The 103,590-nt window shown below is 35.6% G+C and overlaps 3 protein-coding genes and 1 long non-coding RNA gene across 7 annotated transcripts in view; 2 read left to right on the top strand and 2 right to left on the bottom strand.

The window, feature by feature from the left end:
- The window catches only part of LOC137648758 (uncharacterized), a 108,394-nt gene extending 102,781 nt beyond the window's left edge, over window positions 1-5,613 (bottom strand). For all 3 annotated transcript variants that reach the window (XM_068381840.1, XM_068381841.1, XM_068381842.1), the window contains exon 1: window positions 5,430-5,613. In XM_068381840.1, coding sequence (XP_068237941.1) covers window positions 5,430-5,484 — 55 coding nt within the window. In that variant the 5' untranslated portion in view covers window positions 5,485-5,613. The remainder of the gene's footprint in view (window positions 1-5,429) is intronic.
- Window positions 5,614-14,978: 9,365 nt separating this feature from the next.
- LOC137648757 (nucleoporin p54-like) lies at window positions 14,979-50,235 on the top strand. Of its 2 annotated transcripts, none has more exons than XM_068381839.1 (12): window positions 14,979-15,090; window positions 18,294-18,759; window positions 25,787-25,818; window positions 27,590-27,742; window positions 29,715-29,865; window positions 31,898-32,037; window positions 38,325-38,398; window positions 39,969-40,050; window positions 40,538-40,643; window positions 42,365-42,515; window positions 43,972-44,091; window positions 48,667-50,235. In XM_068381839.1, the coding sequence occupies exons 2-12, from the start codon at window positions 18,338-18,340 to the stop codon at window positions 48,874-48,876; spliced, it is 1,641 nt and encodes a 546-aa protein (XP_068237940.1). In that variant the 5' UTR covers window positions 14,979-15,090; window positions 18,294-18,337; the 3' UTR covers window positions 48,877-50,235. The 2 variants fall into 2 exon arrangements, with proteins under 2 accessions (XP_068237940.1, XP_068237939.1); XM_068381838.1 differs by having other exon boundaries at window positions 25,787-25,824.
- Window positions 50,236-56,250: 6,015 nt separating this feature from the next.
- On the bottom strand, window positions 56,251-83,677 carry LOC137648481 (IQ motif and ubiquitin-like domain-containing protein). The gene is made up of 11 exons (XM_068381399.1): window positions 83,201-83,677; window positions 71,559-71,717; window positions 70,315-70,498; window positions 67,855-68,001; window positions 66,706-66,875; window positions 64,592-64,657; window positions 64,194-64,301; window positions 62,915-63,139; window positions 62,350-62,517; window positions 59,405-59,578; window positions 56,251-56,466 (listed from the first exon to the last, which is right to left on the bottom strand). Exons 1-11 carry the CDS (start codon window positions 83,555-83,557, stop codon window positions 56,377-56,379), a joined length of 1,848 nt encoding a protein of 615 aa, XP_068237500.1. The 5' UTR covers window positions 83,558-83,677; the 3' UTR covers window positions 56,251-56,376.
- On the top strand, window positions 67,874-74,656 carry LOC137648482 (uncharacterized). The gene is made up of 3 exons (XR_011045635.1): window positions 67,874-68,013; window positions 70,298-70,601; window positions 74,522-74,656. It is a non-coding gene; the product is annotated as an uncharacterized lncRNA (long non-coding RNA).
- Window positions 83,678-103,590: the final 19,913 nt, after the last annotated feature.

The following is a 103,590-nucleotide window of genomic DNA, read 5'->3' as shown; positions in this document are numbered from 1 at the left end:
TCCTGCTATGGCATTGTCACATTGTCACTGTCCCTTGCCTTCAAAGCCCCTAATACCTATTACCTTTATTGCTTAAATGTATTTTTTTTTTACTGTTAAAACCTTTCCACCATTACTTCTGAAAAGTATTTTTCATTTTCTCTATGATTAGCTAATCCATTGATTTTTCCATAGACGTCTTAATCCAGATATCTTATGTCTCTATCTATTCAACTCCTCTTTCCAACGTTTAATCGAAGCTTTCTATCTGTTCAACTCCTCTTTCCAACGTTTAATCAAAGCTTTCTATCTGTTCAACTCCTCTGTCCAACGTTTAATCGAAGCTTTCTATCTGTTCAACTCCTCTTTCCAACGTTTAATCGAAACTTTCTATCTGTTCAACTCCTCTGTTCAATGTTTAATACAAGCTTTCATACAGTGATCGTGTCTTTTTGCGAATACTGGTACCAATCTTTGCTCCTTCCAAGCGGCCCCCTTCCTTCGCCGGAAGCTAACCTGTTTTTATATTCCCCCCTGGAAATTCATCCTTAGATCTCCACGGACTGTTATATCCGGGTGTTATAAACCGTGGATGTTTCTTAAGCGAAGTAAGATCGCTTTCAAGCTGGGTTGTATAGTTTTTGAGCGATCATGATAAAGAAACCGCAAAAATAGGAGAATCTATATTATTATTATTATTATTATTATTATTATTATTATTATTATTATTATTATTATTATTATTATTATTAGCTAAGCTACAACCCTAGTTAGAAAAATAACACTCTATAACCACAAGAGCTCCAACCGGGAAAATAGTTCAGTGAGGAAAGGAAACAAGGAAAAATAAAATATTTTAAGAACAGTAACATTATAATGAATATCTCCTATATAAACTATAAAATCCTTAACTAAATAAGAGGAAGAGAAACAAGATAGAATAGTGTGCCCGAGTGTACCCTCAAGCAAGAGAACTCTAATCCAAGAAGGTGAAGACCATGGTACAGAGGCTATGGCACTACCCAAAATATCATAGCAGTAATCTTATTATTTGTTTTAAATATGCATTACAACGTGATCTATAAAGATATCTAAGATTTAGTGAAGTTTATATTCTTCGCTTTTTGGAGCTCTCATAGTAAATTTGTTTTTAACTTAAACCTTCTCCAACATTTAGATAGTATATCTTATCTATCCTATCAGAAAGCTCTTCTCTCTCTCTCTCTCTCTCTCTCTCTCTCTCTCTCTCTCTCTCTCTCTCTCTCTCTCTCTCTACCGTGTTTATGTAGAAAATAATCCGATGTAGACTGCCCAAATTAGGTTTGACAAGAGGACTACCACAAAACAAACTTGGATGATGATAATGATGAGATGAGAGTATGTTATGTTTCAATAGATGCTCGGTGTTTATATGCATAAAAAGGTGGAAGATTCCGTATGGAAACAGCAGGATAAGAGTAGAGATATTCAATCTGTGTAGATAATACGATACTGAATGTGGACAGTGGTGATAAACTGCAAAAGCTGGTAAGAGAATTTCAAAATGTTTGCCAGATAAGAAAACAAAACTACATATGAAGTAGAATAAAGTTATGCAGTAAATGTGAAGCAAGAAAGTGGAGTAATGAATGTTGATATGAATGATAGAGGAACATAAGCATTTTACTCGTACAGGTATCTAACAATATATATATATATATATATATATATATATATATATATATATATATATATTATATATATATATATTTATGTGTCTATATATATATATATATATACATATATATATATATACCTATATTTATGTGTCTATATATATATACCTATATTTATGTGTGTATATGTATATATATACATATATATATATATATATATATATATATATAAAGAATAATGGAAGGACGATAGAAATTTGAGGGTTACTTGTGCTTGTAACTGTGTGCGGAAACACTCAAACGTACACACACACACACACTTATATACTTACAATAGGGATATTTAGAAGTTAGTCACAGTTTGGCTGAAGCAAAAAAGGCAACAAGGTATAAGCAGAAGACTGGAAAGGGACTTGGAGCCAATGTGTGAATATATGATGGGACTGTTGAACCAACTCACCTTTATGGAAGGAGAAGTTTAGGAGTAAAAGACCTCAGTGGGTTCGACGGTCTACTGAATAGCCTTATGTGCAATTGTATAAAGTAGCTAACATTATGGAAGTTTTCTGTACGGGGTTTCATGCATGCTACAGTAATCTAACTTTAGAATAAAAGACATTGTATTAATCAAAGTATATATGTAGCTGAGACCAGCTTGTGTGTATACATGAGTGTGTATGAATGTGTATGTGTTAGGGAGCATGTGTGTATATATTTATAATGCGTCGTCCTATTATCATAGCCAGTAAAAGTCCCAGTAAGATTAACAGCCATTAGTAAAGACAAACTTTCTTTTCAGGAAAGAATGAAAAGGAATTTGATCAGGTGTAACAAATTAATGATAGGCATAATCTCTCTGTCTCTCTCTCTCTCTCTCTCTCTCTCTCTCTCTCTCTCTCTCTCCTCCTCTTCCTCCTCCTCCTCCTCCTTTTGGGCACAGAACACACACACCCAAAAATACTTGTCTAAGTTTAACCCGCTAAACTTCCAGAATGTTTACGAGTCTGAACAATGTTTGAAAACTCTCTCTCTCTCTCTCTCTCTCTCTCTCTCTCTCTCTCTCTCTCTCTCTCTCTCTCTCTCTCTCTCAGTGTAGGCTAGTCTAAATACACTAGACCTTAAAGTGACTTATGACCCTTGTTATACTTGAAATAACTTATGACCACTGTAATAAAAAGACCTAATATCCTTTAGAAATCTCTTTCTCTCTCTCTCTCTCTCTTCTCCTCTCTCTCTCTCTCTCTCTCTCTCTCTCTCTCTCTCTCTCTCTCTCTCTCTCTCTCTCTCTCTCTCTCGACTAATCTAAATACACCAGCTCTTAAAGTAACTTACGACCCTTGTGATAAAGACCAAATATCCTTTGGAAATGCTACCTAAAGAGTTCGTGGCTAATCCATTAAAGGATTAACGCCATAAATTGAACGAGGGTCTTTGAAAGGATTTTGTTCGACAGAGCCAAAGTCTAAAGAAAAGTATGTATGTAGATCGTTGGCAAAGCCAGGCAGCCATTGTGAATGCGTTCTTACAAGGCTCGTAAATGAGTTTAGGCTTCTAGTTGAGAAGCATTATTTATAGGATTGACATTGGAATCCAGAATGTGTTCAGTAGGTACATACATAAAGTACATACACATTATTATTATTATTATTATTATTATTATTATTATTTATTATTATTAGCTAAGCTACATTCCTATTTGGGAAAAGCAGGATGCTATACAGCCCCAGGGCTCTAACAGGGAAAAATAGCCCGGTGAGGAAAGGAAATAAGGCAATAAATAAACTATATGAGAAATAATGAACAATTAGAATAACATTTTAAGAACAGTAACAACATAAAAACACGTGTTTCATATATAAACTATAAAAAGACTTATGTAAGTCTGTTCAACATAAAAACATTTGCTGTAAGTTTGAACATTTGTAGTTCAGTCGATTCAACTATCCGGTTAGGATTATCATTCCATAAGTGTATATATATATATATATATATATATACTATATATATATATATATATATATATATGTGTGTGTGTATGTATGTATATATATATATATATATATATATTTATATATATATATATATATATATATATATATATATATATATATATATATATATATATATAAAACTTTTTACAGAGGGCACTCCTACTTCAAGCAGAAACACGCCCCTTTTTACCTAACATACAAAGCCAAAAAATTCTTATGAAGCAAGACTAGTCTCTCTCTCTCTCTCTCTCTCTCTCTCTCTCTCTCTCCTCTCTCTCTCTCTCTCTCTCAGGTGAGCAAGAGAGCGTAACAGCGTAACAACACCGCTTCCTGTTTACGGTCGGGCCCGCGAACTTGGCGTAAAGGGGAGTTTGATTGGTGGTCTCCAAGGTACACATAATGACTTGACCGTCGGAAAGAAAAAGACGCCGAGAGATTCTCCCCTTGAAGTCTTCCGCTTGAAGCCCATCTTCTTTTTGGCAGATGCTTCTCAAAATCCTTCGTTTGTTTATTTTCTTTTGTAGAAGGATGTTTTTATTTTCCCTTACGGTTGAGATGTTTAGGTTACGTAAAACATGACGGATAATAGTTGATATTACTGTAGTAAAATAGTTTGAGATGTTTAGGTTAGGTAAAATATGACGGATAATAGTTAATATTTCTGTAGTATAATAGCTTCTGAGACCAAAATCCTTCGTTTGTTTATTTTCTTTAATAGAAGGATGTTTTTTATTCTTCCTTACTGTTATGTTTAGGTTACGTAAAACATGACGGATAATAGTTAATATTACTGTAGTAAAATAGTTTCCTAGACCAAAATCCTTCGTTCTTTTATTTTCTTTTGTAGAAGGATATTTTTATTCTCCCTTACGGTTGAGTTGTTTAGTTTACGTAAGAAATGACGGACACTAAATGTGATATTGCCATAGTGCAATAGTTTCTTAGAGTTAATTATCCAGATAATTAAGAATAAATATAACTTAGAAGTGTGTTGTGTGTATTAAACTAACTCCATAAAAATGCATTAACATACTGTGTTTCAGTTCCTTATGTATGTATGTTCAGCAGATTTCAAGATATGGATAAAAATAAACATGTTCAATTGTGTGTTCTTGGTAACTTAGAAGATTGAACAATTAATAAAAACTCTCTCTCTCTCTCTCTCTCTCTCTCTCTCTCTCTCTCTCTCTCTCTCTCTCTCTCTCTCTCTCTCTCTCTCTTCTTAGTGTACGATTAATGATTCTTATACTCGTATGCACATAATCCAAAAAAGTACAAATATTTTCCCAGGTCCCAAGTATGCCAAATTACAAAAAAGTGAATATGTGTTATTCAATACAATTTCACATATAAAAAAGAACATCACTTGAAATCAAACCAGATAGAATAATCTTTCATCTCTTAATCTAGTTCTGTATAAAGTAGACTTTTATATTCTGGTAAAATTTCACATACAAAATTAGTTCTATTACTTGAAACTGAACCAGATTGAATAATCTTTCATCTCTTCATCTAGTTCTGTATAAAGTAGCATTTGATATTCTGGTAAGATTTCATATACAAGAAAAGAGTTCTATCATTTGAAATTGAACCAGATAGGATAATATATCATCCCTTATTCTAAGTTTGTATAAAATAGCATTTCAAATTCTGTTAAAATCATGAAATTTCCTTTGAAGCAACCACGCTTCTTCCTGTGTCTGCCCCCCTTCATCAATATTTCACGGGAGAGAGAACTCCCACTTCCAAACACAATATCACTTAACATATATCCTACTAAAAAATATTTATAGAATCTACTTACCCGTGGCTAGCATCGCACTTAAAACTATCCAGTGCCTCATAACTCCCACCCTCATTCAAGTCCGTTCTTCGAAATAAACTTATATTCTTTTCCAAGACCTCACTTCCTCCTCCCCCGCGCTCGCTTACTACCTGTAGAAGCGAATGTTAACACCTGGCTCTGTTCAACACCACTCACACACTACTGACTGGGCTCGAGTGAAGATACCTGCCTTCAGCCATTGCCGAGTTGACCTACAGGGGGGGAGGGAAGGAGATGGATTCTCTGTAGTGCTACGACTGAGGAATGACGGTGTTGGGGGGGGGGGGGGCGATCTCAGTTCCCGGTAGATTCTTTTTTTATATACTCGTTGATGTGATTGTGATTGTTACTCAAAAGTGATCTGTGAGATTGGAATGCAATATAGATTAGCTAATAGTTGACTTGATTCGATAAACACTTAAAAAAGTAATTTTTCTTTTACTTCACAATCATGGTTTGAAATATAATGAAAGTATTGATTTGATTTAGACCACGAAACAAACCTTTCACAAAATGTTTTTATATTTTTTATTTTATATAAGTTTTACCAACTGTTGTGACCCTTTCTTTTCTCAAAATTGTACGAAAATATCGTAAAGTTAAATTTCATTTCTCTTCCTAAAACCAAAATCGTCAGTAAAATATATCGAAAATAAGTATTACTTTAATTTAGACCACGAAGCAAATCTTTCACATTTTTCTTTTTCAATTTTATATAACTTTTACCAAGTGAAGTGACCACTTCTCTTCTCAAAATTGTACGAAAATATCGCAAAGTGAAATGTCCTTTCTCTTCCTAAAACCAAAACCATCCGTGTCACAGTGACGTCACAAGAAACAGTTATTCTGAGGAATATAAATAGTTACCCAAGACGTTCGCCAACACTTTCTCTTTGACAGGAAATACATTCCAGCCATTGCCCTCTGAGACTGCCCAGGTCAATATCCGTCTCTAGGTCCTGCAATAAGTTCCGTCTGTTTGTATGAAAGTAAAGTTTGTAGGAAAATCATCCTCATCTCCTCCTACACCTATTGACGCAAAGGGCCTCGGTTAGATTTCGCCAGTCGTCTCTATCTTGAGCTTTTAATTCAATGCTTCTCCATTCATCATCTATTTCGCGCTTCATAGTCCTCAGCCATGTAGGCTTGGGTCTTCTAACTCTAGTGCCTTGTGGAGCCCAGTTGAACGTTTGGTGAGCTACTCTCTCTTGGGGAGTGCGAGGAAAATGGAATGTGTTTATTCCACAATACGTTGTAAAAATAAGTCCATTCCATGAAAAATTGGATTCTTTTATTACTCATAAGTTCAGATAACAAATAAAGCATTTATTTAGCTCACCAACATTAGATAAATAAGTTCATTCCATGAATAAAACAGGCTTTATTTATTACTCAAAATAAATTCAGGAAAAGATCAACCAACAAATATAACATTTATTTGTTTAGTAAAAACAAAAATCGTATTTTGAAAAATCAACAAAAATATGAGGTATTAAAAACTTGGCATTTATCGAATTCACATAAAAAACAAGCCGTTTCAGTCCACAGAATAGAAGAGCATCTTCTGCTCACAATATTGGTAAAATTTAACCATTTCACAAAAAAAGTCCTTTATTCTGAAGAAAATTATACATAACCCGGCCTTTATTGCTTTTTTCATTAGGAAAAAAATTGAATAGGAAAGAAATAGATGTTTGGTCATGATGTTGCTTGTCCAGAGCTTGCTAAAGGTAATTGGATTCTTCTCTCTGGTTACGGTTCATTTTCCCTTTGCCTACACATACACCGAATAGTCTGGCCTATTCTTTACATGCTATTGATTGGTTAACCAAACCAAATATTAAACGTTTGGTTATACTGTCATTTGCCCCTTTGCCTACTATAGGTCGAAAGTGATAAATTTATTAACCTAACCAAATATTAAATGTTTTGTTATACTGTCACTTGCCCGTAGCTTACTAGAGGTCGAAAGTGATATATTTCTTAACCTAAGCAAATATTAAACGTTTGGTTATACTGCCACTTGCCCCTAGCTTACTAGAGGTCAAAAGTGATATATTTCTTAACCTAACCAAATATTAAACGTTTAGTTATACTGTCATTTACCCCTAGCTTACTATAGGTCGAAAGTGATAAATTTCTTAACCTAACCAAATATTAAACGTAATGTTATACTGCCTCTGGTCCCTGGCTTACTAGAGGTCGAAAGTAATCCATTTCTTAACCTAACCAAATATTAAACGTTTGGTTATACTTCCACTTGCCCTTAGCTTACTAGAGGTCGAAAGGGATAGATTAGTTAACCTAACCAAATAAACGTTTAGTTATACTTCCACTTACCCCTAGATTACTAGAGGTCGAAAGTAATCAATTTCTCAACCAAACCAAATATTAAACGTTTGGTTATACTTCCACTTGCCCTTAGCTTACTAACTGACTCGCAGCGGTACCCTTTTAGCAAGGAAAAGTTTCCCTGTTATCTGATTGGTTAGAATTATCTTGTCGAACCAATCAGTGATCAAGAAACTTTTCCGAGCTAAAAGGGCACTCCCGTGAGTCAGTGCAAATACGCCTCATTAAAAAAATTGAAAATAGAGGTCGAAAGTAATCCATTTCTTAACCTAACCAAATATTAAACGTTTGGTTATACTGCCACAAGACCAGACCCTACAGAGAATCGAATGGTTGGAAGAGCAGCAACGGGGTTGAGCCGAAAGTAGCACAACAACAGATGGAGCGACGCTGCCATTACTCCTAACACCTGTTGGTAGACTTTAACAGCGGGGAGGCTGAGACACGAATTCCGCCTGACTAAAGCATACAGTATATCATCATCATCATCATCATCATCTCCTCCTACTCTTATTGACGTAAAAGGGCCTCAGTTAGATTTCGCCAGTCGTCTCTATCTTGAGCTTTTAATTCAATACCTCTCCATTCATCATTTACTTCATGCTTCATAGTCCTCAGTCACATAGGCTGGGGTCTTCCAACTCTTTTAGTGCATTGTGGAGCCCATTGTGTGTGTGTGTGTGTGTGTGTGTGTGTGTGTGTGTGTGAGAGAGAGAGAGAGAGAGAGAGAGAGAGAGAGAGAGAGAGAGATTTCATTACCTACAGTAGACAATCATCATCATCTCCTCCTACTCCTATTGACGTAAAGGGCCTCGGTTAGATTTCGCCAGTCGTCTCTATCTTGAGCTTTTAATTCAATACATATCCATTCATCATCTACTTCACGCTTCATAGTCCTCAGTCACGTAGGCTGGGGTCTTCCAACTCTTCTAGTGCATTGTGGAGCCCATTGTGTGTGTGTGTGTGAGAGAGAGAGAGAGAGAGAGAGAGAGAGAGAGAGAGAGAGAGATTTCATTACCTACAGTGGACAATATTATTCGGAATACAGTTTAATCTATATCTGAAGGTAGTGTATTGTGGAGCCCATTGCATGTGTGTGTATGAGAGAGAGAGAGAGAGAGAGAGAGAGAGAGAGAGAGAGAGAGAGAGAGAGAGAGAGATTTCATTACCTACAGTGGACAATATTATTCGGAATATAATTTGATCTATAACTGAAGGATTAAAGATAGATAAGTAAGAGAAAAATAGTGATTGAATATTCTAAAACATGAAATTATTTTACCTATATCCTCGTCTTTTGGAGGACAAAATATATTCCTGATTCTTTCGAGCTACAATTATAAAATATCGTCTCACTTCAAGTACAATCAACACTTAAAAATGTGCATTAAAATAACGGTGAAAGTCTGGCAATATTTATTCCAGGATTTTTACAGCTTTAAAAACGGTTACATTAACGTAAAAGAGTGATATTACGGTCATCAACCCGTAAAAGATACTAACAAAGTAGAGTAAAATTACGGTCGCCTGTATTTTACTGAAATACGGTTGAGAACAGTATATTTTTACGGAGAATTTCCGATATAAGTTACGGTTTTTTCAATATTGAAGAGTCGATCTTTAATGGTTTGAAGAAAGTGTTCCATATTTATTTTCTTTCATACACTTACTTATAAAGCTACTTATAAAAATTATAAAAATTCTTATAGAACGAATAATGGTTCTTAAAAGTTCATGATAATTTACTTATAAATCTACTTATAGAACGCTCAATGCTACTTAAAAGTTCATTATAATTTACTTACAATTATACTTATAAAGCTACTTATAGAACGCGAAATGCTTCTTAAAAGTTCATGATAATTTACTTATAAATCTACTTATAAAGCTACTTATAGAACGCTCAATGCTACTTAAAAGTTCATTATAATTTACTTATAAATCTACTTATAAAGCTACTTATAGAACGACTATTGCTTCTTAAAAGTTCATTATAATTTACTTATAAAGCTACTTATAGAACGCCCAATGCTTCTTAAAAACTCATTATAATGACCCGCTGTCATGGGGAAAGGAGAAAGCTGCCTGGGTGGCATGAGGAACAATGCCCTGCCAGTGACAAATGTCAGATAATGACCAAACTCCGCCCCCTTTCCAGCCCCCACCCCCCAGAGAGGTCCCAAGAGAGGACATAATTATGCGTCCTGGATTCCTTTACGGTCGGCTTCAGTTCCCTGGGATTGATGACTGTTTTAAATATCTACTTTTGAGAGATACTCCAGTTGTGAACCAAGTTGGGGAATGATCTTCCTAATCGGGTAGTTGAATTGGTCGAACGTCAAAAGTGCAAATGTTTTGTGTTGAACAGGCTGACATAAGTCTTTTTTATAGTTTATGTATCAAATATCTATTTTAATGTTGTTACTCTTCCTAAAATATTCTATTTTAATCGTTTATTACTTTTGAGAGAAATTCCAGCTGTGACCAAGTTGTGGAATGATCTTCCTAATCGGGTAGTTGAATTGGTCGAACTTCAAAAGTTCAAACTTGCAGCAAGTATTTTTATGTTGAACAGGCTGACATAAATCTTTATATAGTTCATGTATGAAATATCTATTTTAATGTTGTTACTCTTCTTAAAATATTTTATTTGAATTGTTTATTACTTTTGAGAGAAACTCCAGCTATGACCAAGTTGTGGAATGATCTTCCTAATCGGGTAGTTAAATCGGTCGAACTTCTAAAGTTCAAACTTGCAGCAAATGTTTTTTATGTTGAACAGACTGACATAAGACTCATTTTATAGTTTATATATGAAAAATCTGTTTTAATGTTGTTAGATTTTTTTAAACATTTTATTTCTAGTGTTAATTACATGTTATACTGTAACTGTTAAACGAAGGATTTATTGACATATATAAGACTACTTTAATATACCTACAAATTGCTTATTAATGATCAAATGTTTATACTGGATTCATCTACCTATGATTGGCTATATCCTTTATTATTATTATTATTATTATTATTATTATTATTATTATTATTATTATTATTATTATTATTATTATTATTCCTTGCTAAGCTACAACCCTAATTGGAAAAGGAGGATGCTATAAGCCCGGGCCTCCCAACAGGGAAAATAGCCCAGTACAAAAAAGGAAATAAGGAAAAATAAAATATTTTAAGAGCAGTAACAACAATAAAATAAATATTCCCTATAAGCCCAGGGGCCCCAACGAGGAAAATATCCCAGTGAGGAAAGGAAACAAGGAAAAATAAGATATTTTAAGAGCAGTAACAACAATAAAATAAATATTTCCTATAAGCCCAGGGGCCCCAACAGGGAAAATAGCCCAGTGAAAAAAGGAAACAAGGAAAAATAAAATATTTTAAGAGCTGTAACAACAATAAGATAAATATTTCCTATAAGCCCAGGGGCCCTAACTAGGAAAATATCCCAGTGAGGAAAGGAAACAAGGAAAAATAAAATATTCTAAGAACAGTAACAACAATGAAATAAATATTTCCTATATAAGTTATAAAAACTTTAACAAAACAAGAGGAAGAGAAATTAGATACAACAGTGTGCCCGAGTGTACCCTCAAGCAAAAGAACTCTAACCCAAAACAGTGGAAGACCAATGTACAGAATTTGGGAATTTAGAAAGATAATTTATCTCTTCATCTCGAATCCTGCTAATTCCTTTTCAGTATGCTACGCTTCGACTGAGCCGGATAGTATCAATACCTCTGACTTTCATTGCAAATCCTCTTTGCATGGAAGAGTAAGCTTTCTCTTACACCGATGCACGAAGAATGCATAATGAAAGAGCATCTATGATGACTAACGTAACCTACTAAGGAAGCTTAGGAGGTAACATTTTTAACTAGAAGTGCCAAAACTTTGATGCATGATTATAGGTAGTAGGTTGGCCAGGGCATCAGTCACCCGTTGGGGTACTACCGCTAGAGAGTTATTGGGTCCTTTGACTGGCCAGACAGTACTACATTAGATCCTTTCCTCTGGCTACGGTTCATTTTCCCTTTGCCTACATATACATCGAATAGTCTGTCCTATTCTTTACGGATTCTCCTTTGTCCTCATACACCTGACAACACTGATATTACCAAACAATTCTTCTTCTCTCTGGCTACCGTTCATTTTCCCTTTGCCTACACATACATCGAATAGTCTGGCATATTCTTTACGGATTCTCCTCTGTCCTCATACACCTGACAACACTGATATTACCAAATAATCCTTCTTCTCTCAAGGGGTTGGCTGCTGCACTATAATTGTTCAGTGGCCACTTTCCTCTTGGTAAGGATAGAAGAGACTCTTTAGCTATGGTAAGCAGCTCTTCTAGGAAAGGGACACTCCAAAATCAAACCACTGTTCTCTAGTCTTGGGTGGTGCCATAAACTCTATGGTTATGACACTACCCAAGAATAGAGAACAATAAAACGTCCCTGTCTAACAATGTGCTGGAGGGGAGCTCGAAACCCGCTCAAGCTCGGTAGTTTTTAATAGTGTCTGTAACCTCACCATCCTTGTGAGTAGGGATGAGGGCTTGGGGGAGTCTATATGTCTACCTATTGAGTCATCAGCAGCCATTGCCTGGCCCACCCTGGTCCTAGCCAGACTCTAATCATACTTGTATGTGGTTAGTCTCTAAGACATAGCCCTACCATTGCCTCTACCAATCATGAGGGACTTTTAAGATAAAGATCAAATATTTCAACTATAAATGTATTTAATGATGGAATAGGGATTATGACACAAGGTGGAAACACTATATAACCCAAAATAAGAACAGATTAGAAGTAGATGCTGATATCGCACCAATTTTGGAACAAATGGGTTAATTGCAATCTTTGAGTAGTGAGTTTCAGTGCCCCATTAATGATATTTGCTAGAGTAATTATGGCTGAGATTGAGAAAGTCTTCTCCATGGGAGTTTACACATTATTTAGCTGTCCACGTAATATCTTATATAAGCCCATACCTGGCATTGGATAAATATATATATATATATATATATATATATATATATATATATATATATATATATATATATATATATATATATATATACACTGTATATATATATATATATATATATATATATATATATATATATATATATACACACAGATAATACACATACACGAGTATAGAAAGATAGATATACGGTTTATATATACGTATTCTTGAATAGTCAGCTTAGAAAATATCATTTTGATATATATTTATATTCAAATAGCATTTAAAACTGTGTTCAATTATAGCTATGCGCATTGATCCTTATTCTTTTCTCTCTTTTTTTTTTCTTTTTGTGGTTCTTAAATCTATCACGGACTTTGTTCACTGTATATTTTAAACTTAATAGTGTTTCCTATCAAGCACTTTAATATTATCTTTTATTTTCTCGTATGATCCAAGAAAATCGAATGGTTTTTGGCCACTCTATCGCACATTAGATAGGGGGAAAGGTTCTAAGCCTATACTTATTACTATAATTAAGCTTTTTTTACCTTATAATAAACAGAATTATGAATGGAAATGTTAATCTTTATATGTGCAAAGCTTTAAAGCTTATAATAATCACTGTAATTAAGTTTTTTACATCAAATGGGCATAGGGGGAAAGGTTCTAAACCTATACTTATTACTGTATTTAAGCTTTTTTTACCTTAGAATAAACAGAATTATGAATGGAAATATTGATATTTATGTATGCAAAGCTTTAAAGCTTATACTAATCACTGTAATTAAGTTTTTTACATTAAGTGGGCATGATCCTGAGTAGTTAATAGCCACTCTATCGCACATTAGATAGGGGCAAAGGTTCTAAGCCTATACTTATTATTGTAATTAAGCTTTTGTACCTTAAATAAACAGAAATATTAATGGAAATATTAATCTTTATGTGATCAAAGCTTTAAATCTTATACTAATCACTGTAATTAAGATTTTTACATCAAATGGGCATAGGGGGAAAGGTTCTAAGCCTATACTTATTACTGTAATTAAGCTTTTTTTACATTAGAATAAACAGATTTATTAATGAAAATATTAATCTTTATGTATGCAAAGCTTTAAAGCTTATACTAATCACTGTAATTAAGTTTTTTACATCAAATGGGCATAGGGGGAAAGGTTCTAAGCCTATCCTTATTATTGTACTTAAGCTTTATTACTATAATTAAGCTTTTTTTACCTTATAATAAACAGAATTATGAATGGAAATATTAATCTTTATGTATGCAAAGCTTTAAAGCTTATACTAATCACTGTAATTAAGTTTTTTACATCAAATGGGCATGGGGGAAAGGTTCTAAACCTATACTTATTATTGTAATTAAGCTTTTTCTACCTTAAAATAAACAAAATTATTGATGGAAATATTAATTTTTATGTGTGCAAAGCTTTAAATCTTACACTAATCACTGTAATTCAGTTTTTTACATTAAGTGGGCATAGGGGGAAAGGTTCTAAGCCTATACTTATTACTGTAATTAAGCCTTTTTTTACCTTAAAATAAACAAAATTATTGATGGAAATATTAATCTTTATGTGTGCAAAGCTTTAAAGCTTATACTAATCACTGTAATTAAGTTTTTTATTTGTAAAAAGCTTTAAATCTTACATTAATAACTGTAATTAAGTTTTTTTTACATTAAATGGGCATGATCCTGAGTAGTTCAAGTCAGAGTTGCCAGGTTTTCTAAATGAGAAAAGGTCAATTTCTAATCAACAGAGGCTTTAAAAGGTCAACCCATTAATAGAAAAAGGTCAAAAATATAGTATTTAAGGCTTGGCTTTTTTCATATTACTAAAGGCCAACCTATTTAAATACAAAAGGTCAAATTTGAGTATTTTTTTGGCCGGAAAAAAGGCCAAACTGGCAACTTAAAGTTTCAACAACACAGGGGTGCCATTCGTACGATAATTATCATACATGTACGATTATTTTAGGTCCGGTACGATGTACGATACATACCTAAGGTATAAACAATGTAGGTGTGTGTGGGTTTAATTAAACAATTATACTAAAATCTTTTGAAATAAGTCGATCATTTAACTCCCTAATTATTATTTTGAAACTGTGTACGATAATTTTGGTTGAAAAACGACAATTTTAAGGCTCATGTACGATAATTCAGTCGAAGTAATCTGGCAACCCTGCAACAACAACAACAAAAGGCCAACGGTGTCCAACGAAACGTTATTTGACTTGTGGACGTTGTAATATTTAATTCCCGTCACTTTACAACATTTATTGTGTAAGTAAATTGTGTAAAATTACTTTATAACGCTTTGCGTACATGTGTTACGCTTATTTATATTGCGTATATCATAAATTGGCCTTGAGGCTAAAGCTACCGAGTTACGCCACTATGCCGTAGACTAGGCTAGCCGTATTGCGAGTAAAACTATCCTAATTTTAATATTAACATTTATAGCAGCGTATTTGTGTGAATATTAACAATTATAAGTGTATTTCTGTTAATATTAACTTATATAACTGTATTTCTGTGGCTCACTACGGTGTCTTGGTAGTTAGCCTGTAAATAAACTTTGCATATATTTACTGTATCAATATTCGGGGTCTATGTAGGATAGCGGCCACCTGTATGTATTATTATGGTTAATTTAGAGTTGGGCAGTGTAAGGTGGGTCGCAGGGGGCCGTTAGCCCCAATGTTAGGTATGTAGGTAAGGACACGGCTTGTAGGTTAGGTTGGGGCGAAAGTTTACGTACATTTTTAATCAATGCACGAGGAACTGGCCGTTTATATGTAAAGGCTCTGATGGAAATAATTGGGGGAGGGTAGTTTGTAGGTGGTTGGGCCACCGAGGTTTTGGTCCACCAAAATACTTGACCACTCAGGTAATCCGCGTAACATAATTTTCTGTTTGTCGATCAGAGACACAATCAAATAATGCTTAATCGCAAGCGTAGCGATCCACGGAAGAGCAAAGACCCTTAGATGAATAATTAGCGTTAGTTCATTAACCAACATAGTCGCAGATACATTAAGATATGGGTGACGGCGATAGGAAGGATTCTCGTTTTCTGCGTGAGCAACAGGCCTGGTAACCCAACGATCTACATATATTTTAAATTTTTTACAAATTTATATTTCAAAATTTATAATTGGAAAACCTCATTTTAAAAGGGAAACAAATATAAGAGCACCACCTAACTAAGGGCCCCCACCTAACCTAACTTAGGAGTCTTATCCTTACTTACGTACTTACCTACCGAAGGATAAGCTGTCCTGCGACCCTCTTTTAAGGTTAAAGGCGTTAGCCGGGTATGCCAAACCCACCACTGTTGTGCCCAAACACAGAAGTGGCCTTCCCAGGAAACAGCTTAAAGTCACGCCTGGGATCAATCTGTACTAGCCAGGAGGCCAGTACAGGCCGCCGTATCCTGGCCAGGTAACACCAAGTCATAATATCACGTAAATCGCAAAACTAGCTTCATAATTTCGCATTTCAGAAAAAGATAAACAAGATTTTTTCCCTCAAAGAAAATCTATTTGATAAGTAATAATAATGTTTATGGTTGTTCCAACCAGCTTTGTACACCCCGGTGATGTTTTACTTATTAAGTAGCCTAAACTAATATAGACTCTTGCCTACTATAGGCTAGGCCTTGCTTCTCTCATCCTTCTATGGTAACCCAAGTAGAAATTAGTACTGTATTACCTCAACCTGTTACTAGTTGAAGATACGACAAGGGATTGTAGATTGGCGAACATAGGAAGGCTCGGACATAGAAAATGCCAAGTTCAATTACATTTTGCTAAATCAGAGATATAATCTAATCTTAGATAGCCCCTCCTAACCTTACCTATTTCTGCATGCCCTTCTACTCCCTGTGACCCCAAAATTAAAAACTACTACAGTACAGTAACAACCGGATATTTGAATGTCTCGAAAATCAAACAAATCTTTACTCAACCAAAAAGTTTGAGTGAAAAATGCCCATGTTCTCGAACAAATTTTCGGTATTTGACAGGTGCGAGTAATATTCCAAGCTAAACGCCTTCAGTTACGCAATAACGTTTGTTCATATGAACGTAAACATACGCTGTGCATTATTTTTCTTTCTATAGTGAGCTATATCTTCGTTTTGCATCCTTTATTATTTATTTTGATTCATTAGCTTGTAAACATGGGTCCAAAGAAGAATACGAGTGAAAGTGGTCAAGTAAAAAGGTAAACTGCGAACAGCAATTGAAGTGAAAAAGGAAATCATTTATAAACACGAAAACGAAATGAGTGTCTTGGGTCTTGCTCTCAAATACTCAATAGCATCGACTTAGCATTAGAGCTGTAAACCTTAATGCAGAAAAGACAGAAGCAACAAACAGTTTTTGAATAAAGAAAAAACCTGATGTTTTTATAGAAGGGGATTCCCTCTCCTGCTATTAACTCCTCCCTCCCTCCTAACTGCGCCATCTACATATGCCATCATATCGCAGCCAGAAAGGGAAGTTTTTTTATCTTCAAATGACTTCTAATGTTTTTATTCATAATTCTATGTGTGTTATTGTACTTACTGTTTGCATAAAAACTACATACATATACAATATGTCATACTACTTGTGAATCAACTGTGGCTTATAATGTATTGTTCACTTTTACATCATTTGTAATGGGAAATAACAATTCAGTATTTGACCATTTTCTGGAACGAATTGTGGTTGTATACCGAGGTATTACTGTAGGGTTGTATGTCCACTGTTCTACAAACTACACCCTATAACCTTGAGCGATGAGTAATGTTACAACGTTCTGGGTCAGGATTTTGGGAGTCAAAGCTCTCTGATAAGAAAGTAAATAGATTGCTAGGTTAGGTTAGGTTTAGGAATGCGAGTTTTAAAGTACAGTATACTAGTGCTGTATTAAAGGGGTTACTTGCTTGGATAAACAAGGAGCGTTATATTGGTATGTTACGACCTGAAACTATATTAGGTTAGGTTATGATGTTTCCGGTTCTCTTTTTAATAACAAATTGCAGTTGTCTTGACATCATCAACCGACAAGTTTTATTTTACATATGGGTTTCAATATTAACCCTTTTACCCCCAAAGGACGTACTGGTACGTTTCACAAAAGCCATCCCTTTACCCCCATGGACGTACCGGTACGTCCTTGCAAAAAAATGCTATAAAAATTTGTTTTTCATATTTTTTGATAATTTTTTGAGAAAATTCAGGCATTTTCCAAGAGAATGAGACCAACCTGACCTCTCTATGACAAAAATTAAGGCTGTTAGAGCAATTTAAAAAAATATACTGCAAAATGTGCTGGGAAAAAAATAACCCCTTGGGAGTTAAGGGTTGGAAATTTCCAAAAACCCGGGGGTAAAAGGGTTAAGAATAAAACCAGAGTTTATATAATGTACTACAGTATTGTATAAAGTATAGTACTGCATATTTTATTAAGTTTGTAATATTGCATCTGCTTTTCAGGAAGGTTGTTAAGAAATACAGTACAGCACATCTGTTAGTTAACCATGACGTCGACTGGATTTACCTTCAGTACGCCAAGTGCGGGCGGAACTGCTGCACCAACTGGAGGATTTAGCTTCGGGGGTACTGGTGCAGTTGGCACAACAGGCTCCACTGGATTCGGTTTTGGGGCGTCCACCGCGCCTGGAACATCAACTGGTACAACGGGATTTAACTTTGGAGGAACTGGTGCAACTGGAACGGCTATAAGCTCAACAGGATTTCCCTTTGGTGGTGGGACATCGGGAACGACGACAGCTGCCTCGCCTTTTGGTTCTACGTTCGGTGCAGGGACAAGTAGTGCCGGTCAAAGCTTTAATTTTGGAACAACGACAAGTCAGGCAAACAAACCAGCATTTGGGTTTGGCTTTGGAAATCCACCGGCAAGTGGTGGATCTAACTTTCTTCTTGGGTCTTCAACTTTTGGGTGAGATTAATAATGTTCTTCAGTGTTTTATAATATTCTATGCATGTTTGATAGTAATCTTGTTTTTTATTGTTGTCATTTTAGTAGGTGTCGGTGGGGTAGTCCAACTGTGTTCTCTAGGGCCTGTTACGGCCCTCCCCTTTGATGAAGGGATTATCTAAATGGAAGACAGCCTGTGAATACAGTAGTGGTTTTCACACGCCCCTGTTGTATACACGACACCCACAAGGTGATCGCGCAAGGGTAGTAACCTCTGCATTCTATGCTTTTATCTTTCTCTTGTATATTTGGAAGATTTATATTAGAAAAGTGTAAGAAGGACTTCTTTTCACTGGCCGTCACAGGTCTCTTCCCAGAAATAGATTTTTCCTTCGTCAAAATCCCTTTTATGATTTATTTCAGGATGAACATGAATGTTTGTAAGTGTACTTTATGTTGTTTAATGTGCACCATTTTTTTAATCTCTCTTGCCTGTGGTTTTTGATTAATTGTGTGTGGATACAGAGTACTGTACTGGTTATGATTTTGTGCGTTATGGTTTTTACTGTTCTTGTTAAGTCAAACAAATTCCAATTTCTGTCCTGTAATATTTTGCAACCTTCATGTCCGCTAGGTTTCCGTTGCATAAGCGTATCCTCTTGTTATTTTTGAATTGGTCATATTCATTTCATGACTTCATTCTTTAATAATTGTTAATGATTAATATTTAGTTCCTGAGATGGTTTCTTCAGGTATTTTCACTCTGCTTTAGTGTTAAGCGCTCCTATCGCATTGTATTTATCAGTTTTGATTATTTTGCTTGCTTTTTTGTGTTAGTATTACTATTATTGTTTGTTCCTGCGCTTAAACAAACCTTTCATACTTCAAAATAGAGACATGATTTCAGTTACACTGAAACAGGCATTGAATCATTAACCCTTTTACCACCAGGCTATTTAGAACTTTCCAACCCTTAACCCCCAGGGGTTATTTTTTTTTCAAGCACATTTTGCAGTATATTTTTTTTAACTTGCTCTAACAGCCTTAATTTTCATCATAGAGAGGGCAGGTTGGTCTCATTCTCTTGGAAAATGCCTGAAGTTTCTCAAAAAATTATCAAAAACATGCAAAAAAAAAAATATAAATAGCAGTTTTTTGCAAGGACGTACCGGTACATCCATGGGGGTAAAGGGATGGGTTTTGTGAAACGTACCAGTACGTCCTTTGAGGGTAAAAGGGTTAACAGTTGGTTAAGGATATATTGTGCGAGGAGGAAACCTTGCTTGCCTGTCTTTCATAGAATAGTTCCTTTTTCTTTGGCTATAATGGATACAGATGTATGTTTGCATTCTCTCATGTTGGATCTTCATGTTTACATTCATGTGGGTTTTTTATTTTGCAATTGTTGTTGCTTAAAACCTCCCTGAAAGAAGCATGTGGTCAAATGAATTTTGTTCCCATTAGGATACAAACCTTTTAAACCCTGTGTGTTTACCTTTCATAAGGGGTTACTGTAAGCAGCCTTTAGAGAGTGTTGTTCCAGCTTTCCAACCAGGAAGGTGATGAACTCAATGCATAGCTCGTCTCTGTTCTTGGTAATTTCTGTACCTCAGGAGGGAGTTACCTGTTTTGATTGAATTTAACTCTACCTGCACTGCCGATAGTAAAAGTTTTTCCTTTGGCAATCTCGTATGGTGCTAACAGATTTCCCTGTTGCTGTGTCGAATGTTTCCCGTCCTACCCGTGTGACAAAGCCCCCAGTGTAGTGGTTTGCGTTGTGGCTGAGGGAGGTCTTGCAGCTTCCTTATTAAGAGTACAGTCATTATTGGTTGCCCAGACCATGACACACTATGTAAAGAATGTTTCTTCCTTGAGAATACGACAACAAAGAAGACTGGAAAAGCTTGAAATGAAGCAGATGACAGAAGTTCTTTAACTCGAATGTCAATGAGGAACAAACGCAAGAGATACGATCGCATGATGTACGAGGAGCATGTAGAAGATTGTTTCTGTAGTGACTGGTTGTGCAAGAACCGCTTTAGTGATAGTTACATGGGAATGCCTTTCACCAAGGAACTAATGTGATCCCTCTTCTCCTTAATGAGGGAATGATAGTACAGTACTCGCCTGCTAGCTGGTACTTCGGGTTAGTCAAGCGAGCGTAAGCCACTGTTGCATAGGAAGCAGATGAGCAATCTTAATTGAATTGAACATCTGTACAGAAGATCCTCAACTTAGAAACTTGATTGATTCCAAGAAGCTTTTTGTAAGTCAAATTTCATTAAGTTTTGGCCTAGGATAGGCTTAACCTGAATTCCATGAATTCCATGAATTCTATGATTTCCAGCCACAAAAGTCAACCAATAGTCCAGTTTCATATGAAATAGATATCAGGTTATTGCAGTTGTTGTTTTGCTTACTGTATCAAATGGTATAATATTGATTTATTACAGTATTTATTTATTTTGCCTTTATTTTCAATTGGATTTGTGTTTGTATCTCAGAATGAGAGGACCTTCTGTATCATAGGTTCTGGCAGGGTGGGAGTATATACGATCACCTGTCTTGCTCCGATTTCAAATTGAGGGATTTTTCATTGCTGTGCTATGCTCTCTGCGCCGTACGAATACCACCTGCCAACTGTTATTTTTTTGCGGTTGGTTAGCGATCGTAAGTCGGGTTTTACAGCCAATACCGTTTCATTGTTTGCAGGTGAATGGCCTTACCCAGACAGAACTCAAGTGCAGTACATTGGGCTAAAAGGGAAATCGTTCACTCTTCCACCTAGTACTGATGGGGATTTCATACATCAGGTTGTACCCTCCGAGTTGGCTACTGATCATTAGCCTGGCGTCATCGCAGTTTCATTATTTGCAGGGGAATGGTCCTTAGACACTTAGATCTTGAGCACCATAAGGAAGGCTCTATGCGAGCCATTATAGATGGTAGCGGATGGCACTCACACACTGACCAGTACCTGTGGTGTTGGTTAGAGGTCATGAGTTTGGGGTAACACCTACTGCTGTTTACCTTCTAGCCTAGACTTTAGGACAGAAATAGCTATTCTTTGATGAGCAGGTGGACAGGACTCTCCCTCTCTTGTCACTTATCATTAACCAACTTGTTGATAGTCCAGTGGCCCTTCCTTATTAAACACCTAGCACATTAACAATCTAATGGCCCTTCCTCATTAACTAATTACCTTGTTTACAGTCCAGTGGCCCTTCCTCATTAACCAACTACATTGTTGACAGTCCAGTGGCCCTTCCTCATTAACCAACTACATTGTTGACAGTCCAGTGGCCCTTCCTCATTAACCAACTACATTGTTGACAGTCCAGTGGCCCTTCCTCATTAACCAACTACCTTGTTAACAGTCCATTGGCCCTTCCTCATTAACCAACTACCTTGTTAACAGTCCATTGGCCCTTCCTCATTAACCAACTACCTTGTTAACAGTCTAGTGGCCCTTCCTCATTAACCAACTACCTTGTTAACAGTCCATTGGCCCTTCCTCATTAACCAACTACCTTGTTAACAGTCCAATGCCCCTTCCAGCTTTGCTGAAAGGATATTTTTAATTTAAAGGGCTCAGGTTTTGTAACTATAGTTATGGAAAATACAAACTACTTTTAGAACTTGTTGTGACCTTATTTATTTACTCAATGTTTATGAGTGGTTATGAGGTTTTCATATATGACTTTGTTATTGGAACTAGCTCACAATATTGGCTATCAATTTATCAGTCCAGTAGGTACCCAACTTATAAGCGTTTGTAGACACAAAAACAAATCCAACTGAAAATAAAGATAAGATGAAGAAACACTTGGAGTTGAATACTATGGCTGCATCGGCAGAATTCAGTTTCTTGTCCAATTTCTCGATTCTACGGACAATTCTCTTTTCAGGGTTGCTACGTTCAGCTAGCAAGGTGGCGAAGTTCATTAGGTGGGTGAAGGATACAATTCAGGTTAACGCTGGATGTAATTAATACAAGTACAAGTAAAACTCGAAAATTACAACAGGTAAAGTCGGTAATTTTCGAGTATTACTTGTACAGTAATTGTATTAATTACATCCAGCCTTAACCTGAATTGTATCCTTCACACACCTAATGAACTTCGCCACCTTGCTTGCTGAATGTAGCAACCCTGAAAAGAGAATTGTCTGTAGAATCGAGAAATTGGACAAGAAACTGAATTCTGCCGATGCAGCCATAGTATTCAACTCCAAGTGTTTGAAGAAGGGTCTCTTACCAAGATAAAGACACACTGTAATAAAAAATATACCATTTAATACAGTAAGCAAAACGACATTTATAATAACCTGATATCTATTTCATATGTAACCTGACTATTTCTTGACTTTTGTAGCAGGAAATTATAGGCATGGGATTCAATTTAGGCTTACCTTAGGCCAAAATGTAAAAAAATTTGATTTACAAACAAATTGACTAACAAAAAGTTTCTTGGAACCTATTAGGTTTGTAAATTGAAGACGTTCTGTAGATGATATTAAATTTAACCCTTTTACCTCCAGGCTCTTTGGAAATTTCCAACCCTTAACCCCCTGGGGGTTATTTTTTTCCCAGCACATTTTGCAGTACAGTATATTTTTTTTAAATTGCTTTTATCATAGAGAGGTCAGGTTGGTCTCATTCTCTTGGAAAATGCCTGAATTTTCTCAAAAAATTATCAAAAATATGAAAAAAAAAAAATTTAAAGCATTTTTTTGCAAGGACGTACCGGTACGTCCATGGGGGTAAAGGAATAGCTTTTTTGAAACGTACCAGTACGTCCTTTGGTGGTAAAAGGGTTAATAGGCAACAATTAATCAGAAAAATAAGGTACCCAAGCTTCTTTAGTGTCTAAATTACTTCAAGGTTGGGCATACAGTACCATACTTAAGGCCTTAATAATAACCACTAAGAGATGAATATTCTCTTATTGGGTTTTCAGGGTCTGCCCAAAATTTATTTAGAATAAAATACATTTAGGCGTCTTTACCCGTAAAATTGCATGTACACTATTGTTTATCCTCAAACATATTTCTATCGTTTAGTTATTTTGTAGGCACTCAAAACTTCCTGTAAGCCTGGCCTAAAAGCTTGTTCTCTTTCGATTGTCCTTCTTTTCTTCAGTCATTGCAACACTGTCAGTCGTAATGAAAATTTTGTGCTAGTGCTTCACGTTCTGTTTATGTATGACTTCACACGCTTAAGCCATTCACTCTTTAATTCTTTTAATATAGATTTGTGCCTATGTTGCATTTGGTTCAGCTCTTCATTTTTCCATTCTTGGATCTTGTATAGTATGCCAAAACTTCTTCAACATCATCAATGTCAGACTCCCGAATGCAATTTTCTACAAATGCCATTTCTTGATGACGTTATCCTAACAAGTTTATATCCATAGTTGACGATTGTCAAATTTGATGTGGAATCTTTTCTGATTTCTTCCTAAGATGCTTTGGCTTTTCTTTCTCTGCCAGTAACTCTAAAATTGAAATGCTTCACAATTTATATATAATGATCCTTGCTAGTGATTATTAGACCTCTTCAGGTACCATCAAATTTTCTGAATGGTACAGATAACCTTTCTTCTCACTCATCTTAGTTATTTGTCTGCAGTCAACTCTGGTTTGAGTACCATATAAGTATGACAGTCAGAGGTACATATTTTCAAGATATCAAGATATCCTGTCGTATGCGATGGTCTGACAAGTCTATAAACTTTGATCATATATAACAAAACGTTTGTCCCTTGCATGGAGGCATTCAGAATATTGTATAGTTTTATATTAGATTGATATAAGCCTCATATTTTAATGGGGCATTATCTATTCCCAGTTTCCTCAAATTTGCATTTGTTGAAAGTGCTTATTATTAATGACATTGACATGAATATGAAAAAAACCCTTTTGATGTGTATATCTTATGGAGTTCTGTTCTTTCTTGTGCCTTTACAGGTGCAATATTATGGCATAAGTAAAATAATTGCATGAAATATAAACGATTATGAATTATATTTGAGTCTAAAGTTTTGATTTGTTCCTACTTGAATACGAACGTTCATCCTTTAATTAGGAAATTGATTCAAGTGCAGCTGGAACTTAGCGATTAAAACTTATAACAAGGTGCCGACAGTAGCTGGTACACTGAACAGTCCCTTTTTTTCCTACTGCCAAATAACACAGATATGCTATTGGCTTCTTTTCAAACTTGGCTTTTCAAATTTTCTTTCTTTAACTATTAAAAAAATCCTGAGGCTCAGAGATTCGCCTGTTACCCTTAACAAAACAGGTGAGCCTCTCCCTTGGAAGGAATCGCCAAAGTTTCAGATCTATTCCCTTCCCAGACGGAGACAGGATAGTTGATAAAGAGCCCTAGGGTAGAACTGCGCCGATTCATCCTAGATCATAACGCTCACTGAAAGGGGGAAAAATACTCCTGTATGAGTGTCTGTTCGTACCTCTTAAGTGCGCTCGGACTAGGCGTGTAGTTAGCAGACTTTATACACAGTGCCGGTTAGAAGGAAATGGAGCCACCTCTCTTCCTTCTCCTCTATTAGATGATTAGTCATTTAAGATTGATCGAGCAATCCCCGGATTTTAGCCACCAGTTTGGTACAGTAAAAGGAACTTATTCCCACCTAAGGATGTGTGTCCTTTTAAAGGCTGATTGTTCATAGTTGTGTAGGGTAAAATCACATATTTTGATAGCAATTTGTATTTTTCCTGAGACCCTTAACTTCCTACCATCACCTCCCCTGAAAGTCCCAGATACAATCAAAGTGAATGTTCAGTATACCAGTATGGGGCCGAAGCTTTTCCACCACCAGTCAGTAATTGCCGGCTACTTCCGACACCTTGTTATAAGTTTTGACTGTCAAGTTCCATCTGTGCTTACGTTAAACAACCAATTAAAGGATTCTGGTTTGTATAGTTAGGAAAAATACAAAACTGTTTATGAAATTTTGATATTTTAAATTTTTTTAGGTTGTAATTTATGTAACAACAGCATTAACTTATACATTTATTTTTATTGCAGACCTAAACCCAGCACAGGATTTGGAACTCAAGGTGCAGGTAGCTTCCAAGTGTTTTTTTTTTTTACCATTTTAGTGAAATAGTTGCTATCCATTAACTTCAGATCTGATAAAAGATGGCCTATCAGTATTTATTTCGAATTAGAATCAGGATTTCATATACTGCATATGAGTATGAAGTGTGTTTAAAGTAGCATTATTGTTACATTACATTTTTTTAAATTTATTTTTAATATCATTCATTGCCTGGTACTGGATATTTTTAAAAGTACAACAAGCTATTGCAAAATAGTTTGAGTATGTAGTTCATTTGCGATTGTTTCTATCAGTTGGTTAGAGTTCTCTTGCTCGAGGGTACACTCGGGCACTCTATTTTATCTTATTTCTCTTCCTCTTGTTTTGTTAAAGTTTTTATAGTTTATATAAGGGATATTTATTTTAATGTTGTTACTCCTCTGAAAATGTTTAATTTTTCCCTGTTTACTTTCCTCACTGTGCTATTTTCCCTGTTGGGGCCCCTAGGCTTATAGCATCCTGCTGTTCCAACTAGGGTTGTAGCTTAGCAAATAATAATAATAATAATAAGGTATCAGGGTTTTAATTCTAAATGGACCATCAAGTGGCTGTAATAAATCTAAGTCGGATTTGGCTTTCAGTAAAATGTATGTACATCATCAAATATTTCAGCCTTGCTATGAGACTCCAAAGTCATGACCTAACTTTAGCTACTCTATGGAAATATAAACTAAGTAAATCCTATAAAATTTACAAGAGTAACTTATCTATTGTCACTGAAGTATGTGTAAGAAAATAGGGAGGTAAAACACACCCAAAACTACAGCACTACCAAGCAAAATGTCTTGCTCGGGACCTTTGTCATATTAGGCTATTCCTCCCAAACTACAAATTTGCAATCAGGTTAAGGCATCACCAGTCATAAGCCTTCCATAGTAGTATGCTTTTACTCTTTGTATATCCATTATGAAAAAGAAGTGTATCTTGCTGTCGCTCTCTCTTTAAAACTAAAGCTGTTATAAAACCACTATGGTCCCATTTTCTAGCATTGTACATTATTGTATATATGATTCCCAAGGAGCTATACATCATACTTTACTAAAATCAAGTTATCTATTCCATTTTTGCTTGAGCTTTATATTGGGATCAACTTGTCAACCTCTATGTCATGCCTTCAGTATCAAATTATTTGTTTTATTATATAGTTAAGTCCTTATGGCATGAATAGTTCTAGTTTAGGAGTTTGGTGAAATATTAGACTACTCTCTTACTGTATGGTGTATCCAGGTAGTGCAAGTAATTATAAATAACTGACCATGATTTTATAATTTTCAGTACTGTGCACTAGACTAGTTGTACTTCAGTGGCATATTTAGTCCTGAAAGATAGTGTCAGGTAGTTTATTGTGATTTTATGTTAACCCTTTTACCCCCAGGCTATTTGGAACTTTCCATCCCTTAATCCCCTCTGGTTATTTTTTATTCAAGCACATTTTGCAGTATATATTTTTCAAATTGCTTTAACAGCCTTAATTTTCGTCAGAGAGAGGTCAGGTTGGTCTCATTCTCTTGGAAAATGCCTGAAATTTCTCAAAAAAAAAAAAAAAAAAAAAAAAAAATTGTAAATAGCAGTTTTTCAAGGACGTACCGGTACGTCCATGGGGGTAAAGGGATGTGTTTTGTGAAACGTACCTGTACGTCCTTTGGGGGTAAAAGGGTTAACGTTTCAAGTCCCCCTTTTAGTTACAATGATCTGTCTTTATTTTTATTCTATTTTCATTTATTCTTCAGATGCAAACCAGCAACTTCAGTTCAACACAGGGCAGCCTGACCCATCTTTGGCATTGCATTTAGCTATCTGCGCTCCCTCGTATTTCAACAACGAAAACGACGAGGTGCTTCGGAAATGGAACCAGCTCCAAGCGTTTTGGGGAGCCGGCAAGGGTAAGTGCAAAATGTTTTATGTTAATGTTGCAACCTTCTTTTTATGTTAGTGAATTCTTCCAGTCTTAGTTAAATGGACAACATACATACATACATATACCAAGGCACTTCCCCCAATTTTGGGGGTTAGCCGACATCAACAAATGAAACAAAACAAAAAGGGGACCTCTACTCTCTACAGTACGTTCCTCCAGCCTAACAAGGGACTCAACCGAGTATTATTAAATTCCTTGTTAGCATTAATAAAATGTTATTACAAGTACAGTATTGGGCGAGTTGGTTTCAACAGCATTAAAGGCTATTTACTGTACTTTTAGCCTAAATTGTCATCAAATTATCCTCTAAATTTGTATCTAAACTCCAGGAAACGCATGTGAACCCTGTGCTCTACTTCTTATTTTAATAATTCGATGATTATTCCTGGGTGAAATCTTCCAGCTAGTGCAGTTCTTTGTGTCCCTTATACTCTCATGATTTTAGCTAATACTGCATTGCAAGCAAAATTGTACGTGAACTTTCTGCAAGATCTGAGTCCAAGTTGTTGACTAATTTTTGTTGTTGTTTTAGTTACCATTGTTATGAAAATTTGGTGATCATGCTTGACAGAAAGGAAGGATCCTTCTATCTAGATAGATAGATAGATAGTCTAGTCTCAGACAATTCATGTGCTTTTCATGATCATCTCTATAGAAACAGTATTCCCCAAGTCTCCATTAATAACATGTTGAAAACTAAGATGGAGAATTCATAAGCTCATTTTGTAACGTTGTAGGTATGTAAAATGCTGTAGAAAATAATATTACAGAAGAAAACTGTAGAGAGTTTTAAATCTTCAGGAAAAAGGAAGTCGTTTGGTAAAATATAAATCCCGTTAGGTTTATTCTCTTTCTTTGGCAATGCCAACCACATATAGAACCCATAGGAAGGGAGTAGTACTGTCAGAGCACTGTAGGCATTGCTTAAAGATTTTAGCAGCGTCCACATGGTTCATAGTTTCACTTGCATCCTAACTTTTGACTTCACTTTGGTTCCCACTTCCTTACTCTCAACTTTTACATCATACTGCATCTGAAAGTTGCACATCATACATACATACATATACCAAGGCACTTCCCCCAATTTTGGGGGGTAGCCTACATCAACAAATGAAACAAAAACAAAAAAGGGGACCTCTACTCTCTACGTTCCTCCCAGCCTAACAAGGGACTCAACTGAGTTCAGCTGGTACTGCTAGGGTGCCACAGCCCACCTTCCCCTGTTATCCACCACAGATGAAGCTTCATAATGGTGAATCCCCTACTGCTGCTACCTCCGCGGTCATCTAAGGCATCAGAGGAAGCAGCACATACATGGTCCAAATTCCTATTTATAAACATGGGTACAGCTGCATTTTGCAAATTATTCATTAAAAACCCTCCCTCCACTAAAGGATTCTTTGGCCCCTCGCCTCTCAGCCATGTCGTCATCCACCATATTGTACTCTTTGCCTGGTGAATTTATAAAACGTCTCGGTCATTCTATTATTCTCCTCTCTTCATGTTTAGTCTCTTCTTTTTTATCTTGCACATACCATTAATTACCAAGGGTGAGATTTAGAATTGAATGTATTAGATATTAACCCTTTTACCCCCAGGCTATTTGGAAATTTCCAACCCTTAACCCCCAGGGGTTATTTTTTTCCCAGCACATTTTGCAGTATATTTTTTTTTAAATGCTCTAACTGGCTTAATTTTTGTCATAGAGAGGTCAGGTTGGTCTTATTCTCTTGGAAAATACCTGATTTTTCTTAAAAAAATTATCAAAAATATAAAAAAAAAAAATTTTATAGCATTTTTTTGCAAGGACGTACCGGTACGTCCATGGGGGTAAAGGGATGGCTTTTGTGAAACGTACCAGTACGTCCTTTGGGGGTAAAAGGGTTAAATCTGAGAAATAAATGTGTAAGTACTAAAGGTTTTTCTTTTTATCTCAGGTTATTATGCCCAGAATATGCCTCCCATCGAATTCACTCCAGAAAACCCCTATTGTCGATTCAAGACCGTATGCTACGCCAAGATTCCACATTTCAAAAATGAAGATGGAATTTTGCACGTTGTCATCGGAAAATCAATCTCCGACGTAGAGTAAGTATACATTGGTCGTCTTGTGTATTATTTTATGATTATCAGTGAATAGTCTAAACAGACCTGTGAGTTTAGCTTTTCTATAAGAGAGTACTGTATATAATTTAATTATTATTTTTATAATTTTCTTTATTATTTGCTGAGCTACAACCCTAGTTGGAAGAGGAAGATGGTACAAGCCCAATGTATCAAATAGGGAAAATAGCCCAGTGAGGAAAGGATATAAGGAAGAAATTAATAAACACTATGAAAAGTAATGAATATGAAATATTTTGAAATCAATAACATTAGAATAGATCTGTTACGTATAAACTATGAAGAGAGACTGAAGTTAACCTGTTCAACATAAAAATATTCACTGCAAGTTTGAACTTCTGAAGTTCTACCATACCAATTCAGTTGCCAGATTAGGAAGCTTTAGATTTTTATTTTTATTGTTTGAAGTATTGGGTAAAGCGACAGTTATTATTTGTTTGATTAGAACTAAGGAAATTAGCAGATGGTCCAAGATTTTTAATCACCTATGTTTACTTGAGGCCCTTTGCGTCAATAGGCGTAGGAGGAGACGATGATGATGTTTACTTAGCTGCTTGCTACTCATAAATTCTAAAAAACTTAGATATTCTACTATAGGTTGGATATTTTTTGTATCTAGAGCTGTCTTTACCAATGATACTAGTCCCTAGCAGATAAGTTTTCAATTCTCGTCTTATAGGACTCTCTACTCTAAAACTTCTATAGTGTATATATTATTTATGTAATAATTTCATGCATAAAAGGATATCATTCTGCCTTCCTATTGTGTGTAATATAAGATGAAAACTAGAAAAGCACTCAGAGTGCAGACCTCTTGCCTGGCAGCTTATTTCTCGAAACCAGCTTGTCTTTCCCAGAATTGATTTAGACAATGGGCGTATTTAAAGTGTATAACAACCATGTGTGAACTTGGGATTAAGGTTAGAGTTAATTCGGTCGATAGTGACTTTTGACCTAGGACTTTCAAAATTGAATCGGTTATTCACAAACAGACAAACAGACAAACGGGCAAAATCAAGAAGCTTCCAACTTTGTTGGTGAAGGTAATAACACATTATGTGATGGGTTGTAGATCCTATATGACATCTTTAGAAGTGTGTTGCATCATAAAAATGTTATAATAAATCCTGATTATGCAGCTTTTGCGCATGTCATATCAGAAGTGATAAAAATCCCTGTTGTGCTATGTCTTTTTTTTTCCATTCCATAGCTCACTCGTACATCTTGATCGGGTAGTATGGCATTGTTGGTTGTAGCTGCTGAGTTTGCCCACTTGACCAGTCAATAATAAAGTGTCATAGCTTCCACAAGACACACTATGTCCTCTTACAGGGACAGGTGTGGCCTGGGGGCGATTTTGTTTATGTTTGTATCGCTACAGATTAGTTTTGAAAGGGAGACAAGCTGTGTCCAGGTATCTCTCAGAGCTGTAACTTGTATATTGATTTACTTGATATCTAGATGCATTAAACCATTTTACGTTGAATTCGGCATAGATTTTACCTGTAGAAACTGTTATTGACTACTTCAGAATGCTGTCCAGTCTAGTATGTCTTGAGAGGAATAAGAAAGACATAGCAACTATACAATTTTTCAATGCCAATGCAAATCACTACTTCAGAAGAAGGTTTCTTCCATATTTTTACTGATTAATTGCATAGGATTTCTATTTCTTCGCTCAGTGGTAAATAACTAAGGTACAATTGAGTTAGAAGGGGACCACTGTCAGTGATGCTGTGACACTGGCTAAGTAGCTAATACTTGTGAGGTGGTTTGGATAGGGAAAAGGGTTTTAGTATTTTAAGCCTATAAAAAACTATTTGTAGAGCCTTGTTTATATCTGTTTTTAATTTTCTATGATTATTATATCCTATATCTCACTAGCAGGCAGATTGGAAGACAATTAATATTGATTTTATGTCAATAAACATTTTACTTCTATTTATACCATCTGCATATTGATAATTTTACTTATCACAGCATTCCATACTTTCAGGCCTCACAAAAGTCAGATTATCTCGACCCTTTCATCAACGGTCTTCAATGGAGCGGAAGTAGTCATTGACGACATATACGCCAGTGAGTTGCCCGAGAAGACAAACCTCAGGATGTATGTTCAACAGCAAGCTGGAAATGGTAGGTGTACTTAGGTGGTTTAAGGCAAACTTTTAAGGACAAGGTAAATGCCTCAGTTGTGTTTAGTACTTAATCTGTGTATTGTTATTAATATTATTATTGTTATTAATATTATTATTGTTATTACCTCCGCCAAGGAGGTATTGCGATCGAGTCTGTTTATTTATTTTTGTGTCTGTAGACAGGGTTACGCCACAACTACCTGGCAGATTTTGATGAAATTTTCACCGAATATAGACTGTAGGATGTGGACGACTCCATTAAATTTTGGAGATGATCTAGAGTTGGATTCTAGTTATTGTTATTATTACAGTATTACAGTAATACCTCGGTATTCGACCATAATTCTTTCCAAAAAGATGGTCAAATACCGGTTTGTTCGAATACTGATTCATTATAACCAATTACAAATAATGTAGAACTGAATATTGCATTCCAAGTCCCAGTTGATTTGCTATTAGCATGACATATCATAAAGTGATGCAATTATGTAGTTTTTACACAAACAGTCAATGCATTAACACAAAGCTCTCAATAAAAATGAAAACATTGAAGTCATTTTAACTTGGGAAAACTTACCTTTTTGGTTGCGATATGACGGTATAAGTGGATGGCGGTGTGGGGAGGAAGGGAGGAGTTATTGGCGAAGGGTGGCATTCCCTTCCAACTAGGGTTGTAGCTTAGCAATTAATAATTATAATAAAAACATCTGGTAATTTGGGTTTGGGGTTTTTTCCCTTTTCTGTTGGTTTGGGGCCGGTTTTTCTTTAATTAAAAACATATCCAATGTTTGTTGCTTTTGCCTTTTTTAGCAGAATCTTACGGTAATGAGACAACATTATCTTTGAAAAGGTGTGCAGCCCTAATGGGTATTTACAGTATGAAGATGAGGTTTTTCAACAAAAGCTTGAATTTCTCCTCACATAGCATAGATTTCTAGCTCATTTTCACAAATAAATGCCTCACTAATGCTATCACCTTGTAACTGTTTTTCATTTATAAAAATAAGTAATTTCTCCATTTCCTCAAGTATCTGAGGCCTTTGTTTCATTAAAGTGGTCACTCCTTTAGCAACATTAGCTTCCTTTATTATTTCTTTATTCTGTGAAATAGTTGATATCGTTGATTAAGCCATAGAGTATTCGAGAGAAAGATCCGAAAATTGCATTCCGTTTTTGTGCTTGGAAATTATTTACTTTTCCAATTCGATAGGTGTTCGGATTGTTTTCCTTTTTACTTGACAACTTTCACTTTTCTTCTTGGGACCCATGTTTAAGTGCTTGAGAGTGCACTCAGGCATGCTATTCTATCTTATTACTCTTCCTCTTTTGTTAAAGTTTCAATAGTTATACCCTGTATAGGAAATATTTATTTTAATGTTACTCTTCTTAAGATATTTTATTTTCCTTACATCCTTTCCTCACTGGGGCTATTTTTCCTGTTGGAGCCCTTGGGCTTATAGCATCCTGCTTTTCCAACTAGGGTTGTAGCTTAGCAAGTAATAATAATAATGAATCTAAATATATAAAAAGGATGCAAAACAGAGATGTAGCACCGTTTAATACGTAAAATGAGGCAGAGCGTACCTAGAACACATGTTTACGTTCATCCAAAACAACTGCCAACGCGAAACTGATACCATTTGGCTTGGAGGCTTTTACTCATATTGGTCGAGTACCGAATATTTGTTCGGAAATACTATGGAGGCAGTGCCATTGGAATGCACCATTTTGCTTACTTTAGGCAGTACTTGAAGGTATCTCCAGCGTCCTTTTGGTCCCAATTGGCGCTTGCTTATTAGCTGTCCTCTATAACAGAAGGTCCTCAGCTTACAAACATTCAGAGATGCAACACAAATCCAACTGAAATAAATCTCAGATATTGTATCCAAAGTTCATAATGAAATACAGTACTGTAATTGAACAATATTATGTAATTTAATGCAGTAAGCAAGACGATATTTGCATTAAGAAACGTGACTATTTGTTGACTTTTGCAGCTGGAAATCGTTCGTATGAGAGTTAAATTACAGTGATACCTCGGTACTCGACCATAATCCGTTCGAGATCCGTGTTCGACCTCCGATTTGTTCGAGTACCGAATTTTTTTTCCCCATAAGAAATAATGGTATATATTCTATTCCGTTCCCAAGCACTCGAACAGGCCCAAAATATTAATAAAACGTGTACCTAAACAACAATAATTATCTAAATGTGTATGAAATTGGTCAGAAAATCCTATAAAACAATTTTAAACCATTTACTGTACTAAAATAAAACAATTTTAAACCATTTTCTGTACTGTAGTGAACATACCTTTGAGCAGCGGTTCGATGGCATACAGGGATGGATGTGGAGAGGATGGAAGGGGGAGGTTACTGCTTGGAAGGAGAGTCCCCTTCCATGATGTGGCGGGGTAGTTCTCCTTCAGGAGTTGTTTCTCTCTCCAATGAAAGGGTGGGCAGATCTATTTCAGGGGTTTCTTCTCTTCTTTGTCTCTTCTTTGGAGGAGAAACAGGCTTTGATGTAGCAGCTTTCTTTTCTTTTGTGAAAAACTGGTCTATTGTTAATTGTTTCTTCCTCCTCTGCAGTATTCTTCGAAAATGATACATGACACTATCATTAAACATATGCACTGCCCGGTTTGCTACTGCAATTTCTGGGTGGTATTTTTCAGCAAAAGCCTGCACATCTGCCCACTTGGAACAAATTTCATTGATGAGAGAACTTGGAACATCCTCCCTTACCTCATCCTCTTCTGAAGATTCCTGCTCCACAATCAGATCCTGCTGCTGTTGTTGTTGCAGGTGCAACAATTCCTCCACAGTCAACTCGGTAGAATGGCTTTCTACAAGCTCATCAATATCATCCTTGTCGACCTCAAGCCCCAAACTCCTGCCCATGACAACAATTTCCTCAACGACATCAGTGTCATCAGAAATTACAGGGGTAGCAGTGCTTGGACCCGCCTCTGGTTGGAAACCTTCAAACTCCCTCTCTGTGACACATGATGGCCACAGCTTACGCCAGGCAGAGTTCAATGTCCTATAGGTCACACCTCGCCAAGCTTGGTCAATCATGTTAACAGAGTTGAGGATGCTGAAGTGTTCCTTCCAGAATTCCTTTAGGGTCAACTTCGTGTCACTGGTCACTTCAAAACACTTTCTGAAAAGGGCCTTGGTATAGAGTTTTTTGAAGTTTGAAATGACCTGTTGGTCCATGGGCTGGAGTATGGGAGTAGTATTGGGGGGCAAGAATTTGATTTTGATAAAGCTGTATTCTTCTTTCAAGTCATCCTCGAGACCTGGAGGATGTGCAGGAGCATTGTCCATAACCAGAAGACATTTCATTGGCAAGCTCTTTTCAATGAGGTAAGCCTTAACCTGGGGGGCAAACACTTCGTTTATCCACTCAGTAAAGAATTGTCTTGTGACCCAAGATTTAGTGTTCGAGCGCCACATAACTGGTAGTGCACTTTTACAAATATTATTTCGTTTGAACACCCGGGGGTTGTCCGAGTGGTACACTAACAAGGGTTTGATCTTGCAATCGCCACTTGCATTTGCACACAGCAACAATGTTAGCCTATCTTTCATTGGCTTGTGACCTGGCATCTTCGTCTCGTCCTTGGTAATGTACGTATTGGCTGGCATTTTCTTCCAAAATAACCCAGTCTCATCACAATTAAAGACTTGTTGTGCGATCAAATTTTGTTCATTTATGTACCGATCGAATTCCCCCACGTATTTATCGGCTGCAATTTGATCCGAACTAGCTGCCTCCCCATGCCTAGTAACACGATGAATACCTGTTCTATTACGAAACTTTTCAAACCAACCCCTGCTCGCTTTAAATGTAAATGAATCACTTTCACTGGTACTCGGACTTTTCTTCACTAATTCTTCATAGATATGCAACGCTTTTTCACAAATGAACGCTTCACTAACACTTTCCCCGGCCAACTGTTTTTCTTTAATAAATATTAAAAGCAACTTTTCCATCTCCTCAATCACTTGTGGCCTTTGCTTAGTTACCGCCGTAACTCCCGTTGCAACATTCGCCTTCTTAATCATTTCTTTATGCTTTAAAAACGTAGAAATGGTCGACTTCGCCATTCCGTATTCTACCGCTAAATCGGACACTCGTACACCATTCTCATATTTCGCTATAATTTCCTTCTTCAACTCGATCGTTGTTCGCACTGTTTTCCTCTTCTCCTTCCCCTTAACACTCATTACTTTCTTGGGACTCATTATGAAAGCTAAAAAAGCAATTAAAAGCACTGAAAATCACTAAATCACAACGAATGCTGATCGCGCGTTGTCTGAGTGACGCTCTCGAGAGAACTGATGCTTCCCGAACAAGCGAGAGTGGCCGAGATGGCGCGATCATCACAAAGCCCATGCGGTCGTCACGTGTTCGGCTGGTCGAGTACCGAATTTTTGGTCGAGCACCGCAGCAAAAATTTCTCGAAAATTTTGGTCGAACTCCGAATTGTTCGAGTATAGAGTCGTTCGACTACCGAGGTATCACTGTACACCGAAAAAGAGATAAAACAGCGTAAAATGAGCATGAACAAGAATGTTCGTCAATGTCTATGGCAACCTGAGGAGAAGAGAAGAAACAACCTCTCTCTCGTGAAGCCAAAGAGAAAGAGTGACTAGTTTCACCACTCCGTGAATATATATACAGGTGGCTGGTACCACTACCCACCCCCTACCCAGGCTCTGGGTAGGGTTGCCACCTCGCACCAAAAAGTCTAATTGGCTACCTTAGAACCCATTAAGTTTGCCTAGAAATCCCAAACAGAAAAATATAATACTCAACTTGGGAGCAGGGATCTCTAAAACGTTGGACATCTTCCAAAAAACACAAAACAACACAGAGCAAAACAAAACACGTCTGACCAACGCAAGTGCTGAGGAGGAATCAGGATGGGGGGTGGGGAGATGTAGGGGTAGAGAGGGGGATGTTGATGAAGGAGAGGTCTAATTGGTGAGGGATCTATGGTTGTGATTCAATCACGTCCCAGTTTTCTATACCGACACTCAAAGAGTTAGCGAGCTAGGTTTATTCCTGGCATTCCATGCATCTCTTTTTTTCTCTGGTATATTCAGCAATAACTATGCCTTAGAAATGGTGCTAGAGGAGCATTTCACGGAGCGACACAGGTCGAGCTCAGAAATAGATTTTTCCTTCGTCAAAATCCCTTAAGTTTGTAAGATGAGGACATTCTATCTGTCTGGTTGTGCATACTTTCTTCCATTTTTCTTTCCAGCCTCTTTTGACTTTGACTTCATAGTGAAACTTATTTGTTATTCCCTTGTTTCTCCATGGTGCTTAATTGCCTTCCAGGTCTCAGTGCTTGGATGTATAAATATAAATAAATTCAGCCTTTATACCAACTGTTGAAAGTGTGGTGCTCTTCATGTATAAAATCTCAGAACACAATACTGTAGCCATATTATTTGTTCAAATTGGTCATTCAGAAAACCCATTGATATTTGATAAATTAATTTTGTTTTTAATGAAAATCAATTCAAACATTTGAAATAGATATCTTAGAGAATCTTTCTCATGTCTTTAAAGATTTTTAAAGATTTTCTCTGTCAATCGTGCACTATTCAAGAAGTTGGAATTTAGTAAGTTACGGTCCGGTATATTTACGGAGAACAAATATTTATGGCTGTACATTTTAAAGTCGGTACTGCAGATTCAGTGATCTGGATAAACATATTATTATGATAATCTTGGAAGGGTTTGATTTTTCAATATTTGATTTAAAAGTTGTGAGGTACTTTTTTGCATTATAAGCAATCTTGGAAGGGTTTGCTTTTTCAATATTTGATTTAAAAGTTGAGGTACTGTACTGCATTATGAGCTTGTGTATTATCTTACCACAACACTGATGTACACCAGTCTCATTGATTTTACTGGAAGATCTGAACTACAGTTATAGCCAAGTTTTATCAATCTAAATTGACAAAACTAGGCTTTATTTTTCTGTATCAACATGTTTAAGATTTTAAAAGCTATCTAAATGTGTGAGCAAAGCAGTCATACTTGTAAGTGAACTTCTTGACTGCTGTGATGTCTAAAAGTAATAAAGTTGATCTTAGACTTTCACCATTCTCTTGTATGCAAGTGGTTGTCACTCACCAACCATCATTATTTTGAACTCTACTGATACTTCATATAAATGTATAAAGGTCTCCTCTTGAAGGTAGAATAATATATATAAAATGCAATGTGCAATGAAGCCTATATCAATATTTATTTATCTTCCAGGAGAGAAGCAACGAGCGCCTGCTACTGAAGTCTGTCGCCATATGGGACTCCCAGCTTATTCTCAGACCATGAAGGTTTGTTTGGAATACTTTAAATGATTTATTTATTTTTTCAACACCAGTACAGTATTTAACTCTTATTGGTAAATACAGGTACATAAATAAAATTTGTCAGCCAAGAGTAAGTACATTGTTGACCTACTTTTTAAGAGATATTTGAAGTTAACGTCTTCATTTAAGTTTATCTATTAAATGGCTGTCATCTTGATTAATATGCTCTCCTTTTGCAAGAAATAAAAGAAAACGTAACCTTCGTAATGATTGTGAGGAGCCTTGTAAAAATCTAACACGGTTTTCCAAATGATTTTAGCATAGATGGCTAAGGTTCTTTTGCCCAGAAAGTGCATTTTGTTTTGCAATTTTTTCAATACAGTAGTATTTATCGGCGTCAATGACCTTAGATGTCAGGATGCCAGAAAACCTCAAATCAATTGATCTATAGTATTTAAATGTGGCATTATTCTTAACCCTTTTACCCCCAAAGGACGTACTGGTACGTTTCACAAAACTCATCCCTTTACCCCCATGGACGTACCGGTACGTCCTTGCAAAAAAATGCTATGAAAATTTCTTTTTTTATTTTTTTTATAATTTTTTGAAAAAATTCAGGCATTTTCCAAGAGAATGAGATCAACCTGACCTCTATGACAAAAATTAAGGCTGTTAGAGCAATTCAAAAAAAAAATATACTGCAAAATGTGCTGGGGAAAAAATAACCCCTTGGGGGTTAAGGGTTGGAAATTTCCAAAGAGCCTGGGGGTAAAAGGGTTAAATGAAGGTACCGTATTTTTATTGATGCATTTTCTGTCTCAACCTGCAAATAATGGGTACAATATATACAGGCTAGAAATAGTACAGCAGTCTTTATGCACATATAGAGTTGAATAAAATTATCTGTGGTCTTTGAATGAAAATATTGAGAATTTTATAGTGTTTGCATTATGTTACGTGCATTGGAGAGAAGTTATTAATAAGATAATTTGACATTTATTTGCAATCATTCTTGAAGGGAGTGAAAAAAGTACCCAAGGATATGTATTTCAGAATGTTTTTAAAATCTTTTATAAACTTTTTAGGTCATACTTAAATGTATCCACAGATTTCAGTCGTATTAGAGTTAATATAAACTTTTTAGGTCATATTTAAATGTATCCACAGATTTCGGTCGTATTAGAGTTAATCATGTAAACTTTTTAGGTCATACTTAAATGTATCCACAGATTTCGGTCGTATTAGAGTTAATCATGTAAACTTTTTAGGTCATACTTAAATGTATCCACAGATTTCGGTCGTATTAGAGTTAATCATGTAAACTTTTTAGGTCATACTTAAATGTATCCATAGATTTCGGTCGTATTAGAGTTAATCATGTAAATTTTTTAGGTCATACTGAAATGTATCCACAGATTTCAGTCGTATTAAAGTTAATATAAACTTTTTAGGTCATACTTGAATGTATCCATAGATTTCAACCATACTGAGTCAAGTATTTTGATGTTGTGGTCTTGTTATGCTACCTACCAATGAAGTTGATAACTATTATAATCAGTTTTACTATGATTTTAATCCTTCCTCGTTATTTCAGAATTTGTGTGTCCTGGATGTCTTACCGTTGCAAACAATGTCGGAAGCTCAGAAGAAAGAATACCTGGAGACTCCACAAAGAGGTGTGTGTGTGGCATGTTTTATTAACCCTTTAACCCCCAGGCTATTTGGAAATTTCCAACCCTTAACCCCCAGGGAGTTATTTTTTTCCCAGCACATTTTGCAGTATATTTTTTTTTTAGTTGCTCTAACAGCCTTAATTTTTGTCATAGAGAGGTCAGGTTGGTCTTATTCTCTTGGAAAATGCCTGAATTTTTTCAAAAAATTATCAAAAATATGAAAAAAAAATTTTGTTATTGCATTTTTTTGCTAGGACGTACCGGTACGTCCATGGGGGTAAAGGGATGGCTTTTGTGAAACTTACCAGTACGTCCTTTGGGGGTAAAAGGGTTAATAGCTATACCCCATTGACTTTTGAATGTTTACCTCGAAGAATTTACTTTAAAGGATTGACCATCTATCTCTTCTCTCCCTCTCTCCCTATTTCCTTACGAACTGATGTCTGTTTCAGTCTAATGTTTTGCCATTTTATGTCTTTTTCGTTAACAGGAATTGATCCAGCGCTTTGGGAACAGGGTAAAAGAGAGAATCCAGATCCCAAGAACTTTCTACCAGTGGTCAGAATTGGATTCCAAGAGCTTCAGAAACAATTCAAGTTAGTTTTACCATTTGAGTTTTTGAACTTTTAATTGTACATTGCTTTTAATTTTTTGCCTTTGAATATGCTTATTATCAGTGGAAAATTACTAGTTACTCATGTTTTATTGTTTTTCTCGGCATGTGAAAATGTTTAATACATTTGTTATGATTTATTATAAACATTTTATACATAGTAGTTTTGTTTATGTGTATGAATCTTCCTTGATGTTCATATTGCTTCTTCTCCAGATGTCCGGTTTAATCGACACATTGGTAAATTTTTTAAATTTTAGAATTTCCTATTTTCATGCACTTCAATAAATACATGCCCTTAACAAAGGATAAGAACCCTCTAGTGTTGAATTGTAAGAAGCCAATGGCACTGTGTCCGGTATTCTTTTTTCAGTTATCTTCATTGACCGGCTGCAATCACACTCTGTTTGTTTACATACTGCCTTTTAGGATGTCTTCTCTTGGTTTACCTAACAGTTATTATGGAATATACACGGGAATTGTTTCTAGGAGATCATGATCTGCATTCCCATAGTTTGTCAAGTTAGAGACAGTTCTGTGATTTAAATAATCGTTGTAAAGACTGCATTTCACTGTATTCCACTCATAACAAGTATATTTCTGTGGTTGCCATTTAAGTTAACAGTTCCAGAGTTAAAGAAAACTTGCTGTTAGTTCAGGGGAGAAGCCGAGGAGGACTAGGCTAGTTGATTATAGTGGAGATGATGATGATATTGGCCCACCTCCACATTTAGATAACACACATGTTCAGCTATTCGATAGTGATGAGCTTCACAAGCTATTGACATCATTTGCTTCCTTTGTTAAACTTTTGAAGTCCAACAACAAGGATAAGGATAGGGAAGTGGGGAATAAGGGATAAGGAAGAGTACCCCTGGATACAATCCAGTTTATAGCCCTAAGGCAGGTACTCGGGAAGGGAAGGAGTAAGGGAAAAGGGAGGAAAAGAAGTATAGGAGGAGAGTAAAAGAGAGGGGGAGACCCTCGTGCTATGTTAGGTTGATTAAGGGGCCACCTGATAGGCAGCCAAGAGTGGATAGGAAGGGAAAGGACGAGAAGGGAGAGGAAGGGTTTTTTGGTTCACACGTCTAGCCCTGCTGCAAGAAGAATGTCTGATGGACCTATTCGAAGGCAAATAATTTATGATAGCAAATTAGTAATGAAGTTTCTGAAGTCCAGTTAATCCTCCCATATTCGTAATTCTTGTTCTTATCAGTCCTCTGCCAAGCCTAACCTAATCCCCCGTAGTGATTCTAGTATTGATAGCATTTCTTATGGTAATAGCCCTGAACATACTCTACACTGCAGATTGAAAAGCCTCGCACAGAACCTTGGATCTTGACAGACTTGCATTGCTTGTGCTTAAGTTTATCACACTCTTTCCTTCAATTGCACCTCGCCTACAACGGTATGTGGGAGTCAGCAATATGAATATCAGGGGGATTCACAGAAATAGACGGAATTTTGATAATAAAAAGTGCGAAGAGCATGCCCAAACCATCTCCATCTACCCCTCATCATAATTTCATCCACATAAGGCACTCGGGTAATCTATCATATTTTCATTTGTTCCGTAACCGAAATACATACCACGCTATTTACATTGGGTTTACTTTCGGCGTAGCTGAAATTGACGAGCCAATCTGTCTTCCCATTAAACTCCCAATATTCTTCAATGATTGTAACTCATTTTCTCCTTTTTAGATATCAAGAGGAGTTTGCTAAGAGTCTCCACTCCAGCATGGATAACATTCTAGAAGAGATTTCCCAACTGAAGCACAAGCAAACGATAGTCAAAGCAGCGATTCAAAATGCCAAGTGGAAGCAATCGAACCTTACTCGTAGAATATTAAAGGTGAGAGGTTTGCTCGTACGTACCGTGTAGATTTTTATTCTTGTTTGTTTGCGATTGCCTCCGTCTCGTGTGTGATACAGGATAGTTTTTCTTTTCATATGCTGCTAAATGAGAAAGTAGTTCATATTAAATGGCTCTCATAACCAAACAAGTACCATTACCAGTAGTTAATGAGTTTAGGGCAGTGGTTCCCAAACTATCTTACCTGACGCCCCCTTTATGCTTCCAGTAGACCCGTACGCCCCCACTCCTCTCTTTTTTTTATATGAAATGATTCTTACATTTATTTCTTAGCATTGTACAGGAAAACAGATTTCTGTTTGTATTACATTTTAACATTCAAACAAATAATAGTACATTCCAGTAACTAAAAACGAAACATTTGGTTCAAAGTGAGTGAAAAAAAAGTTTGAACACGCCCCCCTTGTGTCGTCCTCACGCCTCCCTAGTGGGGCGCGCCCCCCAGTTTGGGAACCACTGGTTTAGGGGAATTAAGTCTTTTGGCTGAAGTTAAGGTAGTTTTTTTTATTAGGAATAGTCATAAATTTTTATAATTTTTTCCTGAAATTTTGGATATTTGCTGTTGTGAAAACCTTGCAATCAGAGTAAGAATAATAAATTTTATATTTTTTTGCTAAGATAAATAAAAAAAGTGTTGGGGACTAACTTAAACTGGCTAAATTACATTAAAAAGGTAAGAAAGAAGAGGAGCTTAAAAATTGCACAAAAAGCGGGGAAAAACATTAAAGAAAAAAACTATATTGTTTAGGAAACAGCTTTATACTTTATTGGTAAGGAGAGAGTTGTGGGGGAGCAGCGGCACTATACCTAACTTTGGGGCACTCAGTCGTCCTTGATGGGGAAGTTTCTATTCGTTTCTTTACCAGTTATAAATGCAGTTCCCCACTTTAAGTGCAAGGCAGTTATTTATGCAGTTCCCCACTTTAAGTAAAGTGCAAGACTTTTGTATCAGTTTTATATGCTGTTCCTCACTGCAAATAAAGCGCAAGGCTTTTGTACCAGTTGTATATGCAGTTCCCCACTTTAAGTAAAGTGCAAGGCTGTATAGCAGTTATTTATGCAGTTCCGCACTTCAAATAAAGTGCAAGACTTTTGTATCAGTTTTATATGCTGTTCCTCACTGTAAATAAAGCACAAGGCTTATGTTTATGTACCAGTTGTATATGCAGTTCCCCACGTTGAATAAAGTGCAAGGCTGTATAGCAGTTATTTATGCAGTTCCGCACTTCAAATAAAGTGCAAGACTTTTGTATCAGTTTTATATGCTGTTCCTCACTGTAAATAAAGCACAAGGCTTTTGTACCAGTTGTATATGCAGTTCCCCACTTTAAGTAAAGTGTAGGGCTATGAAAGATAGTGGCTTGTATTTGCAAGACATAAAACCTGTTTTCAAAAGTGTTTTTCAATAATTTTATTTCATAATTTGGTTTTCCAGCTTGTTTCAGCGCAAGAAGTCGAGCGAAAACGTGGCGTTCCCCTAGATCAGACCGAAGAACAGATTCGTATGAGGTTAGAGGATTTATACCTACAGTTGATGCAGCCTACACAGTACAGGGTAAATATTGAAGGAAAAAATGTCTTACATTGTTAGTTTTATAGTTGAGTGTGTTTTGTGCATGCAAAAGTACTTTACTTTCAATCTTATTATTATTATTACTATCACTATTACTATTATTATTAGCTAAGCTACAACCCGTGCTAGAAAAGCAGGATGCTATAAGCCAAAGGGTTTCAACAGCAAAAATAGCCCAGTGAGGAAAGGAAAAAAGGAAATAGATAAACTACAAGAGTACTAATGAACAATCAAAATAATTCAAGAACAGTAACAACATTAAAATAAATCTTCCATATATAAACTATAAAAGTTTCGAAACACACCAAAAGGAAATTAAATAAGATAGCATAGTATGCCTGAGTGTACCCTTAAGCAAGGGAACTCTACCCCAATACAGTGGAAGACTGTGGTATAGAGGCTATGGCACTACCCGAGACTAGAGATCTAGTAATTATGTTTGACTTATTGTAGCTTTTGTATCGGCATTTTCTTTTACAAATATCAAATTCTCTAATGCTTTAAAGGGAAATATGGAGGAAAAGTTTTATAGGTAGTAGGTTGGCCAGGGCCCCAGCCACTCGTTGATATACTTACCGCTAGAGAATTATGTGGTCCTTTGACTGGCCAGACAGTACTACATTAGATCCTTCTTTCTGGTTACGGTTCACTTTCCCTCTGCCTACACATTCACCGAATAGTCTAGCCTACTCTTTACAGATTCTCCTCTGTCTTCACACACCTAACAACACTTACAATACCAAACAATTCTTCTTCACCCAAGGGGTTAACTACTGCACTGTAATTGTTCAGTGGCTACTTTCCTCTTGGTAAGGGTAGAAGAGAGACTAGATTTGTTAAGCAGCTCTTCTAGGAGAAGGACACTCCAAAATCAAACAATTGTTCTCTAGTCTTGGGTAGTGCCATAACCTCTGTACCATGGTCTTCCACTATCTTGGGTTAGAGTCCTCTTGCTTGAGGGTACACTCGGGCACACTATTCTATCTAATTTCTCTTCCTCTTGTTTTGTTAAAGATTTTATAGTTTATATAGGAAATATTTATTTTAATGTTGTTACTGGCCTTGAAGTATTTTATTTTTCCTTGTCTCCTTTCCTTATTGGGCTATTTTCCCTGTTGGAGCCACCGGGCTTATAGCATCCTGCTTTTCCAACTAGGGTTGTAGCTTAGCAAGTGATAATAGTAATAGTAACTGGTGATAACCAAGAGTTCATGTGAATTTCCTTATTTCTGCTAATGATAGACATAGCAATGGGTTTCCAAAAATTCTTTTACCGTATAGACCTCTTTTTGTTATGAGTTAAATCAAAATTGCCTTGCTCAATAGTTTGTGCAAACTATTGTTTAACTTAAATCACTTCTTGGGGGCTATGACCTCGAGTCTAAGAGCCCCCAGCTGGAGATACTGTTCGGTCAATCTGGGTGTGTGTGTGTGTATTTCCATTACTGGCTTTGGTAAGAAGTTTAATAACTTGATTATAGGACTGCCTGAAGGCATAGATTTAGTTTCTCTTGCCAGTCTTACTTCTATAGTCCATTTCTTTTAGCGAGGCAGATTTGCACCCGAGTCGCAACGGTGCCCTTTTAGCTCGGAAAAGTTTCCTGATCGCTGATTGGTTAGAATTATCTTGTCCAACCAACCAGCGATCAGGAAACTTTTCCGAGCTAATAGGGCACTGCTGCGAGTTGGTGCAAATATGCCTCGCTAAAAGAAATGGACTATAGATCAAAGGAGCAAGAGAGTGTTCCAGTAAAACTAAAGATGTTTTTTGTAATGTTCTACTTAGCATTGGTGTTGAACACGGGACTCATAGTGGAAATTTAGTCACTACCATTTGAACCATTGAGCCTATATCCAAAGTTGTAGCCTTGATACTGTATGTAAATAGTACCATATTGATTACCAGGAAAGTTTTCTCAAACCTCCCTGCCTACTGATGACTCAGATGATAGTGTTTCATTCAAAATTACATCCTTTCAGGGTAAATGGAGGAAATCAACTCTTAAATTATATTTGTAAAAGACACAAATATATTTTTGTAGTTTATTATTATTATTATTATTATTATTATTATTATTATTATTATTATTATTACTAGCTAATCTACAATGCTAGTTGGAAAAGCAGCATGCTATAAGCCCAAGGGCTCCAACAGGGAAAAATTCCCCAGTGAGGAAAGAAATAAATAAACAATATGAGAAGTAATTAACCCTTTTACCCCCAAAGGACATACTGGTACGTTTCACTAAAGCCATCCCTTTACCCCCATGGACGTACCGGTACGTCCTTGCAAAAAAATGCTATGAAAATTTTTTTTTCATATTTTTGATAATTTTTTTAGAAAATTCGGGCATTTTCCAAGAGAATGAGACCAACCTGACCTCTCTATGACAAAAATTAAGGCTGTTAGAGCAATTTAAAAAATATATACTACAAAATGTGCTGGGAAAAAAATAACCCCTTGGTGGTTAAGGGTTGGAAATTTCCAAATAGCCTGGGGGTAAAAGGGTTAACAACCAAAATAAAACATCTCAAAAACAGCAACAGCGCCAAAGCGGATATTTCATAAATAAACTATAAAAAGACTTATGTTAGCCTGTTCAACATGAAAAAATATTTGCTGTAAGTTTGTACTTTAGAAGTTCTACCGATTCAACTACCCGATTAGGAAGATCAGGTTGTTGATTTCTGTCAGATCACTTCACCTTTCTTTATTTTGTTTATGATCATGTAAATTTTGTATTATTTCAATGAATCTTCCTGAAATTCATAGTGCTTGTAGCCTAGTACCCATGAAAATTAGAAATTGACAATAAAACTAGAATACAACAATTTGGCTCTTGCTGTATGCTATTTGATTTGGCAACCCATATTATGCTTAAGACACCAAGAAAAGCTACTCTGCCTTTCCTTTTTTCATTATTTTTGAATTTATTTCCACTTCCATTGGTATCCATAGTTTAATATATTCACACTCAGAATTATCTCTGGCATAAAGTTTGCTAAAGCCGTAGTTTGATATAATATTCACTCTAGTTCAGAATGATCTCCGGCATAAAGTTTTCCAAAGCCCTACTGTAGTTTGATATGATATTCTCCCAAGTTCAGAATTATCTCAGGCATAAAGTTTTCTAAAGCCATAGTTTGATATAATATTCACTATAGGTCAGAATTATCTCTGGTATAAAGTTTGCTAAAGCTATAGTTTGATATAATATTCACTCTAGTTCAAAATTATCTCGGGCATAAGGTTTGCTAAAGCCCTACTGTAGTTTGATATAATATTCACTCTAGTTGAATTATCTCAGGCATAAAGTTTTCTAAAGCCATACTGTAGTTAAATATAATATTCACTCTAGTTCAAAATTATCTCGGGCATAAAGTTTCGTAAAGCCCTACTGTAGTTTGATATAATATTCACTCTAGTTCCGAATGATCTCAGGCATAAAGTTTGCTAAACTTCTTTTTTGAGAGATACCTGTTGATATGCTTTCACGTGTGAATTTCTAGCTGCATTCTGCATGCACTGATAGGTAGATTTACAGTGTTGCATGCCAGATTGTGGTAATTTTCCTGGTTCTTTATTTGTTCCTACCCATATGCTAACCTTTTGTCTTATAGAATAGGGAATAAACTTCGGAAGAGCTGGAACGCTCATTGTTCTCATCGACAGGTGGTGAGAGCTGGCGAGTAGTCCTGCCCATTCTCTAGTCAGTCTCTCTCCTTCTGTCTTGGGCTATGTATACGATCATAATTAATTGCATGTTTTATGGCACTACTGTAAGTGAAAATATAATACTGTCGTCGTCGGCGCCCACTCGTGTCCGAGTATTGGGTTTTGTCGTTAGCCATCAGCCTCCTAGATAAATTGAGAGGAAGAAGATAATGAAGATATCTATGGGGTGGGAGCTTATGTCTGATTATAATACTGTACTGTAACACAAAAGTGTTTGAGCTATGTAATTATGACTTTATTTGGGATTTGCTCAAGTAGACAGTCATCTTCTATCATGTGATTTGTATCTTATTTGTATATAGTAGTTTAAGGATTAAACAGACAAATGTGTATATTTGATACATTTAAAACCCTTTCTAACTGCTTTTGTTTTACTGTTTACGTTTCTATTGTACGTGGGTTCCCATTGTCCATTAATATTCTGTGATACTTGAAGAAAAAATCCACAGATAATGTTCCATTTATTATGAGGAACAATAACTGTAAAATACATTTGTGGGACCAGTAAGTTACATTTCTAAACTATCCTGTTCTGTTCTAAAAGGATTTGTCTTTCTGTATAAGTAAGAATTGAAGCAAGAGAAAAGTAAAGAATTTGAGTAACTAAGGAGAAAGGAATCAATTATCTAATGAAGAGTAGAAGCAAAAAGTAATGCATATGCAGTTATAACCTCAGGGCCACTGAAAAGAACCATTATCACAATCTGCATTGTGTTACGCGATAAATTCTCTGAGCAGAATTCCTCGCTGTTTATCGTGAGAGAATCGAGCTCGGCATCTAGTGGCTCCTCGCGCACTCCTAACCAGATTTCTTGTTGCAGGGCTGCCTGAACGAACTCATGGCTCAGATGTCCGTCAAACCAGGGAATTCGAGAGGGAACCCTCGTTACGGATTGGTCGGGGACAAAGAGAAGGACATAACGCAATATATTGCCAAACAGCAGGATGCCTTAAAGGCTGTAGTAAGTGTACTCAGAGAAGACATGCAATCGGTAGATACTATGCGGGAGGAAATTCAACGGAAAGGATAATATAGTTTTTCCTTTAGAACTTTGTCCTCGTTTTTTCAATGTAATTACATACCCAAGTGCAGTTTTTCTGGGTTTTGATATGCATACCAAAAAACCATTGTATTTTTACCACTGTGCCAAGGAGTATGAGCAGTTTACGTGAGACTTTGGTAGCTACATATTTAACCTGAAAAGAATGAAGATTCATAATAAAAGAGGAGCATTTCCAATATGATGTAGCCTTAACAAGACTAATCAGAAATGGAATGTTAACCAAAGTTAGTTTTATTATTTCATGTTATTTTTTAATTTTTAAGACTGAAAATTTGGATTTAAAAGTTCTCTTACACCTGATGTTTAAGCGAGATCTAAGGATTGTAAGTATATGTTGGTTATGTTTTGCTGTTCCTGTAGAAGGTTTTCGTGGAATCTGTTGTAAAACATACAAAAGTGGAAATGTGTAGGTTGTTACAAATGTACAGAAAGTCTTCGACTTACAATTATTCGGAGGTACAAACACAAAACCAACTGAAAATAAATAAGATAAAGAAATACTGTAATAAAACAATAACAAAGATAAAGAAATACTGTAATAAAACAATAACAAAGATAAAGAAATACTGTAAAAAAACAAATTTATATCATTTGATACAGTAAGCACAACGCCATTTGTAATAACCTCATATCTATTTCATATGAAACCCAACAATTTGTTGACTTTAGTAGCGGGAAATCATAGGTATGGGATTCCGATTAGGTCTACCGTAGGACAAAATTTTAAAACATAATAATAAACATTTCTTGGAATCAATTAAGCTTCAAGTTGAGGACCTTCTGTTTAGAGGAAAGCAATAAAGAGAAAATGAAAGACCATCGGTAATAGTTTATTGAAACAAAATTATACAAAACAAAAAAAAGACAGATAAATTCATCATACAGATTCTAGCTTCTGTATAGAGGAACGTGGTAGGGAGAAAGTAAAAGACTATCAATGATACTTTATTGAAACAAAATTATACGAAACAGAAAAACAGATAAATTCATCGTACAGATTCCAGTAAGAACAGATATGGATGTAGATAAATTAAGAGGAAGAAGATAATGACGATAGCTAATAGATAATTGTTTTTTGCCATATTTCAATGAAGTTTATATATATTTCTCCAGGTTTTTATATGTATATTGTACAAGATGGTAAGTGATATGTAAATGTTTTAAAAGATTTTTATGTCAATGAAGTTTTTGATACAAATGAATGTAATTGTCTTAGATTTTGTAAGCGTTTGAAATTATATATTGAATGAAATAGTAAAGATTTTTTTATGTGTTATTGATATGTCCATTTTGAGTTCTTTTTACATAAAACGATTGTTAAAACAATTTTTACCTTTGTTTTAAGCCTTTCATAAAAGACTGTTTGACAAATTTTTTTCATGTTTTAATGCTTATAACTCCACAGTTTTAATCTTATCCCGTAATTTGTTATTTGTCTGTTCGTAGTATTATCATATATCACACGAACTAGAAAACATATTTCAGTGGGCAAAGTTTGCTGTATATTACTCTGGTTTGTAAAATGTCTAGATGAGTTTGTGCTATTAATTTTTCATAATCTTAGATAGTACATACATACATACGTATACCAAGGCACTTCCCCCAATTTTTGGGGGTAGCCGACATCAGCAAATGAAACAAAACAAAAAAGGGGACCTCTACTCTCTACGTTCCTCCAGCCTAACAAGGGACTCAACCGAGTTCAGCTGGTACTGCTAGGGTGCCACAGCCCACCCTCCCACATTTCCACCACAGATGAAGCTTCATAATGCTGAATCCCCTACTGCTGCTACCTCCGGGGTCATCTAAGGCATCGGAGGCAGTATCTGTAGTTATTCTTTATGAAGCTTCATCTGTGGTAGGTAATGGGGGAGGGTGGGCTATGAGACCCTAACAGTACCAGCCAAACTCGGTTGAGTCCCTCGTCAGGCTGGGAGGAGCGTAGAGAGGAAAGGTCCCCTTTTTTTCATTTGTTTGATGTCGGCTACCCCCTAAAATTGGGGGAAGTGCTTTGGTACTTAGATAGTGGAAGCAATAATTTGTGTTTTTTTCTCATTTAGTATCTGTGTTTATCTTTTTATAATGGGAACAATAATCTGTGTCCATTTCTCAGGAAAGATGACAAATCCATTGCTCAAATATGATCCCACTGGTGTACTTCCAATGTAGCTAGCCTTAAGATTATACCTAGAATTCTCATTTTGAAATAGAATCTCACCACTGATAATCGGTACACTGTACAGTAGATTCCATAAAGCAAGATTAAAGTATGATCTTCCCTCTTACTCAAATTATATTTAGGGAACCAAATTATATTTTTTAATTCATCTGGGGTATCATCTACCATTTTCCGTGAAGTCAATTCTGAAGCATTGTCTCTAAGCAATATCTCAGCTTACACTCAATCTGTTTCATTAAGTATTTGCTTTCTGCCATTTTCTGTTGATACTATGGGTTTTGGACTCCATTGCTTCTTGATGGTATGGAATCTCAAGTGTCACTTCTAAACTGTACTTCAGTTTATGATTATTCTTATCTTAAATGAAAAGTAGGCTTCTGTCCTAACTGCTGTGTATTTCAGTGAGATAGTAAAGAAAGAATTTGTTAGTAAGGTACAATTTATGCATCATTGTGGGGGTCTTTGCAGCATCTCTTCACGCCCCTCCTGCACTCACATTTTAATCATCCACTTTATATATGTTCACACTTTCTTTCCTCCATCGTGCTGTCTAACCTTGTTTAATTTTTAACTTCATATACAACTGGTGAGTTTTCTCAAAGTTGTATCTCGGTACAGAGTGGCCCAGCCAGGCCTTATGTCCTAAATTCCTTACATCCATCTTCCAGAAGGTGTTGATAAGAATGGCAGTTTACTTGAGTGAAGAAGTTATATAGATCTTAGATTTTACTGTCAAAACGGTTGGTTATGTGCTTTTCCCATTTGTATGCACAGCTACTGTTCCATATTTCAGGGCAGCAACAGAATCTGAGTGCCATCTTTCCAGAAGCAGTATTGAATTGGCTTCTTTGCCAATTATTCTTTCGATGCCTTTCATTAGTTTTCTTGATTTGATGTCTTTCATTTCTTGATATTTTTAACCTTGATAATACATCTACAAGGAAAATCCTCTTTTTGAATGAGTTTCGAGAATAAGTATTTCCAAATATCCACTCAACCTTCGAGATAAGGATAAGATCTTATCTCCCACATTGAATGGGAAAACTTTCAATGAACCAGGAAGCCTGCAACCAAATTTTCAAGTCCTATCCCATCAATCAGAATGATGACAGTACAGTCCTTTGAGCTTAAAAAGAAAATGCTCCCACACTTTACAATTAAAGGGGGATAAGGAGGCTTGATTTCTATCTTATCTTAATAGAAGTTTGAGAAGAAAATAGATCAAATCAATGTTTAGGGAAAGTTTTTAACTCTACGAAGAACCTTAGGTATCATGAAAGGAAAATCTATATAGTTGGTGGTTGTAGAGTTTTAAGTCACTCCTACAATGTGCTTAATGTACATGGTTTACTGGTCCTAAGTGATAAAAGGTGTAATGGAGAAATTTTGTTCTATATTGTATGGAACCTTTTCAGCATGAGGCACTAGAAAATATTATCAAGATGATTATTTCAAAACAACCTTGAGACATTTTAGTTTAGGGATGATATGCATAACTTTATTTCCCATCGGAGGATGAAATGGTGTGAGTAAAGTCCTTTAATACCGCTTTCTTTCTTGACGTATGCGATAGAACATTTTTCTAACCCCACGTATTTAGATATATACTTTGTAAGGCTTGTTGTTAAGGGAAATAAGCATAACTTTATTTCCCATCTAAGGATGAAATGGTGTGAGTAAAGTCCTTTAATACCGCTGTTTTTCTTGACGTATGCGGTAGAGTATTTTTCCTAACCCCACGTATTTAGATATATACTTTGTAAGGCGTTTTGTTAAGGGAAATAAGCTTAACTTTATTTCCTATCTAAGGATGAAATGGTGTGAATAAGGTCCTTTAATACCGCTGTTTTTCTTGACGTATGCGGTAGAACATTTTTCTAACCCCACATATTTAGATATATACTTTGTAAGGCTTGTTGTTAAGGGAAATAAGCTTAACTTTATTTCCTATCTAAGGATGAAATGGTGTGAGTAAAGTCCTTTAATACCGTTGTCTTTCTTGACGAATGCGGTAGAACATTTTTCCAATCCCACGTGTTTATATACATACTTTGTAAGGCTTGTTGTTAAGGGAAATAAGCTTAACTTTATTTCCTATCGGAGGATGAAATGGTGTGAGTAAAATCCTTTAATACCGTTGTCTTTCTTGACATTTCGTATGCAGTAGAACATTTTTCTAACCCCACGTATTTAAATATATACTTTGTTAGGTTTGTTAAGGAAAATTAAAGATCTGTAAGATTTTCATACAAGATAATTTTATTAAAATAGTAATAGACTACATTAGTCTGTTCATCTTTATACATTTTGCAACTTTCGTTTTAGTCTCCTTTGGCACCACGTCTAAAGGTACGGTATCCTAAAAATTAAGCTAAGCAATAATTACATATGTTTACAAATATAGTTAGTTATTCATCAAATAAGTTTGATGATTTGAGTTTTATTTGCATAAGAATGTATTGCAAACTGTGTTTTCACATCTGCTTAACACAACTTGAATCTGTGAAGATAAATGTAAACCCAACATGTGGTTACATCACTTTAGTGAAACTTGCGCCATAGTACTATATCCTTGCAATGTTGAAGAAGCATCAAAGTTAATATCTGCAGGATACTTCCCACAATTACATTTAGGAAAGGATCAATCCATTGCCTTATAAGTTTTTTGTTGTCCAAGTGTTAGAACACAAAACGATGAAAACAGAATGTAGATACTGGTCTTTATGATTATTTATGACAAGTATAACTTAGCCCCAGCTAACATACAATACTATTTCGTCATAAAGAAGAATTAAGGTTTAAGCATGATGTAAATAATGGATCCACATTGAAATTGTTCTGAGGTTCTTAAATAAATTGAATTAGTAATGAAAAGTGTTATAATATATGTTAACTATGTCTTCGTTATTTGTCTAAATATTTTCTGCACACTGGGCTGTCTTCCCTATTGGAGGCCTTGGGCTTGTAGCATTCTGTTATAACTAGGGTTGTAGCTTTGCTAATGATAACTAATAAACAGAATTCTTTAAGATACAAATAACATTGGATGGTAGAGTTCTGTAATTTTAAACAATTACCTGCGATATTTTGAACTTTATGTGCAATGATGGTAAAGGTACATTTATCATTTGTTTATGAAGAGTATCATCACTTGTATTCAGTAGTTGATTTATATATGTTCTGGATATTCAAGGTTAAGCCTCCCTGCAAATTTGCTGGTTTTATTAATAGGAAATTCCCTAAATAGCAACATTCAAGTACTGTAATACTGCTAGTTTTATTCATGTTTATTAACCCTTTTACCCCCAAAGGACGTACTGGTACGTTTCACAAAACTCATCCCTTTACCCCCATGGACGTACTGGTACGTTTCACAAAACTCATCCCTTTACCCCCATGGACGTACTGGTACGTTTCACAAAACTCATCCCTTTACCCCCATGGACGTACCGGTACGTCCTTGCAAAAAACCGCTATTTACATTTTTTTTCATAATTTTGATAATTTTTTGAGAAACTTCAGGCATTTTCCAAGAGAATGAGACCAACCTGACCTCTCTATGATGAAAATTAAGGCTGTTAGAGCAATTTAAAAAAAATATACTGCAAAATGTGCTTGAAAAAAAATAATCCCTGGGGGTTAAGGACTGGGAAGTTCCAAATAGCCTGGGGGTAAAAGGGTTAAAGTGTCCTATTCAGTACAAAGAAAATATTTTAGTATTTAAGTGTGTATTATTTGTTTTGCTATATATTTATCCAGACCCTGGAATTATCAAGGTGTAAGCATAAACAGTTTAGGTTTTATATTGTCTTATATCTAATTGTCTGAGGCAGTTCACCAGGACTAAATTGCGCCTTCATTTTTCTATTTTTTTTAATACCCGTAATTTAGCATCAATGATGATTAGATAATTAACCTTTCTAATAGTTTGTCTGTCTGTACTTATACTGCCACTTAACAGCTTCCTACTCCTAACACTAGCCAGATAAAAAGTCTATACCTTTATGTGCCGAACTGTCCTCCAAGGTAAAAAATTTTTAAGGTTAGACATAACTTTCGAAATATACGAGATAAAGACTTCATATTTGATATGTATGCTTCAGTAGGTCAACTGAGTTGAAATGTAATGTCAAAGTCAAGGTTATACTAAGAAGTCAAAGGTCATACAGGAATTTGTCACATCAAGGTCATTATTTATCTTTTGTCTCATTCAGTGTTAAGTTCTGTACGTCTAATGGCGGCTTATTCATACCAGTAATCAATGCTTTGAGAACAGCTTCACTTATAGTGTATTTGGCATTCTATAGCGGGACTACAGAAGGTCATCTACTTACAAACATTGAGATACAAACACAAATCCAAGTGAAAATAACAAAGATAAGATAAAGAAATATTGTAAAAAACCAATATCATATCTTTTAACCCATTTACCCCCAGGCTATTTGGAAATTTCCAACCCGTAACCCCCAAGGTGTTATTTTTTTCCTAGCACATTTTGCAGTATATTTTTTTTTAAATTGCTCTAACAGCCTTAATTTTTGTCATAGAGAGGTCAGATTGGTCTCATTCTCTTGGAAAATGCCTGAATTTTTGTAAAAAATTATCAAAAATATGAAAAAAAAAAAATTTTATGGCATTAATTTGCAAGGACGTACCGGTACGTCCATGGGGGTAAAGGGACGAGTTTTGTGAAACGTACCAGTACGTCCTTTGGGGGTAAAAGGGTTAAGTTTGTGAGTTAAGGACCTTCTGTATATTGTCTTTATGATATACTCTGTTCTTTAGATTGTATTTACATACCATAATGGGCACTGCTCACACCGTACTACTGTATCTACTCTTGGAAGCGTTTTTCCTGTTTTAGCAATGTAATGGAGAAAACCTTGGGAAATATTTCTTTAGACAAAACCTCTTTAGTTACAGCCTCCCAGAATTTTTTCCTTTTAGCTATTTTAATCATATTCAATTTGTATTAAAAGAAATTGGTGATATCAAGATGTTATTTCATTAATATGAAGAACGTACTGTAACCTTTTATATCACTTATTTCTTGTGGCCATCGCAGACTTTTTTTTTTTTTTTCCATGGGATTGTCTATATTAAAGTTGAGTTCATGTTTCAATTTTTTTATCTAAACTAGGATGCACTTCATTATGTTTTTATTTTATTTTTTTTTTTTGTAGCCTCAAAAAGACATTTAAGACATTTAACAAGCCTTATTGTAATGAAAAATAATTTTTTAGAAATAATTTTAAACTGAATCCGCTGAAAATCCTAGAGTGCAGTTCTCACTCTCGTCCATGTGCAAGAACTGGTTTACCTCCGGCAGCTCTTATAGTTCGTGGAGCCACTATCGAAGATATTTCTCGACCCTGAACCTGCAAGAGACGATAGGATATGAAATACGTTCTGGGATAAACTGTCCAATGTATCGTATGTTGATTAAGAAGTGGTAAATGGAAATTGAATGTTCAAATACGGCAGAAAGATTTATGACGTGGACAGATATATAATTTTGTGGTGGTTTTGCTGGTTTGATCATGTAAGAAAATGGAGAAACGAACGTTTGTGGAAAGTGTATGTAAAATGGAGGCTTTTGTGGTGGTTTTTGGTGGTTTGATCATGTGAGAAAAACGGAAAGGAAATGTTTGTGGAAAGTGCATGTAAAATGAAGGGTTTTGAAGGTGAAGTTTTCTCATATGAGACATATTTCTTTAGAGCAAGAAAATATGTATGTACAGAAGGACCTTGTTATATCAGAATTATAATTACATAACTAGGAATGCAGAATTATGGGCAGGGAATATCTTAACAATAACAAGTACTTGTATCATAGAATTACATGTTTGTCATAACTATTTGCCAAGATGTAGCACTTACGGTGAATTTCCGTTAAGCTTTTATGCTTTAAAGTATAATTACCACATTACTGTTTACCCAAAGAGGAGAATGGCTTGTATAATGATATTAACCCTTTTACTCACAGGCCATTTGGAACTTTCCAGCCTTTAACCCCCAGGGGTTATTTTTTTTTCAAGCACATTTTGCAGTATATTTTTTAAAAATTGCTCTAACAGCCTTAATTTTCATCATAGAGAGGTCAGGTTGGTCTCATTCTATTGGAAAATGCCTAAAGTTTCTCAAAAAATTATCAAAATTATGAAAAAAAAAATGTAAATAGCAGTTTTTTGCAAGGACGTACCGGTACGTCCATGGGGGTAAAGGGATGAGTTTTGTGAAACACCAATACGTCCTTTGGGGGTAAAAGGGTTAATGTATTATTTTTTTGCTGAAAAATGTGAATCATATCGTATCAGTACATATGTAAATAGGAATTACTTAAATCTCAGAAAGAGATAAGACAGTTTAGCTGTTGGGTATTCTGCTAATACTGTACTGTAGTACTGTATGTACACACTTTCTGTATCCAGTAGCTGTACTGTATATCTCGGTGAAATGTCTATATCTTTAAATCTTTTGCTTCAGTGGATATATAGACTGCTGACGTACTGTTACAGTGAAGTGAAATATGTATAGTGCAGCATTTTTCCCTATTGGAGCCCCTGGGCTTATAGCATCTTGCTTTTCCAATTAGGGTTGTAGCTTGGATAGTAATAATAAAAAGGGATTTATATTTAGAGCACGCATTTTTGTACAATTTGATTTTTGCAAGTGACTGGAGTATCATATTTCTACTTTATATTTTTGCACGACTGACTTTTGGTTTGTGTAAGTGACTTGATTATCTTTTCTTTGTTTTTATGGTATCAGGAAAAGGAATCGGGCTTTCGTGTCTTATAGTTTTGCCTATTAATTATTCAAGATTAAGTTTAATGTTTGGCAAATATTAAATTGTTTAAGTGTATAAAACTTCAAGTGAATGAATTAATTTTGAATAAATTATAAGTTGCTATGAAAACCTTACGGTGAGGAAAGTCCTTCTGTATCCATTCTGAATTAACAAGATCCATCTGCATGTATGTGGGCTTGTGTAGTCTCAAGTCTTCAACAATGTAGCAACCTCAGGAGGGATTAACTTTATTTTCCTTAAAGTTGATGGGAAATTATTTCCATGAAAGGATTATTTTCATTATTTTCTCTAATAAAGTGATCAAATTTTGCAATCCTGGTTAATTAAGCCGAAGAGGGAAGGAATTTTCCTCCAAACTCCAGTTTGTATTTTTTAATTACTTGTTACTTTTGTGATTGTGAGTAAAACAGAATTTGAATGAATGTGGGAATTAACTGGCTAACTTGAAGGCAACTAAAGGATTGGTAAGATAAGTTTGACCGAGTATCTTGAAAAGAATCTTGCAAAAACTTAACAACTAACTTGACGGATTCTAAAGAGCTGCCAAACCCTAACCAATTTGATATTATTATTATCGTTACTAGCTAAGCTACAACCTTAATTTGAAAATCAGGCGGCTATAAGCCGAAGGGCTCCATCAGGGAAAATAGTCCAGTGTAGAAAGGAAATAAGGGCTCCAATGGGGAAAATGGTCCAGTGAAGAAAGGAAGTAAGGGCTCCAACAGGGAAAAGGGTCCAGTGAAGAAAGGAAATAAGGGCTCCAACAGGGAAAAGGGTCCAGTGAAGAAAGGAAATAAGGGCTCCAATGGGGAAAATGGTCCAGTGAAGAAAGGAAGTAAGGGCTCCAATAGGGAAAATAGTCCAGTGAAGAAAGGAAATAAGGGCTCCAACAGGGAAAATGGTCCAGTGAAGAAAGGAAATAAGGGCTCCAACAGGGAAAATGGTCCAGTGAAGAAAGGAAATAAGGGCTCCAAAAAGGGAAAATGGTCCAGTGAAGAAAAGAAATAAGGGCTCCAACTGGGAAAAGGGCCCAGTGAAGAAAGGAAATAAGGGCTCCAACAAGGAAAACAGTCCATTGAAGAAAGGAAATAAGGGCTCCAACAGGGAAAATGGTCCAGTGAAGAAAGGAAATAAGGGCTCCAACGGAAAATGGTCCAATGAAGAAAAGAAATAAAGGCTCTAGCTGGGAAAATGGTCCAGTGTAGAAAAGAAATAAGGGCTCCAACAGGGAAAATGGTCCAGTGAAGAAAGGAAATAAGGGCCCCTACAGGGAAAATGTTCCAGTGTACAAAAGAAATAAGGGCTCCAACTGGGAAAATGGTCCAGTGTAGAAAAGAAATAAGGACTCCAACAGGGTAAAGGGTCCAGTGAAGAAAGGAAATAAGGGGCTCCAACAGGGAAAAGGGTCCAGCAAAGAAAGGAAATAAGAAAATAAAATATTGTGCCTAAGTGTACCCTCAAGCAAGATAATGTAAAAGACTTGCAAGAACTTTTAATCAACTAACTTGGTGGAGGTAACTGATGATTAAAGTGTGCAGCCTTTTCCGTAGCCCTTTCAGCCTCGCGTCCGTTGTCCCTCGGACGAGGAGGTGAGTCCCTCGCCGAGCCAGACTAACCAGCTCTTGCCCGGTACGTCTGCTTCCTGCAGCATCGCCCCTCGTTGGATGGAAATGCTCAACCTTTTAAGTAGATGTATTGCTATTGATTAATTAACGTAAAATTAGTGGAATAAAGACTAATCATTCATTAGAAAGATACTGCAGGTAAAGTTTAATATATTTCTCATTTGAAATATATCTTGACGAGTTTCTTTATAAAACTGTTCATGATGACATACGTATATAGTTAAAAGTATTTATGTATAAGTATAATTTATTGAAAGAAAGCCTTCTTTACTGTGTTTTACATCTGATTTTCATGAAGTTGCCTGTATTATCAAGATATGTAATGATAAAGTAACCTTCAAGATTTTGAACCCCCAAATTCTAAATTGGGAAAACTGTATAATCATGCCATTGTATATGCTTTTAATTTTAAGTTTTACTCACTTCTTTGCATTGTTTCATATACAAAGGCTGAATGTTCATGTAAATAGGCATCCTTACTTGTTCACTGTATGGGGAGTGCTGAAATAATGTTAAGTTGTTTTGGTTTTGTTTTAGAATCTTACCAGTGTTATAGCATTACAGAGAAAGTCTGTTGAAACCTGAAATCATTAAACATTTTTCATGGTTACCCCATTGTGTTCAACATCAAGATTATCCTTTTGCTATTTTTTATAGTTCTATAGTTTGCTGTTTTTCTTGTGCTTTTTTCTTTATTTCCTAATTTATTCCTTCTTTAGTCATAGCTTCTTTCCCCATTTGGGGTCATAGGACTTTTAGCACTCTGATATTCAAACTAGGGTTGCTGGTTGGTTTATAAAGTAGAACTAAATGCTATTTAGTTCTTATTGAGAATTCTTTAGAGTGGTTTTAAAAGTTACCTATTCTATGCAGTGACTTCCATATAGAGGTGCAACTGTTTACATTATGCCTAAGAACACTACACTGCGCGAAACCTTCGTTTCAGCAACATTTTAGCTTTTAGACAACACATTTCTACTTCAATTCTCATCAATTACTATTGTTTATCTCAAACTTGGAGTTATCTGGCTTCTTTAACTTGACCTTGTTCCAATTTATATTACTTTATATAGCTCATTTACTTATTATTTGTGGAAAACAAATCCTTCTAGCAAGTCCCGTGAGTAGAAGAGTTAGTCTTTGGCCTAATAAATCTTCTTTGCAGCGATGGATTGGAAAAGGCACGATGACTTAGCACTGTAACAACAGTCAACAATGCACATTGTCTACTGGAAATATTGCAGTTATGGAATGAGTTTGTGTGATACAATTTAATAAAGTCAATAGGCTCCTCACTCAATATTCGGGTAACGTGTAGTTCAATGTAAGTGTATTCTGAAAATTTTACTTTTGAATACTAATCTATTTGAAAGTAGTTTCTTCCATGTAATAATTGGTTGTAAATCATTAATTTTCAGCAATTTTTTCCTGCGTTAATGACCTTCTTAACTGTGCTCTTCATTAATTTTGCTGTGATTATCGTTAGGCAGTGAAGTAAGATTTGAGAAAAACTTCTCGGAAAAAATTGCCGTTGCTTTTAAATTGTGATGCATATCATGCTGTTGCATCTGGCTGTCTTAGTGTTCACTTTGATGAACAGTGATAGATAAAGTATAGACTCTTTATCCCTTACAGGACCTTATCTTTTAATAGTTCTTCTTTTTCAAAGTAAATAGCTTTCCATAAAGGAGAAAAATCATTCACCAGTTGAGCAACAAATATGTACAGTATTGCATTTTGAGGTAGTGGTGTTACCTACCGAGTGGAGAAGGGATGCTTCAAGCTCATCGTATTTGTTGCCCGGAAGTGCTTATACCGTAGTTCAAGTTGTTGAGGCATAATGGAGTCATCAATGACTTTCCCTTTGTTGGCTGCTTCATAGATTTCACTGATAAAATTCTGCTTACCATTTATTTGACATAAGGATGGGGGAAATTTTTTGTGGGAACCTCCTGGAAGTATATCTTGTTTCCCTGTCTAGTCTTAAGGGATAATATAAAGTGTCCTGTCAACAACAGCAGAGACATTAAGCTCCGTGAACAATGTTCTTTATATTTTGTCAAAAATTCTTTCGACTCTTTGTGTAATAGTGCCATCGATGCACCTCGGTATAATGTAGGCATTAACAAAAGGATTTTAGTGTCCCCTCTACCCGTACCTCCACTTACTTCGACGTTACCCTTATTCTCAATTTCTTTCTTGCTGTCCAACCTCATTTAGCTTGTGGTGGCCGATGTGGTAATGTCCCTGACTGGTGAACGCCTGACTGGAGTTCGAGTCCCGCTCAAACTCGTTAGTTTCTTTGGTCGCTGTAATCTCACCATCCTTGTGAGCTAAGGATGGAGGGTTTGGGGAAGCCTGTTGGTCAGTCTGCTGAGTCATCAGCATCCATTGCCTGGCCCTCCTTTGTCTTAGCTTGGGTGGAGTGGGTGCTGATCATATGTATACTGTATATGGTCAGCCTCTAGGGCACTGTCCTGCTTGCTAGGGCAGTGTCACTGTCCTTGGCCCCTACCATTCATGAGCGTCCTTTCAACCTTTAAACTTCTTGGTGTAACTGTGAATTTTCCCCTCGTTCCACCCCAATACTAAATGGTCTCCATAGGCTCATTGCTTGGCCATACCATACACCCATCTTTTCAAAAGGCTATCTATAGCCTATCTGTTTTTATTTGATTTGTGTCTTGGAAATAATACAAAAATGTCAAAGCAGTTAATAGCTTTGGTGGAAAATTAAATTTTATATCGCTAATAACTATGAAATTTAATATACTGTATAAATTACTACTACTATTTATGTAAAACTATTTTTGAGGTATTATTACCGTAGCAGCAAGGGCATTAAGTTGACTCAGTCTCACTTGAATACTTGCATCCTGTTGGAGTGCGGTTGCCAGAGCTGCTAAATCTCTTACTGGCCGTGTCTCTGGGGTCTCCACCTCGACCTCCCCCCTTGTCTCGCCGCCAACCTCCCAAACTTGGGCCCGAGACACCTGGGGGATAAACAAATTATGTTAGAAAACAAAGACAATTGGAAAGAGAAAGTTTATAGATTTCCAAGTGATCTTTTTTTATGATGCCTTATAAATTATTTTATTTGTACAGTATTTTAAGCAGAATATCCATACCAATTGTATTGAGTGAATTTGCAATGATAAACTTTACTATTGTGGTACAATATATATTTTAATCAATATAAAACTGGACATTGCAACTGCAGTTATTGATTAATTGAAAACATTTTTGTTCCGGCGCAAATACAAACCCTCCGCTATTTTTAGGAGTATTACTTTCGGCGTAGCTGGAAGTAAGACCCCTATAAATAGCTCTAGGTTTGTATGCTAGGAAAAATACAGATTACTTCCAAATTTATCATATTTGAGTCGTTACCTCTTCTAAGAAACGAGTAATGGCAGCGTTTCTCCTTCTAGCTGAATGCAATGATCTGTGAGCTTCCAGAGACCTGAGGAGCTCCGTCTCCTTGTCCAGGAGGGCGACTAGAGCTCTCCTTCTGGCTTTCCCTGACAGAGTGGCGTTGATTTGAGAAACCTGCTTCTTCCTCCAGTTCTCCAGTCGGGAATATAGTTCGGCCATGGGAACGGCTCCTCGCCAGCCCTAAACGAAGGATGATTGGCAATTATACTATACGTCATTCGAGAAGTAAGACTATAATGGTCCCTGTGTTTTTGTTGGTGTAAGTATTGTAGCTTCTTTCCACCTTGTGTTTTAAGGAGTGGTATTTTCCATTTTTAGTTCTAAGTAGTTCCCAACTTCCTTACGTGTGAATGATGAATATTTTTTGGGTGTACATATGAAGGAGTGAAATCGAATAAAAGATTCAAAACTAGGATACTAATGATTGGTATGTATTTGTTATTGATTTCTCAAGCATAATTTTGAATAAAAACCTTCTTAATTCTATTTTAACCATTTTTCTGTAAATAGTAGGATTCGGCAATCTTTGAAGCATAACTTATATTCATTAGTGGGACTTTTAGACTATACTATTGAAAGAATATTCCTTTGAAAGTAGTACGTACTAAAGTAAATTACAATGAGCCTGCCTCTGAGAGTCAATGATAGATAACCGCTTTTGTTCTTGAGTTGATGACCTACCTTTTGTTGCCCCATGAGAGTAAGTACTATCAGTTCACATCACATTATACACTGTATACATTATTTAAGGGTCTTTGCAGCTTTCCTTTAAAGGTTTAAAGACCGCTCATGAATGGCAGAGGGAAGGGACAGTGGCCTTGCCCTATCAAGCAGGACAATGCCCTAGAGACTGACCATATGTACATATGATCAGCGCTCAAGCCCCTTCTCCACCTAAGGTGGGACCAAGGAGGGCCAGGGAATGGCTGCTGATGACAATGATGGTAAGGTTGTAGTGACCAAAGGAATTAACGAGTTTGAGCGGGACTCAAACCCCAGTCTTGCAATGACCAGTCAGGGACATTACCAAATAGGCCACCGCAACTGCACATGATTTTTATTCTACATTACCTCTGTTCCTCCTTCCTTCCTTCTTGCGATCCAACCTTTTCTAACTATTACTACATAGTGTAACTGCTGGGTTCCCCTACCAATTGCGCTTGAGTGCTAAATGACCTCACAGGGCTTAGCATTGGGCTATAAAGGCCATATTTGTAAATGCAATTCATCCTACCTTTTGTGGTTGACTGCTGCTTTGGTCGGTGGACAGCCGAGAGGATTCAGAGGTCGAGGAAGACATGTCACTCCCATCAGTTGGTTTTGTTTGTGGCTGTGGCCTTTCCTGAAGTAAATTTAAAAAGTTATTCAAAGGATACTATTTGTGGTTGAAATATTGTTTTCATAAGTACAGTAGGCATCTGTTTAAATGATTCATGTGAAATGTATTCTAAATTGGTTAGAAATGGTTCAATTTATGACTAGGAGAGGACTTCAAAATCTCGGATTGTAAACATATACATTTAAGTACACTATAGAGATTTAGTGCTTTAATCACCTTTGAGATAAGCTCTACTTGTAATCTAACAGCTTCAAATCAGAGAATGTAATTCTGATTGGATACGTTGTACCTACCTTTCGTAGTTTTTTAACTTTACGACGAGCCAGCCACCCACGAACCATTCTTTGCAAGAGCAAAACCTGAGGACAGAATTATACAGGTATAACTATTGCCATACTGTATGAGGTGTTATCTAAAAGAATTAGGCTGTAGATTATGTATGCTTTGTAAGTATAGTGAAGGTATTACACATTTCATATCGGTAAATCAGATCTCGGAACATGTTTATAGAATATTCATGTATGAATAGGAAATCCTCAATTTTAGATAACCCTGCACAAAACATGAAAGTCATTTCTGATATCAGATTTTTCATTCAGTAAGTGTACCTGTCACTCCGATCGAAGCAAACATATTATAGTAAAAGCTACTTATTACACAGAGAGAGTAAAGTGTTTGCTATGATAGGGCTTGAAATGAGTGAGTGGTTTCCACTGGAAGTTACGTTGAGACCAGGATGTGCCCTATGGCCATAGTTGTTCCATTGTACGTTGATGGGAAGTGCAAGAGAGGTGAAAGCTCGAGTGCTTGGTTGAGGATTGTAACTGATAGGTGAGAGTAATCATGATTGGGCGGTGAATCAGTTGTAGTCTGTAGATGATACTGTAGTGGTTGCAGGTTAGAAGGAGAAGCTGTGTCGATTAGTGACAGTTTGGAAGGGTATGTGAGAGAAGGAAGTTCCAAGTATAATCTTGGTAAGAGTAAGGTACACACCTTGCACAAGAAATGAGCAAGGTGCCAGATTGAATACCATGTTGAATGGAGAGATACTCGAGGAATTAGATCAATTTAAGTACTTGGTTCTGTTCTTGCTCCAAATGGTGGAATGGAAACATGTACGACAAGAGTGAATGAAGGGTGTAAAATGTTGGGGATGGTGAAGAAAGTTGTAAAGAATAGAGGGCTGTGAATTAATGTAATGAGAGTTCTGTATGAGAAAGTGATTGTACCAACTGTGATGTATGGATTTGAATTGGGGGGGGGGGAATGAAAGTGACTGGAAGACAGAAATTGAATGTATTCAAGATAAAATGTCTGAGGAGCATGGTTTATGAATCTCGGTTAGAGAGCGTTAGGAATGAAGTATTAATTGAGAACGGTTGTGATGAATGAATTAGCCGCTAGAGTGGATATGTATGTGTTGAGTTGGTTTTATCATGTAGAGAGGATGGAAAATAGTTGTCTGCTGATGGTGATGAATACAATATTCGATGGGAGAAGTGCAAGATGTACACTTAGGTTTGGATGGATGGATGGAGTGAGGAAAGCCTTAAGTGACAAGATGATAGATGTAAGAGAGATAAGCAATAGATGAGTCAACTTATGAAGCTTTATTTTTGGTGAAAAATGGGAGGGTAGACTGTGGCACCTTCACAGTACCAACTAAACTCGGCTGGGCCTCTTGTCAGGCAAGGAGGAACAAATGATTTCCATAATCAGGCAGTTGATTCAGTGGAGCTTCAGGCATTCAATCTTGTAGTGGATGGTTTTATGTTGAACAGGCTGACATAAGTTTATCTTACTAGGTTGTATATGACATTTCTATTTTAACGTTGTTTCCGATCTTAAGGTATTTTATACCTGATTCGTTATTTTTCATATAGTTTATTAATTTCCTCATTTCTTTTCCTGATTGGGCTATTTTAATATGTTGAAGCCATTTGGCTTATAAAATAATAGTTTTTCAACCTAGGTTGTTGCCTAGATATTAATATAATAATTATAATAATAGTTACTGCTGTCTTTACTTCAAGAGTAGGGCGTAAATGAAATGGAAAACTATTTTAGTTACACCCTAATTAAATTGAAGAAAACGAACCAATTCATAGAAAACTACAAATAAATGAAGGTAGACTTATTCATTACCTTCATTCTAATATTGGTTTCCATTCCCTCTTCAACCCTATTTCTCTTTCAACAATCCTATGCATTAGAAAGAATAAAAATAGCTACCAAGTGACAGTTTTACTCCTTTAATAGTCACTTACCATATTTATGACTCCAAAATTGGAAAATATAAGGAGTTTCTTAGAAAGAGTAGAAATGTCTACCAAGGGACAGTTTTACTCCTATCATAGCTAGTTACAATATTTAGGATTCCAAAATAGGCAAAATATGAGGTTCTTACCCTCTCAATGTCGTATCTGAAGCTCGATGAATATTCCATTGGAACAATAAAGGTGGATTCAGGTGACAGGATCATTGGGTGGAAGTAGGTCGTTTGTGTGGAAGCGTTTCGATTTGTTTGAGTGCTGCATGAGCGGGTTTTAACCGTCTGAGTCCCTCTCGTTACCTGAGCTGATAAGAAAGTTTTCTGGTCTTATATTCATTGAAGGAAATGTACATGAATAATTAAAGGTATTATATATCATTATGAGAATGAGCCCATTCTAATGAAATCCATAATAAGTATATAGGTCATATATTTTTCATAAGTTGTATATGATTATATTATACTGTTAGTTTTCTGGTCTTATATTCATTGGAGGATATGTACATGAACATTTAAAGGTAATATATTTCATTTTGAGAATAGGCCCATTCTAAAATTCATAAGCATATAGGTAGTATATTTTTACATAAGATGTATATGATTATATTATACTGTTATATGAAATGAATATACTGATATGACATTTGCTATGATATATGTCATATTTTCCTGTGTTTATTGCCTTCCAGTTATTAACTGATATCTCCAAAAGCCTTTGATACGACAAAACTGGATATGATTGAATTAATATTGTAATGTCACAATTAAAACTGAAAATTTTACATAAAGTTGGTGATTCCATAATTGAACATAGAATTTTTTATCACATGCATAGAGGTGCAGTAAACAAATCGCCTCTTGTTTATCTAAGGAAATTTCTCAACTAAAAGCAGAACTTAGTGGCTAAATGGCACGGTCACTGTCATACAAGCATCTTGGACTAGGGTTCTATTCCTGGCTGGTCAGATGCTATTGTCTTTGAATAGTTTCGCCTCGAGAGACTGATCCCGAGGTCGGTAAGAGAATCTAGACATTACTGTATCAAAATATATATGTTTTTTTTTTTTAAATATATGAAATAGATTCTAGCAAAGTATATCTTTTCAGAAAACACAAAAAAGACGTTCTGTCTTTGAGTGGTTTCGCCTCGAGACTCTGATCCCAAGATCGGTAAGAGAATCCAGACATTAAAGTATTAAAATATATGCTTATTTGAACTATATGAAATAGATTCTAGCAAAGTATTTCTTTTCAGAAAACAACAAAAGGTCCCTTGGTACATACTTGGTCTGGTTTTTGGTGGAGGGAATGTCTGGCAGGCAGCGTTATGAAAATGAATCCCCGAAATCCTGTGTTTGAAACCCCCTAGCCATGGTTTCTTGAAGCTGCTCCACTCGACCTCCACCACGACTTCTCGTTCCCCACCATCGCCTGAGAGAAAAGGTGAGAAGACTTATATAGTACAGGTTAGCACGATTTGATATTCTTGAAGAGTAGGATTATTATTATTATTATTATTATTATTATTATTATTATTATTATTTGGCTAGCCCCCAAAATTGGGGGACGTGCCTTGGTATATGTATGTATGTATGTATGTATGTATGTATGTATTATTATTATTATTATTATTATTATTATTATTATTATTATTATTATTATTATTATTATTATTATTATTATTACTACTATTATTATTACTACTACTACTACTTGCTAAGCTACAACCCTAGTTGGAAAAGCAGGATACTATAAGCCCAGGGGCCCAACAAGGAAAATGATTATTATCATTACTTACTATGCTACAACCCTAGTTGGAAAAGCAGGATGCTATAAGCCCAGGGGCCCCAACAGGATGAATAGCTCAGTGAGGAAAGGAAACAAGGAATATAGAATATTTTAAGAACAGTAACAGCATTAAGATAAATATTTCCTATATAAACTATAAAAACTTTAACAAAACAAGAGGAAGAGAAATTAAATAGAATAGTGTGACTCCGAATTCTGGGGAATTTTGACCCCGAATTCTGGGGAATTTTGACCCCGAATTCTGGGGAATTTTGACCACGAATTCTGGGGGAATTTTGACCCCTAATTCTGTGGAATTTTGACCACAAATTCTGGGGAATTTTGACCCGAATGCTGGGGAATTTTGACCACGAATTCTGGGGAATTTTAAGATAAATATTTCCTATAAAAACTATAAAACCTTTAACAAAACAAGAGGAACAGAAATTAAATAGAATAGTGTGCTCGAGTATACCCTCAAGCAAGAGAACTCTAACCCAAGGTAGTGGAAGATCATGATACCAAGTTAAGTACTGCCCCCCCCCCCCCCTGCATTTGCGATGCTCATTTCAGTTAAGGGATTATGAAACTAGTCCTTCCAGCTCAGTAAGAGATAAGTTTGACTCATTAGGCTGTTGAATCTCCAAACCTTTTATAATAAAAACACGTTACTTTATTGTTATTTCTGATTTATGTGTTCCATGACTTTCCCTCACAATAATGAACTATGAACCCCTCCTTTTAGTTTTGCGTCCTTTTTACTTTGAGAAATTTATTTATTAAAAAAAAAACACTTTACTACAAAGATACAATGATATTTGATATAAAAAGAGCTTAATTTATTTACAGACTCACTACATAACCCCAGACGACTGATCTGATAATGAATTGCTAGGTAAGTTTTTTTTTTTTTTTTTTTCTTAACACAAGTCTACGCATACTGGCAAACCAAAGGCACTATTAAATACAAATACTCAACTTACATAGTAAAAAACGCACCATCTTTTACCGTGTAAGTTGAGTAATAGCATTTCATAATGCCTTTGTTTTGCCAGTATGTGTAGATTTGTGTTGAAATAAAAAAAAACATGCCTAGCATTTTACCACCAAATCAGTCTTGTGTGGTAATGTAGTGAGTCTGTAACTAAATTAAAAATTTTTATTGCCAATAAGTGTGTGTGTGTGTGTGTGTGTGTGTGTGTAGATTTCTATTAAAATAACAAAACCTAGCTTGCATTTTATCACCAGATCAATCTTGTGTGGTAATGTAGCGAGTCTGTCACCAAATTAAGCCCCTTTATATTAAATCATTGTATCTTTGTAGTGAAGTGTGTTTTTAGTAAATCAAGCCCTTTTTATATTAAATTTCATTGTACCCTTGTAGTGAAGTGTTTTATAAATGACTAAATTCGTAATCTTTGATATTGAACTTTTGGCCAAAAGAAATAATAAATAAACTATCAAGAGGCTCCCGCCAGTTCTCCTTTACTATCCTATATTGGCTGCCATTAAGTACGAAGGCCATACAAGTTTATCAAAGACAGCTTAATTCAAATCAACCACGACCACAAACACAATATAAAACCCAGTAAAATATCAATTACTATTTGTTCAAAATATAATTGACGAAAGGACTGTGTAATGTTGATTTTGAATACATATATTTGCTCCAAAAGCTTATGACCCAAAGACTAATTGTAAGACCAAGTCAGTCTATATTCATTATATTCCCGACAGTCTTTTTTGTGTTATTTTGAATACTACTAAAATTAATATTTCGTGTTTACTTTCTAAGAATATTGACTTTAGGGTAAGCACATCTTTCGTATTCTGTTCTCTAAAAGGTCTAAGATGGGAATTTAGACAATCTTATAGAAACAAATTCTCGACATAATTATATCCAAACACTTTCCTACGGTACAATGACTCTTCCCCACAGACAAAAACCACCCTTACCATCGGTGACGATAACGGTGATGACGTCTGGAGTCGGAATGGGTGACGTAATCGGAGCAATGAGGGTGAGCGGGTTGGAACGGGGTCGCTTTGACGACACGGCCACTTGAACAGTTTCGTTGGCTTCAACTCCTGAATCCCTCAAGTTGGATCCCTCCTCCAGGACACAACCACGTAAAGTGAGCTGAGAAGAAGACCCGAAAAACAGATATTATAGCCAAACATCTCTGAGATTCGTAGGTTTCTTCAGTCGGCAATGTATCGAAAATAACTTCATAAGGAACAAGGTAATGATATGGATATTAATTTGACTATTTTCAAAACTATTCATTTAATGATTCCGAGTTATCAATGCTTCCTTCCTTGCAGTATTTAAGTTGTTTTGTTTATACATAAACCTCTGGACATGTCAAACTTGAACCAAAATATTTTCCTTGAATATTATTAATTAATTAACACCCTAAGAACGTAGTTAAGATGAAATGTATCGGAAAAATTAGCCCCAGTACCAAATTTTGTAAACAAATAGTCTAGTAAGAACGTTGACTCGACTGGGGGTGATAGGGTTATTTGACTGAGGGATAGGATTACTTGACTGAGGGTAATAGGGTTGCTAGATTGGAGTGATAGGGTTACTTGACTGAGGGTGATAGGGTTGCTAGATTGGAGTGATAGGGTTACTTGATTGAGGGTGATAGGGTTGCTAGATTGGAGTGATAGGGTTACTTGACTGAGGGTAATAGGGTTGCTAGATTGGAGTGATAGGGTTACTTGACTGAGGGTGATAGGGTTATTTGACTGAGGGTGATATAGTTACTAGACGGAGAGTGATAGTTACTCGACTGAGGGTGATAGTGGATTCAGTAACATGGCCTCTGAACGGATTGTTAACTTACTGTTGTATCCAGTTTTCTAACATTCTAACGAGTGAGCTTTAAATTAACTATACCTCTTTTAATGTGTTACCTTAGGTCTTTTATATTTAATTCAGTTACATTTAAAACATGAACTATAAGATAACATCCATTTTTTTGCCCCTTGAGGCTAGAGGTGATAAATTATTTACTAGTAGAATAAAAAATAATGTTGTCATTATGTATTACACTTTTAAAGACACAAGCAAAGTATAAATATTAGATTCTGCAGAAAATTTTGTTGTTTCAGGAAGGAATGAAAATAGAAATAGGCTTATTTCAGATGATTAGGTATTTAAACTTCAAAAACAGTCTGAAGAACTTTCTTACCTCGAGAAATTGCGCTGGAACTTGCGTTGCATTGCTGAGCTCTGTCCTCAACAGCCTCAAGCTCTGGTGCAGAGGCCAAGCTTTGGTAATGACGCCCAGATTACCTTCTAGAACGAGCTTCACTGTGGCCACTGCGCCCCCACTTCCAGGCCACCACCCCTGTTAAGGTTGCATGGAAAAGATAAATAATGCATTGATGTTATTAGACTAGAGCTTTTTGGATACGTAGTCTGAAGGCATAGTCCCTTGGACCACTCTATGCACTACAGAAAAAGTAACCCAGCATTCCATTTGCCTTTAGCTCCCCACTTTTTAGTCTTCAATTTTACCTCTGTACATATATAGTCTGAACACATAGCTCTCTAGGGCCCTCTAGGTACTGCAGAAGAGTACATATATAGTCTGAACACATAGCTCCCTAGGCACTACAGAAGAGGTAACCCAGCATTCCATTTGCCTTTAGCTCCCAACTTTTTCGACTTCAATTTTACATCTGTACATACATAGTCTGAACACATAGCTCCCTAGGCACTACAGAAGAGGTAACCCAGCATTCCATTTGCCTTTAGCTCCCCACATTTTAGTCTTCAAATCTTACCTCTGTACATACATAGTCTGAACACATAGCTCTCAAGGCCCTTCTAGGCACTACAGAAGAAGTAACCCAGCATTCCATTTTGTCCTTAGCTCCCCACATTTTAGTCTTCAATTTTACCTCTGTACATACGTAGTCTGAACACATAGCTCTCTAAGCACTACAGAAGAGGTAACCCAGCATTCCATTTGCCTTTAGCTCCCCACTTTTTAGTCTTCAATTTTACCTCTGTACATACATGGTCTGAACACATAGCTCCCTAGGCCACTTTAGGCACTACAGAAGAGGTACCCCAGCATTCCATTTGCCTTTAGCTCCCCACATTTTAGTCTTCAATTTGACCTCTGTACATATAAAGTCTGAACACATAGCTCCCTTGACCACTTTAGGCACTACAGAAGAGGTAACCCAGCATTCCATTTGCCTTTAGCTCCCCACATTTTAGTCTTCAATTTTACCTCTATACATATATAGTCTGAACACATATCTCCCTAGGGCCCTCTAGGCATTACAGTAGAAGTAACCCAGCATTCCATTTGCCTTTAGCTCCCCACTTTTTAGTCTTCAATTTTACCTCTGTACATATATAGTCTGAACACATAGCTCCCTAGGCCACTCTAGGCACTACAGAAGAGGTAACCCAGCATTCCATTTGCCTTTAGCTCCCAACTTTTTAGTCTTCAATTTTACCTCTGTACGTACATAGTCTGAACACATAGCTCCCTAGCCACTACAGAAGAAGTAACCCAGCATTCCATTTGCCTTTAGCTCCCCACTTTTTAGTCTTCAATTTTACCTCTGTACATATATAGTCTGAACACATAGCTCTCTAGGCCCCTCTAGGCACTACAGAAGAGGTAACCCAGAATTCCATTTGCCTTTAGCTCCCCACATTTAGTCTTCAATTTTACCTCTGTACATATATAGTCTGAACACATAGCTCCCTGGGCCCCTCTAGGCACTACAGAAGAGGCACCCCAGCATCCATTTTGTCCTTAGCTTTCTTCGATTTTTAAGTCTATAATTTGACCTCCATTCGTACATAGTGTGAAGACATAGGCCCTTCACTTTTTAAATAAGGAAAACTGTATAAATGTAACGTATTTGATTGAACTGAAAATCAATGATCCGATATATGTTTTAATCAACAGTATACAACCTTTGGTGGATAGTATCCATTGGTGTTTTTTTTTTTCTTTTTGCGAAATATGAAATCGAGAAAGAAAAGGCTTCAAAATTATTCAGGTGTATTATTATTATTATTATTATTATTATTATTATTATTATTATTATTATTATTATTATTATTACTAGAGATTTTTTTTAAAAGAATGAATGAGCTGGCTGTTGTCATTATTGTAAAAATTATTGACGAGCATGTTAAAGTTTGGCAAGTTTTAATTAACTTTCTAATTGTGAGAGGTTTCACTCCTTATATTTGAAGGAGAGAGAGAGAGAGAGAGAGAGAGAGAGAGAGAGAGAGAGAGCTAATTAATTTTTCATTCGTTTGAGGGTTGACTCCTTATATTTGAAGCAGGACCTGGTATGAAGGAGAGAGAGAGAGAGAGAGAGAGAGAGAGAGAGAGAGAGAGAGAGAGAGTTGTAGGCATGTTTTGGTTCTGGATAAACTATCAGTAAAGAAAAGACCAAAAGAACTAACAAAGAAACCATTGGAAACGAATGTAAATTGCAAGAAAGATGGAATAGCATTTGTAGAATTATCCAAAGTAATAAACAAACTAAAAACCCAAGACATTCGGAAACACAATTTGACCAAAAGTCAGGAAACACTAGAATTTGTAGGATCGTGAATTTTAACTTACATGGAGTTTTATGTTTGAATATTTTATTGATTGTTATAATGAATGCAAATATCGTAACAATATCTTATTTTAACTTTTTTATTTGCTGTAGGTATTACAGTGTAATACCCTAATTAGTTTTTTTTAGCATAAGGTTCAAGATATTCATCACAACAATTGGGATAAATCTATGGATATTGAAATAAAGACTTATTATTATTATTATTATTATTATTATTATTATTATTATTATTATTATTATGATTATTATTATTATTATTATCCTACAAGAAATAGTAGATAATTTTCATTGTAACTATATGAGGTTGATTATAATGTAAATGTAAATCTATTTGTAAAAATTCTTAAACAGCTCAACATAGAATCGATCAACGAAAGTAGGAACTAGCCTCTATCCATAAAGTAGGAACTAGCCTCTATCCATAGAGTAGGAACTAGCCTCTATTCGTAAAGTGAGAACTATTCCTTTTCCGTAAAGTAGGAACTAGCCTATGTCCGTAAAGTAGGAACTAGCCTCTTAATTCACCATACCCTTTATTTTGCAGGACCATGTGACAATGAAAGGAAATGAATTTCAGTAACGTGAATAGAATCTCCAAATAATGCCTTCTATGCCAAGACTGTAGGATAATTCCACCTAAATTGCAACAGACACTCCCCGTTTCGAAATAGCAACAACATCCAAGATTGGAGGTAAGTCTGGATGTCTCTCTTGGGGAATCTTCACACAAATTACAAACCTTCCAAGTTACGTTTTTTTACTACATTTTCTTGCTAAGCTTATGGACAGGCTCGGTTTCTCTTGTATAGATACAAATTACCCTAAATTTTGTATAGCTATTGACTGTCGCAATTTATTCATATATACTGTTTATCGCAATTTATTCATAGATACTGTTTATCGCAATTTATTTATAGATACTGATTGTCGCAATTTATTCATAGATACTGGTTGTCGCAATTTATTCATAGATACTGGTTATCACAATTTATGAATAGATACTGGTTATCACAAATTATTCACAGATACTGGTTGTCGCAATTTATTCATAAATACTGTTTATCGGAAATTATTCATGTATACTGGTTATCTCAAATTATCCATAGCTACTGTTTATCACAAATTATTCATAGATACTGGTTATCACAAATTATTCATGTATACTGGTTATCGCAAATTATTCATAGATACTGTTTATCGCAATTTATTCATAGGTACTGGTTGTCGCAATTTATTCATAGATACTGTTTATCGGAAATTATTCATAGATACAGGTTATCTCAAATTATTCATAGATACAGGTTGTCGCAAATTATTTATAGATACTGGTTGTTGCAATTTATTCACAAATACTGGCTGTTGTAAATTATTCATAGATTCTTGTTTTCGCAAATTATTCATGGATACTGGTTATCGCAATTTATTCATGGATACTGGTTACCCCAGTTGCCTCTATAAGTAACGATTGACACAAATATTTTCATTGTTACTTCCTGTGACATCATGTCTCAATCCTATAGTGAGCGTGTGTCATTAATGCCTCCCTCAAGGTTGGCAGTAAACATTAAAGGGTTTTAAAGGTTTTAAAGGCCGCTCATGAATAGCAGAGGAAAGGGACAGTGACATTGCCCTATCAAGCAGGATAATACCCTAGAGACTGACCATATTACATATGATCAACGCCCAAAACCCCTCCCCCACACAAGCTAGGACCAAGGAGGGCCAGGCAATGGCTGCTGATGACTCAGTATGTAGACGTATAGGCTCCCCAAAATCCTCCATCCTTAGCTCACAAGGACGGTGAGGTTGCAGCCACCAAATGAACTAACGAGTTTGAGCTGGACTGGAACCCCAGTCTTGCAATTACCAGGCAAGGACGCTCCCCTTCAATTCCTAGCCGTAGCAACTTTCTAGACTTCTACAAACCACTTTTAACTTTTTATTCCATGATGCAACAGCAGACTTTTTTCCTTTGCATTTACCCTTGGGCTATAAATGTCTTTAACTCTCCCTAGCCCCACTTGTTTACATCTCCTATTTGCCTCTTAAGAATGCTTCCCTATCTTACTTGTATGACATTATTATTACAGTCCCGTTTTTGAAAAATCTCTGACAATGTCTTTTTTTTTTTTTTTTTTTTCTTTTTGCGTGTGTTCAACCACTTTACTATAATCGTGGACATGTCAGTTTGTTATTACCAAAACGGACCATTCTAATTGACATATATCCAGGTAACAGCCGCTGATATTTATGTGACCTGATTGGTAACGTCTCTGCCTGGTGTTTGCCAGACGGGGGTTCGAGTCCCTCTCTGACTCGTTAGTGCCTTTAGCGTCTGCAACCTTACCATCCTTGTGAGCTAAGATTTGGGGGGGGGGTTTGGAAGAGCCTATAGGTCTATCTGCTGAGTCATCAGCAGCCATTGCCTGGCCCTCCCTGGTCCTAGCTTGGATGGAGAGGGGGCTTGGGCGCTGATCATTATATATGGTCAGTCTCTAGGTCATTGTCCTGCTTGCTAGGGCAATGTCACTGTCCCTTGCCTCTGCCATTCATGAGCGACCATTAAACCTTTATGTTTAAAGATTTGGTTGGGGTAAAATACTTATGGTTGAAATTGGAAATACGCGAATGTAAGACCACGCAAATCTTCGACATTTTCGCGAACTTTCATGCCAGTAAAGTTAAATGATACCGCAGTATATCCCGTCAGAGGAATGCTGAAAATGAAAGTGCAAGTGACGAGTGTCAGGTACGATTGGAAATCGTTGTGGTAATAGATTTTGGTAGTCGCTTCCACAGTTGCGGATATGGATTCTGTTAGGAAGCAATTGGATTATGTTATTTACTCGTAGGGCACCAAGAATCAGTAAACATCATTTACTCGTAAGGTACCAAGAATCATTAAACATCATTTACTCGTAAGGTACCAAGAATCATTAAACATCATTTACTCGTAAGGTACCAAGAGTCATTAAACATCATTTACTCGTAAGGTACCAAGAGTCATTAAACATCATTCACTCGTAAGGTACCAAGAGTCATTAAACATCATTCACTCGTAAGGTACCAAGAGTCATTAAACATCATTTACTCGTAAGGTACCAAGAGCCATTAAACATCATTTACTCGTAAGGTACCAAGAATCAGTAAACATCATTTACTCGTAAGGTACCAAGAATCAGTAAACATCATTTACTCGTAAGGTACCAAGAATCAGTAAACATCATTTACTCGCAAGGTAATAAGAATCAGTAACCCTTATTACCTCAGCCAACGAAGTTGGAAGGGAGTTATGTTTTACCCCCTATGTGTGTGTTTATTTGCGTGAACAGCTTTCTGACCACAATTTTAATCGTAGAGTAATGAAACCTGCTGGTATCAATTCCTATGTAAAAAGCTAAAAATTATTAAATTTTGGAAGGTCAATTATTTACTCGTAAGGTACCAAGAATCAGTAACCATTATTACATCCGCCAACGAAGTTGGAAGGTTATGTTTTACCCTTATGTTTGTGTTTATTTGTGTGAACAGCTTTCTGGCCACAATTTTAATCGTAGAGTAATGAAACCAGCATGGATCAGCTGTTATGTAAAAAGCTGGAAATTTTGGAAGGTCAAATTCAAAGGTCAAGGTCACGGTCAAGCAAAATGTCCAATTCACGTAATCAACCATAAGTTTGGACATCGTTGTCACAGAGACTTTAAACTTGGTTCATATTTGAGTATATGAACCATAATTACCTCCGTCAACGAAGTTGGAAGGGGGTTATGTGTGTTTATTTGTGTGAACAGCTTTCTGGCCCCAATTTTAATCGTAGAGTAATGGAACTTGCAAGGATTAACTGTTATGTAAAAAGCTGGAAATTATTAAATTTTGGAAGGTCAATTATTTACTCGTAAGGTACCAAGAATCAGTAACCATTATTACCTCCGCCAACGAAGTTGGAAGGGGGTTATGTTTTACCCTCCGTGTGTGTGTTTATTTGTGTGAACAGCTTTCTGGTCACAATTTTAATCGTAAGGTAATGAAACCAGCATGGATTAGCTGTTATGTATAAAGCTGGAATATATTAAATTTTGGAAGGTCAAGGTCAAAGGTCAAGGTCACGGTCAAGCAAAATGTCCAATTCACGTAATCAACCATAAGTTTAGACATCGTTGTCACAGAGACTTCAAACTTGGTTCATATTTGAGTCTATGAAAATCCACGTCAATTAATACATGTTAAGGTCAAAGGTCAAGGTTGAGAAAAAGGTCAAGAAATAATCTGCCTCGGCGGAGGTCTGCGCTCTACTGAGGGTACCAAGAACCAGGAAATATCTTGTTATTCTGAACATCACCAAGAAAGACTTTAACCAAATGGTAATATATTAATTGATGGATGTTCATATTTTTTGGAATGAGATATCAAGAGATTTTACATAAAAATACTTTCATTGTATAGTATTTTTCCTTCGATTTTTACTTCAAGCTCCCTTTACTTACCAAAGGCATTCTTAAGTAACGATAATGTTATTGAACTATTTCTTAAGATCTTTTGATGTTTAGATGTGTTATTCTCGCGTGATTGGAGCACTTAAGAGATAATGATTATTCTAAATATAATAGATTATAAGTTTGGACGTAGCGACTCAGATAATGGATTAAACATAGAAATGTGTAAAGGTTTATAGGATTTACCTCGTGTTAAAATTCCCAAGGATAACTGTTTATTATTATTATTATTATTATTATTATTATTATTATTATTATTATTATTATTATTATTATTATTATTATTATTATTATTAGCTAAGCTACAACCCTAGTTGGAAAAGCCAGATACTATGAGCTCAAGGGCTCCAACAGGGAAAAATAGCCTACCGAGGAAAGGAAATAAGGAAATGAATAGAATATATGAGAAATAATTAACAATTGATCACCCAGAGAGGATAGGAAATAAGGAAAAAAATAAAATAAATAATTACCAATTGATAAAATATTTAAAAAACTGTAACATCAAAACAGATATTTCATATATAAACTATAAAAAAGACTTCTGTCAGCCTGTTCAACATAAAAACATTTGCCGCAAGTTTGAACTTTTGAAGTTCTACCGACTTAACTACCCGTATTGAAATTTTTATACAACTTATGATAACAAATCCATATCAAATACATCTTAATAACATTCATATTTCTAATAGCCAAGCCTTCTCCATCACGAGGCTCAATACTAGAAGTTTTATTCCAGCTGTGACCAAGTTGTGGAATGATCTTCCTAATCGGGTGGTTGAATCAGTAGGACTTCAAAAGTTCAAAGTTGGAGCAAATGCTTTTTTGTTGACCAGGCGGACATGAGTCTTTTTATAGTTTATTTATGACATATTTGTTTTTGATGTTGTTAATAGTTTATATATGACATGTCTGTTTTGACGTTGTTACTTATTTTAGAATGATTTATTGTTAATTTGTTCTCTTCATTTATTTTTTTCCTTATTTCCTTTCCTCACTGGGCTATTTTTCCCTGTTGGAGCCCCTGGGCTTATAGCATCTTGCTTTTCCAACTAGGGTTGTAGCTTGGATAATAATAATAATAATAATAATAATAATAATAATAATAATAATAATAATATCGAATTACAGATGTTGTATATTTATTGAACGATTCATGATAAGAGCAAATCGATTCAAGAGAACCATTTACGAAACGAACTGCGAAAACAGAACCAAATTCGTGTTTGGCAATTCAGTGTTCTCAAGGCCAAAAGCAAGAGCGTTTTCATTTGATTATCATTCGTTGGATTTCATAATTTAAAGCACTTTGCCCCTGAGGAACCTTAACCCTTAAGGGACAGAATTCATCAAGTCAAGCTGATCTCCCAGGAGAGAGTTCTTAATTCATTGATACCTATTTTCAACCTTAACCCTTAAGGGACAGAATTCATCAAGTCAAGCTGATCTCCCAGGAGAGAGAGCTTAATTCATTGATACCTATTTTCAACCTTAACCCTTAAGGGACAGAATTCATCAAGTCAAGCTGATCTCCCAGGAGAGAGTTCTTAATTCATTGATACCTATTTTCAACCTTAACCCTTAAGGGACAGAATTCATCAAGTCAAGCTGATCTCCCAGGAGAGAGTTCTTAATTCATTGATACCTATTTTCAACCTTAACCCTTAAGGGACAGAATTCATCAAGTCAAGCTGATCTCCCAGGAGAGAGTTCTTAATTCATTGATACCTATTTTCAACCTTAACCCTTAAGGGACAGAATTCATCAAGTCAAGCTGATCTCCCAGGAGAGAGATCTTAATTCATTGATACCTATTTTCAACCTTAACCCTTAAGGGACAGAATTCATCAAGTCAAGCTGATCTCCCAGGAGAGAGATTTTAATTCATTGATACCTATTTTCAACCTTAACCCTTAAGGGACAGAATTCATCAAGTCAAGCTGATCTCCCAGGAGAGAGATCTTAATGCATTGATACCTATTTTCAACCTTAACCCTTAAGGGACAGAATTCATCAAGTCAAGCTGATCTCCCAGGAGAAAGTTCTTAATGCATTGATACCTATTTTCAACCTTAACCCTTAAGGGACAGAATTCATCAAGTCAAGCTGATCTCCCAGGAGAGAGTTCTTAATGCATTGATACCTATTTTCAACCTTAACCCTTAAGGGACAGAATTCATCAAGTCAGGCTGATCTCCCAGGAGAGAGTTCTTAATGCATTGATACCTATTTTCAACCTTAACCCTTAAGGGACAGAATTCATCAAGTCAGGCTGATCTCCCAGGAGAGAGTTCTTAATGCATTGATACCTATTTTCAACCTTAACCCTTAAGGGACAGAATTCATCAAGTCAGGCTGATCTCCCAGGAGAGAGAGCTTAATTCATTGATACCTATTTTCAACCTTAACCCTTAAGGGACAGAATTCATCAAGTCAGGCTGATCTCCCAGGAGAGAGATCTTAATGCATTGATACCTATTTTCAACCTTAACCCTTAAGGGACAGAATTCATCAAGTCAAGCTGATCTCCCAGGAGAGAGTTCTTAATTCATTGATACCTACGGGTATACACAGAAGCTTAGATAGTTACTGAAAGCTTTATTTTCTAAGCTTAAAAGTGTTCAGTGAATAAGAACAAGTTGTCCCAGATTTGTAATATTTGTTTTTATTTCTGAAAAGACCGTTACTTCTGTATTTTATTATTATTATTATTATTATTATTATTATTATTATTATTATTATTATTATTATTATTATTATTATTGTTGTTATTATTGCTTGACGGGATGAGGATGATTGTTTTTAGTTGATTAGCTCCATTTAAAAGAAAAGAATATGAATGTTATGTGGAAGGGTTGATGATTGCAGGTGATACAAAACTGATTGGGGATAGTGAAGAGAAACGGCTTCGACTAGTGAAAGATTTGATGTGGTGCTTATTTGAATGAAGATGTTTGTTAGTTAATTTGTTCCATTTTAGGAAAAAGTGGACTATGGTGATATGTGAAATGGTTTATGATTGCAGGTGATACAAACCTGGTTGGAGATAGTGAAGAGAAACTGCATAAACAACTGAAAGATTTAAGTTTTGCTTATCAGAAGGAAGATAATTATTGCTAGTTGACTAGCTCTACTTTAGAAAATAAAAAGTGGACTATGGATGGTTTGTGGAGTAGTTGATGATTGCAGGTGGTACAAAACCGAATGGGGGTCGTGAAGATAAATTGCTTAAATTAGTGAAATATTTTTAGATTGTTTGCAAGAGGAGAAAGTCATGAGAAAATGTAAACAAGATTAAGGTTTCGTCGGTTACTGGAAACATGGATAATGGAGGAGTAAATATTCATATGGAAGATGATAGAGTATAAGTGATTGGTACATATAGGATATAGGTCTCTAAGAAGAAGAAGAAGAAGAAGAAGAAGGTCTTTAGGAGTAAATATGATGAATTATAGTAGGATGAAAGAGGATGTAACTAAAATAATAAGAGAAACAAGGAAGACCTTTCAGACATTTTGGCTGTGTAAGAAAAACAGCTGATGGTAGAAAGATTGTATTGAAAAATTACATGGAAAGCAAAAAGAACTAGAGGGGCACTCAGTAAAGTGTAATAATTCCCGTGGATTTTCATACACTCACATATGAACCAAGTTTGAAGTTTCTGTGACAACGATGTCCAAACTTATGGCTGATTACGTGGAATAGACATTTTGCTTGGCCGCGACCTTGATCTTGCTTTCCTTAAAGTATATATATATATATATATATATACATATATATATATATATATATATATATGTATATATACATATATATATACAGTATACATATATACATATATATATATAAATATATATATATATATATATATATAAATATATATATATACAGTATACATATATACATATATATATATAAATATATAAATATATATACATATATATATATATATATATATATGTATATATACATATATATATACAGTATACATATATACATATATATATATAAATATATATATATATATATATATATATAAATATATATATATACAGTATACATATATACATATATATATATAAATATATAAATATATATATATATATATATATAAATATATATATATATATATATATATTTATATATATATATAAATATTTATATATATATATATATATATATTTATATATATATATATATATATATATTTATATATATATATATATATATATTTATATATATATATATATATATATTTATATATATATATATATATATATATATTTATATATATATATATATATATATTTATATATATATATATATATATATATATATATATATATATAAATATATATATTTATATATATATGTTTATATATATATGTATATATATATATAAATATATATATATATATATATATATATTTATATATATATATATATATATATATTTATATATATATATATATATATACATTTATACATATATATATATATATATATATTTATATATATATATATATATATATACATACATACATACATATATATAGCAAAGATTATTTTATTGGAAATCAAGACTTTAATGGAAAATATTAAGTAAAATAGCACAAAATGTTTTAAAAATTCATAGATTGGGGAATGTGTTAAACATTGCCTATCAAAATAACCTTTTCTCTTATAGAAATTATATCCTCATAAAACAAGAACAAGAACGTTCATCTCACCTCTTCTTCTTCGTATCTTCCATCGTCCTGCAAGACACCATTGATTTCCCCATACGTCGCAACGTCTCCTCCCCACACACGTCCGTCTTCCCCTTCTTCATAATCATTCCGTCGAAAGTCCCCCTGCAACTGCTGTCTACCGCTTCCCGTCTCTCTCACCGGACGGTACCCGTCCTCTACTTCGTCCTCTACTTCGTCCTGTTCGAGATCCGTGAAAATAACGGCCTCGTCCGATCTAGGATGATCTGCATTGTGGCCGACAGTGGTCTTAGATCCGTCCGAATCGGCGTTGATTTTTTCGTTTGCGTCGGCCGTGTTGTTATCGCTACTGCCTTCGTGGTCTAGGGAGGGAGTCATAACACTTTGCTATGTCCTGGATCATTACGTTGCTTGTTTGTTTATTGGTGATAATCGCTTAGTTATATCATGCTAGACGAGTTTGTCGCAGCTCGATTTGATGTAACGCGCCTACGAGTCTGTCGCAGCTCGCTCTGATGTAACGCGCCTAACATAAGTATCAAAAGATTAGGCCTGCTAACACTTGCGGAATGGCCTGCTAACACCTGCTAGGCAATTCTAGAACTTCCACTGAACCGAGTATAGAGAGTCGGCGTCACCAGAGGTCTATTTAGACACCGTTCAGTTGCCCCGAAGTGGCGTGACTGGAATTGGGAATTTGGGAGACTTGCTTTTTAGGGTCGAGGTTGCTGTTGGTTCCTGACTCACGGACACCTTTCACAGACGTACGAATGTACACCTCTGCATCTAGAACTTTGCTTTAAAAGTTCTTAAAGATCTTATAAATCTATTATTCTTTGCGAGGTTAATTTGACAAATATATGGTAAACTATAACTTATAAAAGGGCTCTATAATATCCTTTAAATATTTTACATCTAAATTAAAAGGGGACAAACCATACGACGAATCTATCGATTTGCAAATGTTTGTTTTCCAGCTAACGATGCTGATGATAAACACGAAATCCTTGAGTAATTATCAACACAATTCCAACTTATAAAAAGAATAAAGATAAATTATAGATTTATGCTTCAGCAAATGATTTACATAAGTTAGTCTTATCGGAAAATGATTAATATCAAATCAGAAAGATGAGTACAATGTAAATCAATGTTTATGGTGGTTGTCATGGTAACGCGAGCATGCCACCTCCCCTAATTTCAGAGGGAGGGTCAGGGGAGGGGGTGGCCATGGAGATATTGTGACGAATATTAATAGTCAAGACACGATTCACCTTGTCATTATTTATTATTATGACTTGCTAAGCTAAAACCCAAGTTGGAGAAGCAGGATGCTATAAACCCAAAGGGTCCAACAGGGAAAAAATAGCCCAGTGAGGAAAGGAAATAATGAAATAAACTATAAGAGAAGTAATGAAGGATTAAAATAATATATTTTAAGAACAGTAACAGCATTAAAATAGATCTTTCATAAATAAAAAGATTACCCTTAATATTATTACTTGCTTAGCTACAACCGTAGTTGGAGAAGCAGGATGCTATAAACCCAAGGGCTCCAACAAGGAAAAATAGCCCGGTGAGGAAAAAAAATCTACAAGAGAAGTAATAAATAATTAGAATAACATATTTTAAGACCAGTAACAACATTAAAATAGATATTTCATAAATAAACTATAAAAGAGAGACTTCTATCACTCTATTCAATGTGAAAACATTCGCTGCAAGTTTAAACTTTTGAAGTTCCACCGATTCAACTACCTGATTAGGATGATCATTCCACAACTTGGTCACAGCTGGAATAAAACTTCTAGAATACTGTGTATTATTGAGCCTCGTGATGAAGAAGGCTTGTTATATTTGTTTGGATACAGATAAAAGTATAATATGACGATATTTGTAAATTATTTCATATACAGTGTTCTGATCATCATCATCATCTCCTCCTACGCCTATTGATGCAAAGGGCCTCGGTTAGATTTCGCCAGTCGTCTCTATTTTGAGCTTTTAATTCAATACTTCTCCATTCATCATCCCTTACTCCACGCTTCATAGTCCTCAGCCATGTAGGCCTGGATTTTCCAACTCTTCTAGTGTCTTGTGGAGCCCAGTTGAAAGTTTGGTGAACTAATCCCTCTACCCCTCACCATGATCTCATCCACATATGGCACTCGAGTAATCCCTCTTATAGTTTCATTTCTAATCCTGTACTGGCATTTAACTCCCAATATCCTTCTGAGGGCTTTGTTCTCAAATCTACCAAATCTGTTGGATATTGTTTCATTGTCATACCACGTCTCGTGTCCATACAGTAACATTAAGTAAAATATTTTCTTTATTTCAATAATATTTTATATTTTCTATGGTCATATTTGCTCTATTAGAATATAGTTCTAGAATTATTTCCTCATTTTTTTTATTTTGTTGTAGTTTTAAAAGTTTATCAAAGTACTGGTTAGAGTTTTTAGAACCTTTCGTGGTGTGAAGTAAGCCAGTTTAATTGAAATTATATATTTACATCATAACTTGATTTGTGTCGTAAATAACTGTTTACCTCCGCCAACGAAGTTGGAAGGAGGTTATGTTTTGGCCCCTGTTTGTTTGTGAGTGTGTGTGTGTGAAAAGCTTCTTGGCCACAATTTTAATCGTAGTGTAATGACTCTTACTGGGATTAATTATGTAAAAAGCTGGAAAGGATTTAATTTGGGAAGGTCAAGGTCAAAGGTCAAGGTCAAATGTCAAGGTCACGGTCAAGCAACATGATATTAAGGTCAAGAAATAAGCTGATGCAGCGGAGGTCTGCGCTCTACCGAGTGCCCCTCTAGTTTTTAAGCAAATGTTTTTGCATTTTTTATGAAGAGATAAAATTAGAATTATCTGAGGAGATTTTTGGTTTATTGATTGACTTTGCTATTCAATTATAAGTTAGATAACCAATTTCTTCATTTACAACGTCCATAGGTAAATTAGATGCACTATAGTCAAATTTTTTTTCAGTGAGTCGGATTTGCACCGATTCGCAGGGGTGCCCTTTTAGCTCGGAAAAGTTTCCTGCTCGCTGATTGGTCAAAGAAGATAATTGTAACCAATCAGATAGCAGGAAACTTTTTCCGAGCTAAAAGGACACCGCTGCAAGTCGGTGGAATGGCGCCTCATAAAAAAAAATTGAGTATAGTTATTTTATGTCATCCGAACATTGAAATAGTCTTCTCAAAATGAAAATGTCTAATTTTCGATAATTTTAAAGATTTTATTTTTAATCGTAAAAATGTAAAGCTTTTGAGTGTCCTATGAAATGAAAATATAATTTCATGATTTCAATATAAAAACCAACTGTTATTTTTAATAATGAAAATCCAGATGTAATAGTTAGTATCTCAAAATGAAAATGTCTGATTTTTTAAATTTTTAAAGATTTTCTGTTTATTCGTAAAAATGTAAAGCTTTTAAGAGTCATATTAAATTGAAATATCATTTCCAGAAAACATTATAAAAACCAACTGTTATTCTAATGTTGGGAATCCAGATGTTAACATTTCTAGTAATTTGCAATTACTAAGGATAAGCAGAAGGAATTAAAATATGTTAATTCATTTAAGGGAAAATATCTATTTTGACTTATATCAACCAGCAGATTTATCATATCACACATAAGTATCTAATACGACATATAACATAAAAAAAATTAACAATGAAATAGAACTGGGTAATGAAAATCAACATCAACATCTCAACGTAATATTAAGACAGCATTCGTAAAACAACTCGAAGAAAATTCTACCCAATGCAGAGAGATAGGCGTCTTATCAAAACGTATCCCTGACCTGACCCAAGGAGTAGGCCACGCCGCTGAAGTAGACGACGATGAAGAGTCCTATGCCCGAAGGAACCAGGATTAGGGCTACTTTGTTGAATAATTTGGGGTCCAGTTTCAAACAGTTCACTTGGAGTTGCTCCTTCTGGGGTACATTGAAATCTTGGTTAGGTTTGGGGGTTGGGATGATATATATATATATATATATATATGTATATATTCATTATATATATATATGTATATATTCATTATATATATATATATATATATATATATATATATATATATATATATATATATGTATATATATATGTATATATATAATGAATATATTCATACATATATATATATGTAAATTTTCATTATATATATATATATATATATATATACTTATATACATGCATATGTATATATATATATAATACATATATATATATATATATATACATATATATATATATATATATACATACATACATATATATATATATATATATATATATATATATATATATATATATATATATAATGAAGAAAGAGAATTACAACACTTAGAAACTCCAGTCGAATAGAAAGTGAACTTTACTTGTATACAAGTTAATTTTTTCTAGCAATGGGATGATATGAAAGTATCGAGTATGTAGTTATTTTCAGTACTTATCGTTTGATAAACTTGCGCTAAACACTGATATAATTGTGCTATAGTTTTCCACAATTTATTGTAAAAATTTATCAAGTTTATCTGAATGTAATTAGTACAAATTAGTTAAGTGAATCAAATTTGTTAAGTTCTTCCCAGAATTAGATGAATTTCCCTTTAAATGAAACCAGTATAGTTTCTCGCAAAATGGAAAGGAGTTTACCTTTGTTTGAAATCCATTTGAGCTGATAAACTGGACTTTATCGTCAGAAGATTGTTTGTCAACGATGGTGTTGATGATGACCAAAAGCATCACGATGACAAAGTCAGACAAGATGCAGAAGATGAACCAAACGTCAATCAATTTCATGTAAGCCGTCTTGGGCAATCCGGAAGCTATCTGGAAAGAAACATAACAGTTGATGGGATGAGTGAAGTGGCACTGTTACTAAAGGTATCATTTCGTTGTAGAGATTCTTACTTAAGGCCTCTTTCTGTTTTGGGTAAACATGTCAGTGTTTCTAAAGGTTTCATTTCGCTGCGGAGATTCTAACTTAGGCTTCTCTGTCTCTGTTTTGGGTAAACATGTCTTTTTTTACTAAAGGTTTCATTTTTCTATAAAGATTCTAACTTACAGCCTCTCTCTGTTTTTGGTAAACATGTCATTGTTTCTTAAGGTTTCATTTCACTTACCAGAGACTCTAACTTAAGGCATCTTTATAGTTTGTGTAAACGTAATATTGTTCCTAAGGTTTCATTTCGCTTGCCAGAGATTCTAACTTAAGGCCTCTTTCTACTTTGAGTAAACATGTCATTGTTCCTAAAGGCATCATTTCGCTTGCCAGTGATTCTAACTTTAGGCCTCTCTCTATTTGGGTAAACATATCATTATTGCTAAAGGTTTCATTTCGCTTACCAGAGAATCTAACCTCAGGCCTCTTTCATTTTTGCTCACTGTATCTTACCTGAGAGAAAAGCGAAGCCAAGACGAGGAGGGACGTGAGAGAAACCATGACTCTGTTCGTGAAGTCTTCGAGAGAGAAGTAGAAGGTGCTGTAGGAGATGATGACGAGCAGCAATGTAGGGATGTAGGCTCCGCTGATGTAGTAACCGTAGAGATTGGTCAGTCCTATCAGGATCTGTTGCCCGCTTTTGTTCTGGTAGATAAGTGGCTCGTGTTCGATGCTCGTCACCTGAGGAGATGCATAAGACCACGGAGTTTCTTAAAGTTTCTGATTGAGGGAAAGTGGTTTAGATGCTTTACTGTTTTTTCCTGGGCTAAGGTTCATGTAAAGATTATCTTGAGCTTTACCCTAAATGGTTTATTGTCTCGAGTCTTGAAAAAAAAATCGTATTAATCTATATCTGGAGTATTCATATATACATATATGTTTATATATATACAGTATATATATACATATATATATGTATATATATATATATATATATATATATGTATATATATATATGTATATATATATATATATATATATGTATATATTAACACACATATATAGATATATATTGTATATGTATATATATATATATGTATTTATATATACATACATACATATATATATATATATATATATGTATTTATATATACATACATATATATATATATATATATATACAGATATATATACATGTACATATATATACATATATATATATATATATATATATACAAAACATTCAGAAAAAAAGTTGGTAAAAATTATTATTTAGCCAAAAAGTACACATTAAACCATCAGGTATTTTCATTACTGTATGCAATTATATAATCGCAAATAAGAACACGAGAAAGTCTGAAAGTCAGAAAGAAATACGTTACTAGGTTTTTCACACGAGTCATGCATCAATATTTCGACATCGAAGAAAGGTAAACAGACTTCGCATGTTAATTACGAGAAGACCTCACCTGGTACTCCAAGAGTCTCCGAGTACCCGAGAAATCCACTTTGTTAAGCACAGTGCTGACGTAATGTTGGGTGTACTCGCCGACGTAGAATTTCAATGTGCACATCTGAGAATCGAATGGATACATTGTCATATCGAAGGTGCACATGAGCGTTACAGTGATCTCGCGTTCCATCATCAAAAGATTGCTGCTCCCTGAGAAAAAGACGTCTGTCGAAGAGATAATGGATAGATGCCATCATTAATGAATGAACTATCGGGGTATTTGTTCATTTTTTCTGGCTTAAGTTGTTAGATTAGTTTCATACTTATGTTGAGTGTACTCTATTATTACCTTCAGTAATGAGATAACTATCAGGGTATTTGTCTATTTTTTCTGGCTTAGGTTTTTAGGTTAGTTTCATACTTATGTTAAGTGTATTCTATCATTACCATCAGTAATGAGATAACTATCAGGGTATTTGTTCACTTTTTCTGGCTTCAGTAAGTTTTTGGAGAATTTTCATGCTAATATTAAGTGTACTTTGCTCAAAAGACGAAGGGTTTTAACTTGATCTCTTGAAAATTTAACCTCATTATTAGCTCTAGTATGGTTCCCAAATTATGTTCTTCCCTTTTGGCATAAATTTTACTTCCAAGTAATGCATTTTATGAAAGATTTTCCTGAATCTGTCTAGGTTCTTTTGGGCACTTGCCCCATTGTTTTGTTTTCTAAAGATTTTGCATAAAGTATGGTACCTGTCCCAGGCAAAATTTCGTGAATAAGAAATAGGCATAACACACCTAAGACGTTAGGACTGTGAAACCTTTCACTACTCTTGATTGGCTTACCCTTTATTCTTAATAACTCAATGAATGACAGACTATTGTATATTAAAAACAAAGAAATATGTCTCACAATAAGAATATTTTATGGTTAAGTAACAGGTCGACATACTAAAACATGAGCATCTCACCTTCATCTAGAAGCTGATCATCATCAGGCTCAGGTTCTGTAAGTCTTTGTCCCCAGCCTGTTGTGCTCAACAGCTGGAAATTGGCGATGCTATTATCCGCCCCAAGAAGTGTAACGTCAGGGTACCATATCACATCAACAATGTCGTCAATGAGGTTCAAGTTTCTCGAAGAATGTAGGTTCTTATACTTCACCCTTGAGTCGTACCAGCTTCTGGTGATCAAACAGTCTATGACCAAGTGGGAATCCAGCAAACTGAATTTTCGGATGAGGCGAATATTGAAGTCTATCAAAATCTGAGCAGGAGTTGAACTGTCAACTTTTGGTGGTGGTAAGAGTCTGTCATATCCTGGTGGTAGAACCACTGTGTCGCAATTGAGTTCATCACCGCTGTCTGCACAGTCCAGCTCCAAGTCGCATCTTTTACTTATGTCAATACAAGAGCCATCAGTGCAGGTGTACATTCCATTTGGGCAAGATGTGAGCTTCAATTTGATTTTCCTTCCTGGACACTTGTCACCCACAACTTCAAATTCGTGAACTCCAACGGGATATTCCAACTCCGATTTTCTTACCATTTTTGCCTGTACTGCAGGTTCAGCAATCTGATACAAGATCCAGGTGTAATCGTAAGCTGAGAGTGTATTATTCCAAGCAATTTTAGTCCATCTAAATCCATTAAATACTGGACGATTATTGATTGTGTCATATACATAATAGAGCCGATCAAAGATAGATTCACTGCAAAGACCTCGAATCTTCAAAGGTTTAGATACCTCAAACTGACAAGCAGTGCATACAGTCCTATCACAACTTTCAATATCCCAGTTACCATTTTTTGTTATGTCTGGCAATTCAGCGAGTGTCTTTGCTATAACACACAGAGGCTCGTTAGTATTTGGGCTGATTTCCACAGCAAAATTCTTAAAGTCCTTGGGTTGTTGATTATAATTGTTCTTCCAAAACTTTCCTGATACGTCCCATATCACTGCTACCCACATTCCACTGGATTTCTCAAAAACAGAACATTTATCTGAATATCTTGAACCTTCAGTGTACAGAGCCAGATTATCCTTCTGAGATTCTGGCAGTGCCACTTGACCATTAAGCGTGGTACAAAAGTGATTCGCTTCCTTGAAGTTGCGTGCCTCTGGGAATATGGAATAGATCTTATTATTCCCCGGGCAAGACTCTATGCCGTATATGGTTTCCGTGTACGCGCCTAATTCGAAGTCTCTTGAGATATTTAAGAAGTCCATGAGCAGTGAATGCTTTGACACAGAATCTGTGTAACACTGAATATAATCTAACATGTCATCTTCTTTGAGAACATCTTCAGTCAAGAAGAGATCAGCCATAATGCCGTTGAAGCTTTGATCTTTATCGGTCCCTCCCCGAGGTTCATCTTGATCTTGGCCAAGGATGGTTATTCCTCCACTCTGTACCACCAAAGGCTGCTGAGATTCCTTTTGCTGCAAGGAAAGATGATGCTAAAATTAGGAAATTCATACTTAAATGAAAAAAGTTTATTCCTATTTAGATAATCTTAAATTATTAATTCAGTATGATCTCTAATTCAGAAAATTTGGAACTAGACTCAAAGAACTGAGTTTACTAAGCTCTGGAGGATGTCCTGGGCCAGTAGTAGTTCACATCTTGTCAGATCTTCTCACTGCTCACCATTGAATATCAGTCAGCTAAATGTTTAAAGGTCACTCATGAATGGCAGAGGCAATAGACAGTGACATTGCCCTATCAAGCAGGACAATGCCCTAGAGAGTGACCATATTACATATGATTAGCGCCCAAGCCTCTCTCCACCCAAGGAGGGCCTGGCAATGGCTGGTGATGACTCAGCAGATAGACCTATAGGCTCCCCCAAATCCCCCATCCTTAGATCACAAGGACAGTGAGTTTGCAACAACCAAAGAAACTAACGAGTTTGAGCGGGACTCGAGCCCCAGTCTGGTAATCACCAGGCAAGGACGCTATGACCAGGCCACCACAACCCTTGACCCTTCATGGTTCTATCCACTGAACTTTCCTTATGAAATTTATATCAAGATAATTATAATGATCGTCAAATACTGTGCTTGTGGTAGTATATAACCTCAGGTAGAGCTTGCCACATATTTTAGGCAGTTTTGCTTGGCAATAAGACTTCATTAAAGAGCCGTCTGTTTATTTACTTTGGTGACCTAATAGAAACGTCCCTGCTTAATGATATGCCGGACTGGGGTTCGAGTCACGCTCAAGCTCTATAATTTCTTGTAGTGTCTGCAATCTCACCACCCTTGTTATCTAAGGATGGGGGATTGAGGGAGCCTTTGGGTCTACCTGCTAAGTCATCAACAGCCATTGCTTGACCTTCCCTGTTTCTAGCTTATGTGGAGAGGCGACTTGGTCACTGATCATTTTCTAGTGCATTGTCACTGTCCCTTGCCTCTGCCATTCATGAATGGCCTTTAAATCTTTGATGCAACCCCATTGCCGTGAGAGAGACGTCCTTCCAAATCAAAAATTAAATTTCAAGACTAAATTAACAAAAACTCAAGGTGCTCTAGTCTTTTGCTGTGGAATGATTTTCCTAATCGAGTAGTTGAATGGATAGAACTTCAAAAGTTCAAACTTGCAACAAATCTTTTTTATGTTGATCAGGCTGACATAAGTCTTTTTATAGTTTATATATGGAATTTCTGTTTTGATGATGTTACTGTTTTCTTTTAATATTTCATGTTGACTGTTCATTATTTCTCATATCGTTTATTTATTTCCTTATTTCCTTTCCTCACTGGGCTATTTTTCTCCGTTAGAACCCTTATGCTTATAGCATCTTTTTTTTCCAACTAGGGTTGTAGCTTAGCTATGGATAATGATAATAATACTAAAGGATAGTTCACCTTAAACATTGAACTAAATAGCTACGACAACTATTTTCATCTTAAAAACTGGCCTTGGTTTGAGCACCGAAGGCCTCAGTTTCATGGTCATTGGTTGAAGGAATTATTACAAGAAACATTTGATAAAGCTTGGGGACTTATATGCATGTACAAAATTATCTGTATAAGTTACTCAAGGGACTCAACCCAGTTCGGTTAGTAATGCTAGGGGTGCCACAGCCCACCCTCCCCCGTTATCCACCACAGATGAAGCTTCATTACACTGAATCCCCTACTGCTCCTACCTCCGTGGTCTTCCAAGGCACCAGAGGAAGCAGCAGAGCCTACCGGAACTGCGTCACAATCGCTCGCCATTTATTCCTATTTCTAGCACGCTCTCTTGCCTAAATGGAAATGGGTCCCCCCTGTAAGTCTTGTCTCACCAGCAGGAAGAATTGGATTTCATTGTCGACTGAGGTTGATCATTCGGTTTCTTTAAAACCGACTGTTACGTTGGCCTGAACACTGAATTGTCTACATTGTATTTAGCTGACTGTTAGCTTTCATCCAGCCAAGAGAGATTAGCTAGTGGGATCACTAAACTCGTCCCTAATGTCTTGTTGAAAATCAGAAGACTAACACTATTTTTAGTATCTACAATTGGAAAACTCATATGATGAATATAAGAGATATATATAAATAGACAAATACTTTGATGCATTCTTAACAAGCAAGAAGTGCTTCAACTAGTGAATCTAATATAAAGAACATAAGTTTATGATTTGTCTATCAGTCGAATTGGAAACACCACTAAAAGTAGTACTTTTCTGTACTCTACAATCATATGCAATTAAAATCAAAACAATTCTTTAAACTACAATTGAAATTATGCAGACTCAACTTACCCTATCCACAATGCTCTGTTTATCAGTTCCAAAAGTATGAACAACGGTAGCCAAGTTATTCGTTAGGTCTACGGCAGCGCAGAAGGAAAACCACTTGAGTGTAGTTATGTTCAGGTAGACAATATGGAAGACTCGCCTTGAACAACAGGCCAATCGGAGCTCTTGCGTGTCGTATTTTACATCTGGAAGGATTATTCAAAAGTCGTCATGGATCCAGCTTTGAGTTATTTTGTTGATAGCTAAGAATTTAGTTTTCTTCGAAGGAACTTCAAGAATGAGCAAAATTATGTCTTGGCAAAACTGGTTTATAGGAAATATTATACTGAAAGGTTTTGCATCGTTTAATTAACTCATATTTCCGTCACTAAAAGTGTTTCTATTTCCAGCTGAGAGTTATTTTATTGATTCGAAGGAACTTCAAGAATGAGCAAAACTGTGTCTTGGCAAAACTGGTTTATAGGAAATATCTTATTGAAAGGTTTTGCATCGTTTAATTAACTCTTAATAGCCATCAATAAAAGTTTCTTTATTATATCTACGATTTTGAATGGTACACGTACAAATATTAGTATCAGATTTAATAAAAGAAATTCGAAAAGAAGCTAATATTGATCAGAGATCTTCCTGCTCTACAGACAAGATACTTCTGGTCTTTATGAGCCATCAGCCAAGTAGACTTACGGAACGCCAGTTCATTATCGCTGTCGTTGGTGGCGTAGGAGAAGAAATAATCCGAATATCGGCTCCTGTAGGAAAACAGACGAACGCAGAAGGTGAAGGATGTTAACGAGGGCAGTGTGTGACGCCACGTCAGACCTGAATCGGGGCGTGCGACGTCGTCAGTCTGAAGGTGCACTGCCGCTCTGTTTGGATCCGGTTGCGTTAGAACTTCGCCCCCTGCGGTATGAAGAATACGACATAATTTTTTTTAGAATAATTAGAAAATCGAAATTTTTCACCATGATTATAGAAATCAAACTTTCAACTAGGCTCCACAAGGCACTAGAAGAGTTGGAAGACCCAGGCCATGAAGCGTGAAGTAGGAAGAGATGGCTGGAGAAGCATTGATTTAAAAGCTCAAGATAGAGACGACTGGCGAAATCTAACTGAGGCCCTTTGAGTCAATAGGCGTAGGAAGAGGAGATGATGATGATTATAGAATAGGCTTCACAAGGCACTAGAAGAGTTGGAAGACCCAGGCCATGAAGCGTGAAGTAGGAAGAGATGGCTGGAGAAGCATTGATTTAAAAGCTTAAGATAGAGACGACTGGCGAAATCTAACTGAGGCGCTTTGAGTCAATAGGCGTAGGAAGAGGAGATGATGATGATTATAGAATAGGCTTCACAAGGCACTAGAAGAGTTGGAAGACCCAGGCCATGAAGCGTGAAGTAGGAAGAGATGGCTGGAGAAGCATTGATTTAAAAGCTTAAGATAGAGACGACTGGCGAAATCTAATTGAGGCCCTTTGAGTCAATAGGCGTAGGAAGAGGAGATGATGATGATGATTATAGAATAGGCTTCACAAGGCACTAGAAGAGTTGGAAGACCCAGGCCTACATAGCTGAGGACCATGAAACGTGAAGTAGATGATGAATGGAGAAGCATTGATTTAAAAACTCAAGATAGAGACGACTGGCGAAATCTAACTGAGGCCCTTTGTGTCAATAGGCGTAGGAAGAGGAGATGATGATGATTATAGAAATACAAATAAAATTCATTTCGAAAAAATATTCCCTTCATATGAAACTTAAAACCACAAGGATTTACACCACTGGGATATTTATACTATACATTATGTAAGGCGATGTAGTTAATGGCTGTCTGAGTCAAGGGGTAGGTGTGTGTTTTTGGGGGGAGGGGGGGGGGGTGGCAAGTTAGCTCATTACTTTACACATTCTTAACAAAATTATCTATTGGTTGATGGTGAAAGAAGGTATGAAAATTATTTTCATTTAGGTTTTATGTTATGCAATTATTATTCTCCTATTTATTATTCAATTGTTTTCTAATTTACTATTTTTTTAATTTGTTGTTGTTATTGCATATATATATATATATATATATATATATATATATATATATATATATATATATATATATATATATATATCTATATATAAATATATATATATATATATATATATATATATATATATATATATATAACAACAATAACAACAACAACAAATGCAGCAGTTTCTAGTCCACTGTAAGACAAAGTCCTCAAGCATGTCCTTATTCATGTCTGAGGTTTGGCCAATTTTCATCACCACGCGGGCCACTGCGGAATGATGATGGTTAGATACTTTAGTCTGATCACTTTGAGCAAACCAACCTAGTATGGGTGGCCCTTGCAAGAACAGCTTTGCTGATTACGGCGATACATAAACCCTTTCTCCACGTTTAGGTCTTCCACTCAGAAAGGATGGGGATACCTCGACGTAGTGAAAGGATTTGTGTATCGCCATGAACAGCAAAGCTGTCTAAATCAGGGCCACTCATACTAGGTTGGTTTGCTGTGATCGATCAGACAAAAATCTCCAACCCTCTCCAACCTGCACTGACCAGCGAGGTGATGAAAATTGCCCAAAGCCTAGATATGAAAATATCTAAGGCCCTTGTCCTGCAGTGTACGAGAAACGGCTGCATTTGTTGTTGTTTTTGTTGTGCTGCTTTTGTTTTTGTGCTTGGAACGTAATTTGTTGATTTCGACTGTCAGTGCTATTGTAAGAAGGAAGAGTATTTTAGTAGGCTTAGGAAAGTGAAGGGCCCCAAGTTAGCGTATAAATGGGTCCCAGTCCAAAGGTGTATTGTGTTGTAATAACTGTTCCGACATTAGATGAAGGGGCAAGATTCTGAGATGAAAAAAAAAATAGAGGTTTAAAACATGAGAACGATGTGGTGTTAGCAGCTGACTGTAGGCTAGGAAAAAGGTGTGTGTGTGTTTGTGTGTGCGTGTGTGGGGTTGGGTGTGGACTATGTGTACATACACAGCTGATAATACCGCATCATTCTCCTTTTTAAAACCTTATTTTTATCACAATCTTACCCGTTTATCTAATGTCCGAACAGTTATAGCAACATAATACACCTTTGGTCTGGGACCCCTTTATACCCTAACTTAGCCTCTTTCTTTTCTAAGCCCTTCATCTAATGTCCGAACAGTTATAGTAACATAATACACCTTTGGTCTGGGATCCATTTATACGCTAACCTAGCCCTTCTTTTCTAAACCCTTCATCTAATATCCGAACAGTTATAGCAACATGATACACCTTTGGTCTGGGACCCCTTTATACGCTAACTTAGCCTCTTTCTTTTCTAAGCCCTTCATCTAATGTCCGAACAGTTATAGTAACTTAACACACCTTTGGTCTGGGACTGCTTTATACGCTAACTTAGGCCCTCTCTTCTAAGCCTTTTCTAAGCCTACTGAAATACTATTAATTCTTACATTAGAAAATGACAGTCAAGATCAAAAAATTATCTTCCACTTATGCATCCTCACCACACACAAAATATCGCACATATTGTTCATGTTCTCCACATGCACTTTTTTTCTCTTTACTTTTAAGATGCGCCCTCAAATGTGTTATAATTTTCTTGATATTCGAATACTCTTATGTCTTGTCTATATTGCTTTTTCACTGCCAAACCCTTCTGTTGTCAGTCTTTACTTTTTAAAACCCTCGCATTCAAGTATCACTTTCTTTCTATTTTCAGTCAAATCGGCCATAACTTTCAGCGAATAAAAGCAAGCTCATTTATTATGTCCTTTCACATTCATTCACTTGTAATTCTTATAGGCTATCTTCACTTCATCATAGAATCACATAAAAGAATAATCGTTTGCAGAATGAATATTTAATGTTTAGACGGTTTCATTATTCAGTTCCGCTATTTGGATTCGATTTCATTTTGAATTTATAGCATTGTAACATCATATTTCTTAAAAATCCCTTGAATACACTGTTACTTGGCATAGGGCTCTTCGCCAAGCCCTGTTTGGTCAACATACTGTATTATAAGGGTTGTAGTAGCCAACTGGAACCGTCCCAGCCTAACGATATTCTGGACCGGGATTCGAGACACGCTCAGGATTGATAGTTTCTTATAGTGTCTGAAGCCTCACTATCCTTGTGAACTAGGGGTTGGGTGTGGAGTTTTGGGCAGCAGCCATTGCCTAGCTTTCCTTGGTCCTAGCTTGAGCTAGGGATGCTGGGTTTGGGGAGCCTATCGATCTACCTGTTGAGTCATCAGCAGCCATTGCCTAGCTCTCCCTGGTTCTAGCTTGAGCTAGGGATGCTGGGTTTGGGGAACCTTTAGAGCTACCTGTTGAGTCCTCAGCAGCCATTGCCTGTCCTTCCCTGCACCTAGTTTGATGGAGAGAGGGCTTGGATGCTGATCATAGATATGGCTAATCTCTAGGGCATTATCCTTTCTCTAGGGCATTTTCACTATCCCTTGCCTCTGCCATTCATGAGCGACCTTTAAACCGCGAAGTCAGTCATGTGCAAAGGTGGCCCACAGAGATTGTAAGATAACATTTGGCCATTTACTCACCGACATTGATGATAACGAACATAACCATTACGATAAGCCACAACCAGGTTGTCTCTGTGTGCAGATAGCGGGTCCAAATGATTATGGCTTCGTCCCTCTTAAAAAAACATAAATAACAATAGATGAGTTTGTGAACACCTTGTAGAAAAGTAGTCTTCAAACAAACTTTCACTTGCCCTAGAAGCAGAATTCCTACTTTGAAAGTTAATAGATTTAATGTGGGTTTTTCTTAATAAACTTACTAACTTCAATCTCACTTGCCCCAGAAGCAAAACTGTTACTTTGAAAGTTGATAGATTCAATGTGGGATTTTTCTTAATAAAGTTACTAACTTCAATCGCACTTGCCCCAGAAGCAAAACTGTTACTTTGAAAGTTAATAGATTTAATGTGGGTTTTTTCTTCATATACTTACTAACTTCAATCTTACTTGCCCCAGAAGCAAAACTGTTACTTTGAAAGTTAATAGATTTAATGTGGGTTTTTCTTAATAAAGTTACTAACTTCAATCTCACTTGCCCCAGAAGCAGAATTCTTACTTTGAAAGTTAATAGATTTAATGTGGGGGTTTTCTTAATAAACTCACTAATTTCAATCTCACTTGCCCCAGAAGCAAAACTTATTTTGGAAGTTAATAGATTTAATGTGGGATTTTTCTTGATAAAGTTACTAACTGCATTTTCATTAGTTGTCTTTCATATTAGATTAACTATATTTCACAGTCCAGTTTGCACGAGTAATATATCAGAACATGAAAGGTAGCATCTCTCTCTCTCTCTCTCTCTCTCTCTCTCTCTCTCTCTCTCTCTCTCTCTCTCTCTCTCTCTCTCAGTTAACAATTTTGTTATTTATTCATATGCAGCTTTTTAGAAATACATTGCTGTACTTGCAGGCTGCCTCTGTACATGAAATTGAGCTGGCATATACCAGATTTAATCCCGGCAATTTATTTAGTTTATTCAGTCTACCAAGCGTGAATATTGTCGTCTTTCTAAAGTCTTCTTGAAATTAAGTATTAAATTGTGATTTAATTTACTACGAAAAACAATGGATGTTTTTCCCTTATGATAAAAGCTACGTTTATATCATGGACTTATTTTTCAACACACTGCTTGTTACAAATAACTTAGTTTATATTTAACTGCTAAAATACGTAGATATGACTTATATTCTATGGAGTTTTAATTAGTGCAAGCTCATTTTTAACAGCTGTGCATTAGGAAGCTTTCAACTTGCCATAGCCTCTGTACCATGGTCTTCCACTGTCTTGGGTTAGAGTTCTCTTGCTTGAGGGTACACTCAGGCACACTATTCTATCTAATTTCTCTCTTTCTTGTTTTGTTATAATTTTTATAGTTTATATAGGAAATATTTATTTTAATGCTGTTGCTATTCTTAAAATATTTTATTTTTCCTTTTTGCCTTTCCTCACTGAGCTATTTTTACTGTTGGGGCCCCTGGGCTTATATAATTCTGCTTTTCCAGCTAGGGTTGCAGCTTAGCTAGTAATAATAATAATAATAATCTGATTTGTAATAAGAGAAATTGTATACTAAACTATATCAGACAAAAATTCAACGAAATAATTATTGTTTTGTTACAGTTTTGATTGTTTATATAGGAAATATTTATTTTAATGCTGTTGCTATCCTTAAAATATTTTATTTTTCCTTTTATCCTTTCCTCACTGAGCTATTTTCCCTGTTGGGGCCCCTGGGCTTATAGCCTCCTGCGTTTCCAGCTATGGTTGTAGCTTAGCTAATAATAATAATAATAATAATAATAATAATAATAATAATAATAATAATAATAATAATCTGATTTGTGATAAGAGAAATTGTATACTAAACTATATCAGACAAAAATTCAACGAAATATTTAGTAATCTATTCAAATATGTACGTATTTCTGTCTTGGATAATTTATTAACGAATTCGCTATTTTATACAATAGATAGTCCTGTTATTTTCAACATAGTTAATTTGTAACATTTTTGTATTTTACAAAATCATTGTAGATGCTACATTAAGTTAAAGCATTTGATAAAGTCTAATCAATAATAACAAATACGTTATTTTTAACTATTTTAATAATACATTTTGAAATATTATCATTACCTAATTTGGAAAATTATCTATAATACAATACCTTGTTCAAATCGAATTCAAATTGAACCATTTGGAAAAAAATTATTTACATATAGCTAATGAAAACACAAAAAATTGTTAAAATTTTCAGTCTAAAATATATATAAAGAAATCAATATTTCTAAAGGTGCCCTGTAAGCTAAACAGTGCACCTGTAGTGGACTGCTATTATATCAGATAGCCAGTAGTTGCACCTCCTTTTTGGCCTTCTATTCTACCTCCATTCTTGCTGTACAAACTTGATTTTTACTCCATGGTACAACAACATGGTTTATCTTCCATAAATTCTGCAGCCATTTTAAGGAAATTACAAAAATTGAGGGTATTGACTCATAGAAAAATATGAATGAATGTAGCATATAAGTTTTATGAGATAGTATTTTCTATTATTACTTTAAGGGTGCTGTATTCTTTATAATTAAAGTTCCTTTCCCTTTTCTATGCTAAGAAACTGCAATTGGCATAATGGGTTGAAAAGACAAGTCAAAAGAGTTCCCTCGGTTAGGGAGGTCAAATGAACATTCATGGAAATAACGAATATACTTTACAAACGTACAGTCTCAAAGATGAGCTAAGAACCACAATTAAATGTTTTCAATCGTCTAAATAACTTTGAAATAACCATCAATAATTATATAAACCCAAAAGTAATTATTCATTGATGAAATTTACCTTTGGTGCAATATCCATGATGAAAATATAATCTTCCACCTCTTTACAAATCAGTTCTGTAAAGCGACAACACGGAGTCAAAAAGCAGGCAGAGTCGTGGACGCCTCTGCAGAGCTCTCCCTCGGGCAAACTCTCCTCCTCGAAGGCCCTTGGGAGGATGAAAGCACAATCGATATCCCGCCTTTTATTACTCCACCTTGGGCGTCGTTCCCTCCCGTGGTCACCCGAAAGAATCATCTAGACACTTAAGAATTCCTGACGAATTCCTGACGACTTCCATCCAGAATTTATACTTTTTCCCCCAGATGTCATTTCTATCAATCAAAGAGATGGGTTTCTTCATTCATTTAGAGGGGCGTTTGGCAATGCTTCGTTTAGCTCTGACGAGGTCGAGTCATTAAAGTTCGGTTTTCAATTCACATACTTGTCTCCTCAGTGACAATGTGTCTTTTTTAAAATCGGCTGTATTTTAAACTCTTTATCGTATTGGATTCATGTTTTCCACCTTGACGTTGTAAAGTGTGTATATATATATATATATATATATATATATATATATATATATATATATATATATATATATATATATATATATATATATATATATATGAATATATACACAAATAAATATTTATATATATACACATATATATACATATATACACTCATATGTATATATACACACATATATATTTATATATATATATATATATATATATATATATATATACATACATACATACTTACGTATGTGTGTGTATGTATATATATATATATATATATATATATATATATATATATATATATATATATATATATATATGTATGTATATATATATATGTATATGTATGTATATATATATATATATGTGTATGTATATATATATATATATATATATATATATATATATATATATATATACATATATATATATATATATATATATATATATATATATATATATATATATTCACCTGCTTATTTCTACTTAAACCCTTATGATACTTTTAATAAATTTAGTGTTTCCCCAATTAGATATATACATTCGTTTTTTTTTCGATCCAAAACTAATTGATAATTGAACCACCTCCAATATTTCAATTAGTCTATTCCCACAAATCACGTCTTAAAGATAATAGAATCTTTCATTATCATTTATGATTTTCCATAAGATTATTTTTGAGATTTTTTTAATTTGATCTAGAGAAATTAAATTAGTCTAGTTCATGAGATTATGAGAACCTAGATAAATATTATGACAATTATATATTTTTTATTTATATTTGTATATTCCATATCATTATTTACATTCATATCATGGTTTATGTTTATAAATATCGTAAATGAATTATTTCCTTTCTGAGTAGGGATACTTTAACGTAGTAAAAGGGTTTGCGTATCGCCATGATCAGCAAAGCTGTACTAGTCAGGGCCACCCATACTAGGTTGGTTTGCTGTCAGCGATTAGACAAAAGTCTCTTATCATCACCAATTCGCATTTGGCAGGCGTGGTAATAAAAACTGGGATGTGGTGGCTGATGTGGTAACGTCCCTGACTGATGAACGCCAAACTAGGGTTTGAGTCCCACCCAAACTCGTTAGTTTCTTTGGTCACTGCAATCTCACCATCCTTGTGAGCTAAGGATGGGTGGTTTTGGGGAGCTTATAGGTCTATCTGCTGAGGCATCAGCAGCCATTGCCTGGCCTTCATTGGTCTTAGCTGGGGTGGAAAAGGGCTTGTGCGCTGATCATGTGTATATATGGTTAGTCTCTAGGGCATTGTTTTGCTCGATAGGGCAATAATTCATGAGCGTATTTTAAACCTTTAAACCCCAGACATGAACATGGACGTGACTGAGGCCTTTGTACTCCGGTGGAATAGAAGCGTCTACATTAGTTGTTGCTATTAAGGTTGTAT

The sequence above is a fragment of the Palaemon carinicauda genome, chromosome 10, assembly GCF_036898095.1.
Source record: "Palaemon carinicauda isolate YSFRI2023 chromosome 10, ASM3689809v2, whole genome shotgun sequence".
NCBI classification, from domain to species: domain Eukaryota; kingdom Metazoa; phylum Arthropoda; class Malacostraca; order Decapoda; family Palaemonidae; genus Palaemon; species Palaemon carinicauda.
Note: the sequence above shows the minus strand (reverse complement) of the source record. Positions and strands in the feature narration are given on the sequence as shown.

Bases quoted from the DNA above. Each gene is read 5' to 3' on its own strand.
- LOC137648481 (XM_068381399.1), bottom strand. From the start codon at position 83,557: ATGACTCCCTCCCTAGACCACGAAGGCAGTAGCGATAACAACACGGCC. The intron at 71,718-83,200 runs GTGAGATGAACG...CAACCTTAACAG, and splicing joins GAAGATACGAAGAAGAAGAG to GGGTGGTGGCCTGGAAGTGG. The intron at 68,002-70,314 runs GTAAGGGTGGTT...CTTTTCTCTCAG, and splicing joins CACCGTTATCGTCACCGATG to GCGATGGTGGGGAACGAGAA.
- LOC137648757 (XM_068381838.1), top strand. From the start codon at position 18,338: ATGACGTCGACTGGATTTACCTTCAGTACGCCAAGTGCGGGCGGAACT. The intron at 27,743-29,714 runs GTAAGTGCAAAA...TTTTTATCTCAG, and splicing joins GTTTTGGGGAGCCGGCAAGG to GTTATTATGCCCAGAATATG. The intron at 29,866-31,897 runs GTAAGTATACAT...CCATACTTTCAG, and splicing joins AAATCAATCTCCGACGTAGA to GCCTCACAAAAGTCAGATTA.